Source organism: Drosophila miranda, chromosome 2 (genome assembly GCF_003369915.1).
Source record: "Drosophila miranda strain MSH22 chromosome 2, D.miranda_PacBio2.1, whole genome shotgun sequence".
Classification (NCBI taxonomy): domain Eukaryota; kingdom Metazoa; phylum Arthropoda; class Insecta; order Diptera; family Drosophilidae; genus Drosophila; species Drosophila miranda.
In genome coordinates this window covers 16,444,972-16,582,451 of record NC_046675.1, presented here as the reverse complement: position 1 = coordinate 16,582,451, position 137,480 = coordinate 16,444,972, and the positions used below count along the sequence as shown (strand labels likewise).

The window sequence follows — 137,480 nt, the reverse complement described above, 5'->3', positions numbered from 1 at the left end:
AAGTCAACGAACTACAGGGGAAGGCAAACCGCACAGACACACACTCACCTGTGCACCTGAGCAGACGCTTGCGCTGCAAGTCCTGGGCACACATTTGCACCTTGCCGTCTAGTTGCAAGTTGCTCGAGTGTCGACGTTGTTTTTGCCATTGCTGCTGCTGCTTCTGCTTCTGCTTCTGCTGCCATATGCGGGTGTATGTCGATTTGTACAATTTCATTTACATATTTGTGCAAATTTCTTGCCCAGACGACGACGACGACGTCGACAACGAAGTCGACTTTTTCTTTGTGTAACGCTTCTGTTTGGTTTTGGTTGCTGCGGTTTGTTTTGCTAGCCGCTGCCTTTGCCACTGCCACTCGCATTCCCACTCCCACTGCTCCTGTTTCTGTGCTTGTTCCCTTGGCTTTCTCTCTGTTGTGGTTTTCCCCCCACATACTACAGTCACATACACTCATATATGCACACGCCCAACATTCATTTCATTGAAATTTTAATTTTAATTGTCGAAAAAATGCTATGAAACCATTTGAGAAGTTGGCCAAGTTCGTTTGGTCTGCCCGGCATGCTCGCTTCGCTGGCTTTGCAAGCGTCGTCATCGTCATCATCGACAGAAGAAATACGAGCCCAAACACACACGACACACTGCCACTGCATGGCACAGTTTTCTTACGAATTTCAAAAAATTAAACTTCAATTAAGGCCCACCCAAAGGACCGAAACTACATTTGCTTTGCGGCTGCCATCTACCATGGAAACTGATTGGATAGGATAGGATTCTACATACATTCTGCATTCCGTTGTCTCCCAGCAACAAGGGTACACCATTACACCGCTAAAAAATTGCATACTTTAATTAAACCCCAGGCACGTCACGCAAACCGACTCACAGTTTTGCAATATTGAAACTGTACTAAGTTATTCAATTCCCAGCCGTTTTTCCATAATGAAATTTTATTTCTTACATTGAATGGATAATGCAGAACGCGGAATGAGCAATAACACGCTTTGATACCAAAGACTTTGGAACCAAAAAAAAGTATCACTGTTAATGTTGCTGTTCATACTTATAGAATATATGTAATATATAAGGGTCGGAAAATATAGGTTTATGCGCACCCCCCATTGCATCTACTGGTTGCGAAGTGCTCGGGTTTAAGATAGATTTACGCACTAGATTTATAGACACACCCTGAGAGTGGAAATGTTATATACTAATTCTTATTTGTCCATATTACTGACAGTCTCTATATTATAATTATGTCCACATATTATATGTCCTGTATATATCATAATATGCGATACAAGCACTCCAAGTTTTTTTCATTCATATTAATATATTATTATCCCCAAGTGTTTATAGATTTTCGGAATATTTCCCATACATTTGCACATTTGCAGATCTTCATGCTTTGTGTGTAATATTTTTAAGAATCGTTATATATGTATATAAGTATAGCACATTATATCTATAACGGTGACCCGGCAAACGTTGTTTTGCCATGTATATTAGTTTTCAGGTCAATAAAAATAACTATCTACTATAAGTATTCGGGGATATATGTACTTATCAATTTTAAGATTACTTAACAATAAATATTAATCTCTCAGCGCAATAGAGTGTAGGATATTTTGGTTAGTCCTCTTGCGATTGTGATTCACGTAACTGCGCCATGCTCACACGCTCGTGCTCACACGTACTCTAAATCTCGCATGGTTCTAGATTTGATCGTTTGACGACTCAAATTGGCCCCTCTGCGTCTTATTGGAATTGCTCAAATATATTAAATTCTCGGGTTACATTGTTTGTTATTGAACTTACCCGAAATGGCTGGACCGATTTTCTTGAAATTTAATGTGTTTTCGATTATAAGTTTTTTTCAGAATTTTTGCTTCGGCCTAATGTGATTTCACATAAGTATGAAATTTGTATTCAACTTAATATTTGGCGAATTTAATATTTAAGATTGGCGAGATTACCTTGGTATTCGTAGCAACAATTTTCTGCGTTTTAGAGGTGCTACAGCTCCAGATGGCGATGGCCGCTTCCCACGATGCTATGCCTTAAAACTAATCAATCTGAATAAAACTTTGTGAAAACAGATCTTGACCAGATCAGACCACTCCTTCGGCTATCTCCCAAAAAAAAAGTACATAGGTGCTTGGGAGGTACCCAAAGGAGTGGTCTGATAGGGATGAATAATAGATGTTGGCCGATGCGCAGACTTAACCGATAAGCACACAAAATATCCCGAAAATCGGTCGAGCCATTTGGGCAATGTTTTGGCACTAAGAACACTCAAAAGCCCCTTACAATTGATTCTAGGCCTTTTCATTGCATTAAGTTATGCTTTTATCAGCGGTATCAGGTGATTGATGATCCTTCCAATTTACCATGTTACAAATTCCATTGGCATCACATCCATTATTATAGATTTAGATTCAAAATGGACCGTATTAAAAAAGCATATTAATACTGTTTTGTTAGAATCAAAGTAAGTTATATTTAGTTTAAGTATGTTTGAAGTGGAAAACCGAATATGTATTTTATGTATGGGTGTGCTTCTTTTCTCTTTTCCAGTTTTCTCTCAGTGTAGGCATAAATTGTTGTCTTAAATGGAGCTAATTGACAAGTGGAAGTGTCAACTAACCATTTATAATGCTTGGCCCAAGTTTGCTTGTATAATAATTATAGAAATTTTTATTTGGCATACTGGGCCCACTGGGCGTATGCGTAATACAGTCAACTTCACAGCCACTTTAATCATCCTTGAACAGTAGTTAAAACAAAGAACCGGTCTGACTCTGTTCTCCCATTTCTGCTCGTAAGTTTGGCAGCAGCCACAACAAAGTAAAGTAAAAATGTAGCTAACTGACAGTAAAACGGACAGACGGGCCGACAGACAATGTGCAAAAAATAATGAATATTACATTCAAATTTTACGAGTGCCACTTAGGCACGCGCCCCGGTCCCCCTGCCCCTCTCTGGTGTTTGAGCGTTGCAACAGCAAGAACAGAGCAGGGAAGAATAGAGAAGAGGAGTGGAGGGGAAGAGGAGTGCAGTGCATAGTGCTGTGTGGGAGTAGCATCGGCAACAACACATCTTCATATGTTGCAAAAGTCAGGCCACTCGCATAATGCCTCTTCTAGCCATGTTTATGCCACTTTATGCAAAAATAATTGCACAATTAGTTTGAAGCCTGCCGTGGCTGCTGCCAGAGCTGGGCATGACCTCTGCCCCACTCCATTCCACCCTGCCCGTGCCCCTGCCACTGTCGCTGTCCTACAATGTAAAATTGGTTCAAGCATTGCTGGCAACGCGCTGCAGGCCACCTCCGCCACCCAACATCACAAGCCTCTCAACCGACTTTCCTCCCCTCCCTCTCTTTCTTTGTCTCTATTGCATTCTCTCTTCATCCCGCTCCCTTTGCCTGCTCATTAGTAAGAGTTTTGAATGCTATTACAGCGTCATCTCCTCAACTCCTGCACGGCTCCGCCCTGCGCCTCCGCCTCCGCCCACTGCTGCCGACTGTCCTTGTAGCAAGCTTTCGTCCTCCTTTGCCCCTTTTGCCTGTTTGTACACATGTGCATAAGTGCAATGCAAACATACACACACATTCATAACCACACATACTCACAAACACACCTGCATACTCTTGCAAAGACAGGGGCACAGAGACAGAGGTACACGCAGACATTCATCGACACGAAGCCGCTGGCACTTTTTGCTTTTTGCTCACACGTACCGTACATACACCAAGTTTTTTATTCTTACCCCGGACACGCCCAAAAACAGCCACCCGTGACACCACGCCAGGGGCAGCGCAGCAGATGAAGAAAAAGATGCAGCATACCGGTACCACTACCAGTACCAGTACCAGTGCCAGTAAGGGAGCAGCAGCAAGAACACGGACAAAAGGCGTAACTAGCCCGCAGAAGCTGGAAGAAGACAATGCGCTTAAAATTGGTAAGATTAGCCCGGCACAGTTACCTACTCCCCGTTATCCCATGGCTCCTGCACCCGCAACGCCCTTGTTACGTTGCTTTTGCCACGCCCACGCCTATGACTCACCTAATCTCTTTGACATTTGCAGATTTACTTACATTTACCTCTGCACTAGTGCCAGTTGCCAGCTGTAAGCTTCTGCTGCCACTAAAGTTCCGTGTTTCTCCCTGCATTTGTAATACTCGAAGGAGGACAACAAAGTTGGTCCGACGGGGCTTTTAAGTCAGCGCTTTGGGGTTGACATTTAATTAGTTCACATATTATGCGATTAATTCAAATGATCCCCTATCCCCCACATGATGCCATTGTCTGTGACAGATTCCGACACGCCCCGAAAGGGGTAAGATACATTTGAGAAATTATTGCATCAGAAGAGGTTTGAACCTGAAACTATAATATGAAGAGAAATGGATACAAATAGGATGCTGATTTCAGAGGGCCAAAGTACTATTATAACGATTAGGAGAGGCATAGCTTACAAGTTGTTAAGTTGCACTTAGAGGAATTTCATCTCCTTGAAAGTTCAGCAGCTGCAAAACAGCCACAGACACAGACACAGGACCCATGAGCTTAAATCAATTAGTTGAGTTTCAACTAATCAGTTGATTGACATTAATCAGCGCCCACAAACAAATCATTACCAAAGGTTTTCTTGTCGCACCAAATCAATAATAATATTAATTACGAAGCGAAACTGCAGAGCTTTTCAAACAATCTTCGACAACTGCAGCGATGATGGCATCTGATGCATCTGTCAACACACTTGTCAGTCGAGAGCTGCCAGCAGTTGGAGGAGCCTCTAACAAGTTCAACACGTTTGTGGCTTGGGCTCAGAGTGTTTCCATAGCCTTGGAATCGAATTATAATAAATTTTCGTCATATTTTCCAGTGCGTGGAAAGATTTGTGACCATGTTTTCACCTGTATATCGACATCTCTACAAGTAAGAGGACATATGTACATATACTCGCATGCAGATTTGTTTTTGGGTTGGGCTCGAGCTGGAGACCCATGTGCTTGTGGCTGCTTGTAATTACTTGAAATTGATATAAACACTTTTGAAATGAAATCGATCTAAGCTTCATGTTAACAGATTAACATGGCACACCCACACACACAAATTCAAACACAAACACACCCACAGATACAGTCTCTCTGCAGTTTACAATTATTATTTATATCCCCTCACATTGTATCCATGTGAATAAAAATATGTATCTTCGTATCTACGTAGCTTTGCTGCAAGGTACGCATGTGTGTGGGTGTGTGCGTATGCGTGTGTGTCTGTGTCTGTGGTTTGATAAGCTCTCGCTCTATCCAGCCGTGTGCTTGTTCTTGTGCGTGTGCGTATGTTCGTCTGTGGCATACAAGTAATCCTTGAAACATGTTTTTGATTTGCAATTTAATCAAGATAATCAAGTTTTATGTGTTTTCCGAAAATTGAAAGTGTGCTGGCTGCTGTTTGCTGCCTGCTGCCTGGTGCCCAGTGCTTTGTGACTTGCCACATTGTTTGCCATCCCTGCCTAGCAGAGCAGAGCAGAAGAGTCCGTCCCTAGCCAAATTTGTTTAATCTTTAAATCGGGACATTAAAGGTTTTTATTAACTGTAATTTAATAACAAGCCATGAAAGAGATTCCCAAATATTGATGGGCCCATCTAATAAGCCTACACTTTATGGCCTATTTGGGGCAATTAGTGCGGATCAAAAAGTTTTCCAAATATCCCAGGCACAGCATGCAGCTGATAGAAAATATCCCCATATACTCGTATGGGAGCCCCAGTTCTGCCCCTGGCTTTGGCCCATGGCCTATCTAGTAGTGTGTGGTGAGGGAGGGGAGACTGCAATTTACGTCGCTGCCTTTTGCATAGAAATGTAAAACTTTTTCATATTTTTCCACTTGACAAAGTCTTTATGCATCTTGCGTAATAGTTTTATGGCCGTGAGGGAAGCGCAAAAGTTTTATTCCTCCAGTATTCTCGGTCTATCCTGAACCTGCCTCTGCCCCTGGCCTTCCTGCAGAGCACTTCCAATAACCATTCAATTCGCCTCCGACACAGACACCCCCTCTGGGCGCCCATTCCAGCGGTCAGGTCCGGTCCGCTCGACCTTCCCTGCATGTCCATGTCCGTCGACTGCAATTGCAGTTGATGGCTTTGATTTTATTCGTGAATGCACTTTTCTTGTTGGCTGCCCAGATTCTGTCCAGCTTGCGGGGCACTCGCATCCATTGTGCTGTCCTGCGCTGTCCTGCGCTGTCCTGCCCCTGTCCTGTCCCTTTATGCGCACTGCTGTTGTGTACTTTTATTATTAATATTTCTTCTTCCTCCTCGGCCATTTTCCGTTATTATTTATTGCTGCTGAAAAATGTTTATCCTCTCCCCAGCTCGACGGCAAACTTGACTGCAACTTGTAGAGAAGACAAATTTTCTTTTAGCTGCCAACTCTTCTTCTGACTTCTCTCCATTTTCTCGAGCATTGCATTCTTCTATAGGGTTCTGTTCAGTTCAGTTCTGTTCAGTTGTGTTGGTCAGGTCATTATGTGGACTGACGTTGATGGAATTCCAAGTGCGAGTGCTGCACTTAGCGGCCAGGGCAAGGCAAGGAAAAGCTCTTAGCCGGGGATAACGCGGCGTATGCGTAATGCGGATACGTGCTGTCCATGCAAAGTGCGAAGTCGAGCTGCCGCTCGAGGTAAATCGTATGTAAATAGAAAATTTATCAAACAAGATTGAAATCATTGTTGCTGTGCAAATACAAAATACGAATCCTTATCCCCGGCTAAAAAGGTTCAGCCCCAGTCCAGGGCCTGTGTCTATTAAGGGACAAACAAAACGCCTGGCACATATAGTACGCCCCTTCTCCTTGCAACAATCTGCCTTTGCCCATTGGCAGCTAATTTCGTTTAATACGCAACCCACAAAGCTAGAACTGCCCACCGCTGGCCGAGGATGATGGTCACCCATCGTCCGTTGCCATTCCGTTTCTGCGTCTAATTTCGGGCCAAGATTGTTTGCCCAAATCTCCAGGCACACATCATCAAGTGCGTGCGTGTGTGGGCCGAGTCACGCCCTCCGCCTCCGCCTCCGTTCGGGCACACACATTTTGCATAAATCAAACAAGCAAATCGACATGTAAACAACAATTTTTGCAAATTCAATTGAATTTCGAACTGTGGAAATGAAACAGAGACCGTAACCCAAGACCCAATACCCAGGCAGGGCATGGACTTGGGCTTGGGCTTGGGTTGAGTTCCTTGGGGGCCTCGGGGACTGGGCGTGTATCCAATCCGAGCAATTTTCCCAATCGCACGATACACGTGCAAGCAGCACCAACAACTTCGTTCAACAACAACAAAAGCAACAACAAAGGCACGCACACTCAATTATTTGCTAAAAGCTTATGTAAACGCCTTCGTGTCAAGGGATTTTATTAACTGCTTCTTTCTGCCTGGCCTATTGAGCCGGCGGCCAGGCTAAGCCGAAATTTAAAACTAACACATCCACGCACACACTCCTGGGACACATCCACACAAGGACAGATGAAAATTTGCACACAGATCGCTCGACTAGGAGCATAGCGTCCTAGATAAGAATCAAGAGAAAAATCTAGCAGAGAAAATTCCATTTCCAATTGGTCCGAGCGATGATACTCTCCCGCCTGAGAATACACATATGTAGGTCCTTTGTCGAAGTTGAACTTGTTTACCCACGCAGTTAATATGAGATTACATCCTATCATTATCATTAAGTTGAAGTGGATGCAAGCTGAAGTCTTTTCTTTTAGGACACAGCTAATGCATCCGTTGGTTAGGGTATACCTTTATACAAAGAAATTGAAAAATGCTACAGAATGAATCAAAGTGAAAAACGAATATGCGAGACACAGCAGCAGAGCAACAGAGCAACAGACATGAGGGACTCCGCTCGACTCCTCTCTCTCGATGTGTGTGCTGCGTCCGCCTAACGAGCGAATCGTGTTCAATAAATATTTACCAGTCAGTCAGAGCAGCAGTGCACGAAGAGCGGAGAACGACAGGAAAATAGGGGACCAGGCAACGAGGTACTACACTCGCAGAGATAGAAATTTCTTCTGGGAGAGACAGCGCTGAGACGCTTTATGCGGGCAGGTGCCCCAACCCCAACCCAATGCAGAACACAAAAAAGGAAGGGAATAGAGCCAAAGTGACTGTGGCAAATCCGTGCCCCAGGCCCGTGCCGTCCATCAGCTGCTTGCTTAGCTAATACAGCCGAACTTCAGCTGTTTCTGTTCGGGCAGCGCCTTTGCATCCTGCATCTATACGGAATCGCGTCTATGAAATATTCAGTCATTTACAGCTCACTCTGGAGAATTCGTTCATGATGTTCTGTTCCTGCTGCTGTTTCTCCTGCCAGTTGTGCCCTGCCCTGCCTTGATCCGCTTGCTGGTTTTGGTTCTGGGTCTGTGTCTGTTTCCTCCATCTCCATCTCCACCTACCAAACCGTGCCTCAATTTATGAGCGCCCAGTGTGTGCTTTAATAGTTCGCAGCTGAATTAATTGGCTGCTGCACAAGTAGAACAAGATGAGACAGCGATAGATCCAGCTTCAGCGCATATATTTACCATATATCTCGCACTTGCCATTAAAATAATTTAATCAAAATGTTGTTCAACCCGCCCCCGCTCATCGCACATCGGCCCATCGTCCCACAAGGAGGAGGCAAAAGGCGAACTTTCGATAAAAGCGGATGGCTGCCAGGGTGTGATATATCTTTATAGTACATATCGTGTGTGTGTGGTGCATGTATGTGTGAGGGCGGGGTGGGAGCATACCCGTAAATTTTAATCAATTCTTTGCTTACTTTTGCTATCTCTTGGCCGCACTTTGCCTTTTTATTTTATTTACTGCTCAAGGCGCATTACTCTCGAATTGTTATGCACTTTGTTCGCTTTTTTTTTGGTGGTAATATAACGATACGACATGAGCATTGACTGATGGCATATTTACTGAATGCTTACTCAAAGGTTGCAGCTATAAGTTTAAATTGCAGGCATTGTCCTCTCAGGGAAAGGGTATTTCTTCTTCCGTATAGTAATGCACTATTCTATAGCCTGCCACATACTTTTTTTAGAGCAAACAACTGCAGAATCGCACGAAAGGATCCGGCTGATTGTAACGAAGCCAGATTAAAACTTATGCACACACTCAGAGTAGACCGTTGAGCAGAGAAAAGACGGCTTTGGCCAGCTCCCTGTACGATGGGGCTCCGCTTAGACTGGTGCCCCAACTGTGTTCCATAATGTGAGCTATGTTAGTTTTATGGCAGACAACTGGCAAATGGGTTAGGTTTGGGCTACGCCCAGCCAAATGACAATAAAAAATGTAACTAACCGCTGCGGCGGCCCCGACAGCAGCATTGTAAATGCTTTATGAGCCTTTGGAGTGCCATAATTTTCACTTAATAATCCGTTGAGTAGCTGCCCGTGATTTGTAGCCCAGCCAGCCCTACCCGATTCGTCGAGAGAACAACAAAGAGTGTAATGAGCTGACTGTGGGATGCGGTACGGTGCCTCCGTGGCCGGAGGCAGGCCAAAACAATTTGAAAGTTTTTGCCAAAAACATAATGTGTGGCTAATTTTATTTGTCGCCAATTGGGAGCGATGCGATGCTGCCGTCCGCTTGACACACTAATTTATAGTGAGCCAGAGCTCCCGAAAACACCTGTGCCCGAGAGTATGCAGCGCTTTCGTTTTCAGATGCTCTCGTACAATATTTCCGGACCATGCCACAGACTCCATTCTGAAAATGCCAAATAATACTGCACACACCCACAGAGAGAGAGACAGAGAGAGAGAGAGGGAGGGCACAAAAAATGTTTAATGACCAAATTGCACATGAAATTGCGCGCATAAACTAATTACCGCGGATAAAGTTAACAATGCCAGCGATTCATGGCAATGCCTGGAACGGGGACTCTGCTCTACACTGCTCTGTCCTGGTATTGGCTTAACTGCCAGGCGACAGCGACCAGCTGCCATTATGTGGCACAACGGAACTCGACTCAAATACAGAGCGACAGGACAGGGCCCCGGGGTCTCCCATCGCATACCGTGCTGTGTGCTGCACGGTGCTGTGGTTCCATCCAGCTGTGTGGCCACCAGACGACACTCACATGACGCCACCGTTTGCCAGCATTACCGGTATTTACAATATATATATTTTAATATTTTTCGGTGGCTCCTCGCACTCTCAGTTCTCGGCTCCAAGGACCCCGATCACGGACCACGACGACGACCCCAAACCCAAAACCAGGCAGAACTCAAATCCGAGCACCACAACCCCTTGGAATATTGTGTGTTATTGTGCCAAATTGTTTATGAAAAATTGCGTATGACGACGCCGCTGTTGGCACATAAATCAAGCCGCCTTGGCTGAGGATTTGGGCCAACAGCTCGACGGGTCGCTCGGTGGGTCGTTCGGTGGCTCGCTCGACGGCTCCGTGGGTCCGTTTGGTAATTACAATGTAGCCGCCTGTGAATTTAACGATCTGGGGGGCCAGTCAGGCAGCGGAAGCATAACAATTTCAGCCATGCCATGCCTCGTCGCTGCTGCTTCTGATTCTGATGCTGAGGCTGGGGCTGAAGAGCCCACGAAAGGGTTTGGCTGGTTGTTTTTCCTTCGCTGGATGCCGGTCAGTTCGGTTGGTCAGTTGGTTGCTGGCTGGCTTCTGGCTTCTGGCTGCTTGGTAGGTGGCTCAGTGCGTGAGGGTGGCATGTTAACAAAAGTTTGAGCCAAGTGGAAAATAACATTAAAAGGGGCTATAACAATAACTAACAAAGACACCAAAAGCAAATAGCAACGGCAAATGGTTGGGGCCAGGCTGACTGGCTAACTGGCAGAAAGGCAAACGTAGACGTCCCTTCCGACTCGAGCAGGGGCAGGCCGACAAAAATTAAATGGCGCGAGAAAATTGCATGGTCGGTGTGGTTCAGAGAGAGAAAGCGAGAGAGGGAAGGAGAGAAGCTGGTTTACATAATTGCCAAGAGCCAGGGCGCATGGAATAGATGCAGGAGGGCCGAGTGGAAAGCAATCATGGCGGAGTTGAAGCTTACTTACCCGTACCCACACACACACACACACACACACACACACACAAAAATACCCCGATACACTTGTACATGGCTACATGTCCTTGCCCCTCCATAATATTAAACTATTTCCTGAAATGTATACTCTGCCTCTGTCTCTGTTTGGCCCGCATTGTGGGGGCATAGTTTTGGTTGCTACTGCACTTAAGTTAGTCCATAATTCACTTTCACGGACGCCAACGAATATTGCCTGGGGTGCTGTTGGAATCAAAGGTCAGTTTTGCCCTTTTTGCTGTTTCCAGAATTAAATTTCTACCCAAAATAACATCCTATACTATTCAAAACGCATCAAGCCAAAAAGTATGCAATTCAATCAGCAAATGAACAAAATTAATTTAGAGTCAATTAGGTGGCATGCCATGCAGAGTTTAATGGAAATCCAAATCAGAATGCAGTTTTTCATACTTTGTGGTTCAATGGAAAATGAATAAAAATTGTAGCTTCAATCAGCTTAACAGCATTTAAAATATTTGCGAAACATTCGGGGAAAACTAATTATATGTCCGCTTTGCTGTGCAATCAGGATCCACCTATCTTAGCTCCATCTCCCTCTGAAGTAGGAAAATAAGCACACAAGAAGGACATATTCTTTTTAAACTATTTACTACTTAGAACTAGAATATGCTGCTTGTTGTTAATTGCTGACTAAGCTTAACAGGGCTTACGATTAGCTTGATTTACACACAAATAATAAAGGCTGAGCGGATATAAAATGCAGAAACACTTATGAGCTATACAGACAGTCCGCACTCCAGCTCCGGATCCAGTCCAGTCCCGGGCTCTCCTCAGCAGTTGTGGCACTTGACCAGTCCTACCTCGTCGCAGTTCATGCATTTGAGGGCCACGAACTCGGCCGTAAAGTGGTTCCGGTGAACGGACTTCTTGGACCCGTTGCAGGAGGGACAGGGCAGCAGGCGGTAGCCGCCGCAGGTCTGGCAGGTGTAGGTGCTGGAAATGGACTTGTACAGCTTGAGTAGCTGGCGAAGCTCCCCGGACTCGTTCAACCGCTCCACTGTGTCCGCGTCGCCGATGTGCTGGCCCTCGACATACAGCTGGGGCACTCGGACATGGGAGGTCTGCATGCGCTGGCGCATCTCTGCCTGGTACTCGACGCTCATGAAGACGTCCCGCTCCTCGAACTTGATCAGCAGAGTGCGCAGAATCTGCTTGACATTGGCACATTTCGTGTAGGTGTCCCGTATAATGCCCATACTGGTGGTGTACAGCACCACTTTGCCCAGGTCTTTCTCTTTGTAGCACTGTGGGTGGATAGGAGAAGAGGTGGAAAAAGAGCAACAGATTAGTTCGAGTTCGAGTTCTGGTTATTGCCGGAGTCGAGTCGAGTTGACGTTGACTGGGTCGGTGGCTGAAAGCAGGCCACCAAAAACTGGAAATTGGCGCAACATTCGCCACAGAGCGCGGATTTCAGTTGTTGTCATGGTCATGCAAGAACGGCATGTCCAAATTGGGTCTCTGGTTTGTGAGGATGAAAGCCAGGCCAGTCTGAAAAAAGAGACAAAAGCAACGCGGAAGAATCGCCGACTTTAAGCTGCGATAGATTATTACAGACAATCGATTTCAATCTAAAGGCAATGACAATGCCAATGGCAACGGGAAAACCAAGAGGACTACCGCCTAATGATGCAAAACTCATATTTGATTGCAGGGGCTGCTGCAAGAATTAAGTAGAAATCAGGTCTTGCTAGCAAACAGTAATGCAATTCGGGAGAACTGGTTGGGCCTCATGCATGGAAAACTTCAATCTTAGGCACAGCGCACTCTCCAAGCCGTTGGGTTCATTAGCTTGCAGTCACGTAACTACCAGCCAGCAGCCAGCAGCCAACTCTGCATGTCACTCAAAATCCTATTAATCAATACAATTAAGCAATAATAGGAAAACTGCTAGGCAATCGACAGGCAGCAGCAGCAACAGGCAATCGTACTCGTACAATGGAAATCTGGAATGTTTTCCCGACAATTTATGATGTCTTATTTTGTAAGCCTCAACCGGTTCGGCTCAGGGGGGTTCGTTCATTTCATTTGACAATTAACATTTCCGTTAGTTGGCCAACTTTGGTGGCGTCTGCTTTGGCTAATGAACCGAGCCGAGCCGAACCGCACCAAACCGAACCGGGCGGACAGAGCTCTGGTATCAATGAACTACGCAGCGTGGAGTGGGCAGAGGCAGTGTGGGGTTCGGAGTGGTTTGCGGGGACAGCAGCATCCCCAAACTGGTGTGACGAGAATTTGCATTGCAATAGAAAGAAAGAAAATTAATAAGCAGGCGAATGAAACGAAATGAAGAGAGAAAGACAAACACGGCGACAGAGCCTGCGCCGTAGAGATGCAGATAGAGAGACAGCGACAAAGTGCAGCTGCATGTGCCGTTGTCAGCGACAAACGCGAGAAAAATATTTCATGACAAAATCAAAATCAAGAAAAAAAAGTTCAAAGCCACGCAGCACGAACCAAATCAACAATAAACAACCAAACATCCAGCAAGCAACAAACAACAAACGAGCTGCGGTCAAATGGAAAGTCAACTCCAGGCCGTAGCGAAGTGAACGTCGCCGCTAAGCTGTTTTTCCAATTCAATTTCAGCAATTGTCTGCCCCGTATGTCCCTGGCACTGCCACTGCTGCACTGATGCACTGCTGCACTGATGCATTGGTGCAGTGTCTGCTGGAGAAAACTAAACTCCCATTTCTATACGCGGGTCCCAGCCAATACTGTCTGTTGGGACAGTGGCTCAATGTCAACTCTTGGCTATAATTTGCATTGCCAAAAACATAAACACACCGGCAAATAACAATTACCACACGTGATTTGCACGGCTAACCTCTGCGCGACTTTTGTCGAGCTGCAGTCGTCGTCGCCGCAGTCGCCTCAGAAGCAGCATCAGCCACAGCAGCCACAGTCGCAGCAACAACGCAGCGCGCTGCTCTGCTACATATTAATGGACAAAAGAGAAAGCAGGTCACTTGTATGGCCAATAGCCAGCAGCGAGCAGTCGGAGCAGAGTGATTGCCAATCGAAGAGTTGAGCAACACACATCGAGATACGAGGCTAATGCCAGTGATGCCTCAACCAATGAGGTTGTTGTTGCGACTACGACTGCTGATGCTTCTCGAAGGTGACAAAGTGAGTTGTGATTTTTGTGTGCAAGCACCTTCAATTTGTAGCCATCAAAAATCCGTCGATTGCTCTAATTAGGGCTTCAAGCGCCGAAGGGCTAAACAATCGGCCACGATACGAAACAATGCCAGATGCCAGTCAGATTTTCACTTTCGATTTTTACTGCTCTGCATACGAGAGTGGAATGGAATGGCCTGGAATGCCAGGCCTGCATTATAATTAACATCATCTCACTTTTCCTATTGTTGGTCTCTGAATGCTTCCTACCATCCATCCGAGTGTCTGACTAGCAGGCTGGCTGGCTAATTTGCATGTGAGCCGCTATAAGGCCATAAAACATATCCATTCATTTAGCATCTACTTAATTTATGCCGATCCGTTGTGCTGTTTCTCGACTGTCGGTCGAAGGCGGGCCAACGCCAACCGTCACTCCGTCAATTCATCAGGTCTTGCTCCATGGCTCAGAAAGTGAAAAGCAAGAAAGCCACAAGCAAAACAATTAAAATGATCTAAAATCTGTTCATTTAATTAGATAAAGGGAAATTTCTAAGTCGCTTTGTGCAGAGGAAATCAAATGAGAGCAGCAGCCAGACTAATAAAAATTAAAAAGCATAAAAATAGAAATAAGAAAACAATTCCAAGCCGAAAATGTATTTATGGACAATTGCCGGAGCAGAAAAGATTTCTGCTCGAGTCATGGTTGATATTAGGAAATGGGGGAAAAGCGCGTAAGCCGGCGGAAAAATGGTCGAGTGATAGTCCATCAAATGGGAACAAGTTCCAGCTTCAGTGTTGAAAGATCTTTGGCACCCAAAATGGGGAGTCCCAAATGATGCCATTTTAATTCGAAACCTTGGCAGATAATATATCAAATTTTGGCTTAATCTTGGCATTCAGATAGAAAGCTCTTCAGGTGAATAAACATAAATCTACGATATCTGTGATTTATCAAGCGATTTCTTCATTTCTTTAACAATTAATGATCGTTTTATGCAAAACTAGTTCCCAGAACACGCCTCGGAAAAAAAGAAACTAATACAATTTCCACTTTTACGATGACAATTCCATTCAGCACCGTTGGCTAGCTGTTGTTTCAGCGCCCCAACCCAAGCTGCCCAACATGGCCAACATTAACTGCGATTAGTCGTGAATCCAAGCCGAAAACCACGCACCCAAACTACAGAGCAATCTCTGGGAAAGAGCATGGAAAGATACATGGAAACGTAAATGTTGCTAACGTCGCTGAGTCGGTCCGATGCCGATATCTGGAATAAGCCAAGCCAAGCGCTATCTGAGCAAGTAGTAAACGCGCGCTAAGCGCATACAAAACGACAAAGACATAGCACAGCACAGCACAAAATAAGCCACTTAACGGTTTTCATTATAATTGAAGAAGAAACTGAACGAAGAGACGTTGAAAGCACAGCTCGTGTGTGGAGCCACCAGGCGGACAAGCAGGCTGGGGGCAGGCTGGGAGGGGAGACAGCAGTTGCTCATTAGATTACGGGTAAAATGAGCGGGCTGTGAGCCGTCAATTCGAAATGTGAAAGATATTGAAAAGCTGCTCTGACTCTGAGTCCACACATCGGCATCGGCATCTTCAATTGTTGGGTAGCACTTTCTCTGAACGAGACGTGTGCACAGTGGGATGGCAGACAATCGGCGGAGAGATGCTCACATCGCACCGAGGGATTGCATAATTTGGCCGGTCCCGGGCAGATGACTCAATGGTGGTGGGCAATCATGCAGACGAGACGTTGTTGACGCCGACACCGTGGGAACTGAATAACTCTGAATAACTGAATACCTGAATGCCTAAATGTCTCAATTCCCTGCATATTCATATCCATATTCACATATCCATCACATATGTGTGTGTGCTCATGTTCATTCGACCTCGACTCACCTTGGCATTGGGCTGCTGCTGGAGCTGCAAGAACGTGGCTATTCCATTGCGCACACGATTCTTGACGCCTCGCACCGTTCCCTTGGCCGAGCGAATGGTAGACTGGGTGGAGCTGCTGCCACACCGCACATCCCGGTAGCCGGCGAAGAGATCTTGCTGTTCCGTTAGGCTCGCGGCCATCTCCGACTCGTCGCCGTCGACGTGACGCGCGAAGCTGCTAAAGTTCTCGTGCTCGTTAATGTGAAAGCTGTAGTATTGATCGTCTGCATATTTGTAGTTGATGTTGCTGCTGCCACTGCCACTGCCACTGCCACTGCCCCTGCCATTGGTGTGGCTGTGGCCGTGGATGTTGCTGGTAACTGGCAGAGATTGCGAGGCGGCCTCAATGCTGTCCAACGACTCCTCACCGGTTTGCACAAAGTTGGCTCTCTCCACGGCTGCACGCAGCTCCTCGATTTTCTCCTCGCTAAGCGACTCGCGGGACAGGCGCAACGACATCTTGCCCGCTGGCATTGGCTTGTCCTTGACCTCGGCATCGGCATCGGCATCGGCATCGGTATCGACATCGGCCTGGGTAGTGACGGTCCCCGTGTACTGCACCACGTACTCCTCCGCACTGCGCCGATCCCTTATGTCCCGCAGCAGGGAGTCCGGCAGCAGGGAGCCCAGGGATCCCAGCATGCGTATCGACTTTTGCCGCTGCCGCTGCAGCTGCAGCTGGCCGCTGGGCTGGGAGGCCGCCTGACGCACGTACTCCGTGCTGCTGCAGTTGAGGGAGTCACTGCCCAGGGAGGAGGGACCACTCTCCTCGCTGTCGTCGGTCAGCAGCGATGCGGGCTTGGCCGGAACGCCGTTGCTCTCCAGATCGCTTCCGTTCCCGCTGTCCGCCCGCTCGCAGTGCGTGGCGTACTTCTGGTACTGATCCATGTAGCAATTACCCGGATTGCTGCCACTGCTGCTGCTGCTATTGCTACTACTGCCTCCTACTCCCGTTGCTGTGGTTGGGGGCGTGGCGACCACCATGATTACGTATACTTATGTTGCACGCGGCGGACGGAAGACACTGTGTATAAGGGGGCACTGTGCAACACGCGGCTGCCTTTTCAGTCTGGAGTCTTCTGGTCTAAGCTTGAGGCTTTGATTATTTGTTTGGCTGCCAAATGCAAGCGTTCAATGACTCTGACTCTGGCTCTGACTCTAACGGACGTTGCACCCGACGTCGCATGTCTTTATGCTTCAGCTCTTGTCGTTAGACTGGCTGGCCGGCCTGACTTTTTCTTGCAGCTCCAACGGAGCTGCCGCTCAGATCGTGGCTCTCACAGCACCTGCCAAGACAGAGCGACTCTCATGCATCGTTTCTCTCTCTCTCTGTTTAGGCCATTTCTCCAGCCGGAATTCAGCGCTGGCTCTCTCCAGTCATTCAGCAACTGCCGAGCTGGCTTGCTTTCTTTCTTTCACCCGATTGCATTAGCCGCGCGTTATTAGATTTTGTAATTTTAGCGCCCGTTTCTGTTTCTATATCTTTGTATTTCTATTTCTAAATTGTTTGTCATTAGTGGCGAAGAAGTTTCTGCCCGCTTCGCAAAATTACCAATTGGCCTACAAAGGCAGACGGGGACGGTTACGGGGAGCAGCATGACGCCTGCACGTGACTGTGACGCTATTCCGATTGGCAGCCTGGGGAAGAGTCAACTGATCATGTGGCCAGATTATCCGTGGGGTATGGAATAGTTGGTTGCGCCAGAGAACCGTACGAACACAAATTAGCAGAGATTCTAGCAGTGTTCTATGTTAACCAACACCAATTAAATAATTATTTCATCTCTTTGATAGAACTTGACCTACATAAATGAAGATTTGATTGATTGATCAAGGTGAAAAATTGAATTGATTTTTCGCACTTAAACTCTTATTTCTTTGTTATCGAATCCGTAAATTTATTATCTTTATTTTTTATATCACAGTATATATAATCAGAATACATTTAATCTGAATCCAAAGATTATTGTCGCGAGTTTGGTATTTTTTACCTTTTTGTCGGAATAAGCGGCAGACACTGGCACGAATATTAGAGAATTTTCTTACTGATAGAAAAAATTGATTCATTTCATTCAAAACAACGAATTAACAAAAGCCACAAAACAAAACTGTGGCTAAGAAAAAACTTATTGTGTATGCAAATAATAAAAGATGCCAAATAACTACTGGAGCTGCGGTGCGGGGTCGGTAGCAGGCGTTGGGGCGCATTATCAGCTTAGGGAAGTGCGGAAAAGATACTAACTATAAAGTTTTTGGCAGAGCTGTACAGCAGCATCATCAGCAACCGCACAATCAATGCAAATGCCAAGTTTGGCTGACTGGGGGTTATCTGGTGGCTTTTCCGAAATCAACCAAATATCACGTATCACCACACAGCACCCGGAGTGGTGCGGAGCGGAGCGGTAGTCACAGCGTTGCAATCGAAGCCACAATAAAGAGTTGCATCTAATTGACAAAACGGGGGGCCGGGTCGTTATCAATAGAGAGAGAACAATCGAAGAATCTATCGGGCAACTGACAAATTTCACAGAATTCCGATGCCATGAGCTCGGCATGGTCTGGTCTGCCGAGCGTGTTTATCGCGAAATTTGATGTCTGCAGAATTTGGCGACCGATAATATCATCTGGTCTGGCACCATGCTCCATGCCCCGATGAGTGTGGATTGTGGCAGATTGCAGCGCGTGACATCGGTGACATATATAAGGCCGAGATGCATTGAGTCGGATTGTATTGAGTCTTGACGTTTCAGAACTAGAGGAACATGGCTGGGAGACAAGTGCTGTTCTGCTTGGGATTATATGTTTTGGTGGCTTCCGCTCGTGGATCATGCTTCGACGATGATGTTCCCGTGTGCGCACGGAGTCGCGACAGCGGCATGTACTTCCTTTTCAATAACGAGTGCGATCTGCGCAAGGCCCAGCGAGGCAACCTAATTGGTGCACCCTTATGTGAGTAAACTACAGCTAGCTCTAGCACTGCCTCTATTTTTTGTCTATTTTCTCCAGATGATGTGACTCTGCGGCACTGCTTCCCCAATTGTGACTTCCAGTGCGGCAAAGGATATCAGCCTTTCTGCGGCGTCAGTGCGAGCACTGGGGAGCGCAGGACTTTCAGGAACCGATGTGAAATGGCACGCAGCTCGTGCTTGTTACAGTCCGACTGGGCGGTGTACAGGTGGGGCGTGTGTCCCAAGGCCAACAGCGAGGCTCTGGCACAGCATTCATCACCATACGTGGGGAAATACCAGCGTCCACAGCCAGTGCCTTGCACCAGGATCTATCGTCCAGTGTGCGCAGTATATGCGGGTGTAAAGTCTACATTTTCGAATGAGTGCTTGGTAAACGCCGAGAACATTAAGACACAGAGAAGTAGGTGGCCCGGTGTGTGTGTGCCAGTTGCCGGTTTGAGTCACTTATGCCCTTATGTCCCACAGATTGGCGCATAGTCTCCGAGGGACTTTGTGGCGAGGACAGCACCAAAATGAAGCACAGTCGCAAATATAAGCCAAGGGCCAAGCCAAAACTGGAAGCGGATCGGACCAAGCGCAGTCACAGTCACGGCAAGAGCTCCAATCAGGTGGAAGACTTCCAGATACCCGAGGACGCAGTGCAAATCTATGCCCCCTCCACATTCCACACCCAGTTCATCAGCAACACAGGCACCATGGAGAAGAGCTACTCCCTCCCAGCTCGCAAGCCCTATGTGGTGTCCGCGCCAAAGGTCCGGCGAGTCTATGGAAGTGCCACCACCGAAGGTAATGCTCCCAAAAGCTCCATAAGGCCGTGCGTGTTTAGCAACGAGCCTGTGTGTGGCAGCTTCAACGGCGAGAGACGCACATTTTCGAATGTGTGTGCTCTCATAGACTACAGCCAGAGCGTCGGTGACGGTAAGGCATTTGCATGAGGATTTTTGGCAGGACTTTAATGATTTCACGATCCTCCGCAGCATGGTCCATTTTACACGACGGCTCCTGCCGACGCTGTAACAAGCCCTGCCCCTCGGTCTATCAGCCTGTGTGTGCCAGTCGGAACGGCGTAGACCACACAGTAATCAATGAGTGCTTTCTGGAGAGAGTGCGTTGCAAGGATCCCAGAATTGGTAGGTACCCTCTATCGGAGCAGCCTTGGACCGAGAATAAGCATACTTTTCTTGTAGTTTGGAAGATCATCCACAAAGGAGAGTGCGTAAAGTCCAGGGGAACGATCAAGCCCAAGGCAGCTACCACGGAACGCGGTCACAAATCTTCTCTGATTCCCCGTATGCTGTATGCCACCAACAGGCGAAATGCCTCCCGCCCCTCTACTACCACCACCACCACCACCGGGAAGCCTCTGGTCAGCCTCCCAATAACAAAGGCACCAATAAACCCATACAAGCCGCGCCAGCAGTTCAGGAAATCATTTAAACCAACGCCAGCATCAGAGGAATACAACAATCGCAAGATTCGCAAAATAGAGTCGGCCAGTGCCGGCTTTGACCCCGTCCCTCGTTCCAGTTATGCGCAGCCAAGCGAAGAAGAGTCCGCTTCCAGTCTTTGGTCTTCAAATGACAATTGGCTGGTTCGAAAGACCCTCGACAACGTCAAGGGTTACTTCAGCAAAAAACCATCGACCTTCAAAAAGGCGCACAGCGAAAAGTATCCGCAATATTCCTGGATTAGGCCGGGGGAATCCTCGCCCCTACCAGAGCCACTTGAGGCGACGACCACCAGCAGAAGCACAGCATCGCCGATGCCGCCTACTCTGAGCATTGCCTCGGCGGAACTATTGAATTTGGATATTGGGAACGCTGCAAACCTCTACGAAGATGTAGATCCACAAATACTACTTATGCTGACCACCGCTGCCGCCACAAGCACAACCACAGCGACACCAGAACCCATCGAGACCACGACTGCACCGACTACCACCTCTGACGCCACGAATCCTCCTGCCACAACAGAAGTGTCTACAACAGAGTTCACATCTCCAGAGGCAGGGGAAGAAACGACAAGCGAAGAGACTACCGCAGGCATAGAAGAGACTTCTGCCACTACTGCTGCCACATCATCAGCCACAATAGCTGAAGATCTCTCCAGCACAGAATCTGGAAGTGAGTCGAACGACGAGGCATCAACGGAAGCCTCAACGACAACCCAGAGCAGTGATTACACGGTGGAGGAGCCGCTATCCGAATCAAGTGGACAAACCTCCATCTACGGTCTTGATAAGAACTCGTTGATCATGCGTTTGTTACGCGCTAGAACAAATCAAAATGTGTTAATTTAAGACTTCCATTCAGTGTTAAAATTTTCGCGCTAAGTTAAATTGTTGTTTAAGTCTGTTAAATAATATCTTTAAATACCAATTAATAATATTCGGTTGATATGTTGTCCTCCGTTCATGGAAAAATTTTCGTCACGATTTGAAGCCATTAAACAGTTGCCAGAATTATTACACATTATATTTGTAGTTAAATTATCTCAATCGATAAGGGGATTGTTTCGATCAGAAAAAGAATACACAGTACGCGGTAAAATTTGACCAATAAAGCTACGGTATATTTTCAGCCAAATAACATAAGTATATAAGTACATAAGACACCTGTAAAACGACTGGTTCACCGCCATCGGCAGACTGATGACCACGGGACTATGACTAACCGCACGGCTGCAAGGACCTTCAGCATTGAATATCGGAGCAGTGATGCCAGTTTAACAATTTAGTTGCTAGATCTGGCAAGATCTGGATTACAAATAGGCGCAAAGCTTTTTGACATCCGCCACCACGGTGGCTCAAAAAAACATGTGGCTGTGATGGGCATGTACCCAAAAAAAAAAAGTTGCCTTTCGTTCGAAAGTCGACCAAAACGGAGGAACAGGAAGCAGCACTATGCCTACACATTGCCAAACACACGGCGATTGCGACAAGTGATCATATGTCAAAGTTGTGTGCGAGCAGTTTTCAGCTTGCAAAGCTGCTGAAAGTATTAAATTAGGCAGAACGAAGTGCACCTACATTATTAAAAATGTACGTGCAATGCATTTCATGGATGACTTTCGAACCGACATCGAAAACTCAGCTTTTAGTCTTTTGTTGGGCGAGTCTACTGACATTAGCGTGGGATTATAATATGTATATTTGTTGAAAATTAAAATTTTAATGGCTTAGCAATCTTTTTGGCAATTTTCACAAAATTTGTAGCAATTTTTCTTCGCAAATCGAACAATTTTTGATTCAGAGATTCTGGTAGCACTGTATCGGAGTCTAAAAAATATATATTGACTGATCTGAGACGTAAGACTAGTGGTCAGACCATAGAATACGAGACGAGAACCAGATCCTATCTAAAACGTGAACCATAAGAAAATGGAAACTCAGTGGTGGGAAACCGGAAGTAGCATAGCAGCTAAAATAAAAGACACAAATTCAAGACAATATGTACCTCGTTGCCTGAAGACTGTCAGCTAATAGTGATGACTCATCTCTCCAGTCAAATAAGATATAAGTTGATAAGTATCCACCATTCGTGGTCGTTTCATGTCAAACAGTTTTTATATTTCCTATAAGACATAGACGGCGACAAAAACTCTCGCTATTGCTACCTATTGGTGAAGACTTTTTGTTTTAGCGTATCAAAGGATTGTTAGGTGGCGCCCTAGTATGATGTAGTAAGTATGTATGTAGATGTAGATGCGTGAATGTAACATATTATGTTGGTGTTTTGGATGTGCTACGTGCAAAATGAACAACAGCTGTCGCTAGTATATATTAACGCGTACCGATTCACGTAACAATAGCATTGCAACGTCACGTAAACGCTCCCAAGGTCACGAAATTTAGGCGCTGGTATTAAAATATAGTAGATGGTCGGAAATTAGAACTACTTTGTAAATGACGTGGTTTTAATTTTCGAAAGATTCTAATTTCTGGACGCATTTTTATTCAAACAATAGAGAATATTTAATTTTTTTTAAATTATTTTTATTGTACAGTAGAGTCCGGCTATAACGATATTGGCTTGTTTTTTGGGCTGCTTCAAATTAGGGGCTGCTCTGAAATTAGAGCTACTGGTTCTAATTTTGGAGAGTTCAGTGCAAAAAAACTGTCGGCTCTAACTTATTTACTCTTATTTCCGAGCGTTTACTGTATCGACATAGCATAGCGTGTGATAATGCACGATGTGTATGTACATGTATGTGGTGCTTTAATTACAGACGAATAATCAGAAATACTCAGTCTATATACATAATTATTATTTCAGATCTACCTAAAGCCTCTAAGTTTTTATATGCTTGTGTTTTTTAACAGCTTTGTTTATTTTACAGATTTTATTGAGGGCCTAATTTTCCGCTTTAAAATTAAGCGGAATAGGATATTCGAGTATCATCATCGAGTATTAAGGCGTGTCGTTGTTTTGTGGAAACAGGCGTTTATTGGTTTGGGATCTTATCACTCCATTGAAGTTAATCGAATCCCATTGTGAACGCGACAATTGGGTGAGGCGGAGATGGAGACTGCCCATTGATAACCTTAATTGGATGCGTATCCTGGGAAATTATAGCTGACAGGATGGTCAGTGTCGCCAGAGACAGTGGCAGTGCTCGTTATATCTGCATATCCCATCAGATGTATCCCATTAAAGTGCTTTAACATCGAAAGTGAAATGTACAAGTTATATATCACACGTTTTTTCTAAAGTTGTCCTGAACTCATAAGTGCATTTTCTGCATTAAAAAAAAAATCACTTAGACGCCTGCACCTGGACGGAAATTTCGCTACCAAGCAGTGAAGGCAAGGCCGTAAGAGAGTTTTTATGACCCAGGTCTGTCTGGTAGCCAACTGTCGTTAGCTATTGGCCATTGGCGACATGACAGTCTTTATACCATCCGGCCGTCTGCTACAGCAGCCCAGCAGATCAGAGCGGAGCTCCTGCTCCATCCTCTCTAGTTCAATTTGTTTAATTGCCTAAGCAAGTCGTTGGCGGTTCAGCTGGGATATTCGTTTTCGGTTTCAGTCTCGCAGTCTCTTGTAGCTAATTTCTTTCAAAAGTAGTTTTGGGCGGACTCTGGGGTTGATCCGAAATCCTCTGAATACCCGCACGTTTGCGTGTGCTTCGTGATTTAATATGTGGCCATCAAACGACTGATGTTTGCGGGGCGGACCATCATAGTTAGCCATGTTGTCTTCAAATATTTCGCGGCTTGCTTAAAGACAATGTTTAGAGCAATTTCCGATCAAGGAAAACCAAAACTTTCTACAGACAGCTCAGCTACAATAAACGGAGCTGGTTCTGGAATTGGCTCGATTGGATTACCTAATGCTCATTAAGTGCGAGTGCAGACAACAAGTGACAGGTGGCAAAGCTAATCAATTGGATGTCAGTCAAAGCTGCCCAAGAATGCCAAGCATTGTCGATGGTCCGGGGGCAAAAAAAGAGTCCGCCAATTGTTACTTTCACTAGTAAATAATGCAGCAACCCGTCAACAAGAGCAACTGCAGTAGAAACAGCATCACCAGCAGTAGCATCTGTATCTAATACCAACAACAACTTTCGCATCCAATGTCTGTGGCTTTGTAATTAAGACAGTCGGTCAGACAACTCGCAGTCTCACAGTAACATACAAATACGAATACAATTTAATGAACGGCAACAATTCAAAGTGCAGTGTTCCATTCAAATATGTAAATTGCACGATGCAACCGGAGAATGCCCCACACAAGGCGCAGTTTAAACTCACATAAATGCGCATTCGCACTTATTCCGATTGGTATCATTTACTAGATGCGCCTCCAGCTCAGATGGCTCTGATTTGGATTAGGTCGCTGCTCAGAGTCTCAGAGTGGCGCCAGGGGATTTTAATTGTACGAGTAACAGCGTATCCATCAGATACTCGTACGTATCTCGGTGCGGCCTCTACTTTGCGATTCACTTTCGTTTGCGGCTCTTGCTTTCAGTCACACGCATCGCAGCTGGAAGGCGGTCGGTCAATTGGTGGTTGTTTGGCTGCTGCCTAGCTAGCTAGCTGCTGGCTTCATAATCCAGACGACAATGCGATCGATCCAATTTGCTGTTCGATCGCTGATCGTACAACAAAAACTCGCCCCGCGCTCCGAGTCTGACCCAGAAAGCCCGGTGGCATTGGCATTGGCATTGCATCCACAGCTCGGCGGCAGGAATTGCGATTCCGGTGCATGCTGCATGCACATGAGCATTAGACGAGCCGACGAGGTGCAACTTGCCAAGCAGCTATCTTCGTTGAGAGCCTCGGCTTGCGGTTGCCTCGCTGTGATAAAAGGAGTTGCCAGCGCCTTCTGGCTGCTATTTGTGTCTCGTCCAGTCAGCCGTGCGGTGCCCCAACTATTGCAGACTCGCCTCGCATTCCAAATCGACATCAAAATGCTACTCTGTCGCATCGTGGTGGCATTGATGCTGCTGCTACTGCTCCACTACGGCGGCGCAGAGGAGCAGGCCACAGATGAACCACAGTCAACGCCCGCCATCCATCGATCCAATGGCCGAGCGGGCTCATCGCTGCTGTCGCATAGCGATGCCTACATAGCGCGCAACCAGCGTCAGTGCTTCGACACTCGCAATCTGATGTCCTGCATCAAGTACAAGGCCTCGAAGCTAATCTGGAAACTGGCCACCAATGGCATGGGCTTTTTCCCCAACGAATATGGACGTGATTTGGCCGCGGATAAGCACCGCCTCCTGCGGCTGGTCCAGTTGGGGGAGCCGGCCGACGATATTGTGGTGTTCAACGACGCCAAGAGCTTGGAAGGTGGGTCCGTGTCCGTGGTCCATGGCCTATTGCCCGAAACGAAAGTTGTTTTCCCCGGTCAGTTGGCAAAGGAAATTAACGTTTAAGACCGCGACATTCAAATGACCGAAATACCGAGTATATGTGTGTGTGGTGTGCGATGCAGTTTAATTTATCACTTTTGCTCAGACAGCATCCACTTCCAGTGCCAGAAGCAGTTTCTAAGGCAGCTGCTGGTCGATTATCCGTTGCGGATGTTTATTGCGAGTGTTAATTAATTTCTGGAATTTATTTCTGCGCCTCTTGGTCCGGTTCTAGCGCCCTGCAAAGTGTGGGGCAAACAATAAACAATTGATAAGCATTTTTCACTCGGCTAATTACGCACTTCTCCATCCGACCATCTACCAGGTGACAGCGAACTGACGCTCATCTTCAAGTTCCTCAAGCGGGCGGTGGAGACCTTCGGTCGCAACCACGGCCTCCAGTTGGCGTTATCCAGCGAGACAGGCGCCCGCGTCATGGACGAGTCGGGTAGGTGAACATTAATCTCTCTCCAACTCCGGGTATCAAGTTCTGTTTTGCACCCCCCAGAGGCGCGTCTGAAGAAGAAGAAGAGGAAGTGGCTCATTATCCTGCCGCTGGTCATTCTGATGAAAATCGCACACCTGAAAATGACTCTGGTGTCCATGCTATTGACTGTAATCGGCATGAACGTGCTCTTGGTTGGCGGCGTGGGCTGGCTGATTCACTACCTGAAGTACAAGACCATGTGCAAGATCCATCCGCACCTGGTGCAGACGCACTCGCATGTCTACGACTCGGAGCCCTCTGACTACTCGCAGTTTGTGGGCGGCAGCAGCTTCTCCAACTCCTACTCCCCCTACAGCTCTGGGGCTGGTGCCGGGCACGATGGCAATAACTATAGCAAGGACTGGGCCACGAATAAGGCCTACAATGGCTACAACTATCTGGACACAATAAGCAAGAGGATACAGTAGACCGAAGTGGATTCGTGCCAGAGCCAGAAATGTGTGCGCCTAGTAAAATTCTCATCGTCAGTGTCCGTCGTTGTCGTCATTATTGTTTAGCTATAATTACATAAGTTAATTTATTGTAATTTATTAAATATATCTACGTAGTTTTTTTACCATGCAAACGAATCAAAAATTGAAAAATTTAAAAATGAAAATTGAGCATTCTTTTGATGGATCTGGATTTTCGGAGATTTCACCAGAATCAAGCCCACCTAAACGTTCTGCTTTAGTCTGTCTCCACATAATTCTGGCAGTGTTTTCTACAAACCAAACACCCTCTCATATAAGCATAAAACAATTTGTTTATGGGGAAAGCAAACAAACACCACCCGTCCCGCCACCCCCACCCAACCAGACACAGCTGGCCAAAATATAAAACGTGTGAGAGGCGTTTCGCTCGCGTGGGTACGTACCAGCCTCTTATCAGTGCCATTGGAGCTTCTCGTTAAACAAACAATCCGAATTCGTATTCGGATTTGCCTTCCTGGAAACAATTCCAATTCCACCGAATCAATATGTTTCTAGCGCCAAATTCTTTAACTTAATTGAGCAAATAGGATTTGGACATTGTCTGTCTGCAAATACGAATTATTATATGTATTTATTAGTATTGCACTATAGATGGCCAGGATGGTCCTGATGACTTAATGTCATGCACATAGGGTGAGAATAGTTGGTTGCTTTATTATCAAGAGAAAGTGAAAGTAGTAAGCAAACGGGATTTATCAAACTGCTTGATAAGTCAGTGGGGAGCCAATAAAAAAAGTCTCTCAGTTGTTTCCGTGGCAAAAAAAGACGCACACATATGTACGTGACCATAGATAAGTGGAAAACATGTTTGCAGCCAGCATCTTTTGCTGCATATCCAAGTGGCTTATCTCTGTTCTGTATTTCATCACAAAAAGCAGAGAAAAACTCGAGGATACAGTCTAAGCGGGGACCAGCTGGACGCATGGAGATTATCATTTCTTTCAGCCCATGAATTCATTTCTTTGTTAAATATACATAGATTTTGTCACTTAACTATTATGGAGTGACCACACGTCTTTCATTAAGTGAGGAAATTGGGGGTCTCAACAAAGCGCACACAACCTCGTCAACGCCTCTTCTCCTGGAACAGCTGGGGCTAACCAAATATATGCGGGCGGCTCTTCTCTTCGATGTTTACTGGCTTCTTATCGGAGGCGTGCTTTTGTGTACCAAACAATTTGTTTCAAGCTCCCAAGAAACGGCTCTGGTCTGCTTGTTTATCCAACGAACTACGCACAACTCTCATAATCAATAAGTCCACATATGTGTATCGAATGTATGGGCCCTGGCTAATGCCAAATATGTTCAGCAGATTCCAGCTGGCCGCTATCTGTTGTTTAGTACACATGTAAATGATTTAATGGAGGAACCGTCGCATCGTCTGCCTGTTTGCTCTCATTTATGAAAGCATGCAGCGAAACCAAACAAAAGGTTGCACTATACTTCCACCAATAAACAGAAATGATAAGCCCGAACAAGAAACGAGCCGCCTACCAGTTATCGACAGTCGCAAAAATGTATTTGATTTCCAAATAAACAGGTCATAGGTCGAGAGCAGGATCCTAGGGTCATGTCATGAATTTGCAAATTTGGGGGGACCACAGTGCATAGAATTATTACACATTCATGCAGTCTTAGAATTCTTATTGAGCCCAGTATGCACTTAAGATTATGTCTGAAATGTGGTCTGCTTTGCCCAGAGGTCGACCAAACAAGAGCTGTCACAATTCTTCCCTCCTGGCTGCACGCGGCATGTATTCAATGTTGAAAGTTGAAGTACTTTAAGGACGATCAGCGGCGTATCCTTAAGCTCTGGGCCAAGCCAGCAACTGGAAAGGAGAGAACATTCTGAAGACGGAAGTGGAACGGTGCAACGGTCCCCAGGCAGGAATATTTTATGAATACGGTGTGTGCGCCAAGGTGGGGCTGAAGTTACAGGCAAAGTTCCACGCCAGAGCTGTACTACTCAAAGAGCGGCATCCTGAGCTCCTGGCTAAGAATTTCTCATCGCATTTCTTCTTCCGTAGGAATAAAGGATATTCAGAGCTCTTTACCAGTTTGCTTAGTCCCAACCAGACCCAACCAAACCTGAAAGAACGCTATGGTGCTTAGTTGGAGCTGGTCCTCAGTTTAATGGCGTATGCAGCTCGATCTGTCGACGGTGGCAAGGGCGACTGCCAGACGTTGATTCATGGCGATAAATGTTTGGTTTATAGAGCGGAGGGGGGTGGGGCGAAATTTTGAGATATACGTTTTATAGTGAGATCTAACAGGAGTGTGGATACCAAATCTGGTTACTCTAGCCTTAATAGTCTCTGAGATTTGTGGATGCCCCAGATTTTCGTCCTTTGCGGGGGCGGAAGGGGGTGTGGCGAAATTTTGATACAAAACAGTCAAGGTCCGATATCACAGAAGTGTGGATACCAAATTTGGTTGCTCTAGCTCTTATAGTCTCTGAGATCATTGAACTCACATTTTGCTATTGGCAAAACTGACCATGAAACCTGTGTGTTAGAGGGAGACAGAGCGAGAAAGAATGAAATTGGTTTCTTGATTCTGGCTTTAATAATTATACGATCTGGTTCAGATTTTGCACTCTTGAAGATATAGGCATCCTCTACAATTTTGAGTTTTCTGTTTTCTTGTATCTTTGAAATTGTGGATGCCATAGATTTTCGCCTTATTGTGGAGGCGGAAGTGGGCGGGGCAAAGTTTTAAAATATTCTTGTAACAATGACATATCACAGAAGTCCGGATTTAAAATGTCGTTGCTCTAGCTCTTATAGTCTTTGAGCACTAGCCGCTGATAGGGACGGACAGACGGACTGACAGACAGGGCTCAATCGACTCGGCTATTGATGCTGATCAAGAATATATATACTTTATGGGGTCGGAAACGATTCCTTCTGGACGTTACACACATCCATTTTTACCACAAATCTACTAAACCCCTATACTCATTTGGAGTATCGGGTATAATTATAGTATCCTGTTTCCTTACGTCTTGTATCCCTGTCTCGAAGAAGAAGAGTCGTCTGTGGATGCCTTATACCTAAGTCCCCACATTTTCAGCTAATTAAACACAATACACACACAGATATCGTACAAGTACCTGAGATAAAATGCTGCAAGTACAAGTATGCATGGGTATCACGCCATGACAAAAAAATCTCAAGCAATACCTAGCAAGTGTAAAAGTTTGAATTATGTATTCTGCTAACTCACGATGACGTGGTGAGGCTTAATTATTTTATTCCAAGAGAATAAAATATATAATAAATGTACAAGGGAGTGAAAGATTGTCCCTCTAGCAAATTTACAAGATGTATTAAAGATATTACCCTGGGACAGGAGAGACGCGCCAAGCTATTTAGTTTGCTTATCTGAGCCAGTGTATATATTTTTTTTTGCTGATAAACTTATATAAACTTTCGCTCAGTGCCTTTTGGGAAGTCAGATTTGTTTGAGAGTTCGACGCCTAAGCAACAGCCACTTGTCACGATGCTGCCGACCTGGTTAACAGAGGAGTATATTCAAACCCATCTGAGAGCCTACTGCAAGGATGGTCAGCTGCGAGTCCTTAGGCTGTGGGCCAAGCCAGCAACGGAAAAGGGGGGAAACTATGTCGGCGTAATGACTCGCATATACGTCGACTACGAAGACGGAAATGGAACGGTGCAAAATAGATCATTCATCCTGAAGCAAACCTGCGCAAAAGACGCCACCCAGTGGGATCTTTTCCAGGAGTACGATGTATACAATCGGGAGATGGACATGTATGAGGTAGTGATGCCCAAGATGGCAGAGCTGCTCCGAGAGATTGGAGTCACCGAGAAGTTAACCGCAGATGCTGTAGTCGTGGATCGGGAGCGGACCATCATGATCCTCGAGGATCTGGCTACTCTCCGATACGTGAATGCGGATCGAGTTAAGCAATTGGATATGGCTCATACTAAAATGACGATAGATATGCTCGCACGGTTCCATGCGGCAGCTATAGTCTTGAATCAACGCTATCCTGAGATCCTGGCAAAAAATTACTCATCGCACTTTTTCTCACGTAACAAAAATGGTTACAAGGAAATTTTCACGGGTTTGTTCAGGGCTTTCACCAGGTATGTGAATACCAACCCAAGCCTCAAAGATCGCTATAGCGCCAAGCTGGAACACATTGCTTCCAATTTGATGGAGTATGCAGCTCGTTCTGTCGATGTTGGGGAAAAGGACTTCCAGACGCTGGTTCACGGTGACTGTTGGACCACGAACGTCATGTACCAGTACGATGACGAAGGAAATCCCACTTCGATTTTACCTATAGATTTTCAGTTCAGCTCCTTGACATCTCCGGTGGTCGATTTGCATTACTTATTCTCCACATCGCTGCAAGAAAACGTAAAGGAGAAGGAAATCGAACTAGTTCAGTACCATTATTACGCACTGAAACAATACTTGGATAAGTTTTCCTATAAGGGTGTTTTTCCCAGTTTGCACGAGTATCAGCTTCAGTTCGAGCGCCGCCGATTCATGAGTAAGTCGAAACACATACCCAGCCAAAAAATTGTGTAAGAGTTTTTTCTTCCACAGCCGTTATTATTGCCAACGTCTTTCAACCTATAATGGTATACGAGGGCACAGAAGATCCTGAGTTTGTGAATCTCTATCAGGATACACCAGAAGGAATTCGATTCCAGGACTCAATGTATGCCTGTGAAAAAGTCCAAAGAATTGTGGCAAACATTTTACCAATTATGGATGCCAAAGGCCTTTTGGACCCTCAATGAATTTAGCCTGACTATTTTTAATTATATTGTACAAAGAGTATTATAAGCGTGGCAAATTTCTGCTCTTGAATAAGATTGTTTTGAAGCTTGAGGATTTACAGTTTGGAATTAAGATAAGATTTCGTTTGTTTGCTCGTGGGAACATCATGCTGTTGAGAGTATTCACTCGGAGGCACACTTGTATTCATAAATATTCATTTACAGACACTGTAAACGCTATGTGTGCTAAGTATACCCTACGGTGTGGCTGATTTGCAATTACTGTCTGGCAGTCGTCATTTAAGTCTTTTATTGCTGAGTGACAGAGATACGAAATTACTCAAGATTACCACTGGTGAAGCAGACAAAATGGAAGCTCCCACATAAACGTTTTTAACAGTCCTCAATCCAATGTGCAAAGCTTTTACGGGGTGCTTCAACCCCTAACGTCTTTGATAAGAAAGCTCTGCGCAGCTGTTGGGCCAAAACAAACCCGAAAGCGATGGCCAGTAGCCTGTTGACGGCTAACAACTGAGCGGCACGTTCAGTTCTGACTTGTGTCTTACGCGGCGTATACGCAACGAGCGGCATCGGCTGCAGTACGGTTTGGAGGCAAGGCTATATAAGCAAGGGATGCGCCCCGAAAGCCAACAGATGGTCGCTGACTGTGCACGCGTGTGGTTATCGGAGATCAGTAAACACCCAAACTAAACGCTGAACATTATTGTAATAAAAACTGTGCACACAAAAAAGAACGAAGAGGGGAAAATACATAATAATGAAAATGCTGCCGCACATTTATTCAACATTTTGATGTGGCAAGCAGGAACGCCGCCGAAATTCTTTGGATCGACAAAAATTATCTGAAGGTATGCTCCCAGCGATGTGTGGAAAACGTTTTGTGTTTGCTTTTCCAACGATTTCAACGATCCAACGATGTGCCGCCATTAAATTGTTGAAGGCGTGAAAATTTCGCAGAAGCGCTTCGTCGTAAACGCAAACGCAAAACGAAAACGTCTGTATTGCGGAAAAGTGGGCTGCGGAAATTCGCTAATAACCCGCCGGACGCGGAGTCGTCGTGTTTTTTTTTTATTATGATTATTTTCTGGGGCCGCTTCGATGAATCCAAAATGCAATTCGCGGCGTACGCACAGTGAGCGGTTTGGGCTTTGGCTTTGAATCAAAGTAATCGTAAGAAAATATTAGTGCGTTGGGTGTCTCTCGCGTTACCGTGATGGGACGTTTACGGCTATAATGCAAACTGACGTGTGCAAGGGGTGGGAAAACTACGACTACGAGTCTTCGGTCAGTGAAAATGCGCAGGAAGTTGTGGGTCATTCAAACGAATCGAATGGAAAATCAGTGTCTACCGTGCAACCCGGGAAGAACGAGCGCCACAAAGTCGGCGAATTACTGAAGGATGTGTCTGGCTGGTGCACTCAGATATAAACCAAAAGCAATTTGCTTAATGGCCATATTAATGGATTCCGAATAATGAAACATAATCGATATTCGCTTAATGGACTTTCGTGCGTGAATTAAAGTATTGAAAAGAATATGGAGACAGGGATTAATATAAAGATTAAGTGAGCGAGTTTTTCCTAGAGAAAGACGAAGCTCCTATATCAATTTCTTATATCTTCTACCTTCAATTGCTCCAGTTCGTCTTAAAGACTTATGCTATTAAGGAGCAACTGAAGGTGGGTTGGGTGGCATATTCATTAGACTTCTGAGGCTAAGCTTCTTAGGCCGTCGACTCATCAAAACTTCGTAGTGCCATGTGCCTTGGCTGCTCAGCTATGCATAAGTTCGGTCTCTGTACCAGCTGTGGAGCAGGGAACAACTGCGCCTGAGCAATGCAATCAGGGACAGGAGACCGAGACCGAGATGCACCGAGTTGCTCCGAAAGTTATGCATACCAATACATGCAAATGTGCAGCTCTGCTCTGCTCTGCTCGAAGATGCCCCAAAGAACAACAATTTTGTAGAAACTTCTCCGGGCCATGGGGCCTGTGTTTGCTATAAATTCTTCAAGCTCCGAGGATTAGGTTGCTGCGAGCTCAGCAACTTTGTCCCGAAAGAATTTTTGAAGCATTTTAATGAAGTTGATTTGGGGGGCCAGAGCCATCCAACTTGTCAGCCGTCAGCTGAACGGGCGGCAAGTGCATCCACATGGTCGCGTGGTATACATCTTTTATTTCTTTGGGCGTGGGCCACTTGAGGCATCCACGTATATGCTAAAAAATTCAACAATTGCCTGGACCCCTACAAAAACGTGTACATTAGCAGAAATTGCGTTTTTTTTCTCTCATTTTGAATTCGAGCAGCGAATATAAATCAGGAAAATTCCCGCGAGTGCATTCGGAATTGCACACTAAATGAATAAATGTTGGCGTCGCAGCCATAAGAACAACAAAAATTCACTCCTGTCACACCCAGATACAAACAGCAAACAGAAGACAGCCATAAGAATACGCTCGGGGCACTGGCAGTGGGAGCGTTGGCAGGAAGATGGTGAGTGTAATTGCAATATAAATACTTAAAGCGCCTCGTCGGCTCAAGTAGAAGCCATTTTAGAGTAGATGTCAAACGAAACGAAATTACTCGTACTTTGTTCCCAAAACGAAAAAGTTTTCTCGGGTGTGGCTTTCTTGTACGTGTGTTTCTGCTCTGTTCCTGGCAACACAATCTGTCTGACTTAGCCATATGGCTGCTGAGAGCTCATTCCATTTGGCATTTATATTGTGCTCTTATATGTAGTCCTGTGACTAAAGCCGGGGGAATTTCCTGTGTACCTACCCTACTATGATGGCAACCTCATATCCTAATGAGGCTAGAACATTGATACAAATTTGAAAATAATGTTTGAATAAGGCAGCAATTTAATATTTGGAAAAAAGACTGTGAATGGAAAACGAGAATATTCCCAGTTCCTCTATTTGTTTGTTGTTGAGAGCATTTTCTTCAAAAAATAGCAAACCAGTTTAAACTTAAGGTAAAAATGCTTTCCACCATTAAGGCAAGTAAAACCAAAGCATTCTGTGGCATATCTTTGACACCGAAGAAGTGTTAAGCAATATCAATTCCTTCTGTTGCAAAGGACGAAAGCAAACAAGAGAAAATCAAATCTTAGTCTATGTTGAAGAAGCTTGGTTGATTAATTCACAGGGAAGCCAGCTTTCTCACTTGGAGAGATGTTACAGCTTGCACCGGATCTCCCTTCAGATGCTTATCCTTTCACTCAGCTTGTGTGCTTGAATTGAAGTTGACCAGAAAAACAGATGAGGCCAGAAGCTATCTCCACTTGGATTTCCATCCGAAATCGAAAACAATTAATTAAATAAATGTTTGGGTTGCTGCTGCTGCTTCTGCTGCAAGAGACAAGAAAAAAGGGCGTTGAGGAACCCAAAAACAAATTGAGAAATTCGTAAGTCGACAGGAGCAATATGTTATGTTTTTGTGGCAAGCAAATTGCACAAACGACAATAAAATTCATCTTGTTATAGAAATATCGTTGGATAGACAGCCACCGCCCACAAACAAAGAACATCAGCAGAAATAAATCACAAAAATAGCTGAGTCAAAATTCCGACAGGCAGCTGCCAAGCCAAGACAGGGATCCGATTCGAGATGGTTGGGAATTGTGTTGGCTGGCATTTAAAATCTTTGTCACGCTCTGCTTATCCAATGAAGCGAGAGAAACATAGCGAGTCCTTCCTCGTGGATAGGAGGGGAAACGTCCTGAAAGCGTTGACATTCCAGAAATTATACAAAATGTGTGACAACTGCCAAGGACTTGAGGCTACTTTACATAATTCTCCTGTCGCCAGGTTTTCCGGGAGGACGCTCCACGCAGCTCCGTTGGATGTACTGCACATCTCATCTAGTCGGTGCCTATTGCTCGAGGGAAAATACATGAAAATTCAATTTTCACCTCGCCTTGGATTCGTAGAAATCGTGTAGGGTCGGTCTGTGATTGAAATGTCTGCGACAAATTGATGATCATCTCAGCTTTTTGTGTCGGGCTGCCTCGGAGCCAATTGCTTCATTGCGAGATTCAACTTTTTTATTAGCTCCGACCAGGGGTAAGGAGGCGAACGACCCCTAACTGCTTTCAAATGGATACGGTCACGCATTTTTGCGGTCAGCAGACTTTTCAGTTAGGGTTGGTCGAATTCTCAAATGCTTGAGTTTGAGAACAAAGTTTCCGGCCGTGCAAATATTTGCCAATTAATTTCGGAACAACTTTAAATTAAATTTCCATGGAAACGTTGCTCAATTCCGCACAAACACACACATGCTCTGTCTCTCCGTCCTCTCTCAACGAATGGTGCTTATCTTCTATCTCGATGGTGAGGCAGAGCCAGCTGAAGCCAGATTGAAGAGATTTAATAGCGCCTCATTTATAGCATCTGTCAATGGCAATGCATACCTTTAGGCGCTTCAAGAATTCTGTGTCGTTTCGGCCCACCTTCGTCGCGTGCCATTGCCCTTTATCGATACTGACAAGTGCGCAGCCATTTGGTGCATAAAATTACACAATTATTTTTAGCAAATGTCGTCATTTATAACATGGCTGTATCTGATTGCTGTCCTTTGGAAATGGCTGACATTAGGCATTCATGTTGCTTGGAAAATCTCCCGGACGAGAGCCTTAAAATTTGTTTGACTTTCTCTAATTATATGCATAAGTCTGTCACTGAAGATCTACTGCATAATGGACACATCGTAAAGGTAGTATGAGGTGGGGGCCGGGGTTCTTTTGAAACAGAGCCATCTAAGTTAGAGGCATGGCAACGGAGCGTTAGAGCCTAGATATTGGCCACAATGTTATTTGCTCCCCATAGCTTGGTACTGAATAACTGAAGGAAGTACCACAAATATTGGAAAAACTTTTCAGCCAGGCAGCCAGAATAAAGTCGGCCCTCACAAGATTTTGTCTGTCCCATGAACCATGAACCATGAACCATTGGCCATTGTCTGTGCTCAAGGAAGCAATGCGAAAACTAAAAGCTTTTGAACTTCTACCAATGGCAGAGATCTCAACTCAATTATAAGGCAGCCCTTAGGTCGAGGGAGACCTTGAATACTGTTTTATTTTTCGGGTGGGTCGTAGATGGAACTGAGGCGTCAGAACTTCAATTCGTGTCAAATGCACATCGACCCAGTGCTGGGGCGTGCTGGGCCACCTACTGGCACCGAGAAAACTTTTCGTACGGTTATTACTTTGTATTTTTAGCCAAACTCATAAAACGCGAGTTTGCTTGCCTCCCCCTGCGTTTCGCTCCGATATGTGGCGTCTGCAGTTGGCCAACGCCATAAATCATACGTAATGTGGCACGCAAAGCCAGCGCCTATCGCCCTGTGATTGAATGTTTGTTCCTAGATTTGTCTGGAATAATGAGCCACTTTCTGCATGTTCTTTTCCAGATAATCAGCATGAATCAGACAGAATCGGTGCCCCTGGCTGCTGTGCAGACGCTAAGCGGATACGCCAGTAGCAGCAACAGTGTCCGGTTTCTCGATGACCACCATCCCCTGGACTATCTGGACGTGGGAGCGGCGGGAGCCGCCCCGCATGCTCTCGTCAATGGTACAATCAATGTCACCACAACAGAGTACAACGAGACGGGCAGAGGACCCCTGGACCCGGAGCTTGTCGAACGATTCCTGAGCAATCGGGCAGTGGACAGTCCTTGGTACCACATGCTAATTAGCATGTACAGTGTCCTAATCGTGTTCGGGGCTCTGGGCAATACACTGGTGGTCATTGCTGTAGTCCGAAAGCCAATTATGCGCACGGCCCGTAACCTCTTTATACTCAATCTGGCCATCTCGGGTAAGTAGTCGTATTTGCGCAGCGTTGACAAGAAATCACTGCCTAACTGGGTACGGAATAATTGCAGATTTGCTTTTATGCCTGGTCACCATGCCGCTGACACTTGTGGAGATCCTAACCAAGTACTGGCCCCTCGGCTCCTGTTCCATCCTCTGCAAAATTGTCGCCATGCTTCAGGCACTTTGCATATTCGTTTCGACAATATCCATAACTGCCATCGCTTTTGATCGATATCAGGTTAGTCCTTTTTCAATCACTACTAATGTTTCACAATGGGGGTCAACCGAATTTGGCCTTGTCATGCCCTGCTGTTATGGAGGTAAATGCGGCATCAATTTGTAGCCATTAAATTGGATGAAAATCGATACAGCTTGAGTAAATACTTGGCCGTAACAAATAACAACCCGACGATAATCAACCAAAGTGAATATAAATATTAATAGGGCTCCAATATAGCAGAAGACTATAACAGTTACTAAAAGCATTTATGTTTAAGCTAGCATGAAGTACATTTTCTTCCTATATGCTTAGCTTTACTGTATCTCCATATTTTCGGTTCGCCTTTCCTTTCTTCCCATCCACCCATTCGCAGGTGATTGTGTACCCCACCAGGGACAGTCTACAGTTTGTGGGAGCCGTCACAATACTGGCCGGAATCTGGCTGCTGGCCCTGCTGCTGGCCTCGCCGATGTTCATTTATAAGGAGCTGCTCAGCGAGGATACACCACTTCTGCTGCAGCAGATTGGGCTGCAGGAACAAATAAGGTTCTGTATCGAGGACTGGCCGACCAGCAACGGCCGCTTCTACTACTCGATCTTCTCGCTGTGCGTGCAGTACCTGGTGCCGATCCTGATCGTATCGGTGGCCTACTTCGGCATCTACAACAAGCTGAAGAATCGCATCACCGTCGTCACCGTGCAGGCCTCGTCACAGCGCAAGGTGGAGCGCGGCAGGCGCATGAAGCGCACCAACTGCCTGCTTATAAGCATCGCCGTCATCTTCGGTGTGTCGTGGCTGCCGCTGAACTTTTTCAACCTGTACGCGGACATGCAGCGCTCGGGGTCGGGCCCCACCTCGAATATGCTCGTGATATACGCCATTTGCCATATGATTGGCATGAGCTCGGCCTGCTCCAATCCGCTGCTCTATGGATGGCTCAATGATAACTTCCGTAAAGAATTTCAAGAATTAATATGTCGTTGCACTGAATCCACTAATGTTGCTCTTAATGGTCACACGACAGGCTGCAACGTGCAGGCGGCGGCGGCGCGACGGCGACGCAAGCACGGCGCCGACATCTCCAAGGGCGAGCTGAAGCTGCTCGGCCATAGCGGCGCCGCACTCTGCGAGGGTGCCAACGGTGGCGATGGTGATGCCACAGGTGGTGGTGTGAGCATGGCTGCCACCGATTTCATGACCGGACATCAGGAATGTGGACTGCGGAGCGCCGTGACCGAGTCGGTGGCGCTCACCGAGAATCCCATGCCCACGGAGGTCACCAAGCTGATGCCTCGGTAAAGACACACATGCAATCCTTAACCGCCCTCTGCTTAATCCCTTGATTAACCCCATTAACTTTAACGCAAAGCAAAGTTAACGTTTGTCGTGCATGGACCAATCTTACACCTGAGATTCTTTTTTGTGTGTTTGTGTGTACTCCAAAAGCTAATTGGATTTGCATGCTCCAAAGCTCCCATTCTCGCTGAGTGGCTGGCTGGCCAATTTGGCTACTGTTGCTGCTCCTTTTCAGTTGCAACTTTTCTGTTGCACCCGTCAAGTGCATGCCTCAGAGCTCGTTTCTCCGTTTCTCCATATTTTTGCAATTTATTTTATTGTAGCCCTGACAAGCTGAATGTCGAAGTTGCATGTGGCAGTTGCCGAGTGTTGTTGGAATGCTGTGACGTTATTGGTTTTAAGTAGCAATCGAATATGACTCAACAGTTTATGGACATTTACAGTTTGGAACAATACTAAATTGCATTTTGCATATGTGTACTTGTACTCCATTTCCTCCTCCTTCCGACTTGTGCAATCCCAGGCCCCGAGGAGCAGCGAGAGCCGTGAGAATCGTGTGAGTGATGCGACGTACGACGAGTTGCTTCCCAGTTCGTTTTTAGAATTTACATGAATACGATATATTGTCCAGTGATCCAAAGCCAAGCTGAGTTAAACTTAAGTTAAGACAGACAACGAGGAGAAACCACTACTGACCCATGTATATGATATGTACATATATATATATATATTCCTAAATCATCACCTTCCGTATCACGTTCATTGACAAAAAGACTTAGTCTAGTGACTATTTTGGTTGATCATTTCCATATCGAATTCCGAAAAGTAATTGATTGAGCCCCCAACTGAAATTCGGGAATTTGATAAGTCGATAATAAGTTCTTATTATACATACAGTTCCTAAGAAGCGATCTATTGTGTTTAACCCTCATATTTTCGTTTCCCCTCAGAGACCTCGATACCTTTTCGAATAAGCTAGCCATAAATACATAGCTCACTAGATGCACTAGATGTGCAGTGTGTAATTTTCTATAAATAAGAACATATAAAAGCCACAATACAAATAGTAATAATTGACAACTGTATAATATAATAATCTTACCCGTAAGTTTAAAGTACATAATTGTCAGTTCTTACAACTATATAAACCGATGTTTGCCGTCTGCTGGCATTTCACTAATGCCACAATGAATTTTAATAAATGTTGTTTACAAATCTAATGAACAATTGACTGATTTATTCAACCATACAAAAAGCTCAATAAATACGAAATGGGCGAGGGTGAGCCGGTGGGGAATTTGGAAGGTAAGTCGAAATGATTTACGGCTCATGGGCTTAGGTAGTTTTAATTTATATGGGAATGGGAATTAAGGATGGTCGAAACAGCAGTAAACACCTCCGTCTATAAATATTGTTTTATGAATAAGAGATATTCACTCGTATTTGTATTTTACCCCATTTCACAGTGAGGACTCACAGGTCTGTGAGGATTTGAAATATGGGATTATATGATTTTTTGGCATCAAGATTGAGTCCACATCAGGAAAAAAACAGCCAAAATAGCTTTTCGGCTTATGGGACATTGAATAGGGACATCGCATATATATCCATCTGTGCAGACTGTCGCCTATACCAGCGAAGGGCCAGACAATACTTAACCTTTGACGCTTTCCGTTGCCCTGCACGTATCGATACTCTAACAGCTACGACATAAAAAGCTATGACCCCATAAAAAGGGCGTAAATGTAGGCGAACTGTGATTATGGTTACACAAACATGTCTAGATAAATGGATTCACGGCGGAAGTTGTGTGTGGCATGAAGTCGACAAAGACTTTAAGGTGGCTAAGAGAGTTCAGAAACCGTTGAGCAAAAAAAAACAAAAACATCAAAAGACCGCAGAGAATGCAACTCACATACAATATAGTACTCATTACTCTCCAATTTCATTCGGACGGGAAGCTTTCGTATTACCTTTTGAATACGTACTCAGGTAAGAGAGAGATGATTACAATTCAATTAGTGAAGCCTACGCAACGGTGGACCGCACACTGGGTGAAAGGTCAGCCATCACAGATGCCGGTTCCGCGACGTGTGACAGAAACGTGACCAACGGCGAGTGAATTATGTGAGACAACAACGCGGACGAGAAAAGTGAAATGTTCCCACAAGGTAGAGTAAAACATAAAACAAAATAAAATAAACTAATTAAAAATCTCTACCCATGAGGAATCAGAGATGTCGCCAACTGGTGATGCGACTGCTGCGGCTGCTGCGACTGCTGACAGCCCACTGTTTTGACGGCTTGTAACGCTCTTATGCACTTGCGGCTTGTGAAAGTGTTTACTTTGCGTTTCTGTCACTGTCAGACGCCGGGGCGTGGCCACAGCATAGCACAGCACAGCTCCCTCCACTGCTGCATGGCTGCGGTCGTCATTGGACGATGATTATGAAAACCCTATTCAACTTTCTTCCCAGCCAGATTGCGTAATGCAAGCAAGCCCATTCTGAATATCGATGGCAAGTGTGAATCTTTTAGTCCGATGAAGTTGCCGGCGTTTGGTCATGAATTGACTGAGAGAGGAGCGGAGAAGAGCCCAGCGTGAGCCCACAATTAGCATATTTATGAGTAAAAGTGAAATTAATGATTGGAATGAAATGCAAAGAAAAGGTTCGCAAATATTGACAACATTCAACCAATTTTGCGGCAGCCCAAAAGCAGCTGCCTCGCATAGGGCCGGTTCGGGCTAAGACTCTTCCGGAAGCGTCGAGGCATAGCATTTGGGGAGGAACAGCTCAGATTCAGACTCAGACTCTGACTGATAACGTAATATTTGCCTGGGTTCAAGGCACTTACACCAAGCCTTCTGTCCGAGAGTCGGGCAGACACATATACATAAGTTGCATGTGACGGAAAGATGTCAGAGGGCTGTCTACTATGCCATCAATTGGCATCTCCATCTCTCCCGTTTTGCTTCGCATCGGGTCGCATCTCGTAGCCTAATAGACGCTAAATGAATTCGCTTTTAAACACTTTCACAAGAGTATGGCCAATCTTCGCAGATAATTCATGCATTGTGTTCGCATAGAAGTTGGCCTTAATACTATTTTTTAGAAAACATTGCACACCCCATTGTTGCCGTTGCCATTGGTTTGTTACATTTAGAGCGGTTATTGATTTTGCGGTCTCATAAACTGGCTTTCATTTCGTTTTGCTTTTTGAGCTCTTCAGTGCGGTCAGGGGGAGTCGTTTCCGCTTGTTGGCCACAAGTCAATGGCAAAGTTTGTCACCAGAAATTAATAACAATGTGCCGCTTAGTTGGCCAATTCTAGACGACGACTTTCTCATGCGTAAACCGGCCAACGAAATCCGCTCTGTCCCGCTCGCTCCCGCTCCCAAGCCGATCATCAATCAGAGTCTGTTCAGGTACATACATATGTATGTACGTACCATAAATAAGTGAAAATCTGCTTACACTTCTGCACTCGTTTTGCTGCAAAAACCAGACCAGAAAATAACAACGAAAATGTTTGGCAAATGCGCCCAAATGAATATTTTATGATGCATGGTGCATGCTGTGGCCACCATACTGCTTTCGTGCAGCGTAATCCTGTAATCCCTCGGACAATACCATTGACAATACATATGTGTTTGCACACCATTATTGGTTGCACTCAGCAGGAAAAATTCGAAAGTCCTGAGAGGTACATTTAGAAATCAGTGCAGCATGGAGCTCTGACCGACCGCACAGGGATTCGGTCGAATACGGCCAATTCAGCTTCAGCTTGGACAAGAGGCGAAAAAAGTTGGTAAAACTTTTTTGTTTGTCAAAAAAAATCTGCCAGAGTAAATGCGCTTATAAGATTCTTGCGTGCGCAAAGTTTTTTCTTTATAAAAACTATGATTCAGGCTGACCTTTTATGACCAGAGTGACCATATTGTTGAGTCTTCTTTCCCTCCTCTGCGCAATGTTGCAATTTGTGTAAAATTTTGTAATATTAATTATTCTTATCGAGGTCAGATTGCGGGGCATGATTGAACCAGCATCTGCCATGGACAGAGGCGCCTCTGGCAGAAATGCAAAAGAATGAAAATGTGAAAAAAGAGTCCGAACTTTAATAAAGTTTTGTGGCAACTCATTGCCAAGTTAAGATTATCCCGCTTCCCAGTTGGTAACGTCAAACAAAATCGAAAGTTCGCGGACTAAGTCACCGACTAGCAGAGTGACTAAATGACCGCCAGCCGCTAATGTATTCGCAAAGAGTTTGAGGCTCATTGTGCGCCATGATGCAGCGTATTTCTTGCTGTTCATAATATTTCCGAACAAAATTGACAAGCAATTTCACGACGACAACACAACATTTTCATATTACATTTCTTTCACTGGAAAAAGAAGGAGTTTTCATTAGTGACTAATTTTCCATAAGCAAGAGAAAATTGTTACCGCTGTTGCTGTTGCTGCCCCTGACAGGCACCCGGCGACTTTGTGTTCAGCTCCAGCTCTGGCCTTTCCCGTCAATGTCATGGCATGTGACTGTGGTGCTCTTAAGCCGCTCTCTGCAACACCAACCGAACCAGAAACCAGAAAGCTCAAACTGGTTGATCGCACCCGCCGTTAGCTTTCGGGCTTTCAGGCCACAAGCGCGCCGCAGTCCGATTCGTTGAGAGCTGAACAGCAGACGCAAACGCGCGAGAAAGCAAGCGAGCAGACCCGAGTGTCTGAGTGCCTGAACGTTTCATTGGCCCCATTGATTAAAATAAATCTCAAAATATAACTAATCATTGGCGTGTGCTAGTACGACAGTTTCGCCAAGGTGCCATTGTTCCCGCGAGACCTGGAAGTGAAGCGCAAGCGCCCCAAGTGGCTTAAAGTGAAGTGAAACGATAGAAACGCAGTAATTGCATTGACAAAGGAAGTGAATAAGAGTGAACGGGTTTCGTCGTCGGTCAGCTTTATTCAGCATTTTCACCGAGCCAAATCCAAGAGGCGACTGACTGGCGCGCAGTGAATGCAATTCCGATTTCGAAACGAGCGAAACAAAACGAAAGTCTGGCGAAGAAAGTGCCAGAGCGAAAAGTTCTGCGCCGATGAAATGTCCATGCAAAAATTCAATTAGGCGGCGACTCCTGACGGAATTACTCGTACTGTGCGTTATACGAGAAGGTAAATTGAGTTGTAATTGATGACCCACTGCGATGGCAATCATCCATCATGGACCCAGAGAGATATTCTCAATAGCAGTAATGATTGCGAGCTTTAATTCGGTTAACAAATAATGAATCATGGACTCTACTTTGCTTTATCGCGGGAGAATGTTTAAACAACAAAACGAAAATGATTGTTAACATTTCACTGTCGACACGTTGGCTGTTGTACCTTTGCTTTTGTTTTGCTTTTTAAAGGCATTTCTTTGTGTTTCCATCTGTATATGTATCTGTATCTGTGCACCGCCGAAGCCGCTATTTCAGCCGCTGTGTGGGCTTGGAAAGCTGGCCAGCCAGCGAACTTAATAAGAAAGCTCGGACGCTCTATAATTAATTGCTAAGAGATGCGATGCTGTTATGTCAGCCCCAGCTGGCCTACCCCAACTGGCAAAGAGAATCAACCGAAACAGCTCATCTTGGCCGGCAATCGAAAAACGTCGCATCGCATCGCGTCGCGTCGCCAAATGCTTACGATACTTTCTTTTTTGCCTCGATCTGGCAGCGATTCGAGTGTGTCATGCGTACAACCGTTGGAGAGGGCCCACGGGGCCCACAAGAAAGTCGCAGCAGTCAATCAACTGCAAAATTATGAAAATGATACGGCAAGAGAGCTTCGCCCATTTATCAGTGCCTTTTAACGGGCTGTAGACCACATATTAATTACCGTTGAGCTGGACAGTGAGCCGTGGAATTGTGGTTAGTGGTGCAGCTTAGTCGAGTGCATCCTCGATGGTAGATGGTACCACTACCACTCGAGAGTCATGTCTGTTTGCCAAGTTGCAAGCTGGTTGCAATTTGCCCCACTCGCACTTTCATTTCAGCAGTGAGTGCTGCAAAAGATTTTAAAATCCCGCCTGCGGGATGCGAACGACGTGCGGAAGATGCTGAGATGCTGGGGAGGCAACTTTCTTGGCTGCCACCGGTTTGAGTGCTCTCATATCCGACAGCTGCAGATCCAAGCCGAATTCATATCACATCCACTTCTGCTACACATCTACAACCCCCAAGAACTTCCATATGGAAATGTTTGTTTGCTGAAGTCTGACATTCCCTGCGGAGTGGGAGTGACATCTTCCGTGGGCGTGGGCACGGGCTTGGGCCGCCCTTGTACATGGCTATGTCAAAATGTGTTTTCCGCTCACTTGAGCTTGACACTGAATTGGCTGTGAATTGAATGTAATTTGATGAACATTTTGCTCCACCAGCGATTGCATCATTTGCAAACTCAAAGCAATTTTAATTTGGGTTTACAGCACAGCACAGTTTTAATGACATAAATGGCCGCCTGACTGCCTGCAAATGACGCAGATGAAACTTTCTAAAACAAAAGCGAAATGGCAGCGAATCGCACATATGTATGATACCAGGGATTGTTGCCACTTCAAAATATTTAAACAAAATGCGAGCAGCACAAGCACAGTACAAGTGCCAGGCAGGCATGTAAATCACTCAATTTCGGTGAGTGGCCGGGCTAGGCCCCGACAACGCCCCGAAAAACAATCAGCGCCTAATGGGCCCGCGTACATTCCGGCCAAATTGGTAGCTAATTGGCGAAAACATCATTCCATTTGACGCAACACAGAGAAATTGCATTAACAGCGCACCGAGGGATCAGCCCGAATCGAAAGTCCTACTCAAAATCGATAAAAGCCATTCGAAAAAGGTCTTGAGAAACCAGCAAGCCAAGGCAAAATGGCTCACGTAGGATCCATTAGTTTGTATAAGACAGATAGAGAGAGAGAGAGAGCGCGTTGGAATGGATTTTGATTATAAAGAAAGTTAGTGCCCATTCAGGATCGGGGCAAGGTGTTATGGAATAATATTTTATTTCTTTGACTTAATCGAGATAAACTGTTATTACACAAAACACTGTGCGACAGAGACAATTTACTTTGTGTCTGACAAAAATTAGGTTGTAGGCCTGGATGAGTATATCACATCCTCATACTTAGAATGTGCAATTCAAAGAAGTCATTGAGAATAACAATCTCATATAAATAACATTACATCTTTAGCTTCTGTGTCCACTAGCTCTAGTTTTTTATTCCATTTAAGAACCTGTTTATGTCTGTTTATATACTCTACATGGTATGACCTTGCGAGTAATACATTTTCATTCAATTTCTGCTGTGCCAACGCATCTTTGGGTGAATGGACCTGTCAAGCCACATAATGTTGGCCACTGATTGGACCTCCTCCATGGCTCTCTTTTGAGCTTAGAGTTTTGCGGTCGTTTCCAACTTGTTCTCGACTGCGTGCGGACTTTTGCCGGAGGGAACAGTTATGTCACACACAAACAGTTATGATGCAGCCACCACGGCTGCTTTATGACCGCTTTTGACCGTTAATGGACGCCGTTTATCAACCAGTTACACTCTACAGTTCAAGTCCAAGTCCCGACTTCAAACTAGTTGCCCGTGCCCGTGCCTCTGCCCGTGCTTTGTACTTTGTCGCTTCACAGCTGGCGTTGGCAGTAGTTGAGAGCGGTGTCGGTGTCGTTGGACGAGCGTGTCGCAAATGATAATTGTCAGCTTATTAGCCTCATGACCCTTACACTCTTATATAAAGCTAATGGATATGTGTGTGCCGATGGTGAACTGGCGAGACTAAGGCTCCACTTGCCCCCCCCAAACCAGACATCATTGCGTATTACAGAAGATGGGCGCGCGGGCTGTCAGAACTCTGAAAACTTTTGCGACTTAATTGAGAAACTTCGTTTTGGCTGAGCGCCGCTGCACAGAATAGACCAGAGCGCAGCACCCGAGAGAGTAGAATATGGTAAAAGCCAGGCGGCAGAGGCAGCAACAAATCTGATTAAATGCTGCTGCTGGTGCTGCTGGAGCTACTAAAAGTTTACCTCAACTATATCAGGGCGGAATATTAGAGCATGAAGCCAGACCGAGCACAAACTATAACTAATTCCTACTTTTTACCTGGCTAAAATCGGGCGAGAGGGAGTATAGAGCGGAGCAAAAGGGTTCGAAAATGACGTGCGTGTATTAGTAGCTGCTTCTAAGCTGAGGCAATTTCAAGTTCTAATTGTAATTGTTCAAACAAATTTATATAAAGCGATAGCCACGGCCCTGAAGCGAAGCACCCTGGCAGCGAATAATTAATGCAATGCCCACACGGGATAGCATGAAATTCACATCAGCTCAGAGAATATTTTTGTGAAATATTTGGACAGCCCCATAGCAGCTGCACAACAGAAGTTCCGACTAACAGACGAATGAGAAATGATAAATGGTGCCCCTAAATGGCCAAGCAATGCTACTTATGTTTCCATTACTCTGAAGGGTTCATGGCTTACTGTCGAGTAAAAGAAGATGCATCTCGCTGCATAGACAAAGTGAATGGAAATGCTTCGCCATCAGCCCCAGGGCCAGCAATCCGATTACAACGAACCGAGTTTCCATTCAAACGCAACCAGCGTTAAATCAGTCAACGGATCATTCAAAGCCGTCTCAATTTGAATGTATTTACAAGCCACAAAGCGCAGACCAAGATAGCTCTTAGATAAAAAAGTATCTTGAGACTTTTCTGCATCTCTTTTGGTGCCTTAAGTTACCCCTAAGTTTAATAGGTTTTCTTTTAAAAATTCTAGGCAATAAGTCAGGGAGTTTCCTGCTTGGCTCTCAAAGTAAACGGGAGTGACTTTACTCCCTCCTCGAACTGCTGAACATCCTTGACAGAAAACTACGATGAAGCGTTCTTATTACCTGCCAACATGTGTTTCAATTAAGTTTACTGTCAGCTGAAACCATCGCTGAACAAACGCAAACAAGAAGTTTTTGGTGGCGGCGGCAGTGGCATTGCGCTCTGTGCAATTTTTTGGCGCAATTTGTGGCAATGAAACCAACAAACCGAGTTCTTTACGAGTAATCGTCATTCAAGGCATTCGTTTGTGGACCTACCTGGCGCTGTTCGTTTGTGAAAACGAAAGTGAAAATGCAACACGAAAATAACGTGATCTGGGCGTCTGATGGCAACGCCAACGCCACTGCCAGAGCCACAGCCAGAGCTCCACCCGATGCTTGGCAAGAGCTGCTCCGCTGAAATGGTTGGGATGTGTAAATACAAACAAAACTGTGTACATTTTCACTTTTCCCCAGAGCAAGGCCTGAGTCTGACTGCCTCGCTGCCTGACTGCCTGACTGCCTGGCTGACTGTCTGTCTGTCTGTGAAGCTCGCGTGAATGGCGTGTCAAACAACGCAGGCTGGCAAAGGCAAATAAAAAGTTGGCGACGTGCATTGTTTGGCCAAGGCAAGACTGAGGTGCTTGGGAGGCGGGCACGCGCCCTTAAATTGAGAAACACCCGTCAAATTGGCAACAGAAAATCATTTGTTTTTGCCAGGCTGATTAGCGAGTTGGCCGAGCCTTTAAACGGGGTTTCGATGGGGTCAGGAGTGAATGAAAGAAAGCTGTGCATATTGTACATACGTCCTACGAGATCTGCCGCTCGGCAAGGTCATACGTAATGTGCTTATCAAGCAAATCGTTTGGTTTCCTGTCACGTGCCTTAAGGTGCTATAGAGTTTGCATACAGCTTTGAAAGATCTGGGTGCGTGACTGGAACCTCTTACAATGTTTAAATGTGGCCGTCCTTCGTGTGCCAGGCACTGAGTTAGTCCCCAATCTGCTCCAAAACGTGAAATAAAGCATTTTAATGATGCCATTCTTCGTTCCAGAGACTGTGCGCTGCATCCGGAGTACAGAAAGCAGCGTCTGTTGTGGCATGCAAGTGAAGGAGCAGTAACCACAAGAATAATGAAAATGTTGAGCCAAGCCCTTCTCGGAGAAGGAAGCACACAGGCAAAATTAAAAGCAAACACCCACCGGAAGCGACGGTGCAGACCGCTGTTTTGTTGCGTTCTGGTGCTGTGTCATCTCTGGCTGGTTGCCTCACAAGCTTCGGAGGCGACTAGATCAAACTTGGAAGCACCCTACAGTCAGCCCCTGACAACGATGGGTGGTGCGCCCCGCAACGATGACAACACGTTTCGACCCATTCTACCCATCGACATTAGCCCAGAGTTCATATCCCGCAATGTTTTCACAAAGACGGGACAATATCGCGTCTTCCAGCCCGCGGAGAGCGAGAGTGACCTTCGCCTAACGGTGGCCATGAGGCGGCGCAACTTTAAGCATCGCCATGAGCCAATTCCGGCCAGAAAGGTCGAGTCCAAGAGTATTTCTGCAAAACAAGTTGACGGTCAGCAGGGAAACAGCTCCGCCACTCTACAATCTGAGCTAAAGGGATTGGAAGATCTGCTAATGGAGTATGTGGAGCAGTTCTTCAGTAAGGGCAAGTATGAGCCAGCACCTGGCCTGGTGTTTGCTCTACAACAGAATCACACGAGTGCACAGCGCATCACACGGAGTATTTTGGAAGACACCAATGTGGAGGTCAATGTCCCACGAGCTCTGGAAAGTGCCCGGCTTCTATTTTTCAGCGGTAAGCCGTGAAGGAAGAAAGACTGGAATTCGTTACACAAAACATACGATTTTCCATTGCAGGCTTGAAGAAAATAATGTGGCCCATATATATGGGATTACAGGTGCTGAAGAGTGTGCTTTTTGCCATGTTCCTTCCGACCATCGTTAGCAGCGTGACTCGGCTGATTGGCAAGGGTAAGATCTGTTGAATTTTCCCCAGGAATTTCAGTTGTCTTTAACATTTCAACACCGACCAGGTATTACGTCCGGCTCCGCCAGCTCCGTGCCTTTGTTTGTCCGCCCCATGGAGCCGCCGCAGGAGCTGGACTTCCGAGACAACACTCTGAACTTTGACGACGACAGCAAATTCAGCTTGGCTGACGACAGCAAAACTGCTGGAGCCTACGAATACAATGCAGGTGGGTGCTAGTTGCGATTTACCTGTGCATAATAAATCAACAATTTAATTCGCGCTCCCCAGAGGCCTCCCAACAGCAGGCCCAGTATGCCAACTTCAATGGCAACTCAATCAACCAGGCGACCCTTTCCCGCTATGGCGGCCAGCAGATGATGCAGGACACCTACCTCAATGCGCTACAGAACATCGGTGCCGCCTCCTTCAAGAACTCACAGAGTCTGTCGGGGTCGTCGAGTGCGGCAGGAGCTGCCCCCGGCATGACCAAGAAGCCATCGCCGGCGGTAATGAACACATTCCAGAGCTTCCAAAAGGTACCCAACTCCTCGCTGCTGCTGTCCAACTACGACCCCTTCTACAGTCCGCTGCTGTCGCGTCTGGACTCGGTGTTCGCTCAGCTCAAGCTGAACTCGGCGAACGAGACCTGCCGCGAAAAGCTCATCTGTCTGATGTACTCCAACCCCGCGAAGTATGCTCCATATAGCAATCTGGTGTCCGCGCAGCTGAGTCGGTGAGTACGGCGACGGCCGGAAAGTATGCTAGGAAATGAATTTCCCCATTAATTTCAACAAAACTTATGTTCTTTCAGAGAGCTAAACGAGTTGCGCAAGCCCACCTCCGATAATCCGGACATCCTGCGCTTCTTCAAGTACATGCGGGCGGCCAAGGACGGACAGGATGGCGTCGACTGTGAGCAGTCGTTTGTCAAGTGTACGGAATTCAAGGATTTCGAGAATCCAGCAATGCTTTCCACCTACAACGACATCAACAAATTGGTCCAGGCCCGTAAACTGACGTAGACGAGGAGCAGCATCCAGCATCCAGAATCGGATGGGCGGAACAATGACAGCAAAAGTTCGCAAAAGTCAAGTCAGACCACGTCTGATGTCTGTTGTCTAATGTCTGAAGTCTGGGGACTCGAGCTGTAATTATGCAAATCGTACTTTAGATAGCCTAGCCATATACAAGTTCGTTAGACGCTCCACCGGAGGCAGCTGTCAGCAGACGTTGTTGCGGCCTGGTCGGCCAGGTCTGCCTCAAGAGTGGGGCTTGTTGGGGGTTGGTTTTGGTTGGTTGGGGAGGGGAAGGGGACTCCATTAACATGCTGTAAATAGAAAACTTTTTAGTTGTTTAATTAGCACGAGAGCACCAAACAACGGATGATGCTGTTATATTTAGCCATTTAGAGGAGTTTAGTATAGTATTTATTTATAGCCCTAACGTATTTGTAATAATTTATTCTGTTGTTGTTATCCACGTAGTCATCAAAAGTTGTTCAAAGCATTATTTATAAATAATCAATAAAGTTATGTTGTACCATCAAGATAATTTGATAAATTAAGCGGCCTTTGATTGTCCCTTTTACTACCAAGAAATTTGGAGAAGGGAGTCTGTTGGCCACTCTTCGAAATACACTGTAACATTCATGATTGATTAATTCAATATGAGGTGTGGATGTCCATAAATTCTATATATATTTGTTCCATTGATTGGAGCTGGGCCCTGACTGTCCATTTTATACGTCTCCTCAGAACTCAATTGCTTCAATTCATTATAAATAATTACATTTCAATTGTGTTAGTTATCCATTCGCTTCTGCAGCTGCTCCGTACTGGATTTTTTTCATTTAGTGTACAATTTGATTATTTCCACTCCGTTTGCTGGTTGCATAATTAATTCCAACAATAATTATTTGATTTATTTTAACGAAGTTGTTTTTGGAAAGTGAAAATTAAAGTGTAATTATTCGAAAATGCTTTAAGCTGTGTTTGAAACTGCAATAACTGAAAATGGAACTTAATTTATCTGCTGCGTAAAACCATAATTATTGTATCAATCCAATTGAATCCAATTAGTGCTGGTATAATATCCGACACCGGATATTAGCAGGCACGAGGGACTGCTCGCCAAACTCAAGGTACTGCTCAACCCCCAGCTGCCCGAAATTGTCAAAAGCTTCCTGACAGAGAGGACCTTCCGTCGTCCAGGATGGTGCAGCATCAATGACCAAATCCATCAGGTCAAGAGCATCGCAAGGAAGTGTGCTTTGGCCGACGCTACCCTCCCATTCACCCACGACATGCCAAAGCCCACTACGGTCCGAAGGCAAACGGGGCAGACCCTTAAGGTGGCAGCTTTTGCTGTCGAAAGAGCAATACTTTCGAGCAATACACCAACGTTCTACAGCAATACCTCATGCAGTTTGAAAACTGGTCCTGCCGATGGAACATTTACCTAAAACCCCGAAAAGTGTGCATTGGTGACACACACCTTAAGAGAGGACACTAGCCCTGGCGTGACTTTCGGCAGCCGCCATCCGAAGCGTTTGGAGCAAGGCTCGAAAGATGTATTGTCTGCTTAAGCATAAAAACAAACTTAGGCTGAAAAGTAAAATCCTGGCCTACAAAGAAATATTATTGTCGCTGAAACAAACCTTTCGAGAATCTGTACCTTCCAGAGAAAACTGCAGCACAAAAGCAGACTGGTACATCCGGATCTGCGACAACTCCAGTCCCACTTGTTGACGACTTTATAAATGCTACATGATACACCCAGCGGACCTACCCAACAGGAGGATGTAGGATGGACCTAAGCCCTGAGAACCTGACAGAGAATCGCCGAGATAAAGACCCACATGCTGCTGACCCAGGACCGCTGTTTAAGCTGCAATCCTATCATTCGAATTTTATCCCAGCCGATTATGGAAGTAGCTGTAACAGTTACAGTGTATAATGTTATCGTATATTCTGGTTTGTGTTATTTTTTATTAATAATAAACAACACAATTTAAAAAAAATAAAATCAAATAAAATTTTCATGTTGCTGTGCAAAAGTAATGTGCAACATAAACTGTAGTTTTTTATGTCACTGCCTTTAAATACTCGCCTATATATGTATTAATATATATGTATAACAGAGTGTGAAATATGTATGTGCATGCATGGGTTCACTACACTGGTATACCAGTTCTGATGGCGTGATCCGACAATAAGCTAATTAACCAATGTTTCTCAGAATCAACGAAAATACTCGTAAATAAAGCCTCGCTGATTGAAAATATTCTTCGCACTTTCCTCAGATTTGTTTTCCCGCTGGAAAAATCCTTTGAAGGGCAAGTGAAGAATGCAATTTCCAATTGTGTAATACATTTGCATTGGATTGGGAGGCTGAGGCTAAGTGGATTGACAGTGGCCCCACGACGCAATTCCATTGTCATCGGTCTGTGCCTGTGTCACAGGCACAACACTTGACATTCGAGGAGCAGAGCCATGCTTTTGAGGCATACCCATCGACCGACCGACATGCTGAACCATTTCCGCCTGGCGAACGATTGTGTGGTCGGTCAGGGAATTGGAGGAACAATCTCAGAGGCGGCGATTGCCACAGCATCGAAATGCGGGAAAATCCACATTAATGTTGCGAGTCTCGGGGCTTTTCCCGGTTGCAAGTACCAGTTGCTCCCGCTCCCAGCGGTAATCACGCCACTGCCACCACTGCCCCACAGCCCTCCCCAGCTTTCGGCCAATGTGGTGCACACAGACACTTGTATGCTGATGCAGCCATTTCCATAGTTTGTTCACATTTGCCATGACTTTTGGCAATGTTTGTGGCGCCTCTTTTGTGGGCGTTTGCAAACCAGTTCAGCAAAACGGAGCTCAGTAAAAGCAATCATTGCCTGTGTGGCAATCAGTCGAAAATTACATAATCCCTGGCAGGGAGTGACGTACCTTTTCCCGCCGATCCATGTGTGGATGAGTCACCCGACAGCGGACAGCGGCGGTGTTGTCTCTTTAAATCAAACTCAAATTAAAGCCAAGGTCTCGACGTGCGCCACAATAATTTTTGGGGTTTTCTCAAGGCACACGAACGCTCTCCCAGCCGGACACAAGTCGTTGACGTCGCACACCTACAGAGCAAGCCCTCATCGATCGGGTATCTCGACCCCCAACCTACCTCAAGCTCGAGCGTGTTGATCGCTCGGGCTCCTCTGCCTCTCAACCATCATCATTGTGTGCTGGAACCGACGACGCGTCTGGGCCATTGTCTTTTGACTCTTTTTTTTGTGCGTGTTGTCTTGAGGTGCTCTGCCTGTTGCCACTTCTTCTGCTGCTGCTGCTGCTGCGATTGCTCTCCTCTGCAACTTCTCGCATTTCATATAAAATCTTTGCCGGCCAGCAGCCACGGCACAGTCGCTTGTAAGCCAGCAGAAAGGCAAAGTCGCTTTAAGTCAGCCGTTAAGGATAAACCAAATAAACCACCCTCAAGCGCTTATAGGAAACAACAAAAGGTAAACGAAACACCAAACAGTGAAAACGGCGAAAAGCCAAGTGAAGTGAAGTGAAATGAACTGTCAGGCGCATTGCGTAATAAGTCAAGACGAAATGGCAGTGTAATATGTTATTATTACCAGTTTTAAGCGGCCTTACAGTTGTGCCCGAGAGCTGTATTTATCTGGAAACCGATAAAGCCATAATTTCCATATATCGTTCAGATGGTGTTGTAATACCCGTCCACATTTCATTGACCTTCGATGGCAAATGCAAATTCGAAAGCCAAACAAATAAAACAAACACGACATAGTGACCAAAATTTGGATTTGCTTTCAACATCACATTCGCAGTACATTGACTGAAGAAAATGTGGCCATGAATCATTAATTTATTCAGTAATTCAGCAATACTCCCCACGCGAATTGGGCAACCGAAATTTACCTTTAATCCTTCATCTAGCCCTTGGGTGGATACCTACACATACAAATTTATTAGAGACTCGTATCTTATTATTTTGAGAACGATTAGTTGGGATTACATGTTGGGACATCGAATTACAAATGTAGTTAATACACGATACAGACCTGGACTTGACATCATCACTAAAATAGTGTAGCATACTTTCAGCTACCAAATTTCATGTAAAACTGATGTAGAAATGACCAGCTAGCGAATACCATTTCGTGTTGCGGAAACGCTTCCTACTCGCTTTTCTACACAAATCTAATATAATAACAGGAAATGTTCTCGGAAAAGTTGCGACATTAAAAGTTTTCCTAATGGCACTAGTTTCCGCATCCTTGTGCTAGTTCCAACAGCTGTTGAATTATTGTGACATTTTCTATGAATTTATCAGTATCAAATAATAGTTTCGTGGCAAATTTATGTGGCAGAATGTTGGTAAAACCAATACAAAGCATTGCTCTCATTTGGTTTCCCCATTAGATGGAGATGACCCTTCAAAAGGCCACCAATGCGACCCAAGCTACATTCCAATTGACGAACAATCGGCACACTGATGAGCGTGAATCGAAAAACTCGTAGCCATCCCCCATAATGGAGGAGAGAAACGAAAGCAAACGAGACTAGGCGCCTGAGGAGCCCCTGGAGCATAACGAACTGTTTCGTGTTTGAAGTCAGTTGGCGTCGGGCGACAGTGGGCCATGAATCCATCGATGGCACAAGTGTCCAAGTACGTTGAAGACATGGCAATTTGGAAATAAACCCAATTTAGCCCATAGTCCGCAACGAAAGAGCATCAAATTAAGCACGGTTTAATGCACGGTTTCTGCCTGACCAAACTTTTTTGGACCTTTTTAAAGCACATTAGGTCCGCTGTTTATGCGTTTTCACACAAAATTCAATTACGTGCATTTGCCGCCTCATTGCTGCCAAAGGGTTAAGCGCACAGAACCGGTTCGACCTGCATTTCACTTTGGGCGCTCGTCACGAACCCAACTTACATCTCTGTGTCGGTTTTGTGGCTTTCTTCTGTACTCGTGTTGTGTGTAGTTTTTTTCGGCCACAGAAAGCTCAGTGCGAGAAATTTGTGGCAGCTTTGCAGTAAGCAGCTGCTCGAGCAGCGTGAGCTGAAAGCGAGAGTTATTACATCTAAGCGTAAGCGTTAAGAGGCTGGCCCGAAGCTGCGCTATAGATGAACCATCGTCTTAGTCTCAGCCGGACCGGCCCCTGCACGCCCCTGCACGCCGCTGAGAAGTGTGTCAGCTGTGAGTCAGAAAGCCGATGCGATCCGTTAAACCACTGAGCAGATAATGGTCTGGTCTGAGTGTAAAAGTTGCCAAAAAAAGTTTGGATTTCGGAGTCAGGTTTCATTCGAGTTGTTTTGGCGTAGCGTGATAAAATCGAAGAGTCAAACATAATCGAACGTTGAGAGTGATAGAGAAAACTTCGGCTGACGCTGTTTTACCGGTTCAGTGTCAATTAAACGAACGAAAATTGTTTATACATCGGTTGAGGAGACGTCAACAACAATTATTGTTGGCTTGGTGCCAACGGACGTGTCTAAAACTGTGTCTTCTCCTGCTTTCAGCCATGGCAATGAGAGCTCTCGCCTTGCTGGCCATAGTCGGCGCAGTCGGCATGGGCCTGGTGGCCGGCGAAGGTCTCCGCCTGCCCGATCAACAGTCTTCGAACAACATCCAGCAGGTGTATGCGCCGCAGCCGCAACTACAGCCTCAACAAATCCAGCAACAGCCACAGACGCTGCAGTTCCAGCAGCAGCAGTCGCAGACTGGTCCGGCCGGAGTGGGTGAGGAGCGTGGTCGCTCTTCCATTTTGAGCATCTTTGGTCTGGGAGGCAACGACAACGATCCGTATCTGGCGCGCACCAACAGCAACTGTTTGGGCGGCGATCTCTCCGAGTGCTTCAAGACCCAAGCCCTCAATACGTTCGATGAGATTTTCTACAGAGATCAGTACCGGTAAGGATGGACAATCTTGACTGATTCACTTTCTAGCTGACTCACTGAACACCAACTCGTTTCCACAGCCTCTCGGACTTTGCTCGCGTCGTGCGTCTGCCTGAGACCCAGCAGCGTTCCCTGCTGCAGGAGCCCTTCGAGTACTCCGAGGAGCCGCGTGGCGAGGATGACGACTGGAATTTGCTGGTAAAATTCGCCCTCCGTCGGGCCGAACGGTAAGCTGTCACAATTAACCAAATGACTACGGCTCGTGGCCGACCCATGCCGGATGCAAATTAATTTGGGTCGCTGGTCAAAGTCGCCCAAGCTTATGCATAAAATATGAGATTTTTATGAAAATGCAAATTCCAATTCTCTGGCACGTTTCCATCCTCTTGCTCTTGCTACAGATTCATCAAGTCCACGGCGCTGGAGGTTGAGTGGCCCGAGGAGCTGACCGAGGCTGGCCGCTACGAGGCCCGCTTCATTGGCAACGACATTGATGATGAACTGGATGTCGTTGAGAACAAGCGCGCGGGTGCCTTCTGTAAGTCCTCTAAAACATTAAATATTAATTCTGACTGCCGGCCGCTAATCAACTTTCTCGACCCTTTTTCCCCTTTTCTGTGCAGCCCGCAAGAAGCTAAAGAAGATGATTATTCCCCTGCTGTTGGTGCTGAAGATCTTCAAGCTGAAGCTGCTCCTTTTCCTGCCCTTCATTCTGGGCATTGCTGGTCTGAAGAAGATCCTCGGTCTCGCTGCCATCATCCTGCCCGGCCTCTTCGCATACTTCAAACTTTGCCGACCACCAGGCGGAGTTGGCGGTGGTTTCGGCGGCGGCCTGTCCGGCCTCTTCGGCAGCAAGAACACTTTCCCCGAATACACGCCACAGGGAGTCGGTGCGGCCACGTACTACCATCACCATGAGCACTTCGAGGGGGGCGGCCACGGAGCACCTGGATCCTTCCCCTATCGCCAGGAGCCCAGTTTCGCCAAGCCCTACACTGACTACTACAGCAAGAGCTACCAGGGCCAGCAGCAGCAGCAGCAGGTGGGCGGCAACTCCGTCAGCTTCGGCGATCCGCAGGAGGCGGCCTACAATGGCTACTACGGCCGCAACACCGGCAAGGACATTGCCGCCGAGCCCCAACAGCAGCAGCCACAGAAGAGCTAAATGTGGATCCGAGCACTGTCCACATGTTGTTATTTATTTGGCCCTCGGCCTTGTTGCATTCCTATAAGAATATTTATTACGATAATTGTAAATAAAACTAAACTTTAAATGGAAAATCGGTGGCGTCTAGTAAGAGTAGGAGGGGGGGAGGGGCCTTTTAATTAATGGTAAAAATTTCACTGCGAAATGTTTTTCCAAATTCTGCACTCGCTCTGCTTTTACTGGCTTTGAAGTTGCTACAAATAAAATGCAGCTTTTAATTAAGGCAATGAAATACCGAGGCGAGAAAACTGAGGAAAAGTGGCCTGGCGTGTTTTTTTTCTATTTTTCTTTGGACACGCGAGGGCTGCTCCATCGTCTCTGTATACAAATAATTATGAGTTCTGTATTGAAGAATATGTTGAAATTTCAGGATCTTAAGAGGAATATTCTATGCAACAGCAAGAGATTCTTGTTGGAGATCCAATTAAAAAATTAGATTAATTCCAATGAAACTTCCCTTCAAAATGGTGATACTAATCGAACTCCTCTCGTCCCGGCTGCTCAGTCTTGGCCAACTTTAGAACTGGTAGTTCAAAGTCAATGCCAGAGCCAAAACCAATTTAGGGGTATTGGCGGGCTGCTGCCTGCCACTGTCTGGCGCTGTCAACGCTCCGCACTCGTCGACACCGTCGGAGGAGTCGACTGGACCACATTTTCCAAAAGAAAGCGTCCCGGCGGCCGGCAGGCAGGCGACTGCTGTTGAGAAATTGTTATGACTCTCTGCCTGTGGCCAGAGCAGGCCGAGAAGGAGAAGTGCCTGCTGCGGCAACTGGATTGGGCGGACGCATTTGTGATTTAGGTGCGGTTTGATATTTGAGCCACACAAAGATGCAACAAAAACATAAAAAAGATACAACGATCGCCGGGCACATGTGCCAGGAGAGCAGAACAGCGCAGCGCAGCACAGGCAACGGCTTATGGACAGATCGCATAGCGGTTTGTGCCACTGTGCCCCACTCCCTCCGCCAACGTTCGTGGCCTGTCGCCCCACTTTTGTCGAGCACGGTCCACACTAGCCTACTTCCAGCGCTGCGGAAAATTAAACACCTCTTGCGGCTGACTGCCAATTTTCGGTGTGTGCAATAACTTTGTGGTCTTGGCATGAAAATGGATGGAAATTTGCTCGATAAATGGCCAGCGGACGGAGCACCTGTTGGGGTGCCACGGCGCTCCGCCCTTTCTCGCTGGCGATTGTGGAAACTGTAATAAATGCTATAAATTATTTCCTCTTTACTCTTAATCTTTCCCGGCTGAAAGCAAAAGGCGCTTGTACATGCTGCCCGCTGTGGCCATAACGGGGACCGGCTCGCATGTGGCTGACTGAAATTGGTAGCGACAAAGGGCGGTCCCAGGGTGGGCGTGGGTGGCCACAGAGCAATGGGTAAAATAACACGAGCTTTTCCCACGAGACATCCCCACAGATAAGATGGGCAGAGGAACAGAGGTTCATGCATACAATTTTCAGTCTGTCGCTAATGGCTACCAGAATGCGGATAAAGAACTCAAACTTAATTCATTTTATCTGTATCGAATTTAGGTATTTTTAATGGTTGAATTTAATTTAGAATTTTTAAATTTCTCTCTCTTCTACTGCTCCACTGTCTTACTCTCTGCTTTATGTGGAATGGCGAACCTTTGACTAATTGGAACCACTAAAAAGTTTTCATGTTGGCATGCGTGTCTTCAATTGCAGTCTGGTTTCCCTTCCCCCTATCTTTCTCTCTCTCTCCCTCTCTCACTCTCTTTCCCTGTGTGTGGGAAAATTGGCCTCTTTGTTGTTGGGAATTAGGTCTGAAGTTTACTTTCCGCTGTCTTTGTTTTTCTTGACAACCCACGCGGCAAAGACAACAAAAGCAGAAGAGAACTTGTCGTCGAGCAAAAACAAATCCAGAAGTGGCCTGGGCCTGTGCCATGCTTTGTTCAGAGACAAGGCCATAAAGTAGCAGCTTCCCAGAAACTGAGCAGAATTTCCCGAAACTGGCCAAACGAGCGCGTCCATTGGTCCGTTTGTCCATGGTCTGGTGGCTCTAGCTATGGCTGAGGCTGAGGCCAAGGCTCTCACGTCTTTTGGGGACCAGTTTCAGCCAGCAGCATCAACAACTTCAACGACAGTCGACAGTTGCCTACAAAAACAATCGCCGGCGTCGCTGGCACTGGCTTTGGCAGAGGCCTGTTTTGTGTTTGCAATGCTTTTGGTCGCTTTTCATATAAAATCGAAGTCACTGGCGGAAAATTCGCATTAGGTTTTCTATCAAGACGACGATGTCAACAGCAGCAGAGCAGCAGACGGCGTGACATTAAAGAGCAGAGCGTAGACGCGGGCGTTGTGTGTGTTGAGAGTGTGTGTGTTTCAGTGCTGAAAGGATAAAGCCAGGATATACCAAATACGACTATATGTAAAGACAATAAGTGGCAGACAACTTTAGTGCTATCCGAAAACAAAGAAAAACATATAACCGAAACAAAACAAAAGACAGAGAAGAGGTCCGAGCCATGCAAACATTAAAGGTCTGCACGCTGCTGGCGTTCTTCCTCGTCCTCGTATCGGCCAGAGGCAGCAAGCGAAGGGATGGCACCCTCACGGTAAGGTCCAGGAAAGTTCCGCGATAACATTGGGCATTAATTGCCAGTGACAAGGATACAAGTTTTCCCTCTAAATAAGAAGCCAAATCCAAAGTCAGTGGAGGACCATTTTGTTTTATCGGAATTTCATCTCTTGTGCACTCAAAGGAAGAACAGAATGGACAACCACAAGATAGCCTGCAGCCAAACTTCATCCATTGTCCCCCCATTAAGCCCCATTTCCGATCATTCCAGATAACCGATGATGAGCGGCGGAACATCGAGGATTTTCTGCTGGCCAAGCTGAAACAGAACTGCAGGCAAGAGGATGACCGTGCCTGCAGGATGATCAAGATGTCCATTGTTATGAATCACCTGTACCTGAACACTCGCTTGGACTTGGGCGACCGAGTAAAGGTCACGGAGAACTGGTAAGTGGGTGTTGGGTGGTGGGAGGCTGACGAGTGTCCCATTAGCTGTATTGTCGCATCCGTAGGAACATTTCGATGGTACCAGATGACCCGGAGGTCAACCAGTTGCTGGCACGTTCCATGGGCTCCGATGAGGAGACGTTTGCCCTGCTGATGGCCAACAAAATGTGGAAGTACATCCGGTCACGTTCGCTGCGCTACAAGTTCACGGACAATGCCGACTTTGTGATGAACAGCGATCCGGAGGGCAGCCTCAATATTGGCGTCTCCGTGCGGCCCCTAGAGGCACTACAGGAGGGTCGCGGCAAGATGAAGAACATGGGTCCCATGCTCATGATGATGGCGGCCAAGACGGGCATGGTCGGCGCCTTACTGCTTAAGGGTTTATTCCTGCTGGCCGGAAAGGCTCTAATTGTGTCAAAGATTGCCCTGCTGCTGGCGGTCATTATATCGCTGAAGAAGCTTCTTTCCAGCAAGAAGACGATTGTCGAGGTGCCCTCCCACCACGACAGCTACAGCTCCGGCTGGGCGCGTGCCTTCGACGGCTTCGTGGAGGGCCTGGTAGATGTGCCGGCCGATATTCTGGCGAAAGAGGTGCAGCACCAGCAGGAGTCCCACGCCCAGGACATGGCCTACAGCGCACAGCAGCCGGCCAAGGTGACGCAATAAAAGTAGTAGTTCAACTGCAATTAAATTGTTATTTATGTTATTAGATCAGGAATGAACTAAATTGGGTTTTCTGCTTAACAGCACTTTCCTGACGGCTTAGGGAAACTTTTCTCATGCTCTCTCTGTGTCTCCATCTACCCCTTTGAATCTTTCTCTGCTTGTATCTCTACATGGTAGGTAGTTTGTGCTTTCTCCACTTTCTCTCTTCCTTCTGCACAATTGCGCTCTTTCTTCACTCTCTTTTCACTTACTTTCCCTCTGTGTGTTTTCTCAATGATGCTCATTCTCTCATTTGTAATTTATTTATACTTACTTTAACGCATTTATTTATTAATATTTATTGCATAAATAAAAATTATACCCGAATCATTTTAATTTCTGAACAACTTTGTGCTCCATTCTTTAATGTTTTTTTTTAGTTTTTGTAGCATTTGATTGCTAATTACAGAGACATTGAACTAGACTAAATGTGTGCGCTAGGTTTCACTAAATTAAGAACAAATCAATAAATAATAAATAATAACAATAAATAAGCTCATTAAATTAAAAGCAGCCTAAAGCACTCCACGTGGCCGGGCGAGTGGGATCCCTCATGTTTCGCAATCGCTTGTCACGTCCGCTGTTCCTCCTATGGCAGCAGAACAACCTTCTCCTCACCTCCTCCTCCTCCTGGTCGACGCGTCTACGGTCTTTGGTAGCGGGCATTGGGGTGGGCGGGCCAACAGCTGCACTAATTGCCTAATCATCGCCTCAGGAGCGGTAGTAGGGCATGTGCGGCTGGACGTAGTTATAGATGAGTGGCCGCCTGACTGGATTGGCTGCAACATACACAGATGAGATATTTAATCAGAGTTTTTCTGCTTTCTTGAGTGCAAATAGTTGGCCATCGGTAGCGGAGAAAAATGCAGTATATCAGGGCGTGCCCAGGTGTGATAATCACACCCCTAGAAACTCTATCCCGAGTGTCTCCTAAGAGCTAAAAAGTATTAGAGACGGAGAAAATCGTTCCAGTTGCCTCCATTATTTATTTTCAATTAAGATTTTCTGTCAGCTGCGAAGTATGCAACGATTTCCACAGACACATAGAGGCCAGTGTGTACACATTCGCCTTTTAAAGACTCCATTCAGTGACTATATTTTCAGGAAACTCAGCTTTCATTGAGGTGTGAGTGTGTTTCTGTTGATTTGAATTAAAGTTTCATTCATTTCTAACACTTTCTGTTCTAGATATGCCAGGAACATAGAAAAGACTTTTGACACGAGACGCATTGAACACTCCATACGCTTGAAAAGTATGCAATTCATAGTGGAAAACACCTCAAATTTTAGGGGGAAGTCGAAATACATATATCCAAAACCATATAATGGGAAATGTGAATAACGCATTTTAGAAATAAGTTCTCTGCGGAAAATGTTTGTGCTTTGACTTTGTGATCCGCAGAGAGTGCTTTGGACAGGACACCATCCCAAAATACAGCAAGTGCGCGTGCCAAGAAAAAAATAAAATAGATAAATACACTGCTCAGTCATCATCCTCATAGTCGTCCTCTATGCTGGCCTCGGCCGCCACAGCAGCTTCCGCCAACGTATTGAAAGTGTTCATTTTAGCGAGGGAAGAATAGGCTGGACGTCGCCCACGATATCTGGTATGGCGCCGCGACCACTTAGGACCACCCCAACCCATACCCATGGCTATCTGGAAAAGCGAGAGGACTGCATCAACTTACACTTACTCTTCGCCATCCAAGAGTCCTCACGTTTGATTTTATGGCCCAGGCCGCCGAGACCGCCCAGAGCTGCCAGCACCTGGGTGTGGTTGCTGCCGTCGCTGGAGACCTGTGAGTGCAGATGACTCTCGGCGCTGAGGCTCTCCAGGCCAGGATGACCGGGCAGCTGGCCGCCGCCGGCCATCGCTAGATGATGCAGCGAGCCTGGATACATCTCTGGAGAGATATCGCCGCCATGAAGACCACCATAGTCCATTCCATAAGGCATCATATAGGGGGTTTGCTCCGGAAACTGATACATCATCCTAGTAAAATCAAAGTCGGACTAGGTAAAGAGACTTGTTAAAAGATTGGCAGACTCACTTTTCACTGGCATTATCCATCAGCTTCTTGATCAGGACTATAGCGGCCACGACAAATGCGATTTTTGATAGGATTAGAGCCTTCAGAGTGAGCAGACCCACCGCCTTGGCGGCCACCATTGTCCAACCAAAAGTTGTCGCTGCCAGATACATGGGTATGAGCATCTGGAACTGCTTCTTGTCCTGGTGCTGATGTCGTCGGCGTAAGACTCCTCCACCTCCACCCCCACCTCCGCTATCGCCACCTCCTAGTCCACTTAGTAGGCCGCCTCCCCCGTTACCGCCGCCTCCAAGGCCGCTGCCACCTCCGCCACCAAGCAGACCTCCACCGCCGTTGCCCTGCAGCCGCCCTGTAGTTGGATTTGAGAAACAAGACACGTTTTATGCTTTATGGCCGTAATGGCTACGGTACGTATACGTAATAGTACGACAGAGAACAGGACTGGATTGGCTTGTTCTCTGATGTTATGTGATGTGATGTGATATGATTGATGGGATCCTGAGTCTAATGTGTATCGAACGTCGGTCTAAATGAGGATAAATAATGACAGTTTGGGCTGCCAATTTCATTGATATGCAGTAGGCAATGTAATAGAGGTTTCTGCCAAGTTTTTAACTCAGGCAGGGTCTGGGTCGGAAGCCTAAAGTGTTGTGACATATGTAGCCTGTCGTTAACTGGAAAGCGGGTTGCATGCCAAGTGGGAGCAGCTGGTGATGGCTCTCGAACAGAGCTAAATTTTGTTTGTTTGGTTGTCAAACACATGTACGAGTACATATGTCAAGTGTTGATTGGGTTCCTGTCATTCATTACCTGTGCCGCTGGAGGCCTTCTTCAGGAGCGCCACCTCAATGTAATCAGTGTCGTCTTCCGATCGCTGCACACTAAACACCATGGGGCCAACGGGCACCCGCACGGCATTGCCACTGACAAAGTCCATGAAGCTGGCCAGTCCTCGGCCAGTGCCCCACTTGTGCTTGTGTGTTGCGTCCAGGTCGGGGAGCCTGACCAGGTCGAAGAGTCCCAGCTTGATGGTTTCGCCCCGTCGGTACGAGGCCATGATCCCATTGGCAACGCCGTACAGACAGCTCGCATTGTTGGCGCACTTCCAGCTCAATTTATCCAAGAGGTCCGTGTTCTCGACGCTCCCTGCCGGATTAGGCGCATGCTTTGAGTGGGAGTGGGCGGTGCTCGCTGACTCCTCTCCCAGCCCGTTGGCCGCGTTGGCACCGCTCCGTTTGTGGATGGCCGCGGTCGTTGGCTGCAGGCCGCTTAGAGCCAGCAGCAAGCAGCTGGCAGCAAGGTAGGGCAACATTTTTTTGACTGATAGTTGTTTATTTTTTGTTTAATTTGGAAGACAACACAACACTGCAAAAAGGACGAGAGCGAGGCGAGCGCGGCGTATCCTTCACATGGATAGTTGTCGACGGGAACGCGAATAGTTGGCAGGTGATGCAGCGCCTTGCAACACGCTGCTGTAAAGACTAATTACTAGACGTTGCATGCAACTCAGTTTTATTGGAGCAGCAGCCCCCATCAGTGGCTGTAGCAGCAGCCGCAGCAGCAGCAGCATCTAACACCGGCTGCGTGCAGCCCCAGCGGCTGCCACACCAACAGCCACAACAACAACAACAAATGCAACACCATAGAGTCTGCTCGCAAACAATTTTGCTACAGTTTTGATTTCAAGTCAACCAGCTGAGTGACGGCCATCGCTCAGCAGGCAGCCGCAGCATCAGAAATCAGACTCTGACTCTGATACTATGCAGTCGCACGTCACTCTGTGCACAGTGGAGCTGATTCGAACAAATCAAACCATTTCCCTTAGTTGGAGCTCAAAATTTTATGTTCAATTAGCTAACGATACGCTTTAACAATCGAATGCCAGAATAAACAATATGGTATTCCACAAAAGTCCATTCCAACTGGTCTTCATGTGCCTTGATTGCTATACCCAACGATCGAAAATAGGAGATTTTAAGTTAAAAAAATACACCTACACTATTTGCTCAAGAGGTACATATGTATCCTGGGGCGGGATACAATTGTATTAAAATATTGTTCTTAAATAACAAACACTAATTACATTAATAAAATCCGTTAACACACCAAGAAAAAACGGCATTGTAAAAAAAACACCAATCCATTCATAAAATAAATATTCGGTTTTTATATGACAACATAGTTAAATTAAATAGAATTCACTTTGATTTAAACATAAATGCATTCAAAAGGGTTTTTAATAGTGTAATATTGAAAGAAAATATTTTCATTCTATGACAAAATGTAATTGACAACATTTTATTTTTTGAATTTCCACTCTCGTAGCAAATCTATTGGTATACATTTTTAAATCTAACTCTTAATACTAAAAATGCAGGGATTTTTTCTCTGGATGTAGTAATTTAAGTTGGCGTCAAAAAAATTAATTGATCCTATAAGTACCCATCGGCATTGCAGCCCCGATTGAATTTAGTGTTGACAAAACAAAATTCGCCCCACTGTAATAATCTCCCTGGGTGCATTCGCCTGGCTGAAATTTGTTTTGTTTTGCATGGAGCTTCTTTATATCTGCTCGGGATGGGGAGCCACTCCCAAAAGGGTCATAGGGTGATCTAATTACCGACAATTGCATTAGCCACATGACATTAAAGTCAGAGTTTTTCAGGTGCAGGTGCAGGGCACTTCACATGAGACTTGGTCGTTGGCCGTGGACGTGGCCAGGCAAATTGTCTGCGCCGCCGGCGTCCACGGCATGCGGCCGCTGTACTAATGCGGCTAATTTACTGCTCATTAATTTGCCAGTAATTTGCGAGAAATAATTTTCGCAGGCAAAAGTAAAAGCAAGGCACACAACAACTCTACACTCTACAACACTCAGCACTTTGCAGTGGGTACTCGCAGTAGTCACAGTCGACAATTAAATTGCAACTTTGTGGTACGGGGACGGGAGCGGCAACGGTACTGGGAGGAGCAGGAGTATGTGGGCACGGCACGCCTCGTCGCCTGCGCCGGACGGGCAGCATATGCAGCGCCACCATTCACAATAAATAAATAAATAATAAGAAAGAAAAGTGAAACGAACTATTAGCTCTCGTTTTTCATAGATCGCCGCAGCGGCGCGTCGGCGGCTCGGCTCAGTTACATTCTGTTGCACACTAGACCGGGAGCGGGGGATGTAACGGGGGGCAGATGCATCATGAGCGAGCTAATAAATATTCACTTTTGAGGCGTTGAGGCAGCCATCAGAGAATCCGCCTGGGCTGCTGGCACTGGCACGCAGACCATCGCGAGTGAGCGAAATAATTGCGGCAGAGCCGCTGCGGCATTGTCTGCAATTTGGAGGCAGTAACACTGGCAATCAGACCTCGACCATTCTTGCTGCGGCACCATTTTGAAGCCATCCAACTGAGCTATCCATCCATCTAGCTATCCTATCTTTCTATTGTAATAACCATAATCTGGTCATCCCACAGCGTTGCCAACTTGACACCCAATACCCAATATCCGAGCTCAAAGCGCAACGCACAAGCCAACGCGACGGTCAATGGCAGCGATGGCCACAAAAGCACAAGTAATGCGAGGCGACTTGGCGTGGTTTCGTTTACCAAGAAAGTGAACCACTCGCAACCGCAGCAGCAGCATCTGCTCCGCCATTGCAACAATGCGCCGGACTGACTGGCCAAGGCCGAGCCACGGACCAATGTCAGGCCAAAGCCCAGGCCCAGACCGAGGATAGTCATTGAAAGGAAAGTGACGACGCGGCTCGCTGCAAATTGTTGCGGGCGGTCGGTCATTCCGAAAGCGGTAATCCGATAACGCTAATATTCGCCATTCATCCATCTTCTTGCCCATCCGCAGCACCAGATTTCTATGTCTTTGGGTTTTCGTGTGCTACCGAAGTTTAATGATCCTTGACTGCAACTGGATCCATTTTAAGCTACAGGGCGGGGCTGCCAACGGAGTTTTGGGCTCTTGAAAATTCGCCTCGTCTTAATTGGCATTCATTTCAATATTCCAAAGGGGTGGTAAGCACAGTGGCCGCACTTAAGTGAAACTAAAAGTTTGCCCGATAACATTTCCTTTCATTATAATTAAAATGACTTCCCGAACCCTTTCTTTTCTCTTGTATTGGCAATTGAAATTAATTTAATAATTAATTCTAAAAGTATCAGTGCAACAAAGAAGTTGTATTATATTCGCACATTGAATGCATGATCTGACTTCTTGGTCCTCAACAAGTGCTTCGACCAGTGCTAATTGAAACTTACTTCTTAACCTCGTGCAACCTGAAAAGGACTTTCCTGAGCCACCCCCAAAAGTTTTGGCCACTGACGACGAAACTTTGTCTGTCTTTGGGCCGGAATGCAAGAGCGCCATGAGCTAAAGTTTATACTGCATTCCCAACAAATTGCTTAGCTATTCGCGCTCAGATTTCAATGAGAAGCTCGCAACTGCGAGCTCAATGAAAGAGTTTTAAGCCTAATTCCTTTTGAGAGCACTCGGCCTGCTCTTTGAATTGTTCACTCTAGATATAATCTAACCCATCTTGAGCCGCAAAAGTTGTTGGCCACCTGAATGACCACCGGATTTGTCAAGGCTGACAGGCAAATTGACTCTCTAGCAGTCAATCAGCCCAAAATTGTCAAGAGTCATGCAAGATATGTAAGTCGCCTGGAAATAGGCGAGCAATTAAAGCCATTTGCTACTTTAAATGGGTTTTATTTTCTTTCCAATAGTATTGTTTATTTTGCTGCCAATTACGTGGCATCTGTTGTGTGCTTTTGCCACTGTTGCATTGCTGCAACTTATTTATTTTCACCGGCACAAATTTCGCTTGCGTTTCAACCGCACTGGGCCTTGTTTTCTTGTTTATTTTCTTCGGTTGTTTTTCTTCACATGGCTTATCGATTGCCTGAGCCCAGCGATTCGTTTAATTTATTTTAATCTAATTGTTTTATAATTAAAAAATATTTCTATTGGATTTCACCAGTGCGTGTCAAAAGTAAACACACTTGCGGTTGCCATGGCATCTGCCAGCATTTTAAAGATTTGTTTTTGCGGTTGCCGTCTACTTGCTATTTGGTCCCTAATTATATTTCAGTTATGGCTCCTGCTGTTCCTGCTGCTGCTGCTGATTCCCAAAAGCCGCACGATACGGGATAGCAGTGCACTTCGTGGCTGATTTTCTTTGCAGTTATGAAAATGTTTTGTGGTTCACAAACGTGTTGCATACTTTGCGGCGGAAGAAGTATACTGTATCTGTGGTATACTTGCAGGAGTTGACTCACAACGCAGTGGAGCCTCGTAAATGAAGAACACGATATTTTTGACAATATTTTACAAATAATAAAAGAAATCTAGTGCATAGAAATAATATTATGTATCGAATCATTTTTATTTTTGGGCTTCAAACTAAAGAGCTTATGGCATCGAATCGCTTGCTGATAGACCAGTATTTGTATCGCCCAATATGAATTCCAAACAAAGCCAAGTTTCTGTTAACTTCCCATTAGACATGCATACTTCACCTGCCCCAGTCCCAGCCCCCAGCCCCACGCCCCACCCAATTCACTTAACAATTGCTGCTTCATTCAATCAAGTCGATTCCGTGCAGTACAATGCACATTGCATCGTTGGGCCCATTGTTGAATGTGCGGCAAATAAGACTCTTCTAATGATGATGATGATGATGCTGCACAACAATCAATTATAACAAGTTTCCGATTCGAATAGAGATACAGATAGAGGAGCCGCATTTGGATTCGGGTTCAGATTCACGTTAAGCCACAATGGGCCCCACTCAGATGAAGCGAATCAAACTGAGTCTGCTCAGCACTTTCCTCCACTTCCACTTCCAATGAACCTGAATCTGAATCTGAAGCTGATGATCTGCTGCCAAAGGGAGAGACTTTCTTTTTATTGCCGTCACTATGGCCGACACCGACACCGACTCCGATTCCGTCTCCGACACAAGGCAAATGTAACGAGCTCAGATCAATTTTCGGTTCAATAACGTATTGACTTGACTTTTTTGTTGTTGCGGTAATGTATTTAGTTTTTTACTTCGTTTGGGTTTTCCAGAAAATGTTTGTTTGTGTGTGTTTGTGTTGGACAACAATATGATAAATATAAAAATTAATACATTGAGAGTGAAAGTTATTGCTTTTGGAGCGCAGTTGATCATTATCATCATCATTGTGATCATCGCTTCCAAATGGAGCGGGGCAGTGGCAGAGAAATGGCGATAATGACGATCGAAAGGGGATTTCGAGATGCTGAAAAGGTGATTTCTTTCCGCGGCTCTGATGGACCAAAGTCACGTTAAGTTGATTAATAAATTTTGTGGTATTACAAAATACCCAAAAGATGGCCATGCTGTTCGTTTGTTGGCTGTTGGCTTATGAAATCCACAGAAGACTCTCTTTGGTAGCCTCTTTCTAATTAAATGATGGCCTCGCAGACACCCCGATTTGTGTTACACGCTAACCAAGCCACCCTGTTACCATTTCTACGGTCGGGCGACCCATTTTTATGACCGTTGCATGAGCAGTCCAACGCAAATTGCTACTAAACGTCTTCATTGCTCATCTATGGGGCGGGGTAACTTTCGCTTTTTTCGCTTACACGCTTCCCCTCCTCAGTGGCGTGTCGGTGTCGGCTAATAGAGTTGTTTGGGCCTGAGAACCGCAGATCGTGCAGGGTACTAGGTGTGTGCTAGGAACAAGCCCAGCAGCACTTTGACCACTTCTAATTTGTATAATTTGGTGGCACTGGATAGCTGCCGTCGAGTTGAGTGAACCATTCCGTCCCAGAGAGAGAGAGAGAGAGAAAGAACCAGCCGAGCGCATCCCACGGCTGGTCGACCAACTGACCGTTGAAAATTGAAAATTGCAACGGCCACTGAAGAAGAAAATTGCACGGAAAAAGCAGACGCAAACGCAAAGCCAAAGAAACGCGAACCGAAAGCATTTTTCTTTTCAGTTTTCAGGAGCGGAGCACCATTGTTTTAATTTACAATTGTACAATTGTGACAATTTGGATTCCGAGATGCTTCACTGCCTTCTCGTCTGGCCTGGGCAGGCCGGCCTTTCTGGGCCCTTGTGGGAAAGTGGCCCGGGAAATGGCGACTATAAAATATGACCAGGTGATTGTCAAGGCTTTTAGTTGAACTTGGATCGTATTGCCAACATGTTCCGCGTCTTGCCACTACTCTGCCTTCTTCTGGGCATCGCCACTGCCCGGTCGGAGAACTGCGATCATGACGTTATTGCCCCCACGCTCTTCTGCCGAGGAGAGCGCGCCCTTCGCAACGTCCTGCGGAACTTAAACAAAAGCGACAAGCCGCTGGTGGTGGTCCGTGGCCTGGAGATTGTGCCCCTGCAGAATGCCACATCAGTCGAGGAGGATTCGGAGCAGGGCCTGCTGGACAGTCTGGCCTTCTATCTACGGACCCACGAGGTGAATGTGAAGCTGGCCTACCTACTGGAAGACGACAGCAACGGCGAGGTTGCAGGTGGGTTTGTTGTGGATTAAAGTGGCAAAAAGAATAATTTTATTAAATGTCAAACAAGAAATTTGGTGTTCGTGCATGTCTAGGCTCCACACATGTACGAGTATGTCAGAGCCACATAGCAAAAATATTTGAGCCACAAACTGGACAGCACAAAAACTAGAATTTGCATGGATTCCGACATACGTAGAGCAGGAAAAACTAAAACCAAAAGAAGTCCAGTCATAACTGTGGGGTATTTTTCTTTTTCAGAAGCCCGCAAAAAGGACAAGGGCCAGGGAATGATTTTGGCAATGGCGTTGATGTTTGGCAAAATGATGGCTGTTCTGGGAATTGGGGGCATTGGAGCACTGGCGATGAAGGCGCTCGGCGTGGCGATGGTAGCCCTAATGATGGCCGGAATGCTGGGTCTTAAAACAGCAGCGCAGCACGGCGGAGAATCCAGTCACAGCATTTCATACGTAACCGGAGAGGGACATCATCACAAACGCCGGCGGCGTTCCACAATGCAGAAGCCCGTCGCAGTCGCGGGTCAGCAACCCATGGCCTACAGGGGCTGGAATTGATTCCCCGCTGTTGTTGTTGCGCTCTTTGTTAGTACCTATATATAGCATATTAATAACTTATCCATCATGCAATAGACACAAGTTGTTTTGTTTCTGTTCCCAAACGAATAGAGTGCAGTGGCTAGACACTCGAGACATGGACTCTGGACAGTCGTGTCGCTCTTTTGCTCCGGTTTCTGCTGCTGTTGCTGCCTTGGATGCTGCTGCTCTTCGGTTTATGAAATCGGTGAAAGTTTATTTGAGCAGAGCTCGTATTCTGCTGCCAGCATCAACAGCACAAAGCTGGCGGCACCAGAAGGCAACCTACACATCACCACTGCCACATCAGTTGTATCTGTCGCTATACACTGGCATCGGATTGGGACACACAGTTACTCAGGAAACTTGGAATTTTGTAATTTAATTTTCTTTAGGACATCACAAAAGACTCCAGGAAAAAGTAGGAATGCTCTCCCGTTTAGCTTCTCTTTAATTGAATATGTTAAACAGGAAAATATGGGGTACATTGAAGAGCATTAGGCGTTCGTCTTGCCACTTCCTGCCTGTGCATGTTGTCATCATTTGTCAGCCAGCTTTCTTGCACTCTTATCGATGTTTGGTCCAAGATACCGGATATCAGAGTTCAGATACTTTTCAGCTGGAGATTCTCTGGTTGAGATTAAATCTGAACTTTTATTTTCGGTGGAATCTGGTACACGAACACAGATACAGATACGAGTGGAATTTGCATAATGCGTGGCCAACTTTCACTGTATTTTGGCAGCAGCACAACGGTTCTTTCTGGTGGCTCCAACGGTCGTCGGACGACCACCTAAACTGCCATGGGCAACAGTAACAACAAATAACTGCCATGACAGGCCCGAATTTTTTGGTTTTGGGCACGCTGCGTTCTGTTACACAATATCATTAAAAGCAACAGCAACCACAGCACTCGAACAGAAAACCCGTTGAGCGCTCGGCAGGGATACCACCATTCCACCGTACCTCATGCCATGCCTTACCATACCCGAGAGGAACTTGCTCTACCTCTACCTCTACCACTCCGTCTGGCTCTGCCTCTGCCTCTGCTTCTGCCTCGAACCTTGCGCCCCTGCCTAATTGCTGTGTCTACTACGGTGGCTACTCTGGTGGCTGCTGCCGCTGCTGCTTCTTCTGCGGCTTTTTCTGTTGCCTCTTCTGCTGCGGCTGCTGGTAACTTTCCCTTTTCAACGGTGGTTTACGAGCTCGACTTGAGCTCGCGTTTGGTCAACGTCTCGTCTGCCGCTGGTAATTAAATTATAAAATAAGTTCATAAAAGTGAATCTCTTGTTTTACAATTTGTATATGATCTCCACACACTGGAGTTTATATAAACCACAACAGAAGTAGTTGCGCGAAATAGAATCTCTAAATTGGATATCGTTTAGGCATCCTACCAGTCAGTTGACAATAAAACCCCAATGCCTTCGACTGGGTTTATGAGCACGAAAACTTTAAAGATGATGATGACGACGACGACGTGTGTGAATGCTGGCTTCGGTCCACACTCCACTGCATAAATGAAAGTTCATAAAGAAATTAGCTGATTAATCGTCGTTCGATGAGCTTGGAAAATGACCAAGACAAGACGAGCTGGGCCTGAAGCTGATGCCGAAACTGACTGAAAGTGTCACGCAGCCTACATTTTAGTCGCTGCCACAAAATTTCACTTTTCAATGATGCTGCGCTGCCATCAGCTGAGCGCTCCCCGTTTCGAATGTAAATTAATATTTAACCCAAATACCGCAAATTCTTTATACGAAATGCTGCGCCTCCATATACTCGTACGAGTATCGGCTGAGATGGAAGTCCGGTTTGGGCCTAAATCGTAGTCGGAGTCGGAGTCTGCATACATAATCTTCTTTTTTTGGTACCAGCATTATTATGCAAATTTCGGATTAATTCAAATGACCGTAAAAGGGAAAATCTGTTCTATTAACTTGACATTTTTATGGTTTTGTGAAATCTTCGGGGTGTGTTGTGGGTTTTGTCTCCAAGTTACTTTTACTTATTAAATTATGCAGCTCCGATGTTAATCTGAAAGGAAGCTGCTGAGGAAAGTAATTATTATTAAATGGAATATCGATAGCCAATTATCTTTAACCAGAGATTGTAAGATTCCCCCGACTCCTTAATACGTACTCGTGTAGTCCTCTGGTCGAATTTCAGGTTTTATTCTTTTTTTTCTTATGCAAACTAAATTGCATCATCGCATTTCACTTTCCTTGATTCCTTGACACCGTTAACCAATTTAGTTTATTGCAAATATTTCACATATAAATATATACATATCTGTTGCCTGATGTGTTTCCGCTGCTACGGCTGCTGTGTGAATATGGCTTACTTCTGACCACGACTTTCACCGAAAAATTTCTGCTATTTATTCATTAAATTTTTGCTGCTCTGGTGCTGGTGTTGGCCCTCCGATGCCTTTGTTGGTGGTTCTGCTTGTGCTGTAGTTGTTGTTTAATAATACACACGCGCACACTTACATGGAGAGATACGGCATTCTTTTTGCATGACCACTTTGAAAAAAAAAGTTCATATAAAATTAAATGTAAAATCCACAAGAAATTTTTTTAGCTTTGCAAACGCAAACAAACCCGCAATGTGGCAATTGATTGGCAAAATACGAGCCAGGGCCAGGTGGAAAAAAGATGTCAGCAAACAATGTGAAATGGTGCTGCCAATTGATTCGCTGTTCAATCAGTCTTTCACTGCTTTTGTTACTGTTGGTGTTGCTGCTTTGGTACGGTACATCAACATCACCGTTAACTGCATGGCCAGCGCCAGCGATAGCCATCAAAGCTATGAAGCTTCGTCTCTAATTGGTGGACAGATCGTTCCGTAACGCATGTTTTTCCGCCCGCCAGTCAGCCATCCCCGGCGATGATTTCGATGCTTATGCAAATCAGTCGAAAAATAAAAGGAAAAAAACTTTCACGGCTAAACATTTTGACTTTAATTTAATTCAAATGGCCAGGAAAAATAACAACACAGCAACGGCCGACTGCTGATAAATAATACAGTAAAATTATCTCTGTGTGGGACACAACGGTCATCCCATTCCCCGCCGTCATCGTGGTCTCGCAGTCGTTCGACTAAGCTAATGATTTTGGAGCCCAAATTGATGTCAGCCAAAATGAAAGTGAGAACACGATGATATCTCTCCATCCAATGATGATGGCTGGGCCTTAAAGTAATCTTCTATTTAAGTCAACTCTCAGATCTCGGATCACCGATCTGCTGGTTGGCCATTGCCGTTGGCCTATAAGTAATGTAATTATGTAGATTTTCTAGATTGATATTTGCTCACATTTTGGGGTGCGTGCAACCAACTTTCTTAAGATACTTTTAAGATTATAGCTTAAAATAAGAACAGTTACAATTCGATTAATGCCCAAAACTATGTAAATTTGTTGGCTTTTTATTTTATTTTATTTGATTTTTTTTTATTTTGTATGTATGAAATATTTTCGTACACTTCGGATTTCCGTTCAAGAACCATTGTGCTACAGATTTTTGCCTGGTGTTGAATGTGTCCTGAATTTTTTGTAAATATTTGTCTTAATTAATCCTTGAAATAATACTTATAAAATATCCATTGACATATGACATCCCGATTCCTCTTGTTCCACTCCTTGAAAGAAATGTAAAATAAATAAAATGTGAAAAAGCGTCTGTTTATTTTAATGGAAAAATGGTTTTCTTCCATTGGGTCACTTTGGGTGTCTGATGTAATATTCAGACACCCAAGCAGAGCATTGTTTTTTCTTTGTTTTTGTCGAGCATTTCGAGTTATTTGGCAATTTGTTTACCCTGCTCTGTGACAGCCATAAACAATAACAACAGCAGTGGCAGTGGCAGTGCCAGTAGCAAGAAAAGTGGTAAGAGCAACACCCCAAACATAGCAGCAACAACGGCAACGGCAACGGCAACGGCAACGGCAACAGCCATAACATCATGCAGTGGAGGGTCCGTCCAACTACGAGCGAAATTCATTCATAAACAGCACACATTGGTCGACACTTGGACGGCTGCTTTTCGCATGAATGGCCTGCTGGCAATGCCTGCTGGCTGGCCTGGCTGTTTGTCTGTTCGGCCATTGGCCATGCCATCGGCCGAACGCTGGCACATGCCAAATGGCTGGACGCGTACGCCGTTCGGTGTTCGGCGCGTGGACCAACATAAGTTTGCGGTAAAACGGATGTGCATCGGGGTGTGATTGAGTGCACAACTAAGTGTGTGCGCTTGCAGCGCAGCTATGTTTTATGTTTGTGGCGCACACTGAACTCATTTGTATTCAAATATATGCCAATTGCCATCCGGTTAAAATTGAAAACAAAATTTCGACTTGAAGATGGACCCCAGACCCCAGACCAGACCACAGGCTTTGTTGTGTTGCCGCTTTGATTTTCTCTTGTGGCCATGCGGATGCTGCACCCTTTAGTTACGAAATGCTCCGATGGGTGTTCAGCTTTAAGCGCTTTATGCTGTTACCGTTACTACCATCGACGTCACATGGACCGGCCACGAAAGCTGATTAAAGTGTGGTAGAAAATTACACATACGCCCCACTGGCAAGCGACAATTTGGCATCCATTATGCACATGATTCAGGGGTTTCATAAGCCACACAACAGATCCGTCTGATAGTGTCGGATGTCGTCAGCCACATTCACCTTGAAACGGGAGCCCGAATCGGAGTGCCAGCCATTGACTCTTGGCCACTGCGCCTCGCCTCGTGAATTCGACTTCAACTCTGTGCTAGCAATGCCCGCAATGCCAGCCATTCCCAACAAAACAACCAACCATCCATCCATCCATCTGTATATCTATCTCATCTCATCTCATCTCATCTCTCTCCTCGCATCCGTTTCAGTGTGCTCTTCGTGTAATTTCTCTTTCATTTCACTTGAGCAATTGAAGCGCGTTGTTATTTGCACTTTTGCTAAGCTCAAATTGTTGACTAATGTGTCACAATTGCAGAGTCAGGCAGTTTTTAATGGTTGGGGCCCAAAGCAGCGTTTTCACTTGCTGAGTCGACCCCATAAGCCTATAAGCGAATGTGGCCCAAACCCAGACCCGGGAACAGGTAAAGAACGTGGCATATCGTTGATCCTGATCAAATATTCCTGCGTCCTGCTGCCCTAGTTGCATAACCGACGATATAAATCACAGTTTATGTTGCGTAATAAAACCTAACCGGCAACAACAATAACTAAAATGGTAGCAGCACCAACAATAAAGTCACGAAAATGAAAAGTAATTTCAAGGCGCGCACATGCGATAAACCAAAAACTATTCCCAGTCTGCCCTGCCCTGCCGGCCCTCCCGTCACCCCTCGCATGCGGTGGGGAACGGAGATGACACACAGTGGAGACCAGGGGCCAGAAATAACAGTAGTATGAAAATATAATACATACAACTTTCATTTCTTGCGGGCAAAAAAACGGAGAGGAGAAGAGAGAAAAAAACAAAAGCGTTCAAAATTAACAAAAGCAGAAGAATATGACATACATATGGGTGAAAAGACGGCGGGGGAGGGGAAATGGGAGAGAAAAGAGCACAGACCATCCGATCCGGGAGAGAGGCAAGAAAGGCTGCTGATGGTGCTCTCTGCGGAAGGTTAAGCGGCTGCACAGCGCACCTGTTTATCACCTCATGTGTTGTAATCTGTGCGGCTCCAGAAACAAAAGCAGCAGCAGTAGCACCAGCCACAAGCATCTAAAAGTGTACGTATTTACTACGTATACGTAGATGTTTGTTGTGTGTGTTTGTAGAATGCTACAAAAGCCACTACTCTCTGCTCATGTGTGTGTGTGTGTGTGCGAAGATGAGCAGAAGAGTCTCGTGGGTATGTGTGTGTGAGAGTAGGCGCGAGAGCAAGCAGACAACCTTGGTGCTGGCTGGAGCTGGCGCGCATGCTCTCTCTTCAGAAACTTTCTCGCGCTCACACAGAGCCCTGTGAAGCCGCCGTCTCCGCTGCCGCAGCCGCACACTGACGTCGCCAGCGACTTTCTTTAATGCGGAAGCAGACAAAAGCTTGTAAGCGCGCTGCCTGCGCCTGCCTAATGCGTCTTCTAAGCGTAGATGCTGAGATGCTGGCACTGCCGCTGCCGCTGCTGCCACTGCTGCCACCGCTACTGGTGCTGCTGCCATTACTGAGCGAGAGAGCAGCAGCAGACACGTGTGAAGACGTTGCCGTCGCGGTCGTGTCGTAGGGAACGCCGAGCCCTCTCGCATTGTACGGGCGGCATATACCCGCTGTCGGCGTCGCTGCGCTGCCTGGGTCTTGGCCTGGCCCGGCTCTGATCTGGCTGTGTGGCTCTGTGTGTGTGCACTTTTTACATAATTTTACGTTATGCCGCGGCAAGGCATCCGTTAGGTTGGAAACTCTTTAAAAACAGCCTGACAGCGTCGAAAAATTATCAAACCGCAGCTTGTTCCATTCGAATGAACACACAGTGATTTCGGTGGTGCCCAAGGAATTCAGTTTAGTTCAAAACCAACACACAACCATGAAGTTCTTCATTGCCACCGCTTGTGTCCTGCTCTTGGCAGCGGGCATCTCGGCCGATCCTGTCAAGGCCGCCACCGAGGAGCAGTCGGGTGCATTTGCCAAGTGCCTCGACACCGACTCCATTTCGTGTCTGCAGCTCACGGTACGGATTAACCATCAAGGATTACATTGCCCATTTATCTATACTAAAACCCGCCCAATAAGAACACTCTAAAGTGGCACAGTGAAAGTGAAACGCCCACAAAAAAAGAAAAGAAAACTATAATTTGTACCAATCATCAGCATCAGTTGATGTGATCGATTCGATCTCAGTGAAAGTCCCTGTGTCATGTGATTTCCCCAAGACATACATACGCAACACAAAATTCCCCAAGGATGCGAAAGTGAAAGTGCAAGACCTTGAGTCATTCTCTGCGGAGTGTGCCTGCACTGCAGCAAATTAACCATAAAACAAATCAAGACAACATAACACCACGAGTTTTGCTAATCTGTGCCTTCCTTCCGTGTCTCCCCTCTTTCTCTGCAGCTCTTCCGCAAGGCAAAGTCCATCTTCGACAATCCCCAAATCGAACTCTTCGGCGGCGTCTCTCTGGTCAAGGCCAACGAAGGACGTCAGGGCAAGTCTCTAGACAACTCGGTCGCCGTCGAGGCAGCCCCAACTGTGGAGGCCCGCACCGCTGAGATGGGCAACTACTTCATGGACAACGCCAAGAGCTTCTTCGCTGAGCGCTCGCTGAACTTCAACTTCGCCAATGCTGCCCGCAGCGTTGCCCGCGCCATTCCCGATGACATCAAGGCTGATCTCCGTGAACTGGTTGTGGAGTCCCGTACCCGCAAGAAGAAGCTCCTTAAGAAGTTCCTGCCAATCCTGTTGGGCGTTGGTGCTAAGATCGCTGTCCTCGGCGTTGGCTCCATCTTCGGTCTGCTCTTCCTGGCCAAGAAGGCTCTGGTTGTGTCCGTTATCGCCTTCTTCCTAGCTCTGGCTGCCGGCGCGTCCAGCGGTCTTGGTCGCATTGGCGGCTCAGGCGGCAGCGGTGGTCTGCTCGGCGGTCTGGGTGGACTTTTCGGTGGCAAGAACGCCGGTAGCTCCTCGTCTGCCAGCTCCGGTGGTTGGTCCTCGGGCGGCGGTGCCCCCGCCAGCAATGGCTGGTCCTCGGGCGGTAGCTCTGGCTGGGATACACATGGTGCCTACAGCTCCCCAGTTGCCCAGACCATCGCCTACCAGGGCTACAAGCAGGCCAGGCGGTAAGCTCTGAGCCCCATATCCCCTCGAAGCAGGACCCCATCGATGTCCGGGTCCGTGAAGGAGAGAGAACATTCGCGAAAATGATGACCAGTTAATTAATGCCTATATTTATATTTACTTATAAATTATTTATTTTAATTTATTTACTTGAACGAGACGAGAGTGGGGCGGCGGTCGCTACTGGCTGTCGCACCCCAACAAAAAGTGCCTTCCATTAGTAACTCTCGGCCCAGAGAGCCACCACTACAACCACACAAACACACACCACCACGTTTCATCTACACCAATAACACCAGCCACAACGAAAACAACAACCGTCAACAACCTCCACCGCCTTTCTACACACCCAAATTTCATTCCTCTCTTCACACTTCTTCAGTCTGTAGAGCTCTCTACAGCTCTACACTCCATACTCTTTCTGTAATTTCATGGCTGCACCTCTGATTAATGGACTCTCAGTGTTTGCAACCGACTAGTCGCGTCCATCAATCAAGGTCAGCCGCCGCCTTCTCTCCCTATCCATCTAACTGTAACTGTCTTTCATATCTTTTCACTATACATCTATCTGTCTATCTATCTATCTATCTATCTATCTATCTATCTATCTATATATCTGTCTATCTTTATCTACATCTGTACCTTTATCTAAATCTATCTGATTTTTCCAACTTTACCGCAAAGGAAAACTCAATCAAATGCTGATAAATCAAAGAATCAAATAATAATTCAACATAAAAGAAAAATCATATACACAAATTGACTATCTTTTCCATATACTCCTACTATCTTCCTATCTTTCTTTTTCTATACAGCCATCTCTGTCTTTCTGAAAAAACTTTTCCCTTTCAATTTGCATACGCAACCTTTCATCTCTTCTGCAATCTTAGCAGCCTCTCCAAAACATCACTTATACGCCTCGTTGTCTGGCCGAGCAATTTGCATTTGAATGGCGCGGGCAACTTTCATTTCATTCTTTGCTATCAGACACAAAAATCGAACTCTGAAAATGTTTTCTAAAATTTCACCCACTTATTTCATTTTTTCCTCCATCTCTGCCTACTCTTCTTCCTCTGAATCTTCATTTTCACTGCACTTTCTTCGGCTGTGCTCTCTGTGGTCTCTCATAGCCAGAATACGAACAAAGCAATTTGCTAAAAATAAAAACAAACATTTAGCTACGCGCATTTTGGCTCATTCAAGGCGGGGCCGAAGCCAAAGCTGTCCAAGGTCTGGTGACCAGGCAACAATGGGCACTTGTATTTTAATATTTTTCACCTGCCATTCTGGCCATTGTTGTGCGTCGCTTAACACCTTTGCCTAAAGAAAGTTCGAGACGGGACGGGACGGGACGCCAGTTGAGGGCCTGGCTCAATTGAGCCTAAGTAACTGCAGTTGCTGGCAAAACGGCACTTTACAGCCGCCGCCGCCGCCGCTGATGGGTGCTTTACTTATGAATATGACCCAGTTACCAGGCTCGCTCTGCGATGGAGAAGTCGATTGGGATGCTGATGCTGTCGATGTAGATGCTGTGAGCTGTGCACGTAGACAGATGCCATTGACTGCCGCTGACTCTGACTTCTGCTTGAGTTCTGTGTACTTTGGGCCCTGGCTTTCTTTACTCGTACGCCAGCAATTAATGTGTCGCCGACTGCTTTCTGAGCACTTTTCTATGCTCATTTGGGCCGCATCGTATCTGGCCGCTTCACAGTGTTTTGTTGTTTGATTTGTTAAGCATCAAAAATTCTGCTTTTTGCTGTCGTTTATAGCACTGTTTCTTCTTTGGTAGTGGGCACACATACTCGTGCATACGCTTACTCAAACAACTCTCTCATGACTCGGTTTTTTCGGGTTGGTTGTTTGTTAAGTGAAATTTCTAAGTAGTTCTCCATTGACGGTGTCACGCTTAAAATCAATTGCCATTGTCCAGATAGAGATACACAGAAACATGTGTGGTTCGACCAGTCATTCCCGTGTGTCAATCAAACCCAAGAAAAGGCAGTGAAAGACAATCAATCTCCAACACAATCGTGTCATAAATGTTCTGCCTCAGAGAAAAGGGAAAGTGTGAGGAAATCGATGTAGCTGCAGGGACGTCTGTGAAAAATCATTCTTCGCATAATTTTGTTTCAATCAATTTGAGTCTTGGCCTGGGGTGTCCTGTGCAATCCATTCTTTAAGATTCAAATGAATTTCTAAAGAATAGAATAAATCGCCCTTGCGGCAACAGCATAAAATTCAAATAGCTCAGACACCTTTCATATTTCAAATGAAACAAATGTGTTAATCCACTGGGCGGTTCAGTGGAATCCGTGACGTAGTCAGAATAAACAATATAAAACTCTGCGATTTCCAAGAAAATTATGTGTATTTTTTTGCGACTAAGACTTGAGATGACGATGTGGTCTAAGCTTTTGATCTAGTGGCGACACCTATTTAAAGAACTACCGTTACCAAAACTCTACGTAAAATAAACACAACGATCGTTTGGTTGGATTACAACTCTGCGTGATCTAAACTCAAAGCTTTCGGTTGCAGATCTTTGATAAAAGCTGTACTAAAAGTTCGGAGCATTAAAGCTTCGAAAAGCTTCAAAAATATCGATACTAATGATCTACCTCTTGCACCTTGCCAAATTACATGTAAAAGTCATGTAGAAATGTCTTTCGATCCTTTATCAATTCGAATTCTTGATCTTCATTAAAACACTGAGAAAATAAAATCCATATATAATTTCTTTTGCCAAACCAGTGTATTGGACTATTTTTTTTATTAAAAATGATTCAAGCTTTGTCGAACTTTTATTTTTGAAATTCAGAAAGTGTTGTTGAAAATATTCCACAAAAATACACAAAGCTTTGCCAAACAAAATTATCAAAAATTATATATTCGTATATGTATATACACAAATCTTAAAATCGATGTATAAATATACATATATAATATGTACATATACATGTATGTATGTGTGAACAAATATATTATATTATAAATTCCCTATTGTAATTCAAACCATATAAGGAATCATTCTAAAGAAGCTGCCAAATGAGCTGAGAACAAACTTTTGATTATTCTTTTTTTTAAAAGACCGCTTAAATTAACCTAAAGAAAATAAATATAATGGAATAGAAAAGGGAATCCCTTCATTCATTCCTGGTTTAACTGCCTTTGTCAAAGCCTTTTACGGTTTGGAAAACCTGTAATCTGGCGTGGAGTGCTAGTGCTCCAGCCGTCGCCCAGTCCGAGAGCTTTTCCGGTTTGGCGGATGGCAGTTGGTGGTTAGCGGCAAGCGGTTGTCGGTTGGGAGTTTGTAGTTGGTGGTCGCCACTTCTCTTGGGTCAATGTACACTTTACGGATTTGGCTTTGAAACGCTGGCCATTTCACTTCGCAGTGGCAGGGACGGAACCTCGTCCGATGGCTGGTGCAAGGTGCCGGGTGCTAGGAGGCCAGGTGCAGTGCAGTCTGTGAAAGTGTTGCAACTTCCATAGGTGGTGGGATATGTTCATATTATGGTGAGGCCTGACATTGAATAATACAGTCGCCAGTGCAGGGCCGCCAGTACGGATCAGAGTGGAAATAAAGCAAATGGAATGGATCTGTGCCTGGGCCAAAAGCAGTAAAGGTGTGATTTTCAAGTAGCATTTACAACATTTCGCACAATGCTAAGCCCCGGCAGAAGTGTGAAAGTTGTCAGTTTGCCATTGCCAGTGGCCATTGTCAACATATTAACGAACGGAACGGGGAACCAAACAAGACGATGATGTCCATCATAATGATCACTGGTTGACTTGGACAACTTGTTTAACGATTACAAAGCGTGCAATGGAGAGTTGAGTTGAGTTGCTTTTGGCCAACAAAAGAACAAATGTCGACCGACGACAACGAAAGTGAAATGCTTCCTCCACTCTGCTCAACTCGACTCGATCATAATTACGACAATGACAAATTTTTCGTAATGAAATGAAGTTGAATTGCCTTGAAAGTGAAACCTGAGCAATTAAAACGGCAATAGCCACGCCCCTGTTGCTGCCTTCGAGCTTTCGTTTCTTGGTGAACTTTTTCTTGGTTTTTTCTTTTTTTGCTTCTAGCTCTCTTTGCCGTTTCCTCCCCTCCTCCGTGATCTTTGGCGATTACACAATCTGGGCGGAGCTGCAGAAAGGAGCGCAAGGTATTTGCATTTCATGATTCGGCAATTTTGGGCAACAAAAATTTTAGAAAAGAAAGACAAAGCCAAATCCCAAGCCGAGGCTAAAACTGATTATGAAGTGGAAACTCTCACTTTTACGATTATTTTTCTTATGGCTTTCGGTCGGGCATGATCATGATCTCCGCCATCCACCATCATACTCATCGTTGTATGCTGTCGTTGTCGCTAGCCTGGGCCCGGCTCTGCCATCTCCATTGTTACTCGAATTGTGTCTTCTGTCCCGCTAGAAAAGCAGGCATAAAAGTCAATTTTATGCTCAGTTTTTGTTAGTGATTGGCCAACCCAAGCCCAACCCCAACCCCAACCCCAACCCAACCGATCGGTGTCATGAAAGCCGTCATTGCATGTGATTTGGAGCAACACTAAATATCTCAATTAGAAGTTATTGTAGGGAGGACTGGAAATCACCTGATCTGGGTCACGCCTTTCTCTGCCTCTCCGCCACTCGAAAGCCCAAATAAATTCCCCAGCCAGCGATGCGCTGCCATCGATATGGATATGGGCCGCATTTGTCCATCCCAGATGCCAGCATTCATTCATTCATTCAGCCAAATATCTAGCCCAACCCTCTGACAATTAATTAAAGTCAAATTGTTATTTGACGTTTGGCTATGTCTGTTTCTGTCTCCGTCTCCGTCCCCGTGTCCGTCTCTGTCCCTGTGTCTGCTGTGTCTGTTGCTGTGGCAGTGGCAGTGGCAGTGACAGTGACTGTGGCTTTGCTTGTGGCTGCCACGCGCTCCAAGTCCGAGCGAACTATTTTTATTTCGATACCGGTTGGCAGTTGTTGTTGCTATTGTTGCATTTCGGCCTGGCCTGGCCTGGCCGAAGCCAAAGCCAAAGCGACTCTTTCAATTTTCAATTTCTATCATTTTTAAGGCTGCAGCCAGGCAAACGAGTTGCCCCAGCAGCAGCCGCCGAAGAAAGTGCCGGGGCCTTTGGGTTCGCGTCGGTTTGGGCCGCGCCGCGTCGCTCCCCGCTGCTGCTCGACTTTGGCCATCTACATTTTCTGTCTCTCTTCTTCTTTTTGTTGTTTTTTAGTGCGGGCCATATCCGTTTTTGGCTCGATTTATGCCTTTTGATAAAACCCCAGCCAAACACAATCAAGGCTGCGCGCAGACATAGAGGGGCGGCCGGCCATTCATTCAGTTACATCGATGTCGCTGTCGATGTCGATGCCGATGACGAGCGCCGGCCATCGCATCGATTTGGCCATTGGGCAGCCGCCACGGCACGGCCATAGGTGAGGCAGCGCAGTATAAATCGGAAAGATTAAAAAACAAGAAAAAAGTTTCACTTTCTCAAGAGTTTACAGTTACTTATAAATATGGAAGCTTTCGGGCTGGCAAAGTTATTTCTCTTTGGCCCAAGGATAAAATAAATGGCAGAATGAAAAGGAGGGAAAGCACAAAAAGGAAGTGACTGGCAGAGAAGCCTTTAGGCTTCAGGCTGGCATTGTATTTACCACAAAGAGAGGCAGAATCTCTCTCTGCTGCCAGCAGCAAAGGGTATTATGTAGCATGATGAAATGGCATTACTTGGCTGAAAGAGTAGATAAAGGAATAAACATAAGGCAGACGATAGAAGCATTGATATTGCATTGAACACAAATTCATTGTACTGTCAATGTTTCTCATTACGCATACGCCTGTTGGTCATCCCATGTATATGTCGATTGAATTATTTAGATTTCGGACACACACACACAGGTCTCAATGGACAATGGCTGCTGTAAAACATCAAATGCGCCAAATCGATGCATCAGGTGCAATTTGTCATAGATAGAGTAGAGTTTTTACCACATCCGCCACACGGCCACACGAGACATGTTTTGATTTATGATCCAACACGAGGCACAAAAAACATACTGGGGCACGAGCATTCCGGAGTGTATTGGCTTAGGTCAGGCTTGAAATTCCCCAGTGACACTTCTGTACACGAATTATAATCCATTAAGTGCCCTGACCAGCCCTGACCAGATGATGGTGTATCGGCAAAGTGTCGAAGGAAACATGGGACTTTTAAGCAAATCTCTTTCGGCATACTAATTACACGTGGGGGCAAGAAGACAATGGTAATAACCATAAGCAATAACAATGGCTAAGAGCACCGCCAAAGTGTAATGGACATTGACCAGCAGTTGGGCCACTCTAATGGGCCTTGTCTTTGGGCCTTGGTGAGTGCTACGAGAGCTGCAAGTTCATTTCATATTCGCACTCGGACTCGAACTCGGACTCAGACTCGGATTTGGATTCATATTCACTCGCACTCGCACTTGTGGCCATGAACATAAATGCTGAGATATACTCGAGCTCGGTCGTACGCGTACTCGTGAATTTTGTGGCCAGAAACTTTCACTGAAGTTGATTTCGAGCGGCGGTTGTGGTTGTGGTTGTTGTAGTTGTAGTTTTTGTTGTCGCCTCTGCTCCTGTCAAAAAGCATGTACATTTCATTATTAATACCATCATCATGGGGTCCCATGCTGGTCTGGTCATAAGCCGCGACGCGTCCCAGTCGTGACGAAAAGCCATCATGTGCCGCCTTATAGTAACGGACTGGACATTGACACCTGCCGCAGCTATACTTTCATTTGGCAAACATTTTGAGGCTGTTTTGAAGAGTAGAGCTCTGTTTCTACACCGATTCGGGGGCCTCTTGAAAAAGGCCTTAATTATAACTTTTAATTGGCCATGTCGCACTTGGCCAGGCACTCGAGTCGACTCGGGTTGGAATCAAAGCGAGCATGCTCTAGTTGGTTGGCCAAGACAAGCCTTTTTTGTGGCTCTGCAGGTCAACCGGAAATACAGTTTTATCAATCCATTCATTGCTTGGAACTTCTCATCATCAATCTGAGTATTTGCTGTTGTTGTTGTCATTATCACCATCATCGTCGGTTGGTATTTATTCCTTTGGAAGTTTTTTGACCGAAATACCATTGAAAGCAAAAGAAGAAAGTTTCTCAATGCCATCGCGCACACACACACAGACACACACTCACACACACGTGCACAGATATACATATTGTCTTCTTTATTCACTTGGCAGCATTTCCTTCATCGCATTCATTGCGAACCAGTTGGTGGTTATGCGCCTTTTTATTCGACTTAATTTAATTAACAGCGTCGTTTTGAGCAGCAATAAAATAAAAAGTTGTAGAAGAAACTAAAGAAGCTTTGGCTAATCACGAAAATAATGATCATTAAAGGGGAAGGTAATGATCATCCGCAATGCTGCTTACAGAAATTTCACTTTAAAGAATGCATTGGACGGCCAACAGATCGACATCAGACCCATCACTCGACGATCATACGCTCTCCCCAGTCTCCAGTCTCCAGTCCGCAGTCCGCAGTCCGCAAAGGTTGCCCCCGGGCCCGGGGCCACCGAAACGTTGCATTATTTATGCTGCAAAGTGGGGCACCGAGCATCCAGCACCACGCCCTTGGTAGTAGTAGAGATGCCGATGCTGCTGCAGCAATTGCGTGAAAGTTGCGGAAGCTGTCGAGCTCAAAAGTTATCCTCCAAAAAAAGCGAAAGGGCTTGGAGCTTGGGGCAGAGCACACGTGCGCCGCACCGGCAGATATCGGGCCATGAAAACTGCAATTTCGGCAAACTTCTCATGCCGGAAAGGCACTCAAAGTCAAGGAGGAAGGCAGCAAGGCAGGAAGGCGGCCAGGGTGGGCATGACGCTTGATGAGAAGTGAAACCCTTTCTCTTTCGAAAGAAAGCGATTGCGGTGCGGTCCCAGTATGAATTTCTGTACAAAATTTCAGCGAGTAACTGCACTCGTATGCCATAAAGGTTTTTCACGCATTATATAAGCATTTTAATGTTGGCGGCGGCGGCAGCGGCGGCCCCAGCTTCCCTTGCCTGATATTGCGCCATCATTTGCTTACACTTGGCCATCATTTATTCAATATGAACGTCATTTAACGCCAGAGAAATTACATAAAAATGGAAAAAAAAAAACAACGCTAATAAATTATTAAATAAGTGCAGCAATAAACTAGCAACGGTACACCAGCAAAACACGAACAGCACATACCCTATTGATAACCGCTCAACTTTATAACCACACAAATTTGTGTGTTTTAAAACCGTCAAGCCGCTGATTGCAGCGATGACAGTGGCCATTTCCAGAAAATTATTGAATGTATGTACGCCCAGCGTAAAAAATAGACAACAGCAATAAAACCAAATATATATAATTTTTAGCTATATATAATTATTTAGACCAAGTATTTGTTCTACAAAAGCAATATATATTTTAACATTAAGTAAGAACCCTATTAAAGATACTTTTTTTTTATTAAACATATGTTCTCTATGTTTGTATTTAAAAACCCAATGTTTAAGTGAAATAGGTTGAGTTTCGTTTTATTATGACATTTTTCTTTGGGTGTATGCTGTAGAGTGTCAATATCCCCTTATATAGTTTGTATACCCCGTGTGAAGTCTAGGAAAAAGCCTTGGTCCGTGCTTTGATTTTGCAATAGACGGCATCGACATCGACACCGTCACCGTAGCATCGAAATTCGAGTAGCTGTAAATTTTTGGTAGAGTTTGTTGAATTAGATAATTTTAGATTTCAGCCATATCCATAAACGTTTTGTTTTTGGTTCGTCGTGGGTTTTCTATTTGGAAGCTGGACGGCGTTGGGGCGTCATGGAAAGTGAAAGTGATGCCACAGATTACATACCCGATTCGTGCATTTATAATTTGTATCTTCGACCAGGTTGCCAGGTGTGCTAAAAACAAGGGGGACGAAACACAACGGTTATGCTAATGGGCGTGGCAGGTTTTCGAACTAAATGATTACAACACAAGCCGCTAATTTTTGTCTGCCTTCGCAGCAGTCGGTCGCGCTGGCTGACCTTTCCCTGCGCCTGTTGGTTCCCATGACACTGGGTAGCCAAGCAAAAAAAACTCAAACTCCCAATTAGACGAACTGCCAGTTGACGGTAAAAGTAGTCATAAATGAGCAAGAGTGAGCTTGCAGCTCTCTGGCTGCAGCACTGGACAGCCAGCCAGCCAGCCGGAGAGTGGGCATTATGACTGTGGCATCAGGCCATGGCTCAAAGAAATTCTCACATTTACAGAGCCGTAAATAGATGAAAGAAAGTCAATTACTGTTGAATTGAAATTTGAGATATTTTATGGTTTTTAAATTGTTATAAATGTAATTAATCTTTTTTTTTTAATAAAAAACAAAAACTTTAGTCTTTTAAGATTCTACTTAGATGACTGCATATCCTAAAATGTGTATTATTTTAATTGAAAGAACTCTCAAATTTCACTAGGAACACATTTTAAGAGTAACCAATCTTCGCAGTCCCAGCAATGATAATTTCCGCTTATCTGATCTTTGTCTTTTTGCCCTTAACTGGGCCAAAGAAAAAGAAAGAAACGCCCACTTGCCTCTTTTCATTGCGGTCGCAAGTTCAAAATGAAGCTATTAAGTGGCAGTTGCAGTTGCAGTTGCAGTTTGTTTTGCGTTTTCACCCTGTGATTGACTGCAGGGGCATCAGTCTTATCATTGACATTGGTATTCATGGGCTGCTGCTATTGTTGTGTTGTCGGTATGGGACTGCGAGTGTCAACACCCACTCAGTGGCACTCGTAATGGCCATGGCCATGGGAATGGCAATCGGGAGTGCTAGGTCCGGCACTCACTTCGTCATTCATTCATGCCGTTTGTTAGCTTACATTTTCGAGTTGCAATGTTGCACGCGTCACCACGGTCGCCTCGCTCTTCGCTCGCAAAGGCAGCGAATGTTGTTGTCTTTGGTAAAAAAGAAGGAAAATTTAAGCTGAACTTTCTTTTTTTGTGTACTGCTGGATGCTGCAGCAGCCACCTCTGTGGCAGTGGCAGTGTCAGCACCAGCAACAACTGCGATATAAATAAAATATATGTGTACTTATATATATGTACATATATATTTCAGCGCCACTCTGCAGCTCTTATTGTTATGTTCACAGCCACATTTTGGGTTTTTATAGTCTTGCAGCTGGAACTCGTTGGGCTGTTATGAGTTTACTCTTCATTTTTCTTCAGACTCCAGACAAAAGCAAAAACATAACCTGTTGAAATGGCTGGGCCACAACAATAGAACCCAAAAGCGGTTCACAGGCGTCGTCAAATGTCGATCCGTTGCACTCTGGAGATGCACTCTGGTGCATCTCACTTGGGGCATGGGCATGGCTGTGTGGCATGGCCGGGGTGAGAGGTTTTCCGCGGCCCATGCCAATGCAGTGAAAGTGTCGTTTCTCATGTTTCGCGGCACACTCTTACAAAATTTAATTAAATGTCAAATAATTCAACATTCAGTTTCTCGCAGATTTGCATCCCTACATACAAACGAGTACTACTATAAGCTGGAGGAGCCTCACGCAATGCGTGGAAGCCCCCGCTGGCCGTCGCCCCCAGCCAGTCGCCAGCTAGTAGGACCAGCCAACAGATGCATATGAAATTCGCTTTCACTGAGGCCAGCTCTGCCTCAAAGCTGGGCTTTGGCTGATCTGGAAAAGCGTTTTCACGCCGCTTGGTGCTTGGTGCTTGGTGGCTTGGTGGCTTGTCTGCTGCTCTGGCTGCTCTGGCTGCCGAGTCCGAGTCCAATTCATAAGCGCATTTTTATTGCGTTTTCACACATTCATAACACTTTAATTAACTATTTTCAACACTTTCTTGGGGCCAGCCAGGCCTGGCATACCGGCATTTGTATCCTGCTCGCGGTCATTTGCCCAGATATTTGGCAAAACTCTCTCGCCGCTGGGCTGATGACTTTCATTTGTTTGGGATCCCGACCCCACTGGCGAACGGCTCCTGGCTGTCTATTTGCGTACTTTTACTTGTCGCATCCAGTTAGTTAGTCACACTTGCTGGCTGCTGGGACAGACAGCCCGGGGCCTTGCTACTGGTGTTTGACAGTTGGTTGACTTTTTAGTCAATAACTTAGCGAGATAGTTTGCCAACCAGCCCAGCCAGCCAGTCAGCCTGTTAGCCAGCTTCAGTTATTTGCTTGAGCCGTTTCTTCTTTGACAACGCATAAAATTTGCACACCATTTCGTATGCAACAAAAAAAAACAGCAACAACAATATGCGAGAGCCACCACAAGAAAGGGCAAAGCAAACCACATACCACATATTTCAGAGATGTATCGCAAAACTTTCCCTTTTCTGAATGAGGTTATGATTATTATTATTGGCACTGTCACCGGCACCGGCACTGTCAGAGGTACTGCCCCTGGCCAACGGTGGTGGTGGAGTGCAGTGGATCTCATTTCTTGTGGCGTGTGGCATAGATTTCTAGCTGTCAGAACGTGCTCGTTTTTTTATGTAACGTGAGTGAGTTCTAACGGGCTTAAGAGGAGGCGGTGACCACTGAACATAGAACATCAGCAGGCAGCTGCACCTGCAACGGCTACATCACCTGCTCCTGCCACTCGGAGAGTGCCTCCGGTGCCACTACTGCGCCTGCTGCTGCTGCTGATGATGATGATGATGGCGCTTGAAAGGGAAATGCTTTTACTTACTTTTACAAAAATTCAATTTCAATTAAAGAGAAGACAATTAAGATTACGACAACGATTTTTCGGCTCTTTTTGGCTCGTTTTTGGCCGGGTAAAAGTGACTTGCGTTCCCACAGGCAGGCAGGAGGCTGTGGCTGTGGCTGTGGCAGCGGCAGTGCCTGTTGACAATGTTACATGAACTTCAGGCGAAAGCAGCGCTGCGGCAGAGACGGCTTACAAATTACAGTAACAATGCTTTTCCAAGTCAAAGATTCTGCCGCTGTTGCTGCCGCTGTCGCTGTCGCTGCTGCTCGTGCGAGGTCGGCGTCGACTGAGCATTACCGTTGGCTGGGCAAAACGAAAGACTGAAGCGAGAAACTTGCACGACTAGTTTCTTGGTCGGGAAGAGAGCGGAGAGCGGTGAGCAGAGAGCATAGAGCGGCGGCATGGAGAAATGCTTTCGTTCGGGGCAGCAGCAGATGAGCATGCCTCTGCCGCTGTTCCAGCTACAGTCGCTGCCACTGCCACTGCCGCCGTATATAAATTGCCGTGTGCCTAGGAAAATTGTATCATTTCATCCTTACCCGTCAAAGCAGCAGCACGCCAGCTAGCAGAGTTGTGTGGCACGCCCCAAAACCCAAAAAGTTTCAATTTCAAAGAGAAAGTGCGTTCGTGCGGTAGCCAAACCCGATTAAGTGCACAGCCCTCGAAGGACTATAAACAACAACAACAAAACGAACCCAAGTGCAAAAAAAAAAGCCCAAAAAGAACAAAATGGCAAACAATAAAGTTATATTCGGTGTCTTGTGTTTGGTCACACTGGCCGCGGCCCTTCCGGCCGAGGAGACGCGCGGCCATGCCCGCAACGCAATCGGCGGCGAGAACGACATTATGGATAGCATCTACAGCGACTGCCTGAGGAAGGATTCGGTGTCGTGCGTCAAGTACAAGCTGTTCAACTTCGTGGACAAGGTGCTCGGTGCCCGCGACCAGTTCGCCCTCACCGAAGGTGTGACCGTTGTGCGCTCCCCTGATGCCCCAGCGCAGGAGGCTGCTCGCTCCATCTCTGGAGACGAGTCGTTCGAGTCTTTGGCCCTCAACCGTATCAGCAGCTTCCTCAACTCGCACACCATTAAGGTTGAGCTGAAGGGCGCCGACATTGTCCAGGCCGTCAGCTCTACCGGACGCGCCCTCGAGGATGCCTCCGAGTCCCTGTTCGGCAGCAACGACCCCAACGCTCCCGAAGAGAGCCGTGGCAAGAAGAAGAAGGCCGCCAAGATCCTTGGCCCCATTCTGGCTCTGGTTGCCCTGAAGGCCGCCGCTCTGCTTCCCCTGCTCCTTGGTGCCATCGCTCTGATCGCCGGCAAGGCCCTGCTCATCGGTAAGATCGCTCTGGTTCTCTCCGCCGTGATCGGCCTGAAGAAGCTGCTCTCCCAGGAGAAGCACGTCACCTACGAGGTCGTCGCCCATCCCCATCACAGCAGCAGCCACTCGGCCAGCCACGACTCCTACGGCAGCGGCTACAGCGCCGATGCGGGCGCCTCCTCTGCCTCGTACGGCAGCAGCGGTCATGGTGGCTGGGGACGCTCCATCGATGCCCAGGATCTGGCCTACGGTGCCCAGAAGCCGCAGGCTTAAGTTGGACAGACAGTCAGCGACATCAGCGAGAACCTGAACAATCTGAAGCAACCACAATCAACAACCACATTCACAAGAAGAACATCACAAACGACTTGAGCCACAGCGCTCGTAAGAGACTCTTGAAGAGGAGAAACATATTATTTATCGTTCGTTTTAATTAATTTATTAATTTAATTTATTTTATTTATTTCTCCACGCAAACACGAAGAAAGCAAAAGCAAAGAATGAAAAACGCACAAAAAACGCAAGCAAAATCAATTTAAGCAGATAAAATGAAACAGAAATATGTAAAAACAAAGACAAAGCGACATCGTAGCGAAAAGAGAAGAAGAATCAGAAGCAGTAGAAGAAGCAGAAGCTAAACCAGAGCCACGTTAGGTTTGTAATGCCGAGTGTTACATGTGCATCTAGTTGTTATGTATATCCCCATGATAGCTGATAAAGCTAACGATAAGATTGTAAAAAAGAAGTCGGTCGGTACCTTATGCAACAAAAACACATCTCTAATACTCATAAGCCCAGCGGCGTCCAGCCTTAAGTCTAAGCTTGCACCAGCACCCAGCTTACATCATTCTCTCTCCATCATCAGCGCCCTGGAAGGACCTCAGACAGGTTGACAATCGAACTGTAACTCTTTTTAACTCTGTTTCACTCCAGCGCACTTTCACTCTCACTATCACTCTCATCTGACTTACTTTCTATCACTTTCTGGCTATCACTGTCTATGTTTCTATCTCTATTTATATTTCTATTTCTGTATCTGTATCTGTAACTGTCTCTGTCAAACTCTGTCTTTCAGACTATCACTGTCTATCACTGCCTATACCAAAACAAACGTACAAATCTGAAAACTATACTTAACTCTATATGTACTTCTCTAACCTGTACCTGTACCTGTGCCTGTACCCGTACTGCTACTTGCTCGACTATCAACTATTCTTCACATGCAATTCTAGTCTTAAAATACAACAAAATCAGCATCAATGAAACAACAATGCCTACCTACTATTAGCTTTAACTCTATCAACTATCAACTAGCTCTAACTTTATCCACTATCACTCCACCTGTTCTTACTTCTCCGCCTCCAACGCTGTCTATCTCTTTCTCTCTCTCTTTCTTCTGGCTTTCCGTCTAGATCTTGAGTCATAGTTTTGGTCATTTGCATGCCATAACTTGCCATAGGTTTCCACACACACACACACGTACCACACCGAACTGAACTCATTTTCCAACTCTGCTCAACTCTATAGTATTTCTTCACTCCATCTCAAAACTCCAATTCCACTTTAACTCTTCAACTTTCTCATTTCTCTGTGCACCTTCATCTCGCTATCTCAGTCTGTCTCTCTCTTTGTGCCTATGCATCTGTCACTTTCTGGCGCTCTACTTTCCAAAAACAACAAACACACACATGCACATACTCGTACGAACACCTGTTTTCCGTAACCATAGTTCACTGTAATGTTACAAATATTAACTTTTTTTAAATATTTTAACTCCTCAATCGTACACCTGTACTACTACATCCATCAGCGACTTGAGCCCTTGCCGAGCCTGTGTGTTTGCGCCGGGCTTTCCTACATTGTGGCCTTAAACATATTTTTAATCCGCTTAAAAATACTCTGTTTAAAACATTTGGAAAGCTCTCTAGCCGCAGGCCGCAAGCCTTGAGTCGCCAGCATGTCGGCTACTTTAATTTAAATATTTGAGCAAAGTCGTACGGCACTTTCACAACTATAGCTTCCAACAGAAGAAGAAAAAGGAGAAGAAGCGCAGAGCAGAAGCTGCAGATGTGGGCAACACCCAACTCACACAAAATCACACAAATCACGCACAAAGGAATGTAAATTTCATAGATTACAATATTCTCTCTCTGTCATACATGCATGTCATTAAAAAATGAAGAAAAACAATACACAAAAAAAAAACAAGTTGAAAAAAATACAAGCAAGGAAGATTAATAAATAAAAAATCAATGAAAAATCAAGCTCTTTGCTTTGTATATAATTTATGGCATACCCTCGGGTCGGGTGAAAGCGAAACGACAAAACTGAAATCCATTATGCATAATTCCCCGCCCTCCAGCCTCAGACGCACCTCTCTGGCCATTGGCCATTGGCTATTGGCTGGGACCAAGACGAACGCGAAAAGTTGCCGTTGACAAGTCCATCTTTGTCCGAGATGCTTTCATTTCAAGTGAAATTGATTTGCGACCCAGTTGCCCAGGCCTCATAAAGATTTGCCCGCTAATAGGTGTAGATAATTATGAGTCTGGTCTTGCCAAGTCAGGTTAACACAAAAATACAACAAAGTGCTGCCCGGCAAAGTGTGCCCCGCTGGCTTTCGACAGCGACAGCAGCAGTGGCAGCAACCGACAGTGAAAGTAAACAGTTAGGAAACCGAAACAGCAGCTAAGGCCACAGTCCAAAATCCAGAAACATCGCCACCAACAAATACAAAACGTGCAGTGAAAAGTCCAACGAAATCACGGCACATGGCCAGAGCCGAAAAACGTTTTCCAACCGCTAAGCCAATGCGGCGGCTGCCGCTGAATGGTCGAGTCAAAAACAAAAGACAAGGTAATGCGATTTAATGTTAACAACTCATTTGAGCAGCTTTCAAGCTTGGGCAAACATTGACTGACCAGTTCATAGCCATAGCTGCCTCAACAACAACAAAAATTACAAACAATCTTAGGGTACACTCTATTTAGAGACATCTTAAAGGTGGGGTAACAATCTGTGGCTTGTATTAATGCTGTTTAAAGATAGTAGAAGAAAGTTTATTTACGGATTGGTCGCATGGGAGGTCGAGATCCCATTTTGATAGCGTTTCAGCTTTGGAATCAACCAACCATTTGGTTCCACTACAGAACGGTATTTTCGAACATTAATTTGATAATTGTTCACTTTCTTTGTTTCTAATCCAAATGAAATGAGCCCCAGCCTATTTTCGATTCTAATAAATTTTGTTAATGGCTGGTGGTAGTATATGCAAATCGACAAACCAAAACGAAAGCCTTGCTAAGTGATTTGGAGCGAACAACCGTTGTGCCGCTAGAGAAATGCGGTTCTTCTGTTGCAGCCAAACTGGTGCAGCATCATCACCAGAAGCAGCAGCAGCAGCAGCAGCAGCAGCTTCAGCTGCATTGGTTGTTGGCCACCAATTTCACATTCTGAAAAACGAGATAAAAAACCACACAAAATTTGCAATAATTCATAAGCCGGCAGCGCAATGTTCGCACACACAAGAAGAGTTAATGCAACGACCACAGCAGCAGCAGCAGCAGCAGCACCATCAGCAGCAGCAGGAGGAGGAGAATCGTGCAGAGTGGCCAATTTGAAAGCAATTTCACTGTCAACTGAGAGGGGGAGGATGGTAAGCAGGGGCGAAGAGGGGTTGTTCAAGCCAAGTGGATGCCTACAAGGGCGGCGTCGTGCGCAGAATGTTCAGTGAAATGAAAACGAGTTTTTGGCTCAGAAAGCAGGTCAGCAGAACGTAGACAACCGACAACCGAAGTCCAGAAGAAAAAGTTGATTGTCGGCCTTGCTGCACTGCGCTTTCGAACAAAGCCCGAGAATAAAAAGACACCAGAGGAAGGGAAGCCCGAAGCCCGACCCCCCAAAGCCTCCCAATGCTCGACTAATAATATTATTAAGCGCTTTGAATTAATGTAGCTGCTATAATTTTCCGCTCCAGCACGTTTTTCCCACACTCGAAAAAAAAACAACAAAATGTACGTACAACGTGCCACACTACACGCATGATATTTTGTATGGCTCTGTAATTGGTGCGGCCGTTCTTCACGTTGCTTTGCTCACAGAGCATTTAATTTATTAGGCGCCAGTGCCTATGATTAATTGAAAGTTAATTGTCCGCGAGAGATCCACAGAGCTGTGAAACAGTTTGGTCACTCAAGCGTTTGTCTGATTTGTATTGAAGCAGAGCTGCTGCTGTCGTTAGTGGTCAATTTGCATTACGGATTACGGATATACTCTACAGATAGCGGTTAGCAACAATCGGCCATAATTGACGAACGGTCGTCGCCAGTTCGGTCAGCGGTTGCATCGCCGCATCGATGGTTATCGCGCATATTGCGTGATGACTTTGATTGCCAGTTAAATATGAAATGAAAAGCGATTCAGTGCGGTCAGTCTATGACGCTTTGGTTGTATTGCAATTAAGCAAAAATGGCAAGAATTTAATAAAGATTTCACGAGGTTTATGACAATTGTTATTGCAGAAGAAACCATTAATCGTCACTGGGCACTGTCACCTGAGATATCACCTTAAACAATTGAAACTAGTAGGCTGGCAGGCTCTGTGAAATGGACACTGGAACACAGCCCATGTGAATGCCCTCCACCAAAACCAGAGTTCTCAACTTCATTGAAATGCGAAACACACAACAATAGAATTAATATATGGTCGAAATGGTATCACAAAAATATAATAGAAAAGAATCCTAACATATGGAACTCTCCGTAAAATGGGGTATTCAAACTAATTATCTGTGGGAAGATGCCACATATCAGTGCGACTCACATCAACCATTTGTAGCTCTTCTTCCACAACTTTTCCGTCATTTGCTCACTGGTTATCACTTCAATTCATTTTCATTAGCACCTTAATTATGCAAAGCGCCACCTTCCGATATTTTTCCAAGAAAGCTGTGCTGGTGGTCAATGTTTCAAGCTTTCTTTGTTCGTTTCGTCAAGTCGGATCGAATCGGATCAAGTTCGTTTGGCGGTTTCACTATTTCGCGAGCACCAAAAAGTATGCAGCGAAACGTACACAATATGAAGCTGCAAAATTGAGTAAGTATGATAAAAAGAAAAGTTTTGCGGAAAACTAGGTTACGACAGTGAATCTGCAGAATGATGGCTGCAATAAAACACTGAAAAACCGAAAATGTGTGCATGGTTGCGGTCTAGTAAGCGGCGCCAAGAGAGCGAGATACAAAGACGGAGGCCGACTACACGAGGAACTGCTGCCTTGGCAGCGCCAGAGCTGGCAGCAAATCACGCACGCTCTCTCATAGAACGAGCTGCAACTTTGAATATAATTGCGAATGATCGCTGCAATGCCACAACGCCGCAATGCTCCCAACTGGAGGCTGGAGGCTGGTTGCAAGCAGATACTTTGGTTTCTTTCGCAGCGAAATCACGAAAGCGCAGCTCCACTGGCCATCCAGCGCCCGCCAACTGGCTAATTGCCGTGATATTTAGACTAAGACAAAAAGTATGTTTTTCAATTACAGCTGCCGCTTGACATGCAAGGCGCAATTATACCGCCGCGGCGGTATAAAATGCATACGATCGGCTTGCCACCACTCAGTTGAACATCAAAAGTGCAGTGCCCCGTTTGGACGAGTTGCGTCAGTGCATCAGTGCTCATCCACAAGGATAGTCCAAGGAGCAGCTTCTCATCACCAGTATCTAACAGACACCAGGCCCAAGAACCAGCACCAGCACCAGCCCAGACATGATCAAGTACGTGTGGCATGTGGCAGCCCTCATGATTGTCTTCTGCTGGCTGTCAACTGCTCGCAGCGCCAGCTACCAGCACCAGCACCAACACCAGAGTCTGAACAGCCTCGGCGTCGGGCAGAAGCCACAGCCGCAGCCGCAGCCGAGTGCCTCCAGCTCCGCATCCACTCCCACCGGCTTCTGGAAAGACATGTCGCTGGTTTACCGAATCTACCAGCAATGCACGGGCGAGAATATGTCTGTCTGCTTGAAGGTCAAGCTGTTGACCGGCCTGGAGAAGGTTTTTCGCTCGGCGAAAACTCTGGCGCTCTTCGAGGGCGTGCAGTTCGTTAGCTCTGGCAACGGCAGCGGTGGTGAGGAGCAGAAGCGGGCCAAGCTGCCGCCAATCAGTGAGCAGGACATTGTGGCTGTTCTGCCTCGCAGCACGGACGCCAAGGATCAGGTTCTCAACAGCATGATCTTCAAGCGGGTAGGCAACTTTCTCCAGGACCACACGCTGCAGGTGAGATCATGATGTTGACAGATCTGGAGAGGGAGTGGGATTACTTATGATGTCTGATGCTTTTTCCAATAGGTAAAGTTTCCGGACATGCGCGACTCGGACAGCAGCACCGCGGAGGGTCGCAAGAAAAAGGATAAAAAGGGCAATGGTGCCTACATTATGATTCCTCTGCTCCTCGGCGGCACATTTGTGCCAATCGCCTACGGCGCCTTGGCCATGCTAGCCGGCAAGGCGCTGATTGTGTCCAAACTGGCTCTGGTGCTCGCATCCATCATTGGCATCAAGAAACTGCTCAGTGGCGGCGGCGGTGGCAAGGAGTCTTCGCATGAGGTCGTCGTCTCTGGTGGCAGCCACTCGGGCTGGGGACGTGACTTCGACATGGCCTACAGCGGCTGGAAGCCAGCCAAAGAGCAGCAAGCGGGCAGCGCAAAGAGCTTGTAGGCCGCCATCGCACGAGCATCACGGCAGCAGGCGAGGCATAGGCCTGCATTTGCATTTGGAGGAGAGAGTTGGAGGTCGAGAGTTGAGTTAACCAAAGAAAAGATGCCGCACGAACTGTCTGACTAATGTCTAGTTTAATTTGTCTAATCGATTATTAATTTTAACGAACTAAATGTGTGTGTTAGGTTTAAGTAAGCGCTAATTAAATATAGTAAATTCTGCTACACGAAAAGCACTCCCGTACCCCGGTTGATTTTTGGGCCACTCCCCTCCCTGACCGGGACGCACTTAAATTTATGATAACAATTACAGTTTCGATGAAATGTGCTTACGTGCGTGCTAAAAATGGCAGACGAGCTGCTTCGCTTTCTACCATGCACATATGCATATACATATTGAATATATTCAGCTACACATATGTACATATTTACACATGTTTGCGTTCACTCAAAGTCCAATGCAATATTCATAGATGAAATAAGCTCCAACACTGGCCTGCCTCTTCTTCTCAGGTATGCGACAATTTCACTTTTGAGCCCCTGCACGAAATATTAATGAGCTGCTCAGAGTACGAGTAGAACATTGAACCAGGCTAACGACATTGCTGCTGCTGAGCAGCAACGCCTTGCCTTTGGCGCTTTCCACGGCCTATACAAGAGTTAGTTGTGGGAGCCACATTTACTTAGCAACTACTGACGTCACAAGCACGGGACTTTCATTAATTGAAAATTACTCAAGCGCATTACGGTACCGCCATGTAAACACCAACGTATCCGAGGCTGCAGCTGAAGGTGAAGATGAAGCAGGAGACGGAGATGGAGACGGAGCTACCCGGAATTCGGATTCGGACTCAGGCCCAGTCAGCCATGCGGAATGAAAGTGAAACTTTAAAAAGGTGTCAATTTTGTAGATGCCACTGTGAAGGGTTGCGTTGAGACAGTCGCGGGTGGGGCCGCGCTGCTGATTGTTTGCCTTCGGTTGGGCGTCAATGTGAGAGGAGATACTTTAAGCAAAACTTTTTCCCCAAAGCGTGAATTTCGCATGACTATTTGGGTCAGACAAGAGTGCGGATATACTTAGGAACAGGCTGCTTGAGAATTAATTGAGCATACTTGATTGAAAGCACATTCTTTTCTTAGAGTGAAGTAGTCAGATCATCATAAATTTCGGAATTCAAAGTCGACTATCTACTTTTCGCATTAAATTGTTCATTTATTTTCATCTCTCTTTAAAGCAAACGTTTCTTTTTTATATTTTTTAGCTCCAACTTAATTCCCAGATAATTCCCATAGACCAATGACATTGCGTAACCCAATGCCCGTTGTGGCAGAGCTTGAATTTAATAAAATTGTAAGCTCATGAAAATGACTTTTTCACTTTCATTGCGCACGCACGTGGGTAAAATATTTTTTTTTTTCATTTCAATTCGGGAAACATGTCGACCGCATTATGCCCTACACAAAGAATCATCTATCAGAGTTCCACTTCAGGAAAGTATTGTGGTAGGGAAGTCCCATCCATCTTTGTCCACGTGCAAGGCATTTGCATATTCCATCACCGGATTTGGAGCTCAGACTCATGCTGCTGGCTGCAGATAATCGTCTGGACTGTGGAGTGCTGAGTGGCTTTTGCATTTACATTTGACTATTGATTTATTTTCCATTGGACAGCATGCAAATCCGAGGCGTAGCTTTCTTTTGGGGCACTTGTCTAATGCGTAAATTACACGGCAAAACGATGAAGCGAGAAACGAGAAGCGCTAAGCGGGCAGAAAAAGACGAACACACTCGACGTGTGGCAATTTTCGAGTGCTGCAAATTAAAGCGACATAATGCCAATGAAACTCTCGTGTATCTCGTGTATCTATATCTGTATCTGGCGGTGTGTGTGTGTGTGTGTGTTTCTACTCTGTGTATTTGTATCTGCTGATGTTTCTGCGGCAACTGTGCAACTGTCGACGATTGGATTGGCATACAAAACTGCAGATACATTATGCGAGAGATACTTGCTGGAGTGGAGGCAAAAACAAACACATAAATAAAAAGCAAAATTAAAGTGAAATTTTTTCCTCCATGCCTCCGCCTGCCGCCTGCAAACTAGTTAATTTTCTATTTTACTCCAATTTGAGCCGCGGCTCTTGATGCGCTTGCTTTCGACAAATGGACGCCATTTTAAATGGTGTTGTTGATTAGCCTCCCCCTCCCACTCCACCCCGCCTTCCACATCCAACACTGCTTGCACGGGCCGTCCCTTGTCTAGTGCCAGCTCCCCTCAATGCAGTTTCAGTCACGTGTTTGCAATTTGAAATGAAACTATGACCAGCACCTTTTGGCGTCTGCGCTGGCTAATATTAGGCCTTAAAGTCTGCCTTCACATGAGTTAAATCAAGGTGCAATCTGAGAAGGTGTATCTGTATCAAAGATACATAAAACAATTAGCAATCGCTCTCACATCTTCCCCCTTTACGATACATACGATACATGTGTGTGCTGGTAGGCAAATAGCTAACTGCTGGCTAAGTACGTTGACAAACAGCCAGGCCTGAGCCAACAAGAAGCTCTGCCCGACGTCTGCTGGCATGTACGGCGACTTCAGCTGCGACGACTGCGACGTCTTTGTCGGGGGCATCTCGGTAGTCACTTCGGCTATGGCTTTGCGGCCAGTCCAGGCTGCAGCCGATGCGCCTCATCGTCTTCGTATCCGTCGGGTCGGCCTGATGATTTAAATTCTAAGCTCGGCTACCGACTCCATTACTGGCCGAGTGTTGGGGGAGGGGACAAGGGACACGCGAGAGTCCACTAGCGTCGCGCTAAAGCGTCAACATCGTCTCCAGCGTCGTTGTCGTCGCTGCTGCTGTCGGCGCTGCTGCTGCTCTGCTGGCCGGGAATAAAACTCGATCCGCGTGCGTCTTCTAGCCACAGTTTACCGGTTGCCTTCTGACCGACAGATCGAACAAGCCAATCGAGCGCAGTGCATTCATTCAAGTGAACAACAAATCAGCAAAGGCACTCACAGGAAGTGCACAGTACGAGTACGAGTAGACAGGATAACGCCGCCAGTGTGTCAAGTGTTTTTGTGAATTGAGTTGATCAATTAATCAACCAAGCAATCATGTTCAAGTTTGTGTGCTTATTCGCGCTGATCGCCTCAACGGCGGCAGCCGCCTCCGAGGCAGACAGTCTGCTGACCAGTGCCCTGAAAATGGTCAAGGACTGCGGTGATCGATCGATGGTATTGTGTATGAAGGTAACGAATGCCCTAACCCACAGCGTAGCCCAGACAGAAGGCTAACACAGTTCCACAACCACTTCCCCCGCCCCATAGGAACGCGCCCTGCACTATTTCGACACGGAGAACGGCGACGTGAGGTTGACCGAGGGCATTGCTCTGGTGAAGACAGACGACATACCCGTGGGACGATCACTCAACGAAATCCAGCTGCCCGAGGAAGTGGAGTCCCGGGAGGCTGAGGTCGACTCTCTGCTGGTGGAGCGTGTGGCCCGCTTCTTTGGCACCCATACACTGCAGTTCAAGGTGCCCAAGGACTCGATCCAGGACATGCAGCGCGCTCTCGAGGAGTGTAAGTATTCTGTCAATAAGACTCTGATCGATCACACATAAATTAATGATCGATTCGATGGCCATTCTGGTTAGTGAACATGTTACCTATTTGGGCTACTAATGCAACGACCAGTTTACGACCAGGCTGATGGCAGGCAGATGGCAGTCCCAGAGGCAGTCCCAGTGGCAGTCCCAGTCTTGGAACAAATCCTGTTTTCACTGTTAAATTCTAGTCACATTGAGGTCATCCTGTTGGCTGATTCCAAACAATCTAACCATCTAGCGGTGCATTGACAGTACCAATACCAATACCAGTCCTAGTCTCAGACCGAGACTCAGGCTCAGGCAACTCGTTGGCTGATGCTGTTATTAATTGCACTTTAGTTAGCCAGTTAGTTAGGCTTACTTTCTTTTCTACGATCCGTGATCCGTGATCCGCGATCCGCGCTTTTCGCTGACTGCTGCAATTTCCGATTTCTAAACGCAGCCAGCTATCCAGCCACATAGAAAGCTGCCGATCCTGTTCGCTTATTAATTATCTGTGTGCTCCAGTTGCTAATTAGCGGTCAGCGTATACTCGTACGACTTTGAATCAAGCGAAAGTAAATCATGCAAATGTATCTATATCTGTGTGTGTATCTTTTTGTCTTTAGCGCGTGGCAAGAAGAAGGAGAAGAAGAAGTACCTGATGCCCCTGCTGATGTTGTTCAAGCTGAAGATGGCCGCCCTTCTGCCCTTGGCCATTGGCTTCCTGGCACTGATCTCATTCAAGGCTCTGGTCATTGGCAAGATCGCCCTCTTGCTGTCGGGCATCATCGGCCTGAAGAAGCTGCTGGAGTCCAAGAAGGAGAACTACGAGGTGGTGGCGCATCCGCACTACGAGCACGAGCACAGCTACGGACGGGCCCTGCCCGGCGGCGGCGATGCACAGAACCTGGCCTACGCGTCGTATAAGCAATAAGCAAATAGCCAAAAACCAATTCTGGAGCAACATAAAAAGCAATATTCAGTGCAATAGAAGGCGAATATGGGAAAGGAGAGAGACCGCTTGGAGAAAGCTGAATGGAGAGTAGAGCTTCGAAGGCTCGATGTTTAATTTATTCTATTTATTTAATTTATTTGTATAGCATAGTTCATGCCAAGCTTACACATAAGGCGCCATCATCTGCAACTGTTACATGAGAGAGGAAATTGTCCAAAATAAGTCCAAATACCCATAGGGAATAAGTTCAAATTTGGGGGCTAAGGAGGCTGAGGAGGTTGAGGATAGTTTCACGAGGAGTCGGTTCGGGGCTCTGTTTCTTGAGGGCCTTTGCGCGGCCTTTACCTTAAACTATAATCTTAAACAACTCACATCACAAATGACTGTACTTTTGTATTAATACTCAGAGCTTTACTATTGACTATTTTAACGCTTTACGCCTTATGCTTAACTTAACTCAACTCCTAACTAAAACTAAACTAATCTAAACATAACTATTTAATCTCTAAACTACTGCCAGGCGCAGGCCACTCAGGAAGAGTCTAGCCAGCCAGTCCTCGCCCTTCGCCTCACTTCCACCTCTTTATCACCCCCTAAAAAGTACAGACAACAACCACAAGAACCACTCTAATGAGAAATCAAAAATCAATAAAAGAAATCCTGCATTTATCTCGAAACGCTATTTTATATTTGAAATGTTGCACATACGCAACTGGTGTCCAGCATTTTTCAAGCGCAATGCTTTCACTCTTTCACCAAGTATGGCAATCGAGGCCAGTGATATCAATTGCATGTGTGCGACATACAAAACCATGGCCGCGGCCGGTGCAGAGCAAAATAAACGGCAAATTTCACTTGAGCCACCGAGGCGTAGCCAGGCCACATTCAGAAACAGAAACACAGATGCAAAGCCAATGCCAAAGCCAGTGCCAGAGCCAGAGAAGACGTTCAGCCAGTTAGTGCCATCCCACATGGCCGGCCGGCCGGCTGGGAGTGTCTTCCTGCTGCTCTGCCCCCGCACCCCCCCGTCTCGGGTATGGTATCCAATGTCGCTCCAGAAAGCACACTCGAAAAATCTAATGAAAGTTGCGACCTCCTTTTTGCATTTGCAACGTGCAACACGTACGCCCATTTACCGCCGATGCCCGATCCCCGATCCCCGACGCTCTGTGCGATGGGGTGTGTGCACAATGTCAATGAGATGGACATGGGCGATGGACATGGGCGGAAAGTACGGGGCCTCGCTCTGGGGACTGGGGACTGGGGAGCACGCCCCGAGCTGCAATTTATGGCCGTTGGCATTTGGCATATAAATGGCCAAAACAGCCAAAAGTCTGCCGACTGGCTCGTATATCTTCTCAACTATTTGTGAACAATGTTCGGTTGCCTGCTGCAGCCCAGCAGCAACTGGCCGTGAATTTCAAGTATTGTCGGTGAAAGTGTTTATTAATACAATTTCTTTTTTGTCTCTGCGTGAATTGCAGCTGGAAATTTATTGAGCAGCGAGCACACTGCTGTTCAGACATCACACTCAGCCCCATCTTGTATCATCTTCATTCTCAGCTCAGACTTTTGTATACAAAACCTCAAACTTTTGCCACACTTTCGAAATGGCAGAAATTACAAAAGTTTTCCCGTCAACCGAAAACATTAAACCATAAATCTAACACAGAAAATCCTTCGAATAGCCAAATCAAGTCGGAAGAAGAAAAGGACGGCCATGAAAAGTTTTCGCGCTCGGTTTGTCTGTTTTTTCATTAGATGAAAAGGCAGAGGAAGGGCACCGCGCCACCTCTCGAAATGGCGTCTAGGTGTCAGACACTTTTTGTCTGGGCGGTGTCTCAAATTTCTCCACCCTCAACAACACAACCCTACCTTCCCAGACCACGCTGTTTGTGGTTTCCGTCCAACGTGCTTGACGCGCTGGCAACACCAAACTTTTCACTCAGCTTTCACATCCACCGCCCGAAAGTAGGCAAGCCTTTTTGCTCTCAGTCTCTTCGGTGTATTATATTTCCAAGTGTATTACTTTTGATACCTACCCTTTGTTTGCGACTTTTACCACGCAGTTGACAAAGGTGCAAGCATTTCCATTCTAAAAATATATTTTACAGGAACTTTCTAATATCAAAATTTATTATTAAGTTGGTCCTTTAACTTTGATTTTAACTGAATGATAGTAATCTATAGATAGCATAGAAAATTTCAGCACATCCATACTTAAATTAAATATCCAGTTTATAAATACAAACCTAGCGAAATTATATAGAATTCACTTTGATTTAAACATAAATGTACTAAAAAGTCTTTTTCATACGACCCATATTTATTATAAATATAAAAAACACTCGAAAATATATAAAATGACTTAAATTTTGTAGGAAATATATTTAATGCATATAAGAAAATATTGATTTTACAACTTCCACTCTCGAAGTAATACATTTTCAAATCTAAGTCGAACTATTCGATTCTCAGGCCTCTTTTCTCTGGGGGTGTATAGTAGCATAATTACTAAGATTTTCGGCTAAACTTTTGCCTCTTTTCCTTTTGTTTGTTTATTTGCTTTTAGCTTGTAGCAATTTTCAGGTGTTTTAAGGTGTAAATGATGGAACATTTCTGGTAATTCTGTGAACGCCCCCGTTTGTTTAATAGGCGGGCATTAGCAATGGTAATTGGGAATTTTCCAAAGGGGTTCGGTCCGACCTGTGGCGCCTACTATTTCATAATTTTTGTGGAATAACTCCATTGCATAATGGTCGAGATGTGCGAAAAATTGGCCACAAGTCGACGCAGCTTTGGGTCGTTGTGTGCACTGACCATGACCATGCCGGCTCGGAACAACAAAAACAACAACAACAACAGAGATGATCAGAAGAAGACGAAGAGCCGACCGACCACTTGGCGTTGATGTAAAACAATTTCCGTTATTGGGCCATTTGCAAAAAAAAATGTGAGTGAACTGAATGGGGAGTAAATTTGGCTGAGACTGAAAACTGATTATTGTATAACTAGATGAGGTCCGGAAGATATAAAACCCAGGGGTCAGCCGGCCATCGGGCTCAGTTAAGATTCAAGCCTTTGACCAACATGTTGCTACTAGCTTGCTGTGTACTGTTGTTCCAGCTTACAGGAATTTCTGGTAGTGTCAGTGGCAGTGACTTCTCCCACGTTGGATCCGAGGAGCTGCAGCAGTTCAAACAGTGTGTCCGTGGAGTCAGTGGCCAGCGGCCAAGACTGACCGAGTGCCTAGGACGCTCAGCCCTTAACTTCATACAGCGTGTCGAGGAGAGTGATAATGTTAGTTTTGTGGAGGATTTTTTGACGGTGAAGAGTGACTCTGCTGCAGCAGGGAGATCACTGGCCAATGTGCTGGACACCGATCCGGTCGACTTCCGAGGTATACTCGAGAACGCTGGTGCCGTCATGGGGCAGCGGAGTCTCGAGTGGCACATGGATAGTCTTTATCCGGGACTGATGTTCAAAATAGGACCCACAACGGATGCCAATAGTGTGGCTGAGTTCGTTCTAGATGGGGCAGGGGTGCAGGGGGAGCGTCAATTTGGATACGAAGAGCCCACAGCTGGTAAGAGAATCACAATTTTAATATTATTCAAAAGTTTTACTTTATATTTGTGGACTCCTTTGTCTTAGGTCGTCTCTTGGCCAAGCAGTATCTTTTGCCCTTTCTGCTGGGCCTGAAGTTCAATCTGGTGGCTCTGGTGCCTCTGCTATTTGCTGGGATCTGCTTGCTGCTGAAGAAGTCTCTGTTCTTGGTTAAGCTGGCGGTCTATGTCAGCAGCTTTCTGGGCTTTGGCGGTGTCGTCAGCTCTTTGGGTGGCTTGGGTGGCTTGGGTGGCGGTCTTGGCGGCTTCGACAGTTTTGGAGGTGGTTCGAACTTTGGATTCCATGGACATCGACCTGTTGGCCACTTTCCCGGTAAGACGACGGTCTTTGGCCATGGGGACGAGCTCCATCATCAGCACCAGCAGCAGTACGATGTGCATGAGGCGTCACCATATCGTCGAAGCGAGCGCAAAGTACGTTTCGAGCAGCCCCGGGCCGCAGAGACTTCGTCGCCTGCCCCTAACCCTCATCCACCCACCGAAGATCGTTTCTATGACTTTGAACACCAGCACAGGCCGAGCAATAAGCTCCTGGCGGCCAGTGTGGAGCAAGAGGCTGCCGGCTCGGCGGACACCTTGATGCGAAACTTCCACACCGCCAGCGTCTCCGCAGGCATGCAGGGCTGGCAGGCCCTGGACGTGCGATCGCTGTAGGGAATACTTAACTTATTTCTTAGCCCAATTAGCCCTAATATTAGCTAAGTTACAACTAGGCTAAAACGCTGTGAGTGCTTTCCAAAAATGAAAGTTTTCTTATCCAAAAAGTTGTGTTCTGTTCGGATTCAGTTTTCGTTTGCGTCAAGGTTCAGCAAGCAAGTTGCCATCGAGAGGTCTTCTGCCGAAAACTTTTCTTATTCGATTCCTATCAAAAGTGCTCTGCTCGACAGTGTCGTGCTTTGACAAGCATGTTAATTGGCACTCCACCCCCCACGAAAGGGCGGAGAGCAGCTCCCTCGGGGAGGCACTATAAATAATGAGACAGAGCAGCATCTTGGGCTATTTGAAGTTCAAACAGCGTTGCGTTCCGTTCGCTCAAAGAAGCTCGCGGGAGAAGAGAATACAGTATGTGGCGTCTGTTCTTAGTGCAGTGCATCATCATAGCCGGTTCCTCCGTCCTGGCCATCACTCAAGAGAGTTGGAGACCCCGCAGTCTGGGCAGAATTATAGCACAATGTCTGGGTGGTGCGGAGGTGTGGCATTGCCTGGGCTCCGAAAGTGAGCGATTGCTGGAGACGGCTGCTCGGGACAACAGCACCTGGCGGATCAACGACTATCTGAGCATAGAGCCGCCACCGGAGGAAGTGGCTGCTGCCACTCATGCTCATGGAACAGACCGTAGCGATAGCGGAGCGGTACGGGAATCAAGTGCGTCATCTGGCTTTGCTGGCAAGCTGCTTCAGTTGGTACAGGGACGGGCTCTGCGTGTTCAACTTCCCAGGGAGCTGACGATATCGAATGCCATCGACGACTTTGGCACTGAACTGGGCTTTGATCAAGGTACTTATTCGCTAGTAGATGATAAAATCGATAAAATAGTAGGAGGAGGATTTGGTAGTTTTTATGATGTGCTTCAGACAACAACAGATGATAAAGATAAGCTGAAAAGGAAGAAGAAAGAAAAGAAGAAAAAGAAAGATAAAAAGTCAGAGAAGAAGAAAAAGAAAGAGATAAAATCGAAGAAAGACAAGAACAAAAATAAAAATAAAACCAAAAATAAAAACTGCTCCAAAAAAACAGGTCGCAAGAAGAAGGACAAAGATAAGCACATGGCCATGATGGGCGGAATGATCATGATGGCTACCGTGGCCCAAATGTTCCTCGGGAAGGTAATCCTCATCGCCGGCTCTGCCTTCATTATGGCAAAAATAGCCCTCATCATATCACTGCTGGTGAGTAGTGGATCCCAAAGCAAACCACAGCCCAGGTGGTCCAATCACAATTCATTGGCGCTAAGCCTCCATTTGCAGGGCAGTTTAAAAAAGGGATCGAGTGGCCACAGTGGTAGTAGTAGTCCGGAGCACGTGATCGTCACCGGCTCGGGATCGGGCTCCGGACACAGCCATGAAAGCGGCTGGCACCGCAGCATGCCCACTCACGTTTACAGCTCTAGCCAGCTGGAGCAGATTGAAGAGCCACCAGCCCATGCCCATGATCAGGGATACTATGCCTACGAGATGGAAACCCGGAAGCGGCGCCAATCCAACCAGCCCCAGCTGGAAGAGAAGCTTCAGCAGCAGCAACAGCAGCAGCAGTCCCGACCAGAAGCAACGATCCCAACGCGTGGATTTCTCTAGATTTTAATGTATCTTTCTGTGGTAAAAATAATCTATGATAAAACTAAACTTAAACTGGAGGGCTTTCAGGCGAACGAATGTAAATACAATTTCATATAGATTGAAGCTAAGCGATAGATTGATCTTTGGTTGAGTATTTCCTCTGAACGGTAGGTAGGATCTTATCGCGACACCTTTGTCGAAGCAGAAGCTGGAGAGCCGGCTTGGGCCTGTGGCAACCAGGCTTGGTAGGCTTTGTCCTGCATCATCATCTCGTCGTCGATGCTGCGATGGTAGGATCCGCCGCCGGAATCATGGCCGCCGGAGTCGTACTCGCCCTGATGGCTGGATGAATAAGTGTGGCTCTGCTGGACTTGCGGGTGCTTCACGATTTCGTAGGTGGTCTTCTCGCCCCCGTCGTGGCCAACAAGCTTCTTAAGTCCGATGATGGCGCTGATGATGAGCGCTATTTTGCCCACAATCAGAGCCTTGCCAGCCACAATGGCGATCGAGTGATAAGCCATCTTCAGAATGGCCGTCTTCAGCAGAACGGCGGCGATGAAGGGTCCCAGATACTTTTTGTCATCCTTCTTTTTGTCTCGTCCCTCGCTTTCGCTTTCGTTGCCGGACAGGAAGTAGCTCATGAGGTACTGCAGCCAGTCCTGGCTGTTCCGGTTCCGCTCCCCGTAGTGCAGCAGACGCGGCAGGTTTACCTGCAGCTGGTGGCTGTGCACGAAACCAAGGAAGCGCTCCAGCAGCAGGGCGTCCAAGCTCTTGCTGGACATATGCTCCAGATCTCGATTGTTCAACTGGCTCTCGGCAATGCTGGCACGGGCGGTGCGCGTGTCTTGGGCCGCACTCTCCCGCCTCACCAGGTTAACGCCATCCACAATGCTGAGCTGCTGCACCTTGAGGGCGCGCCCCAGCAGTCGGGCGCCCTGCACTTTGCAGCACCAAAAAATATCCTCGCTTTCGGCGCACTGGCCGTACACATGGCGCACCGTCCGCATAAGTCCGCTCTCCCCACTGCCCGTGGAGTTGTTGGAAGGGGTATTAAGCTCAAGCGCCCAGCTGGTTCGGTGGGCATGGAAAGTGGCCAACAGCAGGGCTATAAGCAGACCCAGGCGGGAATCCATTATGTCCATATGCCTGATCCTTGTGGTCGGTCCTTTTTCTCACTATCTCTCTCGTGATGCTGCTGCAAACTCTCTTAGCCAACTGATCTTGTGCGCCAGTTTGTCCATCAAATTTATACACTTCACCTTGCCACAATTAGCCAGGCAGCCGTTGCATCCAGTTTTGCTTTTGTTGCCTCCGTTGCAGCCCCGCTGGTGCTGGTGGCTATTTAGAGCGTAATATGCATGATAACTGCCAGCCTGCCTGCAGCTTGGTTTTGACTGAAGCAAAGCTTCGCTGCAGATTTAGTGCAATTGCCGGCAAGATCAAGCCATCAAACCGTCAAGCCCCGCCATCGGACCAATTTTTCTTGGCGCATTGCCGCAATTAGCCTGATCTTGGCAATTATTTTCAATCTTTATATTACCGAGCACCCAGTCCGGCTTAATGATTTTTTTCACCGGCGTTGACTTCGACGCCTCCCACTTTCATCGGGGAGAGCTTTTCTCTACTCATCCAAGGCTTTCGGTTGTCTCGGCTTTCGTTCCGTTTCCACACGCAAAGATTTCGGCAAACTTTGTATTTATTAGACACGCTGCATAGAAACCGAAATGAATGCTGAATCTGAATCTGAATCGGTGGAAAATTATAGAATGTCGCCATTTGCTGGAAAACTAATGAAAGTGCCTTGACTGCGACTGGGAACTATCCTGAGGCAATTCGAATCAGCGAAGAAAGTAGCGTGAAAAGGCATGACCATTGAATGGAATTAGTTATGGACAGCTTTTGTGCCATTTAAATCGAGAGAACTAAATTGCTGGCTACAGCTTTAGGTTAATCAAACACTCTCTAACGCACTGGGATTAGAAGGGAAACTGAAATAAATTGTAGTCCCTTCAGAGATACAAACACTCAGAGAAAAATGGCATATTAAAACGAAGCACACCCATATTCATATTAAATATTCCGGTTTTAACTACAAACACAGCGAATTTAAATAGAATTAATTTTGATCTATGCGGTCTTGTATTTAATCTATATATACAACGTATTAAAATACAAATAAAATGTTAAATTTGTATGAAATATATTTAATCTAAGAATGAAAATACTTTAAATGTATTTATTTTATATATGAAATATATGTATTTAAATCAAACATTGACATATTGTTAATGGTAAAATGTAGGTGAAAGTACTTTCCTTTTTCAATAGTAAATAGTAAAAATATATTGTTATGCGTTTTTAAATATCAGTGTAGATGTTCGAATCTCAGTGCTTTTTTATGGGTGTAGTTTACACTGCAGAGTTTTCCTGCCCATCCCCGACGGCACTGTCATCCGCAATGGGTAGTTTCTTTGGTATGCACTCCTCAAATATTTTCACTTTTTCCAGACCGGATTTAATGCTTCTGTTTGCCAAACACGTATCTATCTACAGTCTACATATTCATATGTACATATACATATGTACATATGCATGTGCGCAAAATTTGGAGTAACTCAATTTTTGTAATTATTCATCACCCTCTTAATTTGCGGAATCCTGTGTGAAACCGGCTAGCATGTTGTTACACTTTTTAATTAAATTATTAAATTATTCTAAGCTAATTTAAAACTCAGGTTACACATGAAGACAAGAGTGTAAAAACCGGTCCAATAGCTTCATTTGTTTTTCCAGAATAAGGCATACTTTTGGGCTGCCTGGAGAAATGTGAAAGTATCTGCGGTAACCTCTCGGGATTTTTTTTCAGTGTTGCACTGGCACTGCACTGTATGGCAACGGCAACTGAACAACAAACGAACGGAGCAACACCTTTGTATCGCATCGCATCGCGGCATGCATAATTTATGCCAAGCGCTTTTCATTTATGAAATATTAATTACAAAAGCCGCGCTGACGAACATCTAATGATGGGATTTGCAAGTTTATCTCGGCGTAACATGCCACGGCCACTCGGCACGGACACGAAAAGTGTAAATTGCTTTTACCCTGGTTGGCTTGTTTTCTGGCGGAAAAGTGGCAACCCACAAATGTACATTAATGTTTGATTGTTCTACATCTAGAGGACTGACTACTGGACTGTACTACTGAATACTGCAATATTGACACACACTTGCCGCTGCATAATGTGCCATCGATAATTTATGATAATTCACGTTTTGGCTTACACGCAATCCACGGACCATTCCCTGTTAATGGCCCAAAACGCCTGGCCAGTGGCAGCAGTGGCCAACAATTTGCAGTAATTGGCATCTTGTGTTAACAGCAAACAAACGAACAAAACGCTCCGCTTAGCTTTGCTTTGCTCGACTGCCAGCCCACCGATCGATGCCTAGAAACAAAAAACTCTGGCGACGAACCCTCTGCCAAGATCGGCACGAAACTTTTACCCGACTCCTCTGGCGATTTATTTGGCCTTTGTTTAACCGTTCCACCCGCTCCGGCCCGGCTCAATGGGGCAGAATACACCATTCTGTGGGTTGCAGCAGGCTGGGAAACTGTTTTGTTTTTAGTTTATTTTCGTCGCGATTCGATTCAATGCTGCTGCTGCTGCTGCTGCGGTACCGACTTAAACAATTGCATAAAAGAAAAGCTTTTGGTTTCTTGTGTCTCTGTTTTGGGATTCAGTTTTTCTCGCTGGCAACAAATTTTTCACTTTCACTTTGTGTTGACATCTGAGTCGCCCCCGCCAAAGCCACCAATCTTCGGACGATGTGGGCGCCCGCGCACAGGTTGAGATTGCCTTTGCCATAGGCAGAGGCAGAGCCACAGAGGCAGCATCAGAGTCAGATTCAGAGTCGGTGTCCGCCCCCACCGCACTCTCTTCAATCAAATTAAGTGCTAGAGGCCAATTACGTTTCACTCTGACCCCCGAACAACTGATGAACTGCACCTCAATGCCGGACGGACCGTGACTATCGGATCTGATCAGTCTGGACTGTCCGACGTCCAGCTGTCGTGATGAATTTATTATGCTGCAGCTTCTTGTCCAAGTTCGAGTACTTTTTAAAAATTATACATTTGTTTGTTTGCTTTTCACCATACCCAACAAAAAAATCATTTTCACTTGCCCTAAGCAGGGCTGTATAACACGGAGTCAATTCAATTTGATGTCAAATATTTCGTTTAGTCCTATGGCCTAAAAGCCGGCTAGCACGATGTAAATCTGCCTTGCGTTTGCTAGACTGGCGCGGAGGAGCAAAAAAATGTATGTATAAATTTCTCAAAAAATTTCAATTTCAATTTGCCTGCGGCAACCGTCATGGAACTTGGGCCGCAAGTTACTCAAAACGAGTATTGGGGTATATAAGATTTGTAGTGAAAATGGATGTGTGTAACGTCCAGAAGGAAGCGTTTCCGACCCCATAAAGTGTATATATTCTTGATCAGAATCAATAGCCGAGTCAATTGAGCCATGTCTGTCTGTCCGTCCGTCCGTCCGTCTGTCCGTCCCTATTAGCGCCTCGTGCTCAAAGACTATAAAAGCTAGAGCAACGACATTTTATATCCGGATATATATTCTGTGATATGTCACTGTAACAAGTATATTTCAAAACTTTGCCCCAACCCCTTCCGCCCACACAAAAGACGAAAATCTGTGGCAACCACTATTTTGAAGATAGGAAAATATTAAAAACGCACAATCATAGAGAATGGCCATATCTACCAGATTGCCGAATCTTGCCGAATCCGAATCAGATCGGATTATTATTATGGCCAAAAGTAACAAATAAATTCTGACTGATTTTCTGTCTCTCTTGTACGCACTCTTTTCCGTTTAATGTAGGCATACTGACTAAGTATCGGTTATAAATGTAGAGTTGCGGTCTCCGCAGCAACTCACGACGTTCCCCCTCGTTTTTATTCTGATTTAACTTTAGCTGAAAATGCTGCTTTGCATTTGTTTGTTGCCGAAATTATTTGTGGACGCAGCCACGATGTGTCCCCAAGCGGGGGTATGTCCTTGTTATAGCAGATTTTGTTTTTCCCGTCTGTTTATAAATATAACTCTCGCGCATAATTCAATTTGGCGCATAACACTCAATTATGGCAGTGCCAGCAAAGCACTCACTCGTGCATGAGGGGGGCAAGACAGTGTCGAACATTTTTGTGGTGAAATTTTTGGGGGACTGGAAGGCAGGGTCTCGGTCGCTCATACGAGTATGAATGGCAAACGCAAAGTTCACAGCCATGTTAAATGCCAATCAAGATGGCAATGGAGACCAAGCCATCGACGTGGCTGTGGCTGTGGCTGTGGGGCCGCTGGAAAAGTCGGCATCTGCTCATCAATCAACGTGGCATGCCACAACGGCAACAATAACAGCAACTTTGACATTGCCATTGAAGAAAGCGACGTGGAGCCAAGAGATTTTCACAGACATCCCCAAAAACAGCAGCATCACATTAAACATTTTCGTTGGCTACATTTTAAGTGAATTTAATGCCTTGGCATTGTCACTCCGGGGCCACAGGCAAAAATGCTCCACTCCAATCGCCTCGACTGTCTGTGTGCGTCCATGTCCAGGTCCATGTCCACATTCATGTCAGGCTGTCGGGCACAAACAAAATTTCATTTCATTTTGAGCATTATAATAATTTGGCCGCTCTTTCCAGTCCGTCGTCCAATTGTTGCAGACAGCTGACGCCCGGGGCGTGTACTTAATCCTTGGAACAAATCTCACTTGCAGAATTTGCGCAAATAAATCACAATTTGAATATTTTTTTGGGATGCTTCAAGTGCGTTTTTGGGGTCTGCCCGCGGTGGTTGACAAATGACCCAGGCGTACCCCCTTGCTATCTATCGCGCCGTACCGTACCTTTTGCCTCAAAAATTATTTGTCTCCGGTTCAATGCCCTTGAAGGCGTCCCCAACGACTGGCCATGGATGATAAATTGAACGCAAGGCGAACGTGACAACGACCAAAAAAGTGAAAGCATCGGAAACGGAGAGAAAATACTAGCCAAGGAATGGACCAGGGACCTGGCACCAACCACCAGCCAACAGCCAGTTTTGGCAACCTTTACCTCAGTCGCCTGGGGATTGGCAGCAGCAGCCAGCCCCAGAGTTCACTGCACGGATTGGTGCATGTAAACATGCCATACGGGATCGAGATATATCATCAGTAGGAGGAAAAGACCATGAGACCATGAGGCACTGCCCGCCTGCCTCTGAGAAGCCCAATGTGGCATCCACCAAACCACATTCGATGAAACTTTCATATCTCCCCAACGAAGGGCGTAACTTGAACTGCCGACTCTTTCAATTCAATTGTCATTTGCAGCGATTTGATGTCTCTAATTAGACACAAACACATTGGGGTTGAGTGCCCGACCATTACGCACTTTCGCGACACATGAGAATTTAATTGGCAGGCAAGCAGCATACATGTGGCATGTCATTGGTCAGCATCATTTTCTGTAACTGAAGATGGGGTCTGTGGCGGTCAAGCTGCAACATCTTTGCCACTCTCTATTGGCCGGGGTGAGGGGCGCCAAAGAAAGCGAAAAGCAACGCATAAAAAACGTTAACGGTAATAGTAATGAGAAAATGCTTATACACGATCCACTGAACTCCACACGTAGCTCTCTGTCATAGCTGTATATATCTGTCTATCTATCTATAATCTTTCTCTGGCTAAAGACAGCCTCTGCACTGCCTCTGGCTCTGGCATTAACGGCGTTGTGGCCCTTTGCCTGAGAAATCAATATTTTAACACATGAAAACTGTAAGTGAAAAAATGGGTGTTAACCCATTGATTGGTCTGACATACCGCCAATTGGGAGTGCCACGCGACAGCGGTAGAAAATGCAAGTGCATTTTTCTTCTCAGCACCCAAAGCAGGCCTAACGCTTAAATAAATTGTTAGCCAATTAAATGAAAATCAACAACAAAAACAAAATATTGGCTCGTGACTGTCGTGCCGGAGCGGATGTCCAGCTGGATGGACTTGACTATTGCACAGGAGATGCGGAAAGCTGTCGGCTTATCGCGCCCGTCAGCACTGATCCCATATAAAAGTTAATTAGCGTGAGATTTGTGCGAGCGGCCGGCGGTAAACTTTGATTAACGTCAATGTAGCGTCAAGACAAGCGATAAAAGCCAGCTACAGCTATGAAAAGTAAATAAAAACCGCACACACACTCGCAGGTATTTTCTTTTCGCTTTCTTTTGTTTGGGAAAATTGCAATTTTTATTGCACAAAAAGCTGGGCTGTGAACAAACCCCCTGCGGCATGAAATAGAAATAGAAAGTTAGATGCGGCCACAGGCGAGGGTCGGGTCAGTTCGGGTTCTAGCCGGAAAAACCGAAAGTTAATTGGCCCCTCAGTTCGCGTTGGCAGCATTTAACCCGTCAAAGGTTTTAGCACTCCGCTACGCTCAAGAATTTAGAACAATCTGTTGTTGTTTTTGCTGTTGTTTTTGTTGTAGTTTCTCTGGTTGGCTGTTGGTTTTTTACTTTCTCTGCCTGTAAGCTCAAAAATTTCACACACACTTAAGCCGCAACAACTTCCATCCGAACCAAGTGCAGCTGTGGTTGCAGCCGCTGCTGTGGTTGTTGTTGTTTAATAAAGCGCAATTCTTCTTTTAATTTTGCGATGCCTAATCGCTGTGGCTATGTCTATTTTTTTTAGAGGGTACACTACATCTTACCGGACGTTTGAAACACGCACAGATCAAAGTATTTATAAACTTCACAGATCTCAGACTCAATCTTTGCAGGTGATTATTTCAGAGGGTGATGTAAAAAATGGCAATAATAAATATTGTTAAATATTGTAGCTTCACATATTTCTAAAGAGCATAGCTAACTATTATTTAATCACTATTATTATTATCATACAATTTACTTATTTATTTTAATTTGTTTTTCATTGATTTGTATTTTATTTATTATTTCTTATTATATATCTTTTTTTAATTTTATTTTTCTTTTTTAGTCTGTCAAGCTGAAAGCGTATGTAAAGCTTCGGCCACGAAGCCAGCTAGTTTTCTCATGTTTTTATTTTGTTTGTCTCGACCGCAAAGTGGCACGGAAAACTGTGTGGAAAATCTTTCGGCCCAGAGAAAAGTGCAAGGCGTGGCAAATGACGACGGGGACAGACAGAGACAGCGCCTTGGCCGCGGGGCTGAGGAGGCAGACAATGGAGCTCTTGGGGCTGCTGCTGCTGCTGTCGCATGGCCTTGCCCGAGGAAACCACAGAGGAAGAAAACAATTGAAATTGTTTCACATGCGCTTGAGCAGCTCAAGAGATGGCTGGTTGATATGGATACATGTCTGCCTTTTACAATGTATGTACATACTGCAGAAGCTCTGTTGCACAGACCAGACCCGTGGGGGCACGGACGCGGATGTTTTCGGCTGGGGTTGCTGTTGTGCAGCGGCTGCACCCGCAGAATAAAAAGAAAAATCTTGCGTTTGGGTCCATTGTGTGCAAAGGTAGTCGTCGGGGGCATGGATAATGCGCACCTTGACGGACATTTTGACAGGTCGACTTAGAAATGCAACACAAACAATGATGCACTCTGGACGACATAGTTCAGAGTGTGGAAATGGGTAGTGCGAAGAGAGAAAATTTTATTTCGAAATGTCCAATAATATGAATGATGGATTTAAATATCCACAAGCGAGGATATTTCATTTTGGAAACAGCTGTTACTCTCTTTTATATTACCTATTTCAAAGGCAGTCGCATTATATTCAAAAGAATTTCGCCGCAAATTGGGGGCTGGGGAACTTAAATTGTACTACAAAATATTCCGGACTTAATCGGATACAAACTAAACGAATTTTCTTTTGAAATATGTATGTACTTGTACAATTTATAATCCCTGTTAATGAACTTATTTTTCCGGTGCTCAAAGCTGCTTTTTCTCCTCCACTTTCAGGTTCACTGCCTCCTGTCAGAGTCCAGAAATTTGTCCTTTGGTTTGTGGCATTTATGATGCCACCCCTGCGCGGAGAGGTTTTTCATTGCTCATCAAGCGATACCTAAACGGAAACAAAGCTGCACGTAAATACTTGCCACCGAAACTGAACCCAAGTTTTTCTTGGCCATAGATTGATGGCCATTGCCCCCTGCCTCTGACTGTGCCCCTATCCCAGACACTGTCCCATGGGCCGCTGGGCAGTGAAAGTGGCGTGAAAAAGGCGGCGATCGAAGAAATCTAAATTAGTGGCCCAGAAAGCAGAGCGCAGGCAGCAGGGGAAAAAGATACTTTGCCAAAGTGCCCGAGATTAAAAGTGTGATGTTGTGGCATGCCACAGGCAGGGCAGCCATCCAGTAGCCGCCTCGTCCATTAGTCGGAAATCTCTGTTGCCGGCGGGTCATTAATTTGCCTGTTTATTAGTTGAAAATTGGCCCTTAGCCTTGGGCTGGGGCACAGTATGGCTCATATCCCTTTTCTCAGTTATCTGCCCAAACGTGCCACATAAACTAATCCACTGGAAGGCAGTTGACTAAGCGAAAGCTTCATTCAGAATTCCGACAAATGCATTTTCCCGGGGTTTATTTTTTATTTTTTTGCTGAATAAACCACAAAAACCACGAGCATGTATGCAAGTGACAGCTTTCTTTCCGTTTGAAGTAAAAGCCATACGTTCTACCTGATGGATAGTCCCAGTGCTAGTACTAGATACAAGGCCACATGCTATTGCATTGACAAGTCATTGGCCTGGCCCTGGCCCTGGCTATTGCTCCATTAGATGCAAATCATCGTGGTGGGACCTACATTGCATTGGCCTCCCGTGGCGGATGGGCCGTTAACACCCACTCGGACGATGCAGCCCCAGGCATTTGCATAATAAAAAAGAAATGGCCGTTTACAAATGTGTAGTAGCCAATGACTTTCTTTATGGCTAAAACCGAAATGGCGAAAATTGCTAAATGCCAAATTGAAATTAAAGTGTCAACGGCAACGGCGACGCCAACGGCAGCAGCACTGCCCCTGGCACTGGCACTGGCACTGGCTGCAGCAGCGGGATCAGCAATGGCAATGGCAGTGCCGATGGGCAAAACGGCAGCCAGTTGCAGAAATAGTCTCAAAACTCCACAAAAAAAAGCGAACTCCCACCAAAAACCACTAATGCAACTAATATGTTTGGCCATAAACATCGAAAGCGATGCGATGGCTGGCTGGAAAAACTAGTCGAAACTCGTTGGAAATGCTGTTGGACTTCGCCTTCGCATTCGTCTTTCTGGCTGCCAGTCTGCCTGTCTCCTTGCCTCTGTCTCTACCTGGCCTGCTGCTGCTGCTGGGCTATGGTTCATTGAGGAGACTTCGACTGCGACTACGACTACGACTACGACTACGACTACGGTAATGATCATTAAGCCACCGCATAGCACATATTCCCAGCAGTGGAAATTGGCAACCAAGCACGAGCTGCAGCTCAGCTCGGACGAAGCCCAGCCGCCACGAAGAGAGGCCACGAAGCCGGCAACGAGTACGAAGAAAATCAAATTGTGATTAAGTCGCGGTGCTGTGTGACGCTTCGCAGCGGCTGTGTCTGGCTGGGGCGAAAGAAAGAAAGGTCTATAAAAGAATAAAGCGCGCCAAGGCTGGGCATCAGTTTGATTTGAACTAGCAGCCAGTGCAAGACTAGACGAGAGCTCCTGGCCACCAGCTACCAGCTAACAGCGCAGCTGCAGCTTCCAGTGACTCCTCCAACTCTTAAGCCTTAGAGCTAGCTCCAAGGATTAACAAAGCAAGCAAGCACCTGTGTGTCGCGTCGTGTGCCGCGTGTCGTGTTGGTTGTGAAGTGTCCAAGAAGTGAACAGTGAACAGAATGACATTCAAGCAAAGGCATCTGCATCCGCTGAGCCTGCTCACCCTGTGCCTGTGCCTGTGCCTCGCCAGCAGATGCGAGGCGGGCACCGAGCAGATCAGCAATTTGTCAGCCGCTGGCGGCAGTGGCACCACTCAGAGTGCCGGCGCACGCACCTTGCTGCGCGTTTACGATGAGTGCACCCGTGCCGAGGCCGGATTCGTGCCATGCCTGAAGAAGAAGGCCATCTCCTTCATAGATCGTCTTGCCCCCATCGATGCCATAAACGTGGCCGACGGCATCAAGCTGGTGCGCCTGGAGTCGGCCCCACGTCCCGCCGTCGCCACCAGTGAGAACGAGCTGGAATCCTCGCTGCCTCGCTCCGGCAGTGACCGCGACGCCAAGCTGACGAACATGCTCACCGAGCGCCTCAGCTACTTCTTTAATGGCCATTCGCTGCAGGTCAGCTTCCCCAAGCTGACATCCGATGAGATTGGACGCGGGCTCGAGGAAGGTAAGACGAACGGAAGCCTGAACGGAGCATGAGCATCACTTTCTGTGGGCGGTCTAATTACTGTTACCGCTCAATACCCCAGTATCCATTGCGCGTAACAGTGACATAATTTGACTCTGGCTCTGACTCTGCCTGTGGCTGAAGCTGTGACTGTAAAAAAGCCAGCTTTAGTAATTGCTGGCTCCACGGGAGGTGATTATTAGAGCCGAGAGCCCCATGATAATGCCTTAAAGTATAGTATCTTTGCCAATGACATTGCCAACTGCATTGGCAACGGCTGCAACCGCTGGCTGGCCCACTTCCTTGCTTATCATTGTATGCTGGCATTGGCATTGTATTGTATGTTAAGAGGGTTGGGTGGGGGGATACCATCTTAGTTGCCTCTGGGAAAATGCGCAATTGTTTATATTTTCCTCGTTTTATAACGCACACACGAGAGAAACCCGTTCGGCAACTGGGGAATGACCCAGAAACCTTAGAAACGACTTCGACAGCAGACAGACAGTAGCAGTAGCGACAGCGATGACAAAAATGTCAAGCCAGAATTTCGTGTTGTCCAAAAAAAAACGAAAAAATAAACATAACTTGCGAAGAAACTTTGGCATTGAACAACGAAAATTCAATGCTCTTTAAAGACCACAGCTAGAAGATATTCCTCCATCTCAAAAATCGCTCTGGCTACCCATTAAATATTCTACATTTTCCCATAAAGATTTGTTTCGTTGAGGACCACTTTCATCAAACCTTACCAAAACTTAAGCCAAAGAAGCTACATATGCCCTTTCGGGGTGGCAGAGTGTGGAAAATACGATGAGCAAAAACTAAGCCACGCTTGGATGTCATGACCATGTCAAATAGAATGAAAGTGCTCGACCACGTTTCTCTTGGGCCATGTACAACTCGACTCCTCGACCAGGCCATGCCGTGCATTTCCATTGCCATTGGCATCTTGGAATTTCCATTTTATTTCCATTTTAAGCTGCCATTTCAGCGGCTCGGCTCTTGCATCAATTACAAATTTGACACGAGCACTTAGAGCTGCATGCTTCATGCTGCATCCACATTCAAGATTTTATCCATTGCAATGAAAAGTGAACTTACTTTCACGGCACATGCATTTTTTTCTCTTACTTTCAAATCATTGATCAATATCTTTTAATCGATACGCGGCCGAGTACAAGTTGGCCAACACTTTCCCAAATGGCAAGACCGAAACCATTTTTGGCTAATAGCAATCGTACCGATTGGAGCCTGACGAAAGCTGGTTATGACAGCGGCAGTGCGACATCATCTCATCTGTCTGCTGGGCCGCATTAGCACGGACACTTGGCCGTCTCCATTTTCCGTCTCATTTCCACGGCCATATGCAATTTTCCCCTGCAATCAGGTGAAATCGAATGGAGTGTCCCTAATGACGGCAGCAAAATGAAAGCCACACACGCTGCCACAGTCCCAGTGATGCACTCTGCCGCAGTGCACCAGCTGCCCAAACGAAATACCACAGCGCAAGCTCCCAGTATCTGGGAAAATATTCTCACACAGCCTTTGGTAATTGAGCTGCTACCACTTTCACCATCTTGGGAGTCAGTCTCTGCCGCAGTAGGAGTCGGAGTCGAGCTCGGAGACGAAGTCGAGGTCTGAGCCGAGCTAGGAAAAGGAAAATTATTAAAGACAAATACATTTCTTTTTCTTCGCAGGTCGCGGCAAAATGAAGAAGATGATGGGCATGATGATGATGGGCATGGCCATGAAAATGATGGGCATGATCCCCATTGCCATGGGCGCCCTATACATACTGGCTGGCAAGGCTCTGATCATCTCGAAGATTGCCCTGCTGCTGGCTGGTATCATTGGCCTGAAGAAGCTCATGTCGGGCAAATCGTCGGGCGGTGGCAGCTCTGGATGGTCGTCGGGTGGCGGCGGCGGCGGTGGGGGCGGTGGCTGGTCATCGGGTGGCGGTGGAGGCGGCGGCGGTGGTTGGGACAGGCGCTCCCTCAACGAGGCGCAAGAAATGGCGTACCGCGCCCACAAAGAGCAATTGGCGCATCCACAGTTATACCATCAGCAACAGCAGCAGCAGCAGCTGCAGCAGCTGCATCCGAAGTCGGCGGCGCCACAGGTGACCAAGTCATAGGACGGTCGTATGATAGAAACACAATCTAGGGGGCTTCTAGGGGATAGCTGCATTTATCTTGTGGATAAATTACAAGCAGACGGGCGCCAAGGCACACAGATTGTAATTACGCGTACATAGATATATATACTATATATATATACATATATTAACTCTCTTTTTGCACTTGCACTCGGGCAGAAGACAAGAAGACTTGATGCATTTCCAACGGTTAACTCTCCGCCCAGTGGCACCTATGGATACATCGCCTGAAATGTATCTAGAACGTGCGTTCCCACTGTGGTCGCAATGCAGTTCTTTGCACACTTTTTAATGATTAGTATTTGCTTTAAATCGATTATGTTTTGTTGGTAATATGTAGCGCACTCTTCACTGCTCTCTGCTCTTTCCTCTCCCCTCTCCCTTCTCTTCTCTATTCTATTCTGTTCCGCTCTGATCTGGTCTGACATGCTCTGCACCGTTTCCCCCTTTCTCTGCATTTGCATTTACTGTTAACCATCTTCCAGAGCTCTGAACTCTGCCTCTGCCTCTGCATCTGTACTCTGTATGGTATATCTTTCTTTCCTACATTCGTCACTGCTAACTGCACTTTTCAATTACATCTCGTACTTCCGCCTGTACTCAATTTTCAGCTAACTTACAGTACATCTCTTTATCATCTCATTCTGGCAGCGCGCACACATTAATCTTAACTTGTCTCTAACTGTATGTAGTGTCTAAGTGTAATAATTTATTTATTTAACTTATTTATTTGGTAGCGCGTAAGTGTAAATCGCATGTAAGCAGCAATGTTTGTAAGAAACATAAAAGTTTAAAAAAATATATATACAAATATCTAATAAATAATTTCCACTCAAATCATGTCATAGCATAGCACGCGCACTTTAAGGCTGAAGGTTAAAGGTAAAGTGTAAAGTGCCATCCCCGTCTACTGCCGAAATACTACTTCCGTTCCTCGAGTTTGCCCTATAAAACATGTGTACGCATGTATCCGGGCACATATCCGCCATCCATAAACTCCACTCCACAGTGTGTGAGGTTGTCCCTGGATGTTTGTCCTATTTTCGGTAGCCTTATGGCCCACGTTTATGGCTCTTGCTGTCTTATTGCTGTCTGCTCCTCTGCGATTGCCAGAGATTTAAGCCAAGATACAAGATGGATCAAAGTTCAAATTTGTAAACATTTCCGAGACCAAGCCAAGTCAGAGAAAGTCATGGAGAAATGTTTGATTCAACAAGAAGTAAGTACGAGTATTCTCCCTCTGGACTTAATCAGAATTGGGCAAAAGTCTGAGCACAACATTCGAGCTGCTGCTGTCTGCCTGCAAGCGAACAGAACACATTCGACTAAGCTAAATTAATCATCATCCAAGTAGTCTGGTTAATGTCTGTATCCTGTAGTCGTATGTTAAACAAAATCATGGTCTTTCGACATATAGTCAAATAATATCGATTAAAAACCAACGCTTTGAATACACACATTTGTCTTCGGGGTTGGCCATTGGCCATAAATATAATAGTAGTTAAAGTTTTCCAGGTTAAAACACACACAGCGTCTAAAACAAACACTTAACAGATAATTAAATCAACTTTAAATCAGTATACGGCTTTAATTTTACTTGTATTAATATTATCTAAAATAATAGTACAATACTCGTATAATAAATCGGTGCTAAAATTTCAGTCTGAATTTATTATCGCCATTAATTGAAGGTAGGAAAAAACCTGAATTTTAATAGATAGTCTTCTAATCATCTCAACCAATTTGGAAAGAGCCAACCCTAGCTGAAATATTTGAGTAATTAATTAATGTAACTCTGATAATAATGTTACAAGTATGACCCCCAAAAATTAATGAATAATTAATATTTAACCAGATTTATAAGGTCAAAGAAAAGTGTTTGTTTAAATTATTTGTCGTATCTATTGACTTTTGCTTTTATTGGATAGAAGTCGCGCAGTCTACAGAAAATCTCAAACTAGTTTTCGCTAATTTGGAATTTTGGTCGGTCTTTTTTGTGGGAGATTTAAAAGGTACGGGTAAACGGGTTTTATCTGGATTACAGCTAATTGGAACGGAACTCTGATAATTGGGGAACCAGTGGGTAAGGTGTTCACTTCTTTTTCCACCATCCGGACTGACTGCCGTACCCGCCGCCGTAGCTACTGCCATAATTTGCTGCATACCCTCCGCCGTATCCTCCGCTGTATCCTCCGCCGTATCCTCCGCCGTATCCTCCGCTGTGTCCACCGCCATGAGTGGTTGTAATGACCTTGTAGACATCCACATGAGAATGGCCACCTCCGTGGCCGCCTCCGTAGCTACCTTCGTAGCCGCCTCCATAGCTTCCTCCGGTGTTCCAGCCGCCGCCATGACTGTAGCCGCCGCCATTGCTGTAGCCGCTGCCATATCCGCCTGAGCTGTAGCCCCCACCGCCTCCATGGCCACCCTCATAGGTGTTGATCACTTTGACTATTTGGACACCACCGCCGCCGCCACTGTTGTAGCCACCGCCGTATCCTGCTCCGTATCCACCGCCATAGCCAGAGCCTCCACCATAGCCGTAGCCCCCACTGTAGCCCCCGCCGCTGCCGCCTCCTCCCTTCAGCAGACCCAGCAGTCCTGCGTTTGTGGTTGCCAGAATGGCGGCCATCGCCAAGACACATACAAATAACTATGACGAAATGGACGAAATGGATTTGGTTAAAATTTAGTGTATGCTTTGAAACCGCATCCTTCAAAACTCACTTTCATTGTAGACCCCGAACGAATGCCAACGAAGCGCAAGTAGAACTAATGCCAAATGCCAAACGCTTTTCGGTTTAATAGTCGCAGTCCAAAGCAGCTTGACCAACCACCAACCACAATAAAAGTGTTTTTTTTGTGAACGATTAAATGTCGCACACACTCCGCCGACAAGGCAAGGCCTTTGAGTCAGCAAAGTGGCTTTTGTGGATTGAGCCAGCCCCACTGCAGCGCCTTGGGAGTGTCTGCTTGGCCCGGTCCCAGACTGTACGAAATTTAATTTATGATTTCCATTATGTCCGGGGCGTAGGAAGAGTTCTGATTTCTGAACTAGTTTTATTTAGCACAGAGCCAGCTCCAGATGAAATCGAAGTGATGCACAGACAATGAGACAGCATAAAGTAGTCGTAGAAAAGCAACTAAAAGTCGCTCCACAAGGCAAAAACTGCAAGACGAGGGGGCCAGGCTCGAGGGGCGCGGCTAGTGCGAGTTGTTAGCTCATCAAATCATCAGCCAGCCAGCAGCAAAAGCAGCCAGCACATGCAAATGTTAGGTAATAAAAAATAAATGGTTGAAATGGCTTAAGTTTTAGCTTGATTCATGTTTGCTGTATGGTGGACATAACCAATCTATTTGATCTTTGAATTGCCCTGACAAAACAACACGAAAAAAAACCAAGTGAAATACGGGTTTTAGTGCAGTGAAAGAGTCTTGTACTGACCAGCAGTCCACCCATGGCTGAGCTTCTATTATGATTCTATGCTCTCTTAATGCCAGCTCCTTCAGCCACAATCAATCATAGCCAGCTGCTAATGGCCATGGAACGAAAGCAATTTCAATTCAGAAGAGCTGCAATTCGAGTCTGCCATTATCAATGCCTGCGGAAAGACTTCCATTATCGTGGTCTCGGTCTATCACTTACTGATGTAAGCTTCCCCCATCCATCATTCTGGTCATCTAATAGAAAAACAAAGCCATAAGCAATACGAATAAGCCATGCTTTCAGCATCCATAAGTCTTCTGGGTATGAGATGCATTTCTTACGAATCCAATAAACGCCTACGCATGTCTCTAAGCCTCACAAAGAAACTATAATCCAACACATGCAAGGCGTTACACTCCGAGAATTAAATATTCGGTTTTAAAATACAAACAAAGTGAAATTAAATTCACTTTGATTTAATAACAGAGGAATAACAAAGTTTAGTGTCCCCATATACATATAATCTAACTATAAAATACTTTAAAATATAATATATTAAATTTATATCAAATATTTGTATATTAATGGAAAAAGGTAACACCTCCGAGAAAATTGATTGGTATACAATTATGGGGCATTTTCTCTGCCACTTACTGGCATTTTGTAATCCTTATAAAGTATTTAAGTTCTGAAGTTTGTAATATAAATAATATTCTCAGTATAATTTCTTCACTGTTTTGCATGCCATGCCTAAAAGTACTGAAAGGTGAATGCTCATAAGACATGCTGAAAAGCTGTCCACGTTTTTCAGTTGCCTATAAACCAGAAAAATGGCGCCCAAGAGTATGTTTTAGTTAAAAAAAATATGCTGAGTGCAACATAACATATATTTTCGCAAGACCTTTAGTATGTACAGGTTGCTGCTTCTGCACCTGTCCCCCACTTGTCGTGACCCATCAAGACCCATTAAGAGAGATTAAACGCACGCTGGGCACCTGATGTGCGTACCCAACTGAGTGAGATGTTGCACACATACAAGTGGTGGCACAAACAGTATAAGTGGGCCGTACCAGCTGCCGTTGTTGCCCCAGGGAACAGGGAAGAGGTGGCTGCTCGTTCAGAGAGCCCAATTAGCACGCACGGAGTCAAAATTACACGAATTTACCCATTGGGCACACTTTCCCAGGGCTGAGAGATGGACATCTGAACATATAAAGATAGATATAGAATGCCATCTGGTGCAAGGCTGTTAGTTGGCCTCGTGCCGTTGAACGTGCAACAGGGCAACAGGGCAACAGGGCAACTGGGCAACGATGCAGAAAAGTGAAACTATTAAGCCCAGTCAGAGTCAGAGTACCATCATCAGCAAACAAGTGAGGCATTGTTTTTGTAATTAAAATGGCAACGCTTCAATGGCCAAGGCAGCAGCACGTGGAGCACACTCCATGAAGCATCAAACTGTCAAGCAAGCCCTGTACTCCAATGGGAGGTGGCAAGTTCTCTCCATTTAATCGTGTTACGCCTGACAGATTATGTGTGTGTAAGTGTGTGGTAAAAGTCTTTCTTGAATGTGAAAATCTTGAATCGACTAAGTAGGCGATCATTTGAGCGCTTGACCACAAGCCAAAAGCCACTGTCGGAGTCACAGCCACTTTTGGGGAAAGGCCGTAAAATCACTCAACTAAAACGTCCATAAAATGTCGAATGGCTTGTAGAATTTGGCCTGCAAAGATCTGGAAACGCGAAGGCCCTCAGTTCGATTCTAGGCGGCGTCCGGAGTGCGTGTGTGAAAAGAGCAACAGGACTCAAAAACCCAGAGATGTGGCATCATCGAGCAGTGTTTGTGCTCGGCATTTATATGCTCGTAACAATAAACGCGTCGACAAGTAGCAACAGCAACAATCACTTTAATGACGGCTCTTCCGGCATCCTTACGGCTCGAAACGGGAAACTACAGTTGGAGCTGAATGCGTGGCAGCCATTCACCCAGCACAACAATTGGCTTATCCTGCAGGCAACGGCACCCAGCTCAGTGCAGCCGGAAAGAGAGAGTGCCCCCAGAATTTCGCCACAGCAGCAGCAACAGCAGCAGCAGCAGCAAGAGCAGCAGCAGCAGAAGCAGAACCAACGACTTCCTGTCAATTACTACGCCTACAATCATCGGTATAATCAGAGTGCGAGGAGTGGCATTCCACCTTCGGCGGGCGGAAATTACAAACAGGTTCGGGCACAGGCAGCACCAGCGACAACTCTAAGCGATCCCGCCAGATATGTCCTGGCCATAAGCCAATCCATGCGACGCGGGGGTGAACTTCGACATCAGCTGCCAGCTGCTGCGGAGGAGGAAGCCGAGCCGGATGTGCGCAATGCGGCGGCCTCAACTTTAACTAACTCCCACGATGCTGATGCTGATGATGATGAAGATGTGAAAAATACCGATGCCATTAAACACATTGAGAAGCCAACACTTCTGGGAATCCAATCCTACTTAGGGCCTTTCCAGCGTGCTCTGGTGAAAGTGCGTAATTTTTGCGACTCTGTGGGTACTCTTCTCAGCGACATAGATGAGGAGCAGCAGGATGGGACTCTGCAGTTCCTGGCAGGTGGGTTTGGGCTTTCCAATGAATTTTCCTCATAATATACCAGCCTATGAAGCGTGCGCTCGAACACCTCAGGGATGTGGTCTGGGACTGACCGTTTAATTAACTGACTAACTAAAGCTTCTGTTCCGTTAATTTGCAGATGAGACAAGTTCAAATAAATTGGAGGCCACCACAAGAACCATCCCCTCCACAGCCAAAATATCGACTTCAAAAGAGGCGGATACAGCTACAGTCCAAGGCCGTTACATTCACCGTATGGCATTGGACGCCTCAGAGGGCCGCAAGCTGAAAAAGTTGAAAAAGAAAATCCAAAAGCTGCTGCTGCCACTTCTGATTGCCTACAAACTGAAGTTTCTCACCCTCATACCCGTTCTCATTGGCGGCCTCACGCTACTCGTGGGCACCACGGGCCTGGCCGGCTTCTTCTTTGCTCTCTTTACGGCCGTAATGAGCCTGAAGACCACAGGTGGCGGTGGCGGCCATGGCTATGCCAGCAAAGCAATAGTCTTAAAGAAAATCTGATCTGTAGGCAACGTTTTGTACGAATTAAGATTTAGCTATTGATTTAGGTTAGTTAGCAGCACTCGGCACTCCCTTCCCCTTATCACAATCAAAACCCATCGAAGTTCGAGCATTGATTGGTCTGCTCTGGCGGTGGGCTATAAAAAAGACGAGGCGGAGACTTCCGCACTGTCAAGTGAAATAGAACTACTAGAAATAATATATGACAAAAGAAACAGGAAAACAGAAACTTCCCTCAGCTGGAATCAACAATTTGAAACACTCTTTTTTAGGGAATTTATTTATTTATTTCATGCTATATCCCAGTGCATCAGGTATAAACTCTAGTATTACTTAGTTCAGCTTTTAGTTGGAAGGTATTCCCACTCGTTAGACGTATGCCCACGTCGCTACGGTGCGTTTGTGCGGTTATACCAGCAACCGGATGCAAAATAAAAGTACTGCTAACATCCAACCAGCGATAAATTCCGTTGAACAGCTGCCAAAACCCCATCCAGAGCCACAGCCAGAGACCCAAAGTTTGGGCATGAAAAGTGACGACAGCAAAGAGCGTTAGCTTTAAAGTTGACGGTTGACGGTTGACGTTGACTACGATTAGTTCCGTGGCACGCGTGTGCATATGAATGCGTGTTTGGACACCATGTGAATATATAGCATCCCAGACGTAAAGCAGTATATTTAATACTATATATTGCAACAGTTACAGATACTCGAACCACCCAATGGTTGAGGCTACATTCGCATTCGTTCAAGCCAAGATAAGTTTATTTGTCTCGTCTGGTTTCGGTCTCTTTCAGCCCAAAAATCCTAATTCAGTTGGGTCGTTATTTAATTTCCGTTAGCACTGCTGCAATCACATTTGCCTGATGTAATTCCAAGAAGTATATTTTGTTGCTGGAATTTAATTAAGCGGATTTATACACAAACAAACACACGAGATGGTTTCATTTTACCGGAAATTTACATAAGCCCGTGCCGAGCTCATGAAATACCTTTAATTTGAAGTTGATATTTGTTCACGACTGCAATTCATGGTTATGCGAAAATAATAAATGCAATTTTTAATGGAATTGCCATCGGTTCTGTCTGCTCCTTAAAATAACAATTAATTGGTAATTAATAATACATATTACCAAACCCCAAACCTGATTGCAGGCCAGAGATACTTTCTAGGAAGTAAGTTAATTTAAACAACAAACACCATTTAATATAAAATAAAAGCTTAAAAATCACTAAAGAGATGCTCGTAATTTTAATTTTTTGAAAATTTATTTTTATTTATTTATGTAGTAAATGAATTAACTTATTTAATACCAAAATTAATACGATTTCAATGAGTTCTATCAACTAGGCCTACGACTTGGCTGGATACATTTATTTTTATGCAATGTGAACCTTTTTGGACAATTTTGTTTAAGTGGCCTTGGTACTTAAATAAAAAATATATATTTGTCGTAGGTCTAGCGCAATTAACACTAATTATTCCGAACTTTGTCAGAACTCTTGCGTTCACAATGAATATAAGTTTTCGGGAATCCTTTCTGGAATATTAATGCATTCGAGACGTGATTTTATTTATAAATATTAGAAACCCCTCTGAGTGACTGAGGTAGTGAGTGAGTGAATGAAAGCTCACAGTTTAGAAATGGAAAAACTTTTTTAAGGGAAACTGCCTGCCACGATAATGAAGAGTTTTTACTTGTTGATGGCTGGGACAAGTGACCCATGACGAGTGTGGCGCATACAACCAAAGCAACGGCAACGGCAATGGCAACAGCAATAGCAACATCGAATGATGTTTGCGGCAAGCCGTTCATTAAAGTAGGGAAAATTTAATGTGTCCGTTCACGCTCAAGTAAGACTAAATCGGAACCCCACGAGAGAGGGAAGAACGAAAGCAGCGAAACCGAACCGCAGTAGAACCAGAAGTAATAGCGGTACCAGTGGCCCCTCCATAGACCCATCGACCACCAAAAGAACCTGCCCACCGATTGCTAGTCTAAATAAAAGTCTGAAATGCAACCAAGTGCAACGACGAGAGTGGTGCTCCATTACCATTACCGACTGCACTGGGCGCCCACTTCTGCTCAGTTGTTTGGGAGCTGTGCAACGGCGAAAACATGTTCAACATTGCGTTCGCAATTGCAATTTTCCATCTCCTGTCTGCGGTGTCCTTCAGCGTGGCGTATAGCCACCTGCCACCTGCCGTGCAACTGGGCGGGGCCATCGTGGCGGCCGTGGAGCAGGATGCCGAGCAGGAAGCTGCCACCGAGGAGCACCATCGAGTGCAACGTGAGTGGATGCAGACTGCCGAGCTGCAGCTGCAGAAACTCCTCAACGACGAGCTGAGTGCCGAGGAGATGAGCAATATGCTGGATACGTGGGCTACCGAAGGTGGGTTGAGTTGATGATGTACTCATAGATATTTCCATGCTCTCAAGTGCTGGATGCTTCTCCACAGGACGCGGCAAGCATCAGCACAAGAAGCAGCAGAAGAAGCTAGCCAAAATGCTGTATCCCGTGCTAGCCGCCGCAGCTGTGGCCAAAATCGTTCTGCTGCCTTTGGTCTTGAAATGGCTGACGGCGCTGTCGACCTCATCATTCGTTATGGGAAAAATTGCATTGGCCACCTCCGGTATGCTGGCCTTAAAGTGGATCCTGTCCAGCGGGCATACACGGGATCGCCTGGAGATTATTCATTCATCGGTCCCATCAATCAAGGGCTTGCACACGGCCCACACCGCTGATGTTGCCCCCAGCGGCACCAGCTGGATGCCCGTCCGGCCGCCCTACATTCCTTTGGGTGTGACCAAGGATGGCCCAACTTTTTACAAGCCATTTTTATAGGCCGTTTCGCTCGGCGAGAATGAGAGTGAGAGTGCAATTTAGAGAGGTCTCTTTCTACTTTTAGCCCATAGACATATAAGGCCACGTAACTCCCCGACTTCATCAGCATTTAATTAGCACATGCCTCGGCCCGCTCTGACGTTACGACGACCCATCGACCGCTTGACGGCTCTGCAGCGTGCCACAGAGCGCAGAAATTAACAGCACTGCGCACGGTGCCGTTATGCATATAACGGTTTATTGCGCATGCGCACAGGCCAGCCCTCGATCGACCATAGACCACGGCCAAGACATCACTATCGTCGGCACTTCCGCAAGTGCGTGTGTTGCAATGAAAGCCGACCAACGGCAGGCACGGCCAGGGTTATGTAAAGACCAGAAAAGTCAACCAACAGGTTGTCACAAATCAATCAGCATGCAGCAGCGACAGGTGCAGATGCGACTTGGGTGGGCCTTCGGTGTCGGTCACTGAAGGCATACGGTTAGTAGCCACAAGATTGAAAGTAGGTATGAAGAACTTCTCCCATCCCTTCATCACATTTTCATACATCCATTTTAAGTTTTTTGTACATAACCGAAAAAAACGGCATGTTATTTAAATCAGAGATCAGAAATTAGAGATATAAATTTAATAAAATCAAAGTTAAAAAGTAACCTAGATATAGTTACAATATTAATATAGAGGTGTACTGGAGTAGAATACAGTTTTAATACAAACTTTGAAATAAATTGTTTAAAAACTCTTTCTTTTAACCATTATAAAACAGATCGTAATACAAAAGAACTTTAAATTTTTGTTTTAGTTGTTTGATTCAAAATTGAATTAAAATATCTTTGGAACGGCAAGGTGTCTAATACACATTCCATATGCCTTTATTTTTCAATTTATACAAATACAATTTATAATAATACAAATCAAACACTTATTTTCATTATACAAATTACTATCCTTGAGATCCCTGACTTATATGAAATTATCGATTAATTGACGAACTACAACTGTTCGATCCACCATCACTCGAGTCAAACACAAATCTAATGATTTACTCCAAACAGGACACAAATTAGGCCTCTAACCACGTATCCACGGATGGATGAATATAATTTGACTCATTGTCTGAGCCCTCTGCCTACGCACATCGCGCCTCCATTTCCATTTCCTTCATTTCAGCAAGTGAAAGTTGTAGGGCGCCCATTCCATTTGAGCAAACAGCAGCGACACAATTGCAGGTGTGTGGGGGGAACACGGGTGGGGCAAAAGCTACAAGCGTCAGATACAGGTATGCGCATGCTTGCCGCATATCTAACAAATCGATCAACACAAAGCCCGAAAAGACAGCCAGCCACAACAAGGCGTATCTTTATGTGCGCGGCGACTTCTTTCTAAGTTGAGATGTTGAAAGTGAAGCTGAGACCGGTGCCCCGGCTTGGCTTGGCAATTAGGCTTGAGCGGGAGACGTCAGCAGCGTTGGCTTTTGTCATCGCATCTCCAGCTATTAACAACATTCTCTGACTGCGCAATGTTTGCGACTCTCACGAGATTACTTAACCAGGCCATTTAGCATAGACACCACGCTGCCATAGCCACAGCCACAGCCACTGCCACTGCCACAATGTCGTCCCGCGCTTGTTGTTTGAACATTTGTGTCATCAATTTCACTTTCTTTCGCGTTCAGGCGGATGGGGTTAAATAAAGCGATGATACTTAGGCCTAGGTTTGGGCACAAAGTGATCCCACTGGCGCCCTTAATCATTTCGGGCCGGGGCCACAAAGACCCCAGACAAAATATTACATGCTAACCCAAATGGCAATTGCTCTCTTACCATTTGTCCAGAGTGCGGGGTTGAGTTTGAATTTGGAGCGGAGTGCCCTGCCCGCAAGGTAATGGTGATGAATTTTTAACGCCAAATACCAAAACTAGACCCCACTTGAAAAGACCTTTAGGCCCCCCAAAAAATATATGCAAACATGCCTGCTCGATGCATAAAAACCGTGCCACTACACCTTGGAGCTGCACTTTCTCAGCCAGCCGACAACAAACACTGCCTGCCACAACGACTACGCACAATATTGACATTTCATATTTGCACAAATGAAAAGAAAATCAATTTCACCTGTTGGCATTTTTGCGTTTAACCCAAGAGACCACAAACTAAGAGACAATTTTTGGCCGGGCAAGGTTTTTTTTAAATATTTTTTTAGGATCAGGTATTAGACCCTGGAAAAATATGCTTTTGAGGCGAAAAATTCCACATTCCGTTCCCAGAAGAACCAAACAAACGCATTTTTATCCCATAATCAAATCAAATTAAATTTCTCTGAAACCTGCCTCAGATCTTTACGAGAATGTTTCCTCCTCCTCTCAGTGTGTTGGAATGCCAAAAATTCTGTTGTCATGTCGATAACACGCAAATGGGTCAGTAGAACGTGCCACCGCAGCGGCTATTGGCTGCCCAAAAAACCAAACCGAAACCGGCAACTGCAAAACGCGACAAGCTAATTTAAAAAGTAAACGCACTTGGGCACATGGCTCTGCGGAGCAGTACGCGAGAGAGCCCAATCTGCCACACCCACACGGTCCGGCGCAGACGAGAAAAGTGGGAAGTGGGGGCAATCGACAATCGGTGTTTAGGCCAACTTGTTGCCGGCTAATTGAGCGACGCCCGACACCCAGCAACAAATCGCTAGTCGAGTCGCAGAAAAGAAACGAAGATAATTGACTTTGAATAAATAATGAATGCCTACATTTCTGTGAGTCCAGTCTGGACAACAGACCCTGCTGTCAGGAACGCATTATGTGGGAGGGGAGCAAGACATGAGAAAGGTTATCAGAATTGACAGTTCTCAAAAGCAGAAACCAAGCCAGAGCTTTTCGGTAGAAAAGAGAAATTGTTTATGATTGGCATTTAGAAACTTTGTTTGATTTGACAGTTGGGTGGGTAATAGTCGTAAAACCTGACGATCGATAAGGCCTCAGAGCATGGAGGTCCCGGCAATCCGGTTTAGCAGGGCAGCGCACTACAGATTGCAAAACTGAATGGGAATTACATAACTTTCACTCAAAAACGATGACGCGAACTGCGAACCGCGAACCCCAGCGGAGCTCAGGCTGCGTCAATGAATGAGTAGTGCGAAACTGGATCGCCGCATACCTGACCGTGCGTGCGTGAGGCAAGCCAATGTCATGCGGGCATCATCATCATCATCAATGATGGCATGAATGGATCTCCGGTTAGTGCTTGGGCTCTTGCAGCGCTGAGATATGCAAATTGTCGCAGCAAGTGAATCACTGCACAAAACGCTCGATAAGGCGGCATACTTCCTAGCACACTTTCTTTTTCTCTTGCCGGAGCGGGGCTAAAACAATAACCGAAAATAAAGGCGCGTCACTCATACGCAGCGTGTGACAAGCCGACGCCCGCGGCCGTGGCCGCAACAGGCCTGCCGCCCGGCAACAACAGCAATAACAACAGCAACATTTGGGGCAACATTTAGTGTCGCATTTCGTTGTAATATAAATGAAAGTGAGTGAGGCAGCGGATCGGCTACATATTTTTCTCTGCTGTTACTTTGCTGCTCTTTGAATGGGTTGCCTTTAATAAGCTGCTGGAACAATAAAAATACAAATTTTGTTGCTGCCAAAAATTGAAGCTGCTTCGATTTTATAGAGATCTTTGTACGAAACCTGTCATTTTACGATGCAATTCCCCACAGAGAAACTTGGATAGAAGCATAAACTGGCAATGCAGTGGAGAATGTGGGCCGTGATGGCAGAACGTGACTGGGAAAATCGTCAAGCGAATGAATGACTGATGAATCATAAACTTCAGTGTTCAGACTGATAGACACATAAAAACAGATGTATCTGACAGAGTGAGAGAGAACTATTCGATGAGAATAAGAGTGGGGCTTAAGGGATATATTCCGAATGAACGTACACTCTACAATACCTTAACAATTTTTGATTTTTATTTTGAGTGTTAAATATTTGTTATATTAAGAACTGACTTACTGGTAAATTCTTAAAACCATCGCATTGTGTTTATCATTTCCCAAAACATCATCATCAATGATGACATAGAAAACATTAAATTTAATTATTATTATTCCAGTCAAACATTTTTTTTAAATCAAATTTAATCAATTTATTTATGAATAATACAATTTTAATATATATGTAAGTATAAATAAATAAATAGAATAACAATCTAAAATACAATCGTTTACATATTTTGTAATAATAAAAAATCAACAAAAATTTCAAAAGACTACAATTATTATTAAATACCTACCTTCATGTTAAATAATTCATCCATATTTCATTATTAAACTTTTGATGCCTTTAACTTGCTTTTAATTGCCTTTACCTTTACCTAACTTTTCTTTACCTATTTCGCCCATTCTATCAAAAAGCTCTATTAAGTCTTATTCCCCCCCTATAGCTCTATTATTCATATCGACTTCAATTTCCCACTAAAACTTCCTTTTATCCAACAAAAACATTTAACAATTTTTTTTTTTTTTTGCTAATTATTTGTACCATTAGATCCTTGTTTTTACCTATTTTCCCAACTAATATTTAACATTCATCCTT

At 45.7% G+C, this 137,480-nt stretch overlaps 20 protein-coding genes and 1 long non-coding RNA gene across 27 annotated transcripts; 16 read left to right on the top strand and 5 right to left on the bottom strand.

Moving 5' to 3' along the window:
• Positions 1-11,746: 11,746 nt before the first annotated feature.
• LOC108154615 (glutaredoxin domain-containing cysteine-rich protein CG31559) lies at positions 11,747-17,412 on the bottom strand. Its single transcript, XM_017284932.2, has 2 exons — positions 16,170-17,412; positions 11,747-12,387 (listed from the first exon to the last, which is right to left on the bottom strand). The coding sequence occupies exons 1-2, from the start codon at positions 17,190-17,192 to the stop codon at positions 11,914-11,916; spliced, it is 1,497 nt and encodes a 498-aa protein (XP_017140421.2). The 5' UTR covers positions 17,193-17,412; the 3' UTR covers positions 11,747-11,913.
• A 1,538-nt stretch (positions 17,413-18,950) lies between these two features.
• LOC108154367 lies at positions 18,951-21,735 on the top strand. Its single transcript, XM_017284632.2, has 5 exons — positions 18,951-19,157; positions 19,215-19,577; positions 19,643-20,095; positions 20,155-20,307; positions 20,365-21,735. The coding sequence occupies exons 1-5, from the start codon at positions 18,971-18,973 to the stop codon at positions 21,474-21,476; spliced, it is 2,268 nt and encodes a 755-aa protein (XP_017140121.1). The 5' UTR covers positions 18,951-18,970; the 3' UTR covers positions 21,477-21,735.
• Positions 21,736-25,494: 3,759 nt separating this feature from the next.
• On the top strand, positions 25,495-27,013 carry LOC108154648. The gene is made up of 3 exons (XM_017284979.2): positions 25,495-25,972; positions 26,360-26,482; positions 26,543-27,013. The coding sequence occupies exons 1-3, from the start codon at positions 25,588-25,590 to the stop codon at positions 26,947-26,949; spliced, it is 915 nt and encodes a 304-aa protein (XP_017140468.1). The 5' UTR covers positions 25,495-25,587; the 3' UTR covers positions 26,950-27,013.
• Positions 27,014-30,457: 3,444 nt separating this feature from the next.
• On the top strand, positions 30,458-31,890 carry LOC108157391. Its single transcript, XM_017289432.2, has 2 exons — positions 30,458-31,543; positions 31,600-31,890. Exons 1-2 carry the CDS (start codon positions 30,517-30,519, stop codon positions 31,794-31,796), a joined length of 1,224 nt encoding a protein of 407 aa, XP_017144921.1. The 5' UTR covers positions 30,458-30,516; the 3' UTR covers positions 31,797-31,890.
• Positions 31,891-31,986: 96 nt separating this feature from the next.
• LOC108157390 (neuropeptide F receptor) lies at positions 31,987-40,350 on the top strand. 4 transcript variants are annotated; one of them, XM_033389467.1, is made up of 8 exons: positions 31,987-32,644; positions 34,103-34,223; positions 34,258-34,289; positions 37,206-37,614; positions 37,682-37,851; positions 38,207-38,786; positions 38,859-39,129; positions 39,654-40,350. In XM_033389467.1, the coding sequence occupies exons 2-8, from the start codon at positions 34,154-34,156 to the stop codon at positions 39,688-39,690; spliced, it is 1,569 nt and encodes a 522-aa protein (XP_033245358.1). In that variant the 5' UTR covers positions 31,987-32,644; positions 34,103-34,153; the 3' UTR covers positions 39,691-40,350. The 4 variants fall into 4 exon arrangements, with proteins under 4 accessions (XP_033245358.1, XP_033245356.1, XP_033245357.1 ...); XM_033389465.1 differs by having other exon boundaries at positions 38,207-39,129; XM_033389466.1 differs by having other exon boundaries at positions 38,207-39,129; positions 39,574-40,350.
• A 3,429-nt stretch (positions 40,351-43,779) lies between these two features.
• Positions 43,780-51,504, top strand: LOC108157389. The gene is made up of 6 exons (XM_017289426.2): positions 43,780-44,294; positions 49,025-49,791; positions 49,854-49,967; positions 50,030-50,191; positions 50,254-50,698; positions 50,777-51,504. Exons 2-6 carry the CDS (start codon positions 49,104-49,106, stop codon positions 50,985-50,987), a joined length of 1,620 nt encoding a protein of 539 aa, XP_017144915.1. The 5' UTR covers positions 43,780-44,294; positions 49,025-49,103; the 3' UTR covers positions 50,988-51,504.
• Positions 51,505-54,389: 2,885 nt separating this feature from the next.
• LOC108154559 lies at positions 54,390-58,127 on the top strand. 2 transcript variants are annotated; one of them, XM_033389612.1, is made up of 5 exons: positions 54,390-54,475; positions 56,509-56,899; positions 56,968-57,114; positions 57,289-57,425; positions 57,511-58,127. In XM_033389612.1, the coding sequence occupies exons 2-5, from the start codon at positions 56,511-56,513 to the stop codon at positions 58,050-58,052; spliced, it is 1,215 nt and encodes a 404-aa protein (XP_033245503.1). In that variant the 5' UTR covers positions 54,390-54,475; positions 56,509-56,510; the 3' UTR covers positions 58,053-58,127. The 2 variants fall into 2 exon arrangements, with proteins under 2 accessions (XP_033245503.1, XP_017140348.2); XM_017284859.2 differs by lacking the exon at positions 54,390-54,475 and adding an exon at positions 55,967-56,185.
• Positions 58,128-60,587: 2,460 nt separating this feature from the next.
• LOC108153925 lies at positions 60,588-62,172 on the top strand. Its single transcript, XM_017284020.2, has 3 exons — positions 60,588-60,677; positions 60,912-61,087; positions 61,153-62,172. Exons 1-3 carry the CDS (start codon positions 60,588-60,590, stop codon positions 61,754-61,756), a joined length of 870 nt encoding a protein of 289 aa, XP_017139509.1. The 3' UTR covers positions 61,757-62,172.
• LOC108154513 lies at positions 62,138-65,486 on the bottom strand. 2 transcript variants are annotated; one of them, XM_033390052.1, is made up of 4 exons: positions 64,657-65,486; positions 63,847-64,195; positions 63,490-63,788; positions 62,138-62,574 (listed from the first exon to the last, which is right to left on the bottom strand). In XM_033390052.1, the coding sequence occupies exons 1-4, from the start codon at positions 65,156-65,158 to the stop codon at positions 62,507-62,509; spliced, it is 1,218 nt and encodes a 405-aa protein (XP_033245943.1). In that variant the 5' UTR covers positions 65,159-65,486; the 3' UTR covers positions 62,138-62,506. The 2 variants fall into 2 exon arrangements, with proteins under 2 accessions (XP_033245943.1, XP_017140302.1); XM_017284813.2 differs by having other exon boundaries at positions 63,484-63,788; positions 64,657-65,485.
• A 5,548-nt stretch (positions 65,487-71,034) lies between these two features.
• On the top strand, positions 71,035-71,948 carry LOC108154663. Its single transcript, XM_017285000.2, has 2 exons — positions 71,035-71,359; positions 71,609-71,948. Exons 1-2 carry the CDS (start codon positions 71,035-71,037, stop codon positions 71,920-71,922), a joined length of 639 nt encoding a protein of 212 aa, XP_017140489.1. The 3' UTR covers positions 71,923-71,948.
• A 1,322-nt stretch (positions 71,949-73,270) lies between these two features.
• On the bottom strand, positions 73,271-75,006 carry LOC117187334. 2 transcript variants are annotated; one of them, XR_004472046.1, is made up of 3 exons: positions 74,544-75,006; positions 74,083-74,465; positions 73,271-73,991 (listed from the first exon to the last, which is right to left on the bottom strand). It is a non-coding gene; the product is annotated as an uncharacterized LOC117187334 (long non-coding RNA). The 2 variants fall into 2 exon arrangements; XR_004472045.1 differs by having other exon boundaries at positions 73,274-73,988.
• A 3,356-nt stretch (positions 75,007-78,362) lies between these two features.
• Positions 78,363-80,870, top strand: LOC108154576 (keratin, type II cytoskeletal 2 oral). The gene is made up of 2 exons (XM_017284878.2): positions 78,363-78,604; positions 78,989-80,870. The coding sequence occupies exons 1-2, from the start codon at positions 78,461-78,463 to the stop codon at positions 79,709-79,711; spliced, it is 867 nt and encodes a 288-aa protein (XP_017140367.1). The 5' UTR covers positions 78,363-78,460; the 3' UTR covers positions 79,712-80,870.
• Positions 80,871-92,008: 11,138 nt separating this feature from the next.
• Positions 92,009-93,201, top strand: LOC108154581. Its single transcript, XM_017284883.2, has one exon. It carries the CDS (start codon positions 92,191-92,193, stop codon positions 93,052-93,054), a length of 864 nt encoding a protein of 287 aa, XP_017140372.1. The 5' UTR covers positions 92,009-92,190; the 3' UTR covers positions 93,055-93,201.
• A 5,208-nt stretch (positions 93,202-98,409) lies between these two features.
• On the top strand, positions 98,410-99,706 carry LOC108154664. The gene is made up of 2 exons (XM_017285002.2): positions 98,410-99,049; positions 99,122-99,706. Exons 1-2 carry the CDS (start codon positions 98,543-98,545, stop codon positions 99,488-99,490), a joined length of 876 nt encoding a protein of 291 aa, XP_017140491.1. The 5' UTR covers positions 98,410-98,542; the 3' UTR covers positions 99,491-99,706.
• Positions 99,707-102,399: 2,693 nt separating this feature from the next.
• On the top strand, positions 102,400-105,264 carry LOC108157856. Its single transcript, XM_017290062.2, has 3 exons — positions 102,400-102,736; positions 102,815-103,070; positions 103,705-105,264. Exons 1-3 carry the CDS (start codon positions 102,602-102,604, stop codon positions 104,010-104,012), a joined length of 699 nt encoding a protein of 232 aa, XP_017145551.1. The 5' UTR covers positions 102,400-102,601; the 3' UTR covers positions 104,013-105,264.
• Positions 105,265-107,123: 1,859 nt separating this feature from the next.
• Positions 107,124-109,884, top strand: LOC108153926 (the record flags this gene model as incomplete). The annotated part of the gene is made up of 5 exons (XM_017284021.1): positions 107,124-107,619; positions 107,688-108,298; positions 108,850-109,156; positions 109,397-109,548; positions 109,627-109,884. Coding segments are annotated over exons 1-5 (1,824 nt in total), but the record flags the coding sequence as incomplete, so codon positions are not given.
• Positions 109,885-110,096: 212 nt separating this feature from the next.
• Positions 110,097-111,168, bottom strand: LOC108153927. Its single transcript, XM_017284023.2, has one exon. The coding sequence runs from the start codon at positions 111,075-111,077 to the stop codon at positions 110,115-110,117; it is 963 nt and encodes a 320-aa protein (XP_017139512.2). The 5' UTR covers positions 111,078-111,168; the 3' UTR covers positions 110,097-110,114.
• A 9,489-nt stretch (positions 111,169-120,657) lies between these two features.
• LOC108153928 lies at positions 120,658-124,280 on the top strand. Its single transcript, XM_017284024.2, has 2 exons — positions 120,658-121,331; positions 123,029-124,280. Exons 1-2 carry the CDS (start codon positions 120,839-120,841, stop codon positions 123,463-123,465), a joined length of 930 nt encoding a protein of 309 aa, XP_017139513.1. The 5' UTR covers positions 120,658-120,838; the 3' UTR covers positions 123,466-124,280.
• Positions 124,281-125,364: 1,084 nt separating this feature from the next.
• On the bottom strand, positions 125,365-126,298 carry LOC108154507 (acanthoscurrin-1). Its single transcript, XM_017284807.1, has 2 exons — positions 126,214-126,298; positions 125,365-126,139 (listed from the first exon to the last, which is right to left on the bottom strand). Exons 1-2 carry the CDS (start codon positions 126,217-126,219, stop codon positions 125,579-125,581), a joined length of 567 nt encoding a protein of 188 aa, XP_017140296.1. The 5' UTR covers positions 126,220-126,298; the 3' UTR covers positions 125,365-125,578.
• Positions 126,299-128,182: 1,884 nt separating this feature from the next.
• On the top strand, positions 128,183-131,192 carry LOC108153929. The gene is made up of 2 exons (XM_033389874.1): positions 128,183-129,516; positions 129,656-131,192. Exons 1-2 carry the CDS (start codon positions 128,733-128,735, stop codon positions 130,036-130,038), a joined length of 1,167 nt encoding a protein of 388 aa, XP_033245765.1. The 5' UTR covers positions 128,183-128,732; the 3' UTR covers positions 130,039-131,192.
• Positions 131,193-132,158: 966 nt separating this feature from the next.
• Positions 132,159-132,885, top strand: LOC108154708. Its single transcript, XM_017285058.1, has 2 exons — positions 132,159-132,432; positions 132,500-132,885. The coding sequence occupies exons 1-2, from the start codon at positions 132,159-132,161 to the stop codon at positions 132,883-132,885; spliced, it is 660 nt and encodes a 219-aa protein (XP_017140547.1).
• Positions 132,886-137,480: the final 4,595 nt, after the last annotated feature.

Excerpts from the sequence above, each read along its gene's own strand:
- LOC108157856 (XM_017290062.2), top strand. The coding sequence starts at position 102,602 with ATGTTCAAGTTTGTGTGCTTATTCGCGCTGATCGCCTCAACGGCGGCA. Across the intron at positions 102,737-102,814 it reads CGATGGTATTGTGTATGAAG|GAACGCGCCCTGCACTATTT; the intron begins GTAACGAATGCC and ends CCCGCCCCATAG. Across the intron at positions 103,071-103,704 it reads GCAGCGCGCTCTCGAGGAGT|CGCGTGGCAAGAAGAAGGAG; the intron begins GTAAGTATTCTG and ends TTTTGTCTTTAG.
- LOC108157389 (XM_017289426.2), top strand. The coding sequence starts at position 49,104 with ATGAAAATGTTGAGCCAAGCCCTTCTCGGAGAAGGAAGCACACAGGCA. Across the intron at positions 49,968-50,029 it reads GACTCGGCTGATTGGCAAGG|GTATTACGTCCGGCTCCGCC; the intron begins GTAAGATCTGTT and ends AACACCGACCAG. Across the intron at positions 50,192-50,253 it reads AGCCTACGAATACAATGCAG|AGGCCTCCCAACAGCAGGCC; the intron begins GTGGGTGCTAGT and ends CGCGCTCCCCAG.
- LOC108154576 (XM_017284878.2), top strand. The coding sequence starts at position 78,461 with ATGAAGTTCTTCATTGCCACCGCTTGTGTCCTGCTCTTGGCAGCGGGC. Across the intron at positions 78,605-78,988 it reads TTTCGTGTCTGCAGCTCACG|CTCTTCCGCAAGGCAAAGTC; the intron begins GTACGGATTAAC and ends CTTTCTCTGCAG.
- LOC108157390 (XM_033389465.1), top strand. The coding sequence starts at position 34,154 with ATGAATAAATGTTGGCGTCGCAGCCATAAGAACAACAAAAATTCACTC. Across the intron at positions 34,224-34,257 it reads GTCACACCCAGATACAAACA|GCACTGGCAGTGGGAGCGTT; the intron begins GCAAACAGAAGA and ends AATACGCTCGGG. Across the intron at positions 37,615-37,681 it reads ACTCAATCTGGCCATCTCGG|ATTTGCTTTTATGCCTGGTC; the intron begins GTAAGTAGTCGT and ends GAATAATTGCAG.
- LOC108153925 (XM_017284020.2), top strand. The coding sequence starts at position 60,588 with ATGCAAACATTAAAGGTCTGCACGCTGCTGGCGTTCTTCCTCGTCCTC. Across the intron at positions 60,678-60,911 it reads GAAGGGATGGCACCCTCACG|ATAACCGATGATGAGCGGCG; the intron begins GTAAGGTCCAGG and ends CGATCATTCCAG. Across the intron at positions 61,088-61,152 it reads GTAAAGGTCACGGAGAACTG|GAACATTTCGATGGTACCAG; the intron begins GTAAGTGGGTGT and ends TCGCATCCGTAG.
- LOC108154648 (XM_017284979.2), top strand. The coding sequence starts at position 25,588 with ATGCTACTCTGTCGCATCGTGGTGGCATTGATGCTGCTGCTACTGCTC. Across the intron at positions 25,973-26,359 it reads CGACGCCAAGAGCTTGGAAG|GTGACAGCGAACTGACGCTC; the intron begins GTGGGTCCGTGT and ends ACCATCTACCAG. Across the intron at positions 26,483-26,542 it reads CCGCGTCATGGACGAGTCGG|AGGCGCGTCTGAAGAAGAAG; the intron begins GTAGGTGAACAT and ends TGCACCCCCCAG.
- LOC108153927 (XM_017284023.2), bottom strand. The coding sequence starts at position 111,077 with ATGGACATAATGGATTCCCGCCTGGGTCTGCTTATAGCCCTGCTGTTG.
- LOC108154708 (XM_017285058.1), top strand. The coding sequence starts at position 132,159 with ATGTTCAACATTGCGTTCGCAATTGCAATTTTCCATCTCCTGTCTGCG. Across the intron at positions 132,433-132,499 it reads GGATACGTGGGCTACCGAAG|GACGCGGCAAGCATCAGCAC; the intron begins GTGGGTTGAGTT and ends GCTTCTCCACAG.
- LOC108153929 (XM_033389874.1), top strand. The coding sequence starts at position 128,733 with ATGTGGCATCATCGAGCAGTGTTTGTGCTCGGCATTTATATGCTCGTA. Across the intron at positions 129,517-129,655 it reads GACTCTGCAGTTCCTGGCAG|ATGAGACAAGTTCAAATAAA; the intron begins GTGGGTTTGGGC and ends GTTAATTTGCAG.
- LOC108157391 (XM_017289432.2), top strand. The coding sequence starts at position 30,517 with ATGCTGCCGACCTGGTTAACAGAGGAGTATATTCAAACCCATCTGAGA. Across the intron at positions 31,544-31,599 it reads CGAGCGCCGCCGATTCATGA|CCGTTATTATTGCCAACGTC; the intron begins GTAAGTCGAAAC and ends TTTCTTCCACAG.
- LOC108154663 (XM_017285000.2), top strand. The coding sequence starts at position 71,035 with ATGTTCCGCGTCTTGCCACTACTCTGCCTTCTTCTGGGCATCGCCACT. Across the intron at positions 71,360-71,608 it reads CAGCAACGGCGAGGTTGCAG|AAGCCCGCAAAAAGGACAAG; the intron begins GTGGGTTTGTTG and ends TTTCTTTTTCAG.
- LOC108154615 (XM_017284932.2), bottom strand. The coding sequence starts at position 17,192 with ATGGTGGTCGCCACGCCCCCAACCACAGCAACGGGAGTAGGAGGCAGT. Across the intron at positions 12,388-16,169 it reads AGCAGCAGCCCAATGCCAAG|TGCTACAAAGAGAAAGACCT; the intron begins GTGAGTCGAGGT and ends ATCCACCCACAG.
- LOC108154664 (XM_017285002.2), top strand. The coding sequence starts at position 98,543 with ATGATCAAGTACGTGTGGCATGTGGCAGCCCTCATGATTGTCTTCTGC. Across the intron at positions 99,050-99,121 it reads TCCAGGACCACACGCTGCAG|GTAAAGTTTCCGGACATGCG; the intron begins GTGAGATCATGA and ends TTTTTCCAATAG.
- LOC108154513 (XM_017284813.2), bottom strand. The coding sequence starts at position 65,158 with ATGTTGCCCTACCTTGCTGCCAGCTGCTTGCTGCTGGCTCTAAGCGGC. Across the intron at positions 63,789-63,846 it reads ATGGATAATGCCAGTGAAAA|GATGATGTATCAGTTTCCGG; the intron begins GTGAGTCTGCCA and ends TGATTTTACTAG. Across the intron at positions 62,575-63,483 it reads TTGGATGGCGAAGAGTAAGT|CCAATCCAGTCAGGCGGCCA; the intron begins GTAAGTTGATGC and ends TGTATGTTGCAG.
- LOC108154581 (XM_017284883.2), top strand. The coding sequence starts at position 92,191 with ATGGCAAACAATAAAGTTATATTCGGTGTCTTGTGTTTGGTCACACTG.
- LOC108153928 (XM_017284024.2), top strand. The coding sequence starts at position 120,839 with ATGACATTCAAGCAAAGGCATCTGCATCCGCTGAGCCTGCTCACCCTG. Across the intron at positions 121,332-123,028 it reads TGGACGCGGGCTCGAGGAAG|GTCGCGGCAAAATGAAGAAG; the intron begins GTAAGACGAACG and ends TTTTCTTCGCAG.
- LOC108154367 (XM_017284632.2), top strand. The coding sequence starts at position 18,971 with ATGGCTGGGAGACAAGTGCTGTTCTGCTTGGGATTATATGTTTTGGTG. Across the intron at positions 19,158-19,214 it reads CCTAATTGGTGCACCCTTAT|ATGATGTGACTCTGCGGCAC; the intron begins GTGAGTAAACTA and ends TATTTTCTCCAG. Across the intron at positions 19,578-19,642 it reads GAACATTAAGACACAGAGAA|ATTGGCGCATAGTCTCCGAG; the intron begins GTAGGTGGCCCG and ends TATGTCCCACAG.
- LOC108154559 (XM_017284859.2), top strand. The coding sequence starts at position 56,113 with ATGAACCATCGTCTTAGTCTCAGCCGGACCGGCCCCTGCACGCCCCTG. Across the intron at positions 56,186-56,508 it reads CGCTGAGAAGTGTGTCAGCT|CCATGGCAATGAGAGCTCTC; the intron begins GTGAGTCAGAAA and ends TCCTGCTTTCAG. Across the intron at positions 57,426-57,510 it reads CAAGCGCGCGGGTGCCTTCT|CCCGCAAGAAGCTAAAGAAG; the intron begins GTAAGTCCTCTA and ends TTTTCTGTGCAG.